Source organism: Glycine soja, chromosome 2 (genome assembly GCF_004193775.1).
Source record: "Glycine soja cultivar W05 chromosome 2, ASM419377v2, whole genome shotgun sequence".
In the NCBI taxonomy this organism is placed as follows: domain Eukaryota; kingdom Viridiplantae; phylum Streptophyta; class Magnoliopsida; order Fabales; family Fabaceae; genus Glycine; species Glycine soja.
The window spans coordinates 801,806-925,150 of record NC_041003.1 but is presented as its reverse complement, the minus strand read 5'-3'; the positions used below and the strand labels follow the sequence as shown (position 1 = coordinate 925,150).

At 32.4% G+C, this 123,345-nt stretch overlaps 15 protein-coding genes, 1 long non-coding RNA gene, 1 other non-coding gene and 1 pseudogene across 22 annotated transcripts; 7 read left to right on the top strand and 11 right to left on the bottom strand.

Moving 5' to 3' along the window:
• Nucleotides 1-3,806: 3,806 nt before the first annotated feature.
• LOC114378140 (protein NIM1-INTERACTING 1-like) lies at nucleotides 3,807-4,669 on the bottom strand. The gene has a single exon (XM_028336687.1). The coding sequence runs from the start codon at nucleotides 4,423-4,425 to the stop codon at nucleotides 4,075-4,077; it is 351 nt and encodes a 116-aa protein (XP_028192488.1). The 5' UTR covers nucleotides 4,426-4,669; the 3' UTR covers nucleotides 3,807-4,074.
• Nucleotides 4,670-13,756: 9,087 nt separating this feature from the next.
• On the bottom strand, nucleotides 13,757-16,490 carry LOC114378129 (polygalacturonase At1g48100-like). Its single transcript, XM_028336679.1, has 6 exons — nucleotides 15,820-16,490; nucleotides 15,383-15,550; nucleotides 15,247-15,291; nucleotides 14,951-15,158; nucleotides 14,773-14,854; nucleotides 13,757-14,524 (listed from the first exon to the last, which is right to left on the bottom strand). The coding sequence occupies exons 1-6, from the start codon at nucleotides 16,234-16,236 to the stop codon at nucleotides 14,023-14,025; spliced, it is 1,422 nt and encodes a 473-aa protein (XP_028192480.1). The 5' UTR covers nucleotides 16,237-16,490; the 3' UTR covers nucleotides 13,757-14,022.
• Nucleotides 16,491-22,242: 5,752 nt separating this feature from the next.
• Nucleotides 22,243-26,635, bottom strand: LOC114378114 (glycogen synthase kinase-3 homolog MsK-2). 2 transcript variants are annotated; one of them, XM_028336662.1, is made up of 13 exons: nucleotides 26,437-26,635; nucleotides 25,592-25,824; nucleotides 25,369-25,461; nucleotides 25,200-25,259; nucleotides 24,825-25,097; nucleotides 24,632-24,706; nucleotides 24,238-24,294; nucleotides 23,998-24,138; nucleotides 23,862-23,912; nucleotides 23,533-23,628; nucleotides 23,370-23,453; nucleotides 22,888-22,990; nucleotides 22,243-22,796 (listed from the first exon to the last, which is right to left on the bottom strand). In XM_028336662.1, the coding sequence occupies exons 2-13, from the start codon at nucleotides 25,703-25,705 to the stop codon at nucleotides 22,714-22,716; spliced, it is 1,230 nt and encodes a 409-aa protein (XP_028192463.1). In that variant the 5' UTR covers nucleotides 25,706-25,824; nucleotides 26,437-26,635; the 3' UTR covers nucleotides 22,243-22,713. The 2 variants fall into 2 exon arrangements, with proteins under 2 accessions (XP_028192463.1, XP_028192470.1); XM_028336669.1 differs by lacking the exon at nucleotides 26,437-26,635 and adding an exon at nucleotides 26,110-26,258.
• Nucleotides 26,636-34,012: 7,377 nt separating this feature from the next.
• Nucleotides 34,013-36,723, top strand: LOC114378093 (probable protein phosphatase 2C 49). Its single transcript, XM_028336631.1, has 4 exons — nucleotides 34,013-34,377; nucleotides 35,037-35,234; nucleotides 35,312-35,547; nucleotides 35,880-36,723. Exons 1-4 carry the CDS (start codon nucleotides 34,198-34,200, stop codon nucleotides 36,454-36,456), a joined length of 1,191 nt encoding a protein of 396 aa, XP_028192432.1. The 5' UTR covers nucleotides 34,013-34,197; the 3' UTR covers nucleotides 36,457-36,723.
• A 169-nt stretch (nucleotides 36,724-36,892) lies between these two features.
• Nucleotides 36,893-41,119, bottom strand: LOC114378099. Of its 2 annotated transcripts, none has more exons than XM_028336643.1 (7): nucleotides 40,788-41,119; nucleotides 40,312-40,411; nucleotides 39,664-39,759; nucleotides 39,511-39,563; nucleotides 37,975-38,023; nucleotides 37,445-37,492; nucleotides 36,893-37,171 (listed from the first exon to the last, which is right to left on the bottom strand). In XM_028336643.1, exons 1-7 carry the CDS (start codon nucleotides 41,009-41,011, stop codon nucleotides 37,094-37,096), a joined length of 648 nt encoding a protein of 215 aa, XP_028192444.1. In that variant the 5' UTR covers nucleotides 41,012-41,119; the 3' UTR covers nucleotides 36,893-37,093. The 2 variants fall into 2 exon arrangements, with proteins under 2 accessions (XP_028192444.1, XP_028192452.1); XM_028336651.1 differs by lacking the exon at nucleotides 40,788-41,119 and adding an exon at nucleotides 40,489-40,590.
• Nucleotides 41,120-42,157: 1,038 nt separating this feature from the next.
• On the bottom strand, nucleotides 42,158-44,054 carry LOC114378087 (peroxidase 5-like). Its single transcript, XM_028336620.1, has 3 exons — nucleotides 43,739-44,054; nucleotides 43,309-43,440; nucleotides 42,158-43,215 (listed from the first exon to the last, which is right to left on the bottom strand). The coding sequence occupies exons 1-3, from the start codon at nucleotides 43,844-43,846 to the stop codon at nucleotides 42,460-42,462; spliced, it is 996 nt and encodes a 331-aa protein (XP_028192421.1). The 5' UTR covers nucleotides 43,847-44,054; the 3' UTR covers nucleotides 42,158-42,459.
• A 1,686-nt stretch (nucleotides 44,055-45,740) lies between these two features.
• LOC114378080 (autophagy-related protein 8i-like) lies at nucleotides 45,741-47,189 on the bottom strand. Its single transcript, XM_028336605.1, has 5 exons — nucleotides 47,056-47,189; nucleotides 46,897-46,952; nucleotides 46,577-46,629; nucleotides 46,274-46,392; nucleotides 45,741-45,969 (listed from the first exon to the last, which is right to left on the bottom strand). Exons 1-5 carry the CDS (start codon nucleotides 47,093-47,095, stop codon nucleotides 45,869-45,871), a joined length of 369 nt encoding a protein of 122 aa, XP_028192406.1. The 5' UTR covers nucleotides 47,096-47,189; the 3' UTR covers nucleotides 45,741-45,868.
• A 61-nt stretch (nucleotides 47,190-47,250) lies between these two features.
• TRNAF-GAA lies at nucleotides 47,251-47,323 on the top strand. Its single transcript has one exon. It is a non-coding gene; the product is annotated as a tRNA-Phe (tRNA).
• A 1,649-nt stretch (nucleotides 47,324-48,972) lies between these two features.
• LOC114378073 lies at nucleotides 48,973-50,593 on the top strand (annotated as a pseudogene).
• Nucleotides 50,594-51,503: 910 nt separating this feature from the next.
• Nucleotides 51,504-59,150, bottom strand: LOC114378058 (squamosa promoter-binding-like protein 1). 2 transcript variants are annotated; one of them, XM_028336576.1, is made up of 11 exons: nucleotides 58,992-59,150; nucleotides 58,035-58,893; nucleotides 57,641-57,822; nucleotides 55,208-55,794; nucleotides 54,808-54,882; nucleotides 54,609-54,716; nucleotides 54,396-54,513; nucleotides 53,870-54,011; nucleotides 53,559-53,703; nucleotides 52,625-53,251; nucleotides 51,797-52,240 (listed from the first exon to the last, which is right to left on the bottom strand). In XM_028336576.1, the coding sequence occupies exons 2-11, from the start codon at nucleotides 58,637-58,639 to the stop codon at nucleotides 51,797-51,799; spliced, it is 3,033 nt and encodes a 1,010-aa protein (XP_028192377.1). In that variant the 5' UTR covers nucleotides 58,640-58,893; nucleotides 58,992-59,150. The 2 variants fall into 2 exon arrangements, with proteins under 2 accessions (XP_028192384.1, XP_028192377.1); XM_028336583.1 differs by lacking the exon at nucleotides 58,992-59,150 and having other exon boundaries at nucleotides 51,504-52,240; nucleotides 58,035-58,639.
• Nucleotides 59,151-69,477: 10,327 nt separating this feature from the next.
• LOC114378051 (pto-interacting protein 1-like) lies at nucleotides 69,478-73,458 on the top strand. Its single transcript, XM_028336564.1, has 8 exons — nucleotides 69,478-69,695; nucleotides 70,529-70,625; nucleotides 70,854-71,104; nucleotides 71,199-71,325; nucleotides 71,560-71,833; nucleotides 71,989-72,121; nucleotides 72,281-72,367; nucleotides 72,852-73,458. Exons 2-8 carry the CDS (start codon nucleotides 70,541-70,543, stop codon nucleotides 72,978-72,980), a joined length of 1,086 nt encoding a protein of 361 aa, XP_028192365.1. The 5' UTR covers nucleotides 69,478-69,695; nucleotides 70,529-70,540; the 3' UTR covers nucleotides 72,981-73,458.
• A 1,353-nt stretch (nucleotides 73,459-74,811) lies between these two features.
• LOC114378041 (pectinesterase-like) lies at nucleotides 74,812-81,485 on the top strand. Its single transcript, XM_028336552.1, has 2 exons — nucleotides 74,812-76,814; nucleotides 80,490-81,485. The coding sequence occupies exons 1-2, from the start codon at nucleotides 75,809-75,811 to the stop codon at nucleotides 81,203-81,205; spliced, it is 1,722 nt and encodes a 573-aa protein (XP_028192353.1). The 5' UTR covers nucleotides 74,812-75,808; the 3' UTR covers nucleotides 81,206-81,485.
• Nucleotides 81,486-86,163: 4,678 nt separating this feature from the next.
• On the top strand, nucleotides 86,164-88,506 carry LOC114378033 (pectinesterase-like). Its single transcript, XM_028336540.1, has 2 exons — nucleotides 86,164-87,309; nucleotides 87,534-88,506. Exons 1-2 carry the CDS (start codon nucleotides 86,310-86,312, stop codon nucleotides 88,229-88,231), a joined length of 1,698 nt encoding a protein of 565 aa, XP_028192341.1. The 5' UTR covers nucleotides 86,164-86,309; the 3' UTR covers nucleotides 88,232-88,506.
• A 3,724-nt stretch (nucleotides 88,507-92,230) lies between these two features.
• Nucleotides 92,231-92,945, bottom strand: LOC114378026. The gene is made up of 2 exons (XR_003659243.1): nucleotides 92,805-92,945; nucleotides 92,231-92,592 (listed from the first exon to the last, which is right to left on the bottom strand). It is a non-coding gene; the product is annotated as an uncharacterized LOC114378026 (long non-coding RNA).
• Nucleotides 92,946-95,739: 2,794 nt separating this feature from the next.
• LOC114378015 lies at nucleotides 95,740-98,293 on the bottom strand. The gene is made up of 4 exons (XM_028336524.1): nucleotides 97,903-98,293; nucleotides 97,136-97,710; nucleotides 96,484-96,999; nucleotides 95,740-96,289 (listed from the first exon to the last, which is right to left on the bottom strand). The coding sequence occupies exons 1-4, from the start codon at nucleotides 98,126-98,128 to the stop codon at nucleotides 96,122-96,124; spliced, it is 1,485 nt and encodes a 494-aa protein (XP_028192325.1). The 5' UTR covers nucleotides 98,129-98,293; the 3' UTR covers nucleotides 95,740-96,121.
• Nucleotides 98,294-100,917: 2,624 nt separating this feature from the next.
• On the top strand, nucleotides 100,918-107,276 carry LOC114378004 (ABC transporter B family member 4-like). Of its 2 annotated transcripts, XM_028336507.1 has the most exons (13): nucleotides 100,918-101,074; nucleotides 101,793-102,124; nucleotides 102,251-102,305; nucleotides 102,402-102,577; nucleotides 102,679-102,900; nucleotides 103,039-103,277; nucleotides 103,422-103,947; nucleotides 104,049-104,322; nucleotides 104,505-105,373; nucleotides 105,480-105,746; nucleotides 105,869-106,132; nucleotides 106,234-106,527; nucleotides 106,692-107,276. In XM_028336507.1, exons 2-13 carry the CDS (start codon nucleotides 101,819-101,821, stop codon nucleotides 107,046-107,048), a joined length of 3,849 nt encoding a protein of 1,282 aa, XP_028192308.1. In that variant the 5' UTR covers nucleotides 100,918-101,074; nucleotides 101,793-101,818; the 3' UTR covers nucleotides 107,049-107,276. The 2 variants fall into 2 exon arrangements, 1 of the variants encoding a protein (XP_028192308.1); XR_003659241.1 differs by lacking the exon at nucleotides 106,692-107,276 and having other exon boundaries at nucleotides 105,853-106,132; nucleotides 106,234-106,336.
• Nucleotides 107,277-112,549: 5,273 nt separating this feature from the next.
• On the bottom strand, nucleotides 112,550-113,920 carry LOC114369299 (germin-like protein subfamily 2 member 4). Its single transcript, XM_028326508.1, has 2 exons — nucleotides 113,873-113,920; nucleotides 112,550-113,141 (listed from the first exon to the last, which is right to left on the bottom strand). Exons 1-2 carry the CDS (start codon nucleotides 113,918-113,920, stop codon nucleotides 112,728-112,730), a joined length of 462 nt encoding a protein of 153 aa, XP_028182309.1. The 3' UTR covers nucleotides 112,550-112,727.
• A 1,585-nt stretch (nucleotides 113,921-115,505) lies between these two features.
• Nucleotides 115,506-122,816, bottom strand: LOC114377994 (L-cysteine desulfhydrase-like). Of its 2 annotated transcripts, XR_003659240.1 has the most exons (3): nucleotides 121,246-122,816; nucleotides 116,240-116,611; nucleotides 115,506-116,023 (listed from the first exon to the last, which is right to left on the bottom strand). XR_003659240.1 is itself a non-coding variant. In XM_028336491.1 (2 exons), the coding sequence occupies exon 1, from the start codon at nucleotides 122,709-122,711 to the stop codon at nucleotides 121,269-121,271; it is 1,443 nt and encodes a 480-aa protein (XP_028192292.1). In that variant the 5' UTR covers nucleotides 122,712-122,816; the 3' UTR covers nucleotides 115,525-116,611; nucleotides 121,246-121,268. The 2 variants fall into 2 exon arrangements, 1 of the variants encoding a protein (XP_028192292.1); XM_028336491.1 differs by having other exon boundaries at nucleotides 115,525-116,611.
• Nucleotides 122,817-123,345: the final 529 nt, after the last annotated feature.

The following is a 123,345-nucleotide window of genomic DNA, read 5'->3' as shown; positions in this document are numbered from 1 at the left end:
ATTTGTAGGAACAGATAATAATCATAGAACAGTCGAACAGTGTCAAAGATAGTTTTCGTTGTTTCAAAAAGGACTACTATGAAGACTTTTGACCACTGAAAGATTCTAATCAATAAGAAAGTTGAGTGAAACAACATCGTGTGAAGTGCCTAGAGTGTGAGTTGTTGAGACATAAAAAATTAGGAGTATTACAACAAACCTCTCTCATAGTACAGTGTGGTTTAGGACAAACTAGGCAAAAGCGGTACGCATGTAACACCTCAAACGAATCAATCTGAAATGAGAAATGTCTATAAGTTGTGTAAGTATGAGACTGTATAATTTAATATGACTTAAAAGAATTAATTGGTATTATCTATATTAACAAGATACATATAGTTTTTGGTAGTCTATCATTTAAGAACTCCACAGTTAAACGTGTTTGACTTAAAGTAGTTATGAGATAAGTGACATTTTGGAAGTTTTTAAGAAAACGTGAGTAAGGACAAAATACTTTGTAATGTCTCATGATGGTTTGTGGGGACAGCCAATTATCTTGAGAGCAAACAAGCAGTGTTAGAGCTAGTTGTCGAGATCTTGGAAATGATTACTTACGGAGGATTTTGAGCAACAAGGATGTCAAGTGAAGTGTCATCATATGAAGTGTCATAGTGTGAGAGTCGTCGAAAAACCGATAATCAAAAGCGTTACACCCACAACTTAAAATTTGTACATCCATCACTACCCAAATCAAGGAATACCTTCAGACATCATTGAGAGGCCAAATGTCATAATTACAATGATTAAAAACAAGCAAGAAAATGAGGAGAGTGAATGAAAATAAAGATATACATTTATATAAAAAAAAAAACTTGTTCCCGTTTGATATGCAAGAAAATGAGAGGAAAAAGTGATGAAATTCACTTAAATATTGCTTATTCTCAATGTTAAATAGATAAAAGGATAATAAAAAAAAAACACTCTTATTTATATGCATTTTTTTATTTGAGATGTCAATGTCATTTTATATATGCATCTATTATTTTTTATCACTTTTTTCACATTCTAAAAAATTATCTTACTTTTTACTAATTTATTTTGCTTCTTAATTTTTTGGAAGAGTCATCATTATCTTTCACCTATTAGTTCTCATAATTTTTCACATTGTCCCTTAGATGTTAGATTGATAAGATCTAATATCTAAGATATTAGTATCATACCATCCCCAAGACATTAGGTTGATCACACCTAAGATCTAAGGGATTAGTAAGTCACTTTCATAATTTAAACAAGCATATTTGATTTTTTGTTTTTGAAAACAAATCCCACCACCACAGTCCGACCTATGATCAAATTGATTTGATAAAAAAAAGCAACACCCTTCATTACAAAAACAAATTGTAGTAAAAATATTCTTTAAAGTGTAAATAATTGATTTTTTTTATAAAAAAAATACAATGATTTGAAATACCTTAAACGTTATAAATAAGATTGAATCCTTATAAGGTACAATATTCTTAAATATGAACAACTAAGAACACTAAAAATATAACAAAATTAACTAAAAAAAACAAAGTCTTCAAGTTTTTTCAGTTTCAACTGTTTTGTCCTTGTTTTTTTAAAAAACAACACTTTAAATGAAATACAATCCTAGTAAGTAAAATATTATTTTTCTAAACTAACATGGTATAAATTTTTGGGAAAGCATGATAATTGATTCTTGCATGAAATGATCCATGTGCGGTTATAACAAATTAGATATCATAATATTACTGTGAGATCTTGCGTGAAATTGATTGAGACTTTGTCATTCATGTTTGTGTCTAATATATATATTACTTATATAGATATATATTAAATTCATTATATGTATATTTGCATGAACCCATTAGTAAATTACTGATTCTAGGTCCCACTAGTGTGTATTGATTTTATATTATAAATATTCTTTAATTATATATGTCTATATTCTAATTTATGTACAAGTGCAATATTGTGTTATGTTAATTAATAGTTGTCATATTGTATTACTGTTAAAGTATGAACGTGAAGATTGTTATTAAGACTTAGTGTTTGAGAATTAAATCCACTACTGATATAAGAGATTACATGTTTCTTTATTATTGATTTGAATATTTGAGATGTTAAAGTCGAAATGTTTTTTTTTTATTGAGAATGTTACGTGAATAAATGGTGGTTGGATTAGTTTGATTTTATTGGTGTATATATTTATGATATTTTATTTTAAATTTGTTATGAGTATTATGGTTGAGTTTTTTCAGTTATCACGATGGTTGAGAATAATATTATTTGTAAATTTTTTTAAAAATTTGTTTTACTCGTTGAGATTATATTTTATTAGAAGTTTTATTTTCTGAGTATAAAGGAGAAGTTGTTGAAATAGAGGAGACTTGTAAACTTAATTTTCTTTTAAGTAATTTTGTTATACTTCTCGTGTTCTCCTTATATGTGAATATTTAAGACTATTGTAGCTTATGAGGATTCAATCTTATTTATAACATTTTAGGTATTTCATACCATTGTAGTTTTAAAAAAATAAATTATTTATGTTTTAAAGAATATTTTTGTTACAATTTATTTTTGTAACCAAGAAGGAGCAATACCCATAAATATAAATCAGTGGGGTAAAAATTTATATTATACATTATTTTTTAATTACATTTCAAATTATAAAAGCAATTTATTGGTATATATATTTTATATTAATAAAAACAAAAAAATTAGTGGGGGCAAGTGCGCCTAAAGCATGTTAGCTGGATCCACCACTTGGTTTGATATTTAATTAGTCACACTTAAAATTTCTGGTTCTTCCTCAACAATATATTCTAGGGGGATCGAATTCTACCATATAAACTCAACAATATTTTCTTGCTATTCAAAGGAGTGCAAAAATGACAATGCTATTCACTAAAAAAGAGCATTATCTACCTACTAAGGTTAACCATAAAATGACAATGTCCTTAAAAATCATATAAACGGTGTTTTATGATTGAATAATAATATAAAATTATTTTATATTTTCATTACATAATTATTAAATTCTTATTAAATTTACATTTTACACACATATATATATAAAATGTAATATAATTTTGTTATATCAACCGTTTATTTTTTAATCTATGATTACGGACGTATTTGATTTTCTAAAATGCATCTATTTAGAAAAGTGAAATGCTATATTCATAACTGAAAACATGTTTAATCTTTTTTTTTTTTTTTTTTTTACATTTAAAGTTCAATGAAGAATATTGTTTATAGAATTGAATCTTCACTTTTTAAGAATTTATTATATACTTCAACCCTACATATTTATTGGTTTGGTCAATTTCTGTCCAATACATACTCAAGATTTTCAATTTTCTAAACATATTTTATTGAGTAAATAGTGATATTTATTCATGAAAATGTGTTACAGTGACAAATTAATTTCTTAAAAAAATATAAATTTAGTCTGTATAATAAGTATAATAAATTAGTATTATCGTTAAATTTATGAGATATTTTATTGTTAAATTGTAATATTTAAGAATTAATTTAACAATAAATTATATTTTTAAAGATTAATTTAATATTAACTTATAATATTTAAGGATTATTTTATCATTAAATTATCGGTCGAACCAATTTGTCTAATTTGTTAGGACTAAATTAAAAAAAATTATCTTCAAAAACTAATTTATGTTTGATACTCTCATCAAACAATTTCACTATATAGCCTATTATAATACCTAATAATGATCAAAATCACAAGTTCAAAAAATAATACTAGACAGTACAGTAATTTCTCACCCTGCTCCTCCCCCTTCAATTTAGAATTAGCACTGCCATTGAGGGAACTGAAAAGGTACAATTATTTCACAAGTTGAAGTTCAAGATACATTACGACTGACTAAAAGCCTCAAAAGCAAAAACCATATTAACTAATTAACCACACATGACACATCTACAAATTAAGTTGCACAGTGAAAATCAAGTTAAAGAGAGACACATATATAGCTTAAGGTTTCTGAATATAGAATATTACAATAACATCTAGCAAGCTAGCCATGGTCACATGAAGAGACCCGTTTGTCAAAGTGAGAGGCTGAGGTCAATACCCTTTTCTGCAGCATCTTCCTTATCACAGTTTTTGCTCTGAGATGACGCACTAGGTTCCAAAGAGTTTCGGCACCGAGCTTGCTCATCAGCGAAATCCTCAAGCTGAAACGTGGGTTTCCAAACTATATTTTCTTCCTTGGCAGTGATAATCTTACCCCTCTTGCTCTTGCGGTCACCTGACCTCAGACCCATCCACCGATCACGTGTGTCGCGGAAGTTTCTCACCAGAGCAAAGAACGTCTCCATTTTGGTCTCCTCCTCCTCTTCATGTTCTTCTTCGCGGCAAATTAACTTCCTCTTCTTGTTGCTGTTACTCTCACCCATCTTTGCCGTGAATAAAAAATTGAAGGGAAAGAACAAAGGAAGGTTCGGTGAAAAAGAGAGGGTTCATGCAGTTTTTGAGAAAATAAGGAGACAGCACGCAGTTTCTTGGTTGCTTCCGAGTTAATTAAGTGATGAATATAAGGCCAACATGGATAATGGCTCTCCATCATGAGAAACTTTGGCCAATATTATTTAAGGAATCTAAATGACCAATATGCCACAACACTAAAACTTTGTGCTTCAGTGTACCAAGTCAAAGCAAGTCTTTGTATTATATACAAGTTCTTCAATAAATTATAATTAAACAAATGTTTTCTCGATCCCACCGATTTGTTGCACCAATGGTTCAAATAAAAAAAAAAGAAAATAATACTCGGATACCCTACGTGCTAAGTGACGTGTAGTGAAAGAGAGATAAAAGAGAGAAAATAATAAGTATTATGGGTGATAATATGATGTGATGAAAAAAAAGAAAAAAATAATTAGTATTAATTATGGGTTTTGAAAATTTTGAATGTTCTGATAATAAAACTGGTATTATAAATATGTCACTTTAATTTATTTTAAGTAAGATTTTGTATTTGAATTTTATAAATGAATAAAATATAGTTAATAATAGATATTTTATTAAAAATTATTAGTCTAATTTTTAAGCTGAAATTAGTTATCCACATGTTAATGAATTCTTCACACCTGTGATGGTAATTAAAAAAATCACTCATATTTGAGTAGTGTCAAATCTGTTAGTTTTTCAATTTTCAATTTAACTTTTTATCTAATAAAATATAATTATGTAGTTTCATAATAGTTTCGTATTAAATCTCTTAGCGCTAGCTAACTAGCTTTGTTTGGAATAACAATAGAGAGGGTATATTGTTTATTTTTGTGGTTGTATTATATAGTTACATATGGATGATGCAATTAATAGAAATATAGTGGATATAATTAACCTTATAAAAGTTAGAGACTTTAGAGTTTAGGTAAATAGTAAACGGGAGGTTTGTGTTTTGGCATTGCTCGATGGGGTGACGTCGCATCATGACAACACCCATATTAGTATTACGTTTCTTTTCTTGAATATAAAAGGAAATAAAAATTGACTTAGATTAGTTCATTTTCACCCTAGTCAATATAATTTTTTTTTTATTGTTAAGCTATACATCCAAATAAGTCAACAACCCAAGTCAATAGAAAATAATTAACCACGCTTATCATCAAGCTATTCTAAAAGAGTGTACCGGTATGTCTACGTTATCAAACTACCAAAGTCGAGAAGTAACAACTGTATTTTCATTAATTATATTTTATACTTGAAGAAAACTTATATAGGTGTAATATTTTTTTATGTTATCTTTACATTTCCTTTTACTAGTGTTACGTAACTAAAATTATATTTTTTGTAAGAAAAAAAAACTAAAATTATAGTTTTATGAATAACTATGTTTTTTCCATTGAATTTTTTTCAGGTTTTTAATTTTAGTTTTTTAAAAAAAATAAAATTAACCAGTCTTAATTTCTGATATTTTTATCTATTAATATTTTAATATCTATTGTGTGAAATAATTTGTTATTTTTATTAGAAATGATTAATTAAGTTGTATATTTTGATTATTTATCTCTTGAAAAAACTATAATATATTAATGCCTAAAATATGTTTTTGGATGTTCGTAAAATTATCAAAAAATTTCCGCTCATTAAAACATGTATGCTCCTTGTCATTATAAAATTAAAATATATTATTTTTTTATCATCTAAAATTAAACTCAATTGATTAATATCACTCTCTCATTGGCCCAATTTTTAGCTACTACTCTTACGAATTTTTGGTTAACAAATCCCACAAAATACAAAAAGACTACCACAAATTTTCAAATCTTTCTTTCTTAAATTTTTAATAGTATTTTGAATGAAGTCTAGGAAAGAGGAGTTTGAAAATTTGGAGCGATTATTTTTCAATTTCGTAGGGTTTTTAATCCACAAAAATCAAAATAATAATATGAAAATTAATGACTTTATTTTACAAAAATAGTAATAAAAAAAACAATTTACCTTGATAGAGTTGTTTTACAACAATTTATCCTGTCAAAATTATTTTCTAATGCACATTTTTATCTTGTAACAAGATAAATCATTTTGAATAGTATTTTTAATGTTCATTATTTTTTAGTTTTTATATCGGTTATGTTTATAACTAATATAAAAAATATTATCTATATCACATGAAAGTGTTACTTAAGATGATACTTCCTTCCACAATACAAAAATTTATTAGAAAATAATTCTTAAAAGATAAATTGTTCTCATATAATACATTTTGGTGATTTGTTTTTTTTTTCATCCACTTTTATCCAAAAGTTAAAATCAATTTAATCTAATTTTAGGTAAAAAAAAAATATATTTCAACTCAATCAAGACAAAAACTGACAAAAATATTTACATAACAAAATTTATACTTTAATAATTTTACATAGAAAAATAACATATTTTAGTAAATATTAATTAATTTTTCAAAATCCATTAAAGAATTAAATGTTTGATTTTTCGTTATAAAATTATGTTTGTGACAAATATTATTTTAGTATCTGATGAGAATTCTTATTTTTATATTATTTTATTTGTATTCTTTAAATTTAAATTGAAACGTGTCCGGAACTATTGCATCTTAAAACCAAACATCCATTATCAAGTTGGAAAAGACCATTTTAAAGGCATAACTTATTCCGAGATTCGTGATTAACTCAGGAATTAATACCATATCAATTTTCACTTTGAAAACATAGATGTCAAATCAATCATGAGATGCCACTTCAGTAAAAGCACTGAAAAAGAAAAAATATTTTACTCGATTTCCTATCTTTTTTTAATCAGCATTTTAGATGTGCCTTTGATTTTTTAATCTTCTTTTATCTTTATTTTTATATTAGATTTTTTTTTTTGCAAATAATTTGCCAATTATTAAAAGAAATCTTACACCACAATTTAAATAATTCATCTAAATTTGAAATATAAGTTATATATTTAAAAATATTTATTTATTAAAAAATTTAATTATAATATATTTTGTGCATTTCAAAATAAGTATTACATTTGACAAACAAATTATCCTAAAATAAATGTTATGTTAATTTTTTAATGTAATACTAATGAATTTATCACTAATACGTCTAAAAAGTGTCATTTTAATTTTTTAATGTAATATTAATATTAATTTCAATTTTATAAAATTATTATTTTTTTATTATTTATTATTATTTTTTATTTGTGAAAAATAATCTATGATAACATTTATTTTGGATTATATATTTAAAATATAAATTATTATGAGTTAATTTTTTAAAAATAGACACTTATAATATATAAACTAAAATACTAATTCACTAATAAATCAAATGTAACTTAGTTGACAGTATAACATACTTTCTTAAAGAGGATGAGAAACTTTAAGTGTATGTAACTAAGTTTTGGAGTAATAATTAATCTCATAATTGATTTATTGAAGTTTTTGGAAATACTTTGAAGTCCATTGAAAAATCAAATGTATTAATTATAATGGTTAAGAAAAAGAAAAAAAATAAGGGTACAACTTGCATATGTTTATATTTTTTTTGTTACAAGATATAATAGGATCGAGAAGTTTCAAAAGCTTTTGGTTAAGCAGAGAAATGAACTTTACATACTAATATTGGATACCAAAGGGAAGGCCAAATTGTCTCTTACAAAAAAGGGCGCCCTAGTCGCCTCGGTGGAATGCAGTGAACAAAGTGTATACATCAAAAGACTTAGTCGTCGATAAAAATAAAATAAAAATAAAAGACTTAGTATTTATATTTCTTGATAATTAATAAAATGTAACTTTTATCTATTTAATAGATAAACTGTATTTATATGTTTATGTTGATTGTTTTGCCACATTTTATAAACACTAAATAATAATAATATACTTAAAAGATGATTAATATATATTTGAAAATATTATATTAGTTTTTATTTATGTTCCAGAGGTATTAAATAATTTTATATTGATATAAAATTATATTAATATTTTTTAAATGATAAAATTTTGAATATATTGACCGTTTTTGTATAAAAATATATAATAAAAAATATTAAATTCTGTGAAAAAAGAGTTTAATCTATAATAATATAAATTGATCATTCTATTTTCTACTTTTATTTTTATATCATATTATATATATATATATATATATATATATATATATATATATATAATATTAAATTATGAGTTTAATTTCTTTGCTATATAGCATTGTCAACCAATTAAAAATAATGATAATCATAACATTTACGGTAGTTATTATTAAAATTAACAATTTTATCATATACAATGATTGAATGAAAATATAAATATTGTTTATATTGTCATTATATATATATATATATATATATATATATATATATATATTGTTTACTCTTAATATGTCATTTATAAATTTTTAAATTATATAAAATTGAACATACATTTTTTATCGAAAAAATAATAATTAATATGTTTATAAAAAATATTTTTATCACAAAAATACTTCACAATTAAGTTATTGAATTGATAAAATTTATCATTTAAGAATGTTAGAAAAATGATTGAAATTTAACTTAATATCAGTACATCGTTTGTGAATTTAACCCGAAGGGTCCAATACGCACCGGGCCACACTTCATGTTTCAGCGAGGCCCAATAAGTCTTCTGTAATCGTAATTGTCTAATTGGTAAGCGGTCCATTTTGGTTGTGCCTTTTTTTTTTCGAAAAAAAAAAGTTTCTTTTTGTTTTTCATCACTTTTTCTCCCTTCAAAATTCAATTAGAAGAGGTTGGGGATGAGGAGTAAATTTGTTAACACGATTTTCTTATTACTTTTTACTGTTATATAAAAACTAAGAGATTATGACATATGTGGCTTGGCCTAAACTAGGTATGGTACACAGCTCTTGCTCTTCAAACCAAACTACCAAAGTGGCAAATGCCGCTTAAAAGATCAAATAATGAGAACATAATTGACATATAAAACTGGAAGGATGCAGTTAGAAAAATAATTTTGACTGCATACTAGCTATAATTTTCAATATCACATGTAATTAAATGCATAAAAATGTTTTTTCTTAAATAATTGGATAAAATCAATCAATTTAATTTAACACATTTTAATCTTGTGTATTTGGCATGAAAGTTAAAGAATTTTAATTTCACATGCTTAATTACTCTAGTTATTAACTGAGAGTCATATGGTTTAAGCAATAGTGTAATTAAGGTTTCATTGCGTTTACACAAGAAGAAACAATTCATTCAGCAGAAGAATTTGTTGTTTTATTTTTTTTATATGTAAAATTTTCTTGGGCTAACAACAATTATGTACTATAAGTAAAATTAACTTTTGATCAAGTGGGTTGAAGGACACATGTAATTTTTTATCAAGAAAAAAAAACTTTAGTTACTTATAAAAATATGAAGTAAATTTTTGTCTTTAATTTAATAATTTTTTATTCTTAGTAAAAATATATTTCTTTAATCTATACACTTGTTGGATAAGATGAAAAAAGTGTTTCTAACTTTTTTCTATGATTCAAGTAAAGATCATTAAAGTTTTATTTAATTTTAAAGACCATGTTATAAATTTTCATGTTAAAATATGATAAAATATTCATTTCAAAGTAGTCAATAATTATACTTTTTTCTATTAATTTCATTATAATCATTCTTAAACTTCATATATCTTAATATTTTGTATGTATTAATTTATAGATAACTTATTTCTCATTACAAACGTGTTTTTATCTTATATATAATTGATTTTTATAATAGCATCATTAATTTCTATTAAATTAAAAAATATAATTTAACATATTTAGTATTTTTATTACTTAAATTTAACTTTATTGTGCAATGCATAGATACTAGTTTACAAAAATGGTAGTAGTAATTTTAAAAGAAAATATGAGGAAAGCTAACACTTATTGTGAATTTATTTATTGAGCATGTTTTTTTAGCTCTCCTTTTGTTTTTGAAAAAAAGGCTTTTTCTCCACTTACAATTCTCTTGAAGCATCATAATGGCTAAAGAAAGTGTTATGTGTTTGTAATATTTAGGTGTTCATATTCATAAGAAATGAAGTTATAGTACATCATATTCAGATTTTAGATATAAACTTGTAGTGGGTAGATGAGAGATGCCTTTTGAGTGGCTAGATTCCTTATGCTACCTTTATCTTTAACTTTGCACAGCCTTCCATGCCATATTCGTGCGACATCCATCTATAAATAATGTAGCAATATGAACTAGAAACTTTTTTTTTTTTCTTTCTGAATAAGCCGCTCTAAAAAAAACAAGTGTTATGCTAACCTTCATTGTCATCAATCCACAAGTCATGAACCTCCAAGTTGTTCTTATTATTAATTTTTTTCCCTATAGTCTTTTTGGAATATGGTTACATTACATATTACGTGGTGTTGGCCTAAATGCTTTACAATTACATGTGATTTGTGAGGAGGCCGCTTGGTCCTGAAGAAGCTACCAAAAGCCAAAAGGAAATCTGAATTTGGATTCTGTAAGACCTTGACTATAAAAGGTGTACGTATAGAATATATATATATATATATATAATAGAATGACCAATTTTCGAAGTGCATGCAGCAAAATAATTACAAGACAAGACTAGAAGAACGATCAAGTGGAGCAGAAAAAAGAGGTTGAGGGTGATGGGAATTAATGGGCATAAAAGCTGAAAAGATTGTCTAACCAAGCATTTGAGAAAGGGCATATTTAGCAATTAAAATAAGTACTAGTATCATTGAATCCCAATTTAGCAAGTGCATTTTAGTAATTTCCTTTTCAATCCCAATGTTTCATGTCTTGCACTCTATGGCAACAATAATAACCTTTGAAAAGCCTTTGGAGAAAAGAGAAGGTGTGTTTGGTGGGTGGCAATTAGACTTAGCCCGTGCCCTGACTGACTGTTACTTTTTCTCAGCGAATGCAAGAATACCCTCCTTCAAATGCGTACATAGACACTGATCCGATCCATGATTAGGGTGGCTACGGCGCGTGCAGATTTTAGAAAAGGCAATTTGTCACTCCCTCCACTTCAGAACATCTCCAACTCAATTACAATTTACAAGTGAAGGTCATCATCACGATAAATTATTACCAGAAGGTCTAAAAACCTACAAAGCGCTTATGAGCTTATGGTTCCAAACAATTTTACATGACACCTAAATCGAATCTTTCAATTAAAAAGAAAAGAAAATTTAATCATGTGTTACATAAAAATTCATCAGAAACATGATAGTTGTCATGTAGTACTTACTTTATTTCAAGATGGTTGATATTTTAGTATTCTTTTTTTTTTCCTACATTGACTGATTATTTCCAGTTTATAATGAGATATTATAATTTTTATTTTAAATGTGTCCCAACTGAATTAAATTAATCTAATGATTTTTTTTAATATTGTACTTAGCCATCACCGTTATTCGGTAGTTACCTAATAGTTACGAATAATGAATTTATTGAGAGTAGAAATATTTTAGTAAAATTATTTTAATATGTAACACTTCTTTATTGTGAGTATTTTTTTAATTTGTGTACAAAAACTTTAGTCATATGTCATTTTGAAACAGAGGACGTAATTTCTTAGGTTACAAATCCTCTTGTAATTACTCATGCTCACTGATAATTACGTAATCATCATTCCCTTTTGTTTTACTTTCCAGATTCCCTATATCGTTACATTGTTTTTGGTTGTTTGTTTATACTCTCATCAGTCATCACCTTAATCTTCTTTTAGGACACAGATGCCAAGGTAGTTTTGGAATCTTCTACTTTGCGGTTTAAATAGGATATTGGGTTAAGTAGAACCAAATTATCATATTCTCATTGGTGGAAAAACTTCTGTAACGATTATTTTAAGCTGTAATTCTATGAAAAGAAACAAAAAATTCATCAAGTATCAGACGACTGGATTTGCTAAAACAGCGAGCGCGCGGTATCATAAGCATTTCAACTTTATTTGTATATCCAAATCACTTCAGAAGCTTTCTTGTATTGTTGTATACTTAATTACAAAACTTTTTCTCATCACCATACCATTATAACAGTAAATCATGTGAGATAAATGTCTGCAAGAAATTATTTATGGCTATGAGGATACAGTTCATTTATTTACTGTATTGTACAGGGCTCACGAGAGTGATCGGTAATACACGTCGCATCCCTTATAAGCAGACATTAGGCAAGAAAGGTACGTAACATTTTAATTCATCATATATCCACCTTAAACAAACACTAATTTTATTATCCCACATCGGAGAAAGAACTCGGCACAAGGAGAAGAAAACTGTTTACAGATAGAATGAAGTGAAAAACTTTGGTAACAACATTTACTATTAACTAATAATAACTATAACATCATTTTCACAACACATATAGAGGAAATCTCACAAGCCAAGCCGAGTGCAAGAAATTATATTTAATCATAAGCTATGATTACGAGAACGCATTGTTCTGTATAACTATAATAATTTGACACTCAAATAAAGGATAACCAAACTGTTTGGCTTGTAATGATATCTATCCATGCTTACACATAATTTTTTATGCAACTTCTGAGATGTCGACAAGTGGCTTTATTTAAATGCTTTTCCTCTTTGATCCATGAATTTCACGGTTATACAACTAGTGTTGAGAATTTATTCAAACCAATATAGACGCAATAATTGATGACCTCGCTCATGCGGGAAAACGTTCGAATCACCTTCGAAGGAATATAAGCATTTTTCTTGTAAGTTAAAGGTCCATGCGTTCAATGGGATATCTATATTGTATATCTTTTTTTTTCAAAATAAAAGGAATAAAATGAAAATTTATAATATACTCTTTCAATAATCTTTATTCATTTTTTAAACATGATTTATTATTGGTTAATGTTCTAAATTTTTTTACAATGAATCCCTGACCGTGCGTATATGAATTAAACTTAATACTTATATAAATTTTTTAAAATAAATCCCTAGACAGTTTCACCAAATTTTCAATTGAACCTCTACAAATTATAAAAATTTATAATTAAATGCCTAAATCTTTTTAATAGCAATATAGAATGGCCATGCAGATAATTTATAAACATATATTAGACAGTTATCAATTAGTACGAATTTATTAAAGAATTTTTAGAAGTAAAGCACATGCAGTGTAATAATTTAACCAAAATTAATCCTAGCCTCTATTCTTTGCCAAACTCCTTGATCCTAAACCTACCCTATGATGCGCGCGTTTAAAATTTATAACGGCATGTTGCAAAATTTATAAAACCATGGACCATGATGATAACAACAGTACTGGATCTAATTAGATATATGAAGTGGTCACAAATTCAAGCCAAACTTCCACTATATTTCAAACCTGACATAAACTATGGGAGATATGTAGTTAACAATTGGGGAGGAGCATCTAAAACACAACTCCTCAGCAATCACAACATAAGACTCACGGTCATATACACTATATTCCTTAATTAATTACTTCACTTGTAATTATACATATACATAAACACACAATTTTGCTTTAAATGGAGAATTTAATTTAGTGGGTCAGCAATGATCTATGTCATTGCCTGAAATGGACTGAGGAAGGCCTTCCAGCATGCAAAAGACTGGGGGAATTGTTAGTGTCTCAGAGTTTCCATAGGCACTCCAGCAGAAAGGATCGAGCACTATGTTTCCTTGAGCAGGAAGAAGCTCAATATCTGAGAGGGTCAAGTTGGTGCATGGTACAGAGTCACTGCAAGCAAAACGCATTGGTGGATGCCTTATGTCATATGTACCCTTTATGTTTGTGTAAACTATATCCGTTACAAAGACTGCAGAGGTCTTGTTGGAGCAATCCTTACTAAGGCAGTAAAACTGGTCAATTATAATAGGGTTCCTTACACTTTCCATGTGAATGTTACTGAATGTCACACCAGATACTGATCCTGATCCACCTTGCCATGTCTTGATTCTAACCCCATTATCTGCCACTTTTATAACCGAGTCCCTCACCGTAATGTTTGAAACACAGGCTCTAGAGTTGTGATTTCCCAGACTACCAATGCTGGATTAAATTAATAACATGAGGTTAATTAATTAATTAATTAATGAGTTTTGCTAACTAGTGTTATTAGAAAATTGATTAAGAAATTAAAATAAGAAAACATAAAAAAGTAATGAATAACGTAATTTTACGTATTCCAATAAAAATATTTTTTTTTAATTCTTTAACCAGTACTAATTAGTATTTGCTTTAATTAGTTAGATAAACTATAGTCTATATGTAAGCTCTTGAAAATAAATAATAATTACCTAATTCCATGACCAGGTCCACAGGTGATGTTCTTTATATCAACATCATGGCAACCAGCTCCAATGGACACGCAGTCATCACCTGTATGTATAAGGATAATTCATTAAACATATTTTGTTAATGACTTTTGATGCAATAGATAAAGAAAAATAAGTAGGGGATTATTTCGTGACCAACCATTAGAAATGACTGAATTGTATATTCTCACGTCATTGGTATTTTCTATGTGTATTCCATCAGTGTTGGGGCTTAGCGCTGGAGCGGTTATGTAAATTGATTCCACGTGGACACTTTCGCAGCCATCAAATCTGAAATGGAATTGGGGGCTGTTCTTGATCCTCAATCCTTGTACAGTCAAGTTGGAACTCATGAAAAACCTTATGGCCTGCAACATGCAGAGTTACATTAAATATGAACAATTATTTTCAATCACAAATCACAATGCAACATGCACTTGTGTTTGGAAAACTTACAACTGGGCTGTCACAAGGTCCTGGAGATGTTGTTCCATTAGGTCCCTGTGGCATTTATTATCAGCTGTTGTTTGAAGCCTCAAAATTGAAATTATGTTTTTTGTTCTTAAAATTTTTCAAATCATCAATAGTATACCTTATGAGGCTTACAAGGAAGGTCCCACCATTTTGCTCCTCTCCCATCTATTAAACCACTTCCTTCAAGTGACATCCCATTGATTCTATAAAAGACAAGCCATTGACGCTTGCTGTTGTTCTTTGGCCAAGATTCAGGTCCATCAGGTGGCATAAGAGTGCCATCAACCTTTACCATGAGTGCCAGCAAAGTCAATTAGTGAATTTTCCCCTTAACCATATGTAAGAAAGAAAATAACCACTAACTATCTAAAAATATTTTACACCATCATTCAATTAGAAATCGTATATGGTAAGTTTATCAGTTTCTATAAATATTACTTTAAAGTCATACCTAATTTCTTGTAAGTTAACCGTATAAATTTTATAATGTGAGTGCATAAAAATTGAACTGGACGTAAGAAGAACCAAAATTTTGCAAATTGCAAAGTACATTACCTTTAGTACTAAGCCACCTTTACAAGGACCTGTGAAAATAGTAGATTGAATAACGAAGGAGAAACCTTGGGGAACAAGGATAACTTTGACCGGTGATTCACTTTCGCAAGCAGTGTCCCATGCCATCTTGAATGACTCTGTATCATCAGTTATTCCATCTCCAATGGCCCCAAATGTTCGTACATCGAATAAGTTACTGGATGCATTGTGGTAGTTCTCGTTACCAGAGGGGCTAGGACTAGAAGCATCATCAGGAGCATTAGAAGGTGCAGGAGCAGGAGATGGTGAAATTTCAGGTGCATTATGATAATATGAGTGCTTGTGTTTTTTGTGGTAATGGTGCCTAGCTTGGGTGGGAAGAAATAAAGCAAGAAAATATAAGGACAATGCTAGTGTCAAAATATGAGAATGCCTCATTCTGAGTATTTTCTAGTATTGGAGTTAAAAAGAAGAATTAAAAAGGTTAAGATGCTAAAACTTTGAAAACTTGAGATTCCAATTCGCTCGTGACTGTCAACAACTAGATGAAAGAAATGAAGACACGAATTTTGGACTAATTGGGCACCCTGAGTTTTGGGAAATTGAAAGAAACCAGTGGTTCTACCTTGTACAAGAGTGACCACTAGGAGCACTAGAACACAAGTTGCAACAAGTATAACTTTGAGTTGGGCCTTTGGAGTACATGCAGGATCAGAAAGCGGGAGTTACTATATATAATAACAAGCCATAGTGGACAATATGGTAAGTTTCATCTGCACATTACAAATTTTTTAATGGTTTTGGAAGTGGAAACCGACAAACACTACATAGGCATTGGTCTTCTTTTAGAGATTGTGGAGTCTGCATATGACAATGCTGAAAAGAGCAAAAAGGAATAACTAGAAGTCAGGCTGGGTAGACGACAAACCTCCCATGTTCTTCCCATTACTTTTCTGTCCCATAACTAGGAGGGATTTGTTATGGATAATATTTCTTAAGAGAAAACATTATATTGAATAAAAATGTAGCTTTTATTATATTAATAACAGTACAAATAATTTTTAATATTTTTGAATAATTAAAATAGTAAATGTTTGTAATTAGTCAATGTTTCAAGACACTCTTTTAACAAAATTTTGATTACTAAAAGGAAATACACAAATTTAGCTTAATAGTGCTATAATTAGTTGAAGAGATCCTCTTGTGTTGAAAAAACTTGAGCTTCTAATCTCACCTTAATTTTTAATCTTAAACCTTCCCTTTATAATATAATGTCTACTATGCCAATAAAATTGATTAAAGAAATAAGATCGACCCCATCCAATTAAAAATGTCACCAGAGAGAATTTGTTAATTTAGTCGAATTCATTATTAACTATAATAAGTTATGATAATTAATTATCAATTAACTATGGTAGTTCTCAATTGATGAATAATGTTATTAAGGGTACATATACACGCTATAGGCACTACTAATTTTTTTGTCACTTGTCACTCTCTTCATTACTTTTTAATTGTTGAATTTTTGAAAGACTTTCTTTCTATTTATATGTCATTTTCAAAATTTTAAATATTAATTACTCTAATGTTAATTATTCCCTTAATTAATTTTTACTTAATTTTTAATTAAATTACACATGCATTTATTATGAAATAGAAATGACATATAAAGTTTTCCTTAATAAATATTTTTTAGTATTTCTTAATTTTTTACTTAATTTTTTATTGAAACAAATATTTTGTAAATGATAATTTTTTATAGTGTATATTAATAAGTTTATATCCATTAAAGTTTGTTTAATTTTAAGACTGACTAATTATGAAGAATACTATAAATTATTAAATTTAATGACACTTGAATATTAAATTCCCAATGGGATATATTTTGTGAACTGACATACAGGAGTAGCATAGTCCCTTTATACCTCCAATGCATAACACGAATATGAACATCAGATACAGATACAGACACAGTTGGGGAGCGATATGCCCATGTGCTTTGTCTAGTACATTCCATATTTATGTTTCTGGTCTCCCATTTTGATGCCCCCAAAATCATGTCTATCGTAAATCAGGCACAAATAATTTGTATAAATAATACATTCACACGATGACTGAGAATATTGGGTTTGAGAGTATGTGAACTTATGTCTGAAGTCCTACATGTATTAACAATGAATCAGTGATGAAAGAGGTAGGTAAGTAAAATTAATTTTAAATTGAATAATGTAACTGAAATGTGTGGTTAAATTAATGTAAACCACATATAATGAAAGCCACAGCCTATAGTAGTGTAAATCGTTTTGTAGCGTATAATAGTCTCATTCATTTATATATGATTTTCGTGAAAAACATTTATACTTTCATAAAAAAAATAGTGTAAGCCGCATATGTATATTGAAAAGCATAAGGGCTACAATATTTAACATATTCTCATGCTCAAAATGAACGCTCTTATATGAAAAAAAAGTTGTATATAATGATCGAACTGAAATTAGAACCTAAATCTCATGCTGGTTACCAAATCCCATTAGATAGACCCTAGTGATTCAAGTAAGGCTTATAAGAAGTAAATAGATTACCCAACCCACCCTTTGTTCAGAAGAGTGTAAAGAAAGGGTTTAAATTTTCTAAAACAAGTAAAGTTAAAATCAGTATTTAAAATCATTAATGAGAAAATTAACAGTTGATATTATAATATAGTGGTAATTATTTGTTATGTGTGTATTACCTTTTTTTTTGGTGGATTTTATATACGTGTGGATTACTTTGTGTTTTAAAGTGAATTGTTCATTTAAAGAAGCCGCATTCCTAAAAGCAATAGCAAGTGTTTTATGCGGCTGAACTTAATTTCCGTTTTAATAAAATAAATGAATGCAGTCCTTAAAAGTAGATATAGTTAATTAAACTTCTTCTTCGGCCGCAAATTAATTAAAATATTGATTTGTCTATATATCTGTAACCGTCCATCCACTCTGAAGTTGAGAATTCATGCCTCTTGCTTTGCTTCCACTCACAACATTTGCTCTATCTTAATTTCTCTTTCACCGCCCAAATTTATACCACTATTTCTGGACATGATTCCATCACTGATATACAGCTAATGATGGCGGTTTAATCAGTATTCTGTAGTATTTTTGTCTCACTTGGTTTCAGTTGGCGCCTCAAAACTCTAATGTCGCGAGCCTAAGCCTTTTCCCTTGGTTTTTTTTTTTAATTGACCAGCATATATAGTTGCTGTTGCATGTAACAGTTATTATTTTATTTTTTTTTTGTTTTCTAGACAGTGAATAATATTGCGTTTTCGTAAGGTAATTAGTAGGTTAAAATTCCTGCTTAAAGCCAGATCTATATGTCTAGTAATTAATATTAAAAAATAAAAACTACATTTAACATGCACAAAGATGCTGCTTAAAACTGAATCCAGTGTTTAAATTAAATGATTTTACCTATTATAACCAAAAAGGAAACAGAAAAGTTGAGCTTAATTAAAGTTAAGTTGCTGACTTTTGCAGCAACTGGCCTACCCAAGTTGACATTCTTAATTCAAGTAATGTATTTTAAATACTCAAATGATGGATCACGTTAGTGCTGGTTCTGATACACCCATATACAATCTAGACTAACATACGTATATGTACCCACTAATCCTATATACATACTGTTATGTGTCTTTTAGCTGGTTATTTTTAATTAATTTTAATCTTGTTTATCATTTCGTAATTTTTAGTAGTAGGTTCGTATATCTTTTTATTTATAATTATCAATTTAAAAATTTCAACAAATTTGATATTTGTTGGCTGCAAGAAAGGCATTGGCTTGGTGGTGCACTGGTGCTAATAGGTTTAGCGCCTTGGCACTTAAACGTCTCTTGCACTAATTGTCAGAATCCTAAAAATTTATGATTTTATGACACTATATAAAAGAGTTTTGTGGTTGCGAAATAGAGGAAATCAGAATATTTTGAAGACTACAAGTTGATAGTCAGGTAAATTTATGCTTTGTAATTTGATTATTCTTAATACTTTTGCTTCTTGCATGCTAGAAATAAAAAAAAACTTAAAATAATTATTTATTATTATTATTGATTTAAGTTCTTAATTTTTTTAACTAAATCAAACTGGAATCATTCCTTTGGGTTAATGTTAGAATTGAAGTCTTAGTCAATTACTCTTAAACCTAATAAAATAATTACTTAGAGATAGGAGTGGTGAAACTGATCAACTTGATCCAACTCACTTTTAACCGGATAGGTTGCCTCACCGAAGAAAGTATGTTGAAAAATATAAACCATCAGGCTTAGAGATGAATTGGCAAGTCGACCTGTCAAAACTCACCTAAAAAATAAAATATAATTACCCAATACTTTCAACTCCTATAATTTAATTTCATTCAAAGAATTTATGATTTATTAATTATTAAGGATATTTCATTAATGGCAATCCTTTTGTGCTCAAATTAGTCAATAAAAATCTAAAAATACAAAATTTAAAATAATGAATTGATGAGTCAACTAGACTAGTTGAAGATAAGTTGGAATGAATGAATTTGACGGGTCAATCCACCTTGCCCTTAACCCACCAAATTGCGAGTTAGGCAAGTTGGTGGGTGGGTTGAATCACCTAATTCATCCTATCATGGTAAAAGTCTTACATAAAACACATGCAAGCTTTCAACTACAAAATCTTAATATGTAATAGACATTTCTAAGAATTGAAATAATTTTAAACATTAAATGTGTATTCAATAAATTTACAAATGTTTATTTCAATATATAGTAGAAATTTTTATAAATTGATTTAATGCATAAGTTATTTCTATCTGTCAAACTTTAAAAAAAATAAAAAAATGTATAATGGAAGTATGATTCATTTGCACAATGTATAATAGAATCATATTTTTGTTGTATATTTTTTTCCTGAAAAAATATACACAATCGAAATATGATTTTCCGTTGTACACTAGATAATAGAATCATTGTCCAATAAAATCACAATTTCATTATTCAATGTTTTTCACACTCCTCCTAATATATTAAAATTATGATTTCGTTGTGCATCATGAAGAAGAATAAAATTTTAAATGGTAATATAGACGGAGAACAATCTTGATGGGACTAATAACAACTCTCAAATTGTATTCAGTACAATTGGACATGTACATTATATATGCTTGAAGTCCAAAAGACATAAGCATTTTTTATTGTTGGATCATAACATGGTATAAGCTTTTTAGTACATGTAGATATGTGCATTATTAATACTAAAAGCTCAAAAGACTCTTGCGTGAGGAAAACATTTAATAGGTGGATAGTTTTGTGACTCAAGTCACCAAGTACTATATGAGCATAAAAAGCTTCTGTACTGACAAAAAATGAAGCGTCTGTATTTTACTTAACATAGCATCAACATAATAACAATAACTTTCTAAAGAGTTGATATCCACTTCAACTTCACAGCATTGACTCGATAGTAGCATTTTCTCCTTTATAGGGCTCCACCCATCCACAATATTTGATAAAATCTCCCAAGAGTACACTGCTCCTTATTCCACTCCATAAAGGAGCTGAATCCATCTACTATCAATTTAAGCATCAATTATTGCTACTTAAGTTTATAAGGAAAGTCTAATAGAAAAGACGAACCCTTCAAGTAAGGAAGTTTTGGGATCAAAGTATTGCATGTTTGCATTAAACTTGACTTTAACATAACATGCATGTTCCTTTATAAAAAAAAAATTGGATTTATTACCTCCAACGAGAGTATTTTGCTATTGTAGAGGATTGTATTCAACGAGATAAAATTTGCTTGCATGTCACAGAATTTAGACTAAATTGTCCATTTGATATTCTATATATTTACCAGACATTAATTTAAGTCTTTATTTTAATATCATTTTAAAATCTTTTAGAGGACATAAGGAGAAAATTTCGTCCAAGTGAATTTTCAGTTGCCCAAATTGATTATTTCAATTTGCTCGGTCAAGCTTTGCGTGTATACGCATGCTTAGAAGTAAATGTTTATTGAAGCCACTTTTTGCTTCTTCAAGCATTGTTGTTTAAAAGATAGGTAGAAATCATACTTTAACGTATAACGATTTATTCGGTCAAATTATGCTGCCTCTTTTTTTGCGTGATTTAAATGGTTACACGCTTTTGTCAAAAAAAATAATTGTTTGAACGCTTAACTGTTCAGCCATTACCCTTTAAAGATAGGCTGTATCTATACTATCAACATCTATACAAAGTAAATTAACAACGTATATTTATCGATGGAGCTTTTCTTAAAAAGTTAAAAGTCTGAAATAGAACTTAAAAAGTTTTCAAAGTAAACCAAAATTGAGATGGTATAAACCAACAAAGTTATCAACGTATATTCGCACCTTAGTAGGTAGTAACCCTACTCCTTTCCGTTCTCCTACCAACCCCCCCACCAACATTGAGCATTAGAGTCCGCAAGTTACACCATAACATTGAATAATATGGGAATATGAAAAACAACAAATCCTTGAAAGCAAGATAACCATCCAAAGTAAAATTTCTCATAATTAAGGAGAGGCCGGAGCAGACAAACAAGCTTTAAAAACATCCCCTCCCGGATTACATCGTACTAGTGTTCAAGTATACTACTTGAGTATACAACGGTCCTTCTAATTAATATTAATACTTAATGCAATCTGTTAAAATTTTGAAGATGAGGAAACCAATTAAATCAAGTTGAAGCTTCTTCTCAAACAGCTTTCTTAAGGCAACAAGAAATATATCAAATTGGAAGGTGGGGTTTTTCTTTTTCTTCTTCAGGTGAGGGGGACAAATTAACAGAACAAAGGACACGGGGTGGGAGAAACTATTAACAACTTGGAACAGACTACATACATTTCTACAGGCGGAGTAGATAATATTTACACGAGGCAACACTATGACGCAAACAAGGCACACTGCTTTCTTGCATGAGATGGAATCAGTTTCACCAGCATCTCTGGAGGCACTCCTTTAAGCTCTGTGTCAGAACACCGGCAACATCAGCATTACACAAGCAATTAAATAAAAGGATACAAGAACATAATATTCATCAGAGAATTAGTTCTTACCATTGGCTCTGAAGTTAAAGAGTGGGGGAAGGTAACGCCCATTTGGTAGGCGAGTATTTGGATCACGCAGTTCATCAAAGAATGGGTGAGCCAAGGCCTCCAGCTGCATAGCACCAGGAACAAACAATATAGCTTAATATAATTTTCAATTGGAAATAATTATAACAATATTATTTATAAAAATTCAGTCAGGAAAGAGAACTTTCCAGGTCTTGCCCCAGTATTACATTTGCATTAGATGCATATTATGCAGGCATGTCAAGAAAGAGAAGAAAAAATTTTGAGGTAAAAATTATTGATAAAATCACATGCATTTTGTAATAACACAAACTATGAAAGTACAGCATTTGCATATAATACAAAGATTATACCATGAACAGCAGACATAAAATGATCATGAACATGACAGTTTAATGTATTCAACAACAAGATTTCAAGTGTCTTTAAAGCTTCCATGTATCTTAATACAACTATATACTCACAGCTGTGCATCGAAGATTTGGAGAGTATTGCAGTAGCCTTGAGACGAGATCCACAGCCTCAGGAGGTAAACGCTTGTGAAATATCTGATAATGAAGGTTCATATATATGAATATCACAATGAAATATCACATAAATGGACAGGCAAATATAACATTACAATACCTTATGCCATGGATGAGCTTTAATTTGTGGAAATTTGAACTCGGTGTAATTAGGATTCATACACTTGATTTCTTCCCTTGTCGGGGTTCCTAAAACCTGCATGTGAATCCCAAATCTCTTTACAAGTACTCAAAGATAACACGGCACTGAATGAGGCAAAAGGGAAAAATAAAACAAGGGGACTATTATTATGGATGTCTACAAACTAGTTACAAGAAAATGCAATCACAATAAACTCATGTGCAGATCATTCAATGCAAGGACACAAAACAGCCATGAAATGCCTGGATTTTACAGAGCAAACTATAAATCTTTAGAATTTATCTTACCTTGATAATTTCAACAAGCTGATCTACTCCACTCTCACCAGGGAATAGAGGCTAACAACAACAGAAATTCATTATTAATTCTTGCACAGATGTGAATTCTAAATAGCAGAATCAAACATACTTAAAAGCAAGATACCTGGCCAAGCAATAGTTCACCAAGTACACAACCGGCTGACCAGATATCAATGGCCGTGGTGTACTCAGTTGCACCAAATATAAGCTCAGGTGCTCTATAGTACCTAGAACAGATATAAGATATGTTTGGTTCGCCTTTGACCTGTCAAATAAGTGCAAAATTTATTCATGGTAACACATCAGAATTCAGATAGAAAGTTAAAAACAGATAATAAAAATGCCAGGTTGAGAATAAACATACCAAGACTTTTGCACTCCCAAAGTCACAAATCTTTAGCTGGTGAGTGTGAGGATTGACCTGTCATCAGGAAATATCCAAAAGAGATTCATCATATATGAAAGTATATTAGTTTTACAAAAGGGGAAAATACATACAGAAGCAAACTAGTAGTGTTTGGATAACACATGAAATCAATTCTACCCCACAAAATCATGGTGATATCATGAAAAATAGAAAAAGTAAAAGCAACTATTTGTTTTTTCAGCTTCACCATGAAAAGTTAATTGATTTCTCTTGCCCTGAAGCTGTTCCAAACACACTATAGCTCTACCTCATACGCTGATTTAAGATGCAAAATGCAGATCATTACAGAAAGCTAGAGAAACTAAAGGAACAAGCTTTCATGTGAACGTACCAGTAAATTTTGAGGTTTTATGTCCCTGTGAGACACTCCAATGCAGTTGTGAATATAAGCTAGTGCTCTACATATCTAAAAAATAAGAAATAGAAGAAATGAGAAACAACAAAGTGATATAGACAATTGCCTTAATAGTAAAACTTACAAGAAAGAAAAAAAATTAATTTTAATATATTACATAGAAATATACCTGGTAAAAATAGAGTTTCACGTATATCAAAGGCATTCTTTGATTCATTTTGTTGTAATGCCTGATAACTCGGTGGACAGTCTCAGGAACATACTCAAGTACCAAATTAAGATAAAGCTCGTCTTTTTCAGTTGTTGAAAAGAAGCAATGCTTCAAAGTTACAACATTGGGGTGATCCAGAAGACGCATGGTTTGCAATTCCCGGTTCTTGTACCTCTTGTCTTGAAGAACCTTCTTTATAGCCACAGTTTCCCCTGTCTCCAAGCACTTTGCCTACATAATAAAGGCAAAAGACAAAGTAAACATCAATATACTGCAAAGCATCACTACCATACAATTAAAAGATGCACACTAAATAATATACAAGGGGCTAACCTGGAAAACTACACCAAATGATCCATTTCCAACAACTCGCTCAGCCATGTAGCTTATTGTCTGCAATCATGAAAATGTTGCATCGCAATAACCATGCATAAGTAACCATGCAAATGCAAACAGACAAATTGATTGTCCAGGTAACAAATATAAGATATCACAAACAGACCTGCTTTGGCTGGCCATTTTTACCACCAATGGTAGTAACAATTATATGTCCTGTTTCAGTCCCATTTCCATCTACCACAGTTGCTTCCATTTCCTGCATTTTGTTTTAACAGGTTACTACATAAGTATACTACATATTTATCAGGAAGTTGCTCAAATGGGTGAAGGCGTGATGCAAAGTGAAAGGCAAACAGACCAAGATAAAATAGACATTTTAACTTTACCCTTTCATCCCTAATTTTCATGCCATTCATCTCATCAGGCAACCTTTCAACAGCAACAGAACTTGCATTCACATCTCTTACCCCAGAAGCAGGTGCTACACCCGCCGATGCCATAACCTCAAAGCAAAGATCAGGAAGATTTTGTTGCAGCTTCGATTCAACTAAAATAACAGATACCACAGACCGTTGTCTAGAAGGAAACAGATCTCTAAACAGCAACTTGGTATCAAAATCTGCATGTAGAATTAAGGATTCATCCCCAAAGATGAATATTGTTAGTTCATTACCATGAAGCCAGATTAAAAAACTACCATCATTAGTTCATTACCATTCATCACTTGTCAGAAATTGCAAAGCAATAAAATAAAAATAACATAAAAACTGCAAACAATTGTTTTTTTTCCTCGTTTAAGGAGAGGAATTATCCAAGACTAAATAGTAAATACAAATACAATGTGTTTTCTTTAATGATTTTAGTACCAAGCACAGAAGAAGACCAAAACAACCAAGTACGGTACCTAATCAATTTCTAGCGTGTGGTATGTGGCAACCGGCGTGAAAGTAGAACAGCAATGCAATGCAATGCAGAGGTAGTTGTCAGAGAAACATGATGGAAACAAAACAAATCGGAATCCAATGATAATATGCAAAGCTTAGAATTTCTCAGCGTAGAAATTTTTTGTGCAATGATTACAACCTAATTATTAAATAAGCAGCCAAAAGAACCAGAGGATGTAGATGCCATGTGCAGATCAAACATGAGCTGAATTAGGTCACAGAAAGAGAACATGGAGCAATTATGAAAATAATCGTAAAAAGGAGAGTAAATAATAAGAGACACTCACGGATCCTGATTCAGTGAGAACTGTGGGAAGAGAACAACAGATCTAGGACGTGGATTCGGAGAGAAGACAAGAGAGAAAGGAATAAGAGAGCGAGAACGAAGAGAGAGGAAGAAGAAATGAAAATAATCGACAAATGCAAATCATTGACGATGTTTTTGTCTAGTGGTGTCTGGTTCTTATCTCACAGTCGACACCACACAAGCTTCTCTCTCTCTCTCCTTCTTTTTTTTTTTTTTTTCCTTTCCTTTCTTTCTCTCTCTCTTCTCTTTTGACCGTTCAACAAAAATTACTGTTCTATTTTCTTTGTTGGAAAATTATCCACCAAAGCATTAATTAATGTGGATAAAGTATTAATTTGTTTGAAAAAATCTAAATGTCAAATTTGCTTGTCCGTCAAAAACAATAGCATTAAATATAAGACAAATAAAGAGATCAAATGATAATAATAAATAAAAAAGTTTAATCTGACGACGACGTCAAGCTACTCCACTTTGACATTATTCATTAGCATTATTTTAAAGGCCAGTTTTAATTTATGACCATCTAATACCCAAACTTTACGGTTAAATTAAATACTGTCATGTGCAAATCATTTATTATATGTGTAATGAGTCGAAGACTTAGGTATGACTTGTTCGCCTTTAAGTCGTAGAAAATCAACTTAATATTAATGGTCTAACCCTGATTTTTTCAACCATTTTGATACAAACTGTGTCAAGTTTTGTATCCATTTTTTTTATTTTTTGAATATCGTTTTGTACTCTTGTTAGTTACAAAAAAACAGTCATAAAAAACATGGAGAGAAAATTGTTAAAGTGTTCTCTTTTGTGTACATATTAGTATCATTCATTTTTAGTCGGATGCAAAAAAAAAAGTCTTTTATTTTTACGAGATCACCTTTAATTAAATGTTAACCTATTCAATAATTGTAAATTCATAATTTTATTCAATAAAAATTTAAATAATAAGTTTTGTTTCTCCCTTTGACATCGTGTCTCTGTCTCATTTTAGAAAATTCTCACATTTCACAAGTCGGTTATTTTCAGGCATCGAAGGCTCCTAAATCTAATTAGTTTCCAATGAAAACTTACTTTTCTGAATAAATAAAGGGTGTTTTGGTTTGACCAAGTTGCACCACATTTTGGTTACCCAAGGCAGCTCCAATTGTGCAAAGACTAATCAGATTCAAGGCTTTATCATCAAATCAATTTTAAACGTTGGTCATAGTTCAAGGCTCCATGCGATTGGACATCTTGCTTGTTTGATCTTTTACTTTTTCTCTTTGCATTATGTCTTTCATTCCTTGACCCTATAAATAGTTTGTTATATCTTTCACTGTGTTGACAAGATGAAAAATAACTTAGGTTCTATGGATTTCGAGCTTTATATAACATTGTCATTTATAATCGTAGACCAACTCCGGATTTGTACATTATAATATGCTTCAATAATTGGTTCATATATATAATGGAATTTCATTTATTTATTTAACATAATTGAAGTAACCAAGGTACCATGCCCCATGGCTTCTACAAGTTAGGGGACAAAGCTAATTATCAAATTAATCATTGGTTGATGGGAATGGTATATATTGCTCCTACCCCGAGGATTTGGATAAGCATGCTTCAACAGTGAAATTATTATTTTTATCATATGAGACACAACTATTTGTAGAGGTGGGAAACATATTCTTTTACCCCATTCATGCTCGTCCTTTAAATCTCCAATGCTAAAAGTATTGACAAACTTGGGCACTTGGCCCACTTGTTTTCGCGGATGATGACTATCTCCAATGACTTTGCTAACACAGTTTCACTACGAGGCATGCAAGCCAAAAACATTGAATAACAGTTCAATGTGTGGACATTTGTAGTTTGCGGCTTTGTTTAGTGGTAATTCACTTTGATCATTTGGACGCATCAAGCAGTGTGGTAGAAGCTAAAGAGTTATGGTTATTTCTTTTGAGTTCAGTATTTTATGAAAGAAATTGTGGCTAGTTTAGAGATTAATTTTTTGATATCAAGTTGTATCTTTCATGGCTGAACTTGGGAGAAATTTGTGAGTTATCACTGCAATAGCTTATTTAAAAGGTTTGGCCCATGTCAACTTAGTTATAGCTAGCATTATGTGTGCGCGCGTGTGTAGCTTATGTGGATGACCCAACATTGATTTCTGCTATACTCATTTTGGGCCATAAGAACTTTTTAAAATTCTAAAGAGGGGCATCACCCCTTTGGGTCATAAACACACAGCAATATTCATTCGAGCGGAACCACTATTTCCACTACCAATATTGTTATTGGTATTATCAATCCTTAGGAAATTCCTCTTTTGCTCAATCACCAAATTCCTCACCATTTCCCTTCCTCTCAGACTTCTCAATCCCCCACCCTCGTCCACCACCACAACGGTACGACCCCACCTATATACACCATCATGTGTGCTGCCCTATCTTCCACCGTCATGGCTTGAGGGTCACAGATCTGGCTCCCTTCACGATTCCATCGGCTACATCTATGCCTCGTCTCCCTCCGCGTGCCGGCTAGATCTATGCCTCATAGCCATTGTTGTTTTGCATTGGTTTCTTATTTTGTGTGTGTGTGAATATGGGACAAAGGAGAGGGAGCATATGAGGTGAAGGGAGGAGGAGCAAGGAGAGGGGAAATTTAGGGAAGGAGCGGGATGAACGAAAATATGATTTCATTGATAACATTGTATATATGAATTGTGTTTTTGATGTTTTATTTTTGCATCCCCCATTATGTAACAAAAATATAAACGAAAACATATTTTTATTTTTTTTCACCTCTCATATATGAAATAGAAACACAATTTCATTGTATTTCTATCCAAGGGGTAATTTTGAGATAAAACAAAATTACACCCACATGGATAATGTCTATAACAATTGTGATAGTATCAATAACAATCCCCTCATTGGTATCCCCTCATTGGTATATCACATGTCTCTTCTTCTAACATATGTTATTGCCAAAAAAAATGAGCACAAAAAAAGAAGAACGGTATAATCCCTAGAAAAAGGAAAGAAACATTTATGAAAATAATTAAAAATAAACTTATAAAGATTTTGTCAAAAAGAAATTTATAAGATAACTTTTAATATATTTATAAAGTATTTTTATTTTATTTAAATAAGCTTACGTGACAATTTATGAAAACAGATTATAATTCATATGAAAATAATTTATTTTCTATTATAAAAACAATTTATACATAACTAATATTATATAATAAACACAATTTAGCCTTGATAGTTGTTTATTCAAAAGCACTCAAATAATTTAAGTTAAAAGTTGATCGATTATATTCTTTATACATATACCTAACAATGTATTTAAACTTTTTTCTATAGCACTCATCACTAATTTAGAAAACAATTAAATGAGCACTTCCTTTGCCACCTGTTATGAAAAATACTTTAAGAGAATAAAGATAACCATACTGACCAATTGCTAGCCACCACCTAAAATTGTTCGAAGATATTTGGGAAAGCAGGAATATTACCCACTTGAGTTCTCTGTCTCTCTTACATGACCCACTGCACCTCAATCCTTTCCCGTTCCTGATGTGTAGAACAATTCATGCATATATCTTACTAGTATTTATTTATATGAAAAAGGAAACAACAAAGATGTGAGAGGGAATGTAAGAGAAAACTATTATGGACCACCAACAAGTAAATGAATTGATATAGGTGGTGTTTAATTTTAAAATTAATTCATATAGTCGATTATTGTATTCCTTTTAATTTGAATATATAAATGTGTTGAGTTTGAGGGTTACGTTTCGCCTGAGATAAACTACAAACACAAATAATCAGCAAAACACTAAGAATGACACCCAAGAAGGGATAAAAAAGTGTTCCCTAAAAAAAAATGGATTTGTTAAGTTCAAGACCTTGTATTCTGCTAGTTTTATTTGGATTTTTAAAACATAATATTAGTGAGTGTAAATTGTGTGTTTGGCGACTCTCGATGAAACTTGTGTTAGCCACTTTGCTGCGAAAATAATCGAATAAATTAAAGAGCCTCTATTAACCATAAAATAATAATAACAACAACAGTGATAATAAGGAGTCTTTGATTCTCGCTGGTTATTGTAATATGAAATTATTACTTTCAGATATTCAGCTTTTCAAAGGTTATCCTTAGGCTATCTTTGAGTGCATTTTTTTTTTCCGTGTCTCATGCATGGGATCATCAAAATGATGGGAGTGGGTTCATGAGATGATTGCATTTTTTTTTTTTAACTCAAGGTATCTTTCAGTTTAGAGTTAAGAATTAAAATTTCAAAAATACTAATATTCATTTTAAAGATTAATCTTTTTCAACATATTCTATTATATACACCAACATGGGAATAAATTTTTTGACTATGTATTTAAGGGACAGTTATTTACGTCACACCATATTCATCATGATATGATTGTATTGTCATATGATTGGTGTAATCAATTTTATTATCTGCTTACTAAAAGTTTATTATTTTCAAATAATTATGAAGTGATATTTTAAAGCATAAATATTTTAATATCAAGTAATTTAATATTAATTTTACTTAAAATCTAACTAAAAGACCGAGGGTACAAGTACATAAAAACTATTAATACATTATTTTTTTGTTGAGTTTTTTGTGAGTGTGTTTTAATTCATTAGTTCAAATATATCAGATAACTCTTTTATGTGCACTCTGTGCCCGATAAAACTGTTGCACATAATATACCCAATTTACAACTTCATACTTAATAAATTCTAAGCCAAATCTTAGCCGTTCAGAATAGCATTTTTAAATTACTTTAAAATTTCTCGAAGTTGAGGGCACTAGGCACTAAAATCTTATTAATTTAATCAACCAATTAAAAGCATAAACAAGTATCTATAAACATAAGATTGTGGGTTAGCAAGTTGGGTCACCAAACCTACTTTTTCCAAATACTATTTTTTTTACAAAAACTTTTTTTCTAATGAAATTGGGTGTAGCATCATGAATTCTTGATTCATTTGCTTTGATTTCTTGCCAATTACCATACCACAACTTTCTATAATGAATGGTGGCAGACAGGTAACTAGCTCGTGGCTTGAAAGGAACCATTGTCTTCCTAATTGAGGAAAGGATATAATTATTGAGCTTCCTCATATTGATGTGGATGTGGCATGCTGTCAAGCTAAGATCACTGCAAACACCTTTTTTTTTTTTTATCTGCATTTGGTATAGCAATTTTAAGACTTTATGGGATGTACTACCATGCCCAACGCTAATTACCCAGCTATCCTACTACCAGATTTTCAGGACAAAAATGACAATCTCATGCAGGTTTATGAAAACCAGCGGGCCATCAATGTGATTGAAATACTGGATTAACGGATTAAAGTTTAACTGGTGAATCATTGATCCAATTCATTCCATATATATTAAAATATTAATTATATATAACATATCTAATAAAATATGATAAATGTATATTTTTATTTTCCAAAATTAAATTTATTGTCACGATCCTATAAATATTATATGATAATGTATTACTTTAAATTATTTTATGGGTATTATTATTAAATAATTAAAGAGACTCTCATTTTCTAGAATTAAATATAAAATTTATTAGATGATAATAAATAAATTTAGTAAAGATATATAAAAACACATAAATATTATTATATGTGAACGACATGATAATAATTAATTATTATATATTATTTTTCAATATAAAAGAATATTATAAACACATATTATATGTCATTTAATAATAAATTATTAATAATTTAACATTTTATAGAAATCGAAGGAAAAAAAAAAAAAAACTTTCCAATTGGATCAAATCGGACCAACACAGGCTGAATCACCAAGTTTCATCAAAGCTAGATCAAATTGATTCGGTTACATTTCTTGTCTTACACCTTAACCCAATCATCCAATTTTAATTACTATGATCTCGTGGTAGGACAAAAAGTAAAAAGCGGTGGAAAGTGGAAATAGCTGTTTTGATTCAACACGCTTTAATTTCTCAACTGTTATAGTAGTAACTAGTAAAAAGACAAAGATAAATTGTATTACTACATAAATTTTGTGGAAAAAAATTATACAACAAAACAGAGAAAAAAAACACAAAACATAAGTGTTGATATCAACTTAGAATTTTTTAAGTAATAGAAGCATCACTTTGAGGTTAGTCAAATTTTGATTTGTCGAAAGTTCGTGATATTTGAAGTTTGGAATTGATTAAAGTCCTAGTGAAAAAATAATGAAAATTCTGAGAAAAATCAATTCGATGTTGAACTTGAGATCAGAAAGTCAATTCTGATGAAAAAAAAAGCGACGAAGTGTTGAAGAAAAGAAATTTAGCGACAAGTTAAGATTTACGAATTCTAAGTCAAAAGATAATTATTAGTAATTATCAATATCACAACTAAAGAATATTATTCTAAAGAACAATTTAAAATATGTTTAATTAGATTTTAACATTCTTAAAAATATTTTTAAGAATTTATAATAATTAACCTAAAACGAAGAATACTCATGAATGCTTTAACCACTTTCTAGAGAGAGTGAAGAATACTCAAAAATAATTTTTTATAACTCATAACAAACACAATAATATTAGATTCTCAAGTTCACACTTACGGAAATATATTTTCAATTCATAAAACAAACGCACTCGTTTGATTTACTTTTCAATCCTTTATACATTTTAAGTCATATAAATAATTAAATTTTACAATTCTTCTTCTACTCCTTGTTTTTTCTTCTTAATCTTGGATTTTCCGCTATATTTAATTTTATCTACTTTCTATTTTATAAATTTTACATTTTAGTTCAATAATTACTTTTGCAAATATTTTTAATTTAATAAGTCAATTTAACAACTTTAAATTAATATATTTCACCTAAAAATTAGTTTTTAAACTTGTACTTAAACTTTGGTAAGAAAAAAACTTTTACTTAACTTTTCATCCAATTTTTCCATAATCAAAATCTAATATATAAACTATAAAGATTATGCTTGAATAAAATTTTCTATAGACTTATTAATATATATATATATATATATATATATATATATATATATTTAACTTATACAAGTTTTTAAAGAAAATAAAATCATTGTAAATTTGTTCTATCTGGGGAATTTATTCATTTATTACTTTTCTGTTAATTAAAAGTCATTTTATTTTCTTATTGTCTCAGAAGAGTGGGCAAAGCCATGATGTCATACATCACCAATGTATGTTGGGGGTGACAAACGCGTCAGCACGTATGAACACAAGAAGACAGTTATATTACTCGGTCGGCGCTACCTGAACTTCCCATCCTACCCCTCAACAACCTGTAACCAACCCATAAAGTCAAACCTGACAGCTTACACCTGCAAGGGCCTTCCCGTCCTTTCACCCACCCAACTCCCCAAACACTTCAAAGGTCACGTGCCCGTGAAGCCAAGCCTCAACGCGTGCGAGCCAAAGGCTCCCGCGGTCCCCGAAACTCCACGTGTCCGTAGCCCCAACGAGTTTACCGGCAGCCGCCAGTTCCCCACCGGAGCCTCTTATATGGCATTTCAACCCCGTCGTGGCAGAAGTTTTTGATCACCAATTCCAACAGAAACCGCGAGAAAATTCCCCAGAAATCTCAACACAGTTAAACATCATCAATCAAATATTTTTGGAAAATACCACAACAGTTTTCAGCTCTGTACAACGTTGGATTTGGATCAGTTTTCGTGAGAGAATATTTGAGCATAGAAACATGGTAGCTGAAGCAGAGGTTGCGTGTCAACAAAACGTGGGTGTGTTGGATGTGAAGCATTTTCCAAATAAGGGAAGCGATGTTCACCAGATCGGAGACGCAGATGCTAATTCGCCTCCGTGTTTTGACCGAGTTCGTGCCACTGAGTCGGTCTCCGCCGAGTTACTCACTTCACAAGAAGTCAGTTTTTTGAAGAAGACCCCTTTTTTTCATTTTTCTTGTGATTTTGTGTGTTTCTGTTGTTGGATGGCACAGATGGTCATAAGCATGATGGGTTTCTTAATTCTTTCTATTCGCTCGTTCAATCATGTGAATTTCTTGATTTCTCTTTCTGGGATCAACGTCCCTACAAAAAAAGAAAAAAAAAATTAAAACTTTTGGATCATGGGTCAGCGTGTATGTTGAGCTTAGGTGAAGATACCTGAATTCTGTTGATTTTGTTTAGGTTACTTACTTCCTTGTGTTGCTTGTTCAATTTAGAAACACGTGTTTAGTTTAACGGCTTATTTATGATGATCCCAATTGTTTGTTGGAAACAATAAGGGAATCTATCTGTGTTGATTCGAAATTGATTTTCTTGAAGGAGATAGATGTGTGTGTGGGATGGATTTTTTGGTAGTTAGTATCTATAAGGGTAACATTGTTGCTCGTCAACATGTGTTGCAGATCAAATCCTTCTAGGAGGTGTTCCTAATTTTGCAATATTTTCGAAATTGTGAGTGTGTGGTTTGGAGCATCATTGTTTCTATGTGATGAACAAGTTATGCAAAATAGTACATCTAGTCCTTCAATATGCTGATTCTTGTTTTGCTGATTTGCATTTAATTATCATTGTGTAGGATGTTAAGTCTGCAGACAGGATCTCAGATGCTGCTCTTGAATCTGCGGTTCTGCAGTCTATCCCTTGCATCCGTTCTGGTAGTTTTGCTGACATTGGGCCACGGAGATACATGGAAGATGAACATATAAGGATAGATGATTTGTCGTCTCATCTGGGATCACTATACAACTTTCCCCAACCAAGTGCCTTTTATGGGGTAATAAACTTTTCACCTGTCTCTTGATTTTGTTTAGTCATATTGTAAATTTAACTGAGATTTGGCAAATCTCCCAGGTGTTTGATGGTCATGGAGGACCTGAAGCTGCAGCTTATATAAGGAAAAACGTGACAAAGTTCTTCTTTGAGGATGTCAATTTCCCACGGACATCAGAAGTTGATAACGTATTTTTGGAAGAGGTAGAGGATTCCCTCAGAAAGACATTTCTTTTGGCTGATTCAGCTTTGGCCGATGATTGCAGTGTGAATAGTTCATCAGGCACCACGGCCCTTACTGCTTTGATATTTGGAAAGTATGTCCATATTCATACTTCACATTCTTGGTTTTCCTTTATTTGCACACTTTTAGCAGCTTACTAGCTTACATTTATCTACTTTACGCTTGATGTAATATGTGCAGTTTCATTTAATCAAATCCAGTTTCTCGTGCATGATTGGGGTGTTCTTTATCATTAGTTTAAGATTTTTGTTGCTTCTGTATTATAATTCATATTTCTTGAACCCGCAAATACTGGGGCAGATTCTGCACTTTTTAGTCTCTAATGTAAGCATAACTGTTATCTTGTAAGGAGGTATGACTTGCTTTCTATATTTGCTTTGCTGATTTCTAATATACTTCTTTCAGGCTTCTAATGGTGGCCAATGCTGGCGACTGCAGAGCAGTTCTCTGTCGCAAAGGAGAGGCCATTGACATGTCTCAAGATCACAGGCCTATTTATCCATCAGAGAGGAGGCGAGTTGAAGAATTGGGTGGCTACATAGAAGATGGTTATCTCAATGGGGTTTTATCAGTTACTCGAGCACTGGGGGACTGGGACATGAAGTTACCTAAGGGTGCTCCCTCACCTTTGATTGCAGAGCCGGAGTTCCGGCAAGTGGCTCTAACAGATGATGATGAATTCCTCATCATAGGATGCGACGGCATCTGGGATGTGATGTCAAGTCAGCATGCTGTTAGCCTTGTTCGCAAAGGCCTGAGGCGGCATGATGACCCAGAGAAATGTGCCAGGGACCTGGTTATGGAAGCATTACGCCTGAACACATTCGACAATCTCACGGTGATCATTGTATGTTTCTCTTCCCTTGACCACGTGGAGCCAGAGCCATCCCCTCCTCGCCAACGGAAGTTGAGATGCTGTAGCCTCTCTGCAGAGGCTCTTTGTAGCTTGAGGAGCTTGTTGGAAGGCAGTGCTAGCAACTGAATGTATGTACAAACACGGTTCATCAAATAATGTGTTGTTGAGATTATACCACTGTTTTTGGCTGCTTCAGTTTAGACATTGGAAAAAGCAGCCATCATTTTTTTACGTGGTCGGTTGATGTACATATCCCGGGCTGGAGGATGGTGGTGTAAATATGTATTGTCGTTACATTATTATTTTGTACTAAGGTCAATTTTTGCTATGATTGCCACATTCATGTCAAGATTCTTGTGTGTCAATAAATGGAATCTCTTAGTTTCTATTCCATTATCTGTTAGCAATTACATATCCTCATACTCATTTTTAGACATGTACCAATAGACTCCGCATGGGACTCACTGGAGCTTCAGTTTCGAGATGGTTTGGCAAATTTTACTTGCTAGGATCTAAATCCAAACATTTCTGACGTGCTCAAAGCAGGGTTACGAATTTGGGATTGCGGGTTTAAGAAGAGACCTTTAACATTATGTCGGATGCGTTTATTTTACATTAAGATCATCCACCAGAGTTATACATGATTAATTAACAGTAATTCAATCAATGTTTGGAGAAAATGAAATCTCCATGAAAATAATCAGGTATGTTCACTTTTAGAAATGTAGCCCTGCTATAAAAATCAGGACAATCATAATAAAATTTAGGTGTAGCTTTTGGCGAATGTAGCAAATCTTTCCAAACCACGTGTAAGTAAACCTTCAAGGAAAGGTTGCAGTGCCTGCAAATTATATCATGAAAGGGGAAAAACATGAGAAAAGGTTCTAAAGCGGTATCAAAGGTGAGAATATGAATATTCACATACAGCATCTATTATAACCGAGTGAGAGCCAAGAAAAACGAATAAACTAGGAAAACGTTTTACCCATTTGGCTTACTTTTTTCCTATCCCCTAAATTTTGCTAGCACTAAATGAAAATTGGAGATTCTTTCACGGTTTTTGTCAACTTAAGCTGTTAAAAACTTTTTTTTTTCCGTGTCAGATTATACTCACCGATGCCACTGGAGCTAAAAGTTGAGGAACCTCATATGAGACTGTCAGCTGTAAGGGACAAAAATGCAGTAGTTAGCGCTTGACTAAGGGCCACTGAGGTAGAAAAATGGACAAAAAAGCACTATATATTATCACTTTGTAAGTTCTCCTAATTGGTTGTTAGAAGTTAAAAGCGTGGAAAAAAATGTAAATGGGACCAATAAGAAAAATTATTACATAGGATGCATACATGTGGTGCACCACCTAGTTGTGCACTGGACTGATAGGACTAGGCGATTAGTTGGATCATTACTATTAGGAACATGCAGCTAGTTTGACAAGCACCGCTTTGTGAGAATTACAATCTATATAGGTTTGCCCGATTTTTTTCAAAAAATTGAAGCATGGGATCAAAGTATGAAACTCCGCAGATACCCATCTACGCATATACGCAACATTGGTAGATAAAAATTATCCAAGAAAGATCAAATGCTTATAAATATGAATATGATAGGGGTAAAACATGCAAAAAATTGTATAAAGGACCTTACTTCTACTACACATGATGAAGGACCTTTTGGATAGAATCGCACAGCACCTCTGTCACATGAGAAACCAAGCAATCAAAAGTCTTAAAAATACTGAACAATGTATCCATGCAACAGTCTCTTTAGTAGCCATAACATTTAATTTTGTTTTAATGACACATTAATCTAAGACAATTGCTGATGAAACCTGTGGTTCAAGTGTGAAAGCAAAAAAGGATGTGATAATGGATCAGTAACAAAAAGGGCCCACAATATGGAAAGCTTGTTCAAGAAGGAATAAGTGTGGTTCTGGGTTGAGTTAGTTAGCTTAGGTGGAAATGGTTAGCATTTTGGAGGAATGATTCACATGATGCAAGAGGGTAATTAGGGGGCCGAGGTGCATGGGAGAAGGGATGTCATGAATCTTGGATTTGTCATTGAGAATATTTGCTCTAAGGAGCTAGGCTCTGGCCAGGCCTGTTCATGGTTTGGATTAGCACAGAAAACTGAGTTGAATTTAAAATCAATACCAAACTGTTTTTTTGGTTTGGTGCACTGTATTCTAAAATTCAAACTGAACTAGTTTATAGGATTACTGAACTGAATTGTTCTTGTGCTCTGGATTGAACTGAGCTGGGAAAAAGCTCATTAAAAGAAAAGCTCATTACCTCCGGGGAGAAAACCGAATCGAACTGGAAAACTGTACTGCTCATACCAAACCAAACTAGAAAAAAGTTTGCGTGAACCAAACGGAACTGTTTCTTTAGTTTGATTTTTTTTTAACTTACAGATTAGTTTGTTTCATGGTTCAATTTGGTTCAATAATACTTTCTGAACAACCCTAGCTCTGGCATAGTGATGTGAACCCAAGAAGGCTTAGAACCTTTGATCCCACAAGCACTTGAATTTCACCCACCCCAAAAAAGCTAACAATCAGGTTTGGTGATCCCAGCCCTTGATTCTCATCACATAGGCTGTTTCTATGAAAGCTTTCTTGAAAATGAATAAAATCAGACTAAACCACAACCCTCTAGGTTCCTGTCAAGTGCTAACCATGGTTTATGCAACAAATATATTTTCCACAATAAGATAGTTTGAACAAGATACAACTAGGAATTCTTTAATCACGCTAGAAGCATTTCATTTCACATTCCTAGAGTTCACTGCCAGTGCACACTGCACAGGCATAGATTTATCTAATATCATAATGTAGAAACATACAATACGTGACACAAATAAAGGAAAGGTGGAAAAATTTAACCTAATAACTAAATAGAAAGTTTCACTGCTATAAAGGTTGATGGGTCTTTTTATTCCCATAAATTACATAATACTATGCAGTATATATAGCTTGGATGGCCACAAGTTTCAGGTCAGGCTCTAGGAGTTTAAATTCTAAAATGCGATATAAAGGATAGTCAACAAAGAAACGTGCATCTGAACTTTTCTTTGCTGTCATACATCTCAAATATCTTCACACAATGTTGAACTACCAAAATTTCCACAAAAAAAGTTAATCAATAACATGATATTCACTTAGAAAATGTCCTTGTAACTTACCTGTTTTGAAGACCTTCCATAGATCGCCAGTGGATTTTCTGATTTGGAATGGGCTGCAAGAAGGTGATATAATATGAATAACAAATACCAATTGTAACTAAAGAGAATTTATTGAGAAAAAAAAAAGTATAGTATTAGGTTGGGGATCTTTTCCTGCATATTACGAGCAAGCCAAGAGAATTCAATATCACGACCAAATGCCTTATACTTCAAGGACCATCGTGACAGGTCAGGTTTGTCTGGCAATATCTGTGAAACAAACCCAACATTTGCATAAAATCAAAATGCAAGAGGAAAAAAAAATCATTTGGATCCAAAGCAAGAATGCCTAGATGGTGATCCTAATGTCATGTTATCCTCCCTTAGCAACAAGGCAGGGGATCTTAGGTTTCAAAATACAAGCTAAATGTTTGACTTAACAAAGAAAAACAAGCAAAAACCATATCTTTTGTGTTACACTTAGCAGACAATCATTACTGATTATGACAGGCCAGAGCAAACGCAGGAAAGATTGTGCCTTGAATACTAAATTTACTAAATTACTTCACTTCAAAGTGCCTAAAGGTGTATTCTGCTCGCTTGCTTGAAATAGCTTGACGGATAGATTCTATCCCTTGAAATTTATTAGGTCCCAAAATATACCCAGATATTTTATGATGCTAAGAAAAACATAAGTACGTGTTATAAGCAATGTAAACAACTAAGGGACTTCATTTACCCCACTCCCTCACAAGACTCAATTTCGGTAATTAAGAAAATTGATCTTTAGAATAGAGGGTGAGAAGGAAAGCAAGCACACACCTTAACAGAAGAAATAAAGGGCATCCAGTTTGGGATGGCTTCGCGATCAGAATAACAAGTATAGGCTACAGAGATGGGCACATCAATCTCCATCTTAACCCTGAAATTGGAAATATTATTTTCTTATTGAAAGTGGGGAAAACAAAAAAGTAAAAACTGATAGGAATTGGAAACAACCTCGTCGTCTAATTCTAAAATGAACGAAATTGCAAGACCACCTATGACCTAACCAACACCTTGCCTGATAAAAAAAATACCATTACGAGTGGAAGATGGTTTCTAAAGCACTCATCCAATCATGCCTTACTATAGAAATGTGAAATCATGGAAAATGTAAAATTGTCACTAAATCGTATTTATAGTAGCTGAGATATGAATAGTAAATTTATAATGAAAGAAACAAAAAATGAGTAGATGATAGATATGAAAAATTAATCGGTAATAGTAATATGTAAAATAGAAAGGGAGATAGATACGTGCAATCCTGCCACTCCATGACGGGGGAAAAGCGCTTGAAGGCATGGAAGGTGGTTGAGGTTCGTTTGGAAGAAGTGTGACTGAGCTTGAAGAGGAGGAGATTGGAGGAGAGTGGAGTAGCGGGGAAGCTTGTGGAGGTGGAATTGGCGCCAAATGTGGTTCTACTTCTACTTTTACGTGATGACGACAAGGGGGTCAAAGCTTGTGTTGTTGTAATAGACATGGTTTAATTTTTCAGAATTCAGACACAGCTCTCTCTCTCTCTTCGTGAGGATTTGTCATACAAGAATCAGCATCGCACGTTCATGTTCCAATGTTGCTGTGACGCTGATGGATCCCACTTAATTATGTTTTGTTTTCTTGGTGAATACTTAAATGCAATCTTGGGCTTTTCCAATGCACGCAGCGGCCCAAACCAAATTTAATTCATCAACTGTTCAAACTTATGAGCCTTGAAACAAGATAGATACACAAATTTAACGTTTTTTTTTCAAGAATATTATTTTTACAAATATATGATTATTTTTATATACTAACTATTATATATATATATATATATATATATATATATATATATCCACTAACATATAACTTTTTTTGTCCCCGATAAAAAAAAAACTACGATACCCCTAATCTATTGGGTCAAACTTGAATAGTTTACAAATAATTTAATTCATTTACATTGTTATTGTTTATTTCTAATTAGTCGAGGGTATAAGTTTTTTTTTTTAATAGTGGTAGTCATTAAAATTATGAGATCATGCAAGTTTGACAATGAAAAAAAGAAATTTCATATCAGAGCATGATGTTCATTTTCATAGTTTTGCTTTTCAATCATATTCTCATTGAAAATTCAGAGTAAACCGTAGCAAGACCTGCTAAACAAAAGATTGAATACATATAATCGCAACTTTTTCATCAGGCAGCAAGTTGCTAAAATCCTAAACGACAGTATAGTCCCAAATCTCAATAACATGAAATGATAACATGCAGGATTTTGATTAAACTTTTTTTTAGAAAAAAAGAAGAAGAAGAAACTGGAAACAAAGTAACACTAAAGTGCTATATGTCTAGATTGGTTAATTTTTTGAAAATAGTATTATTTTTATAATTAACTTATTAATAAGGATGGGGATAGAACGCAGCTCCATCCCTATCTATAGAAACAAATGAAAGCCAACAACTTATCAATGTTAGATTTTGTATTGTTTTACGTAACGGACCTTTAATCTTAGCATTTTATTTTAATAATTCGAATCATTTTGTATAGACACATTTTTCACCTTTTTTTTTTCAAGACAAATGAAGAGGTCAATTAAGTAAATCATCAATCAGCGACCAAAAGCCAAATCTGTAAGCAGACAACTTCTAAAGAATACAATATAACTCAAACAGAGTACCACGTTTTATTTGACTGGTCGTGTCGTGACAAATATACAATTGAATTGAATTGGCCAAGAAGACTAGAATACAAAGGTGAGAGAACAAAAGAATGATTACATCCCAAAGGAAAACAAATAAAAGAATGAAGCGATCATATTTTGTGGCAAAACAAAAAGGATATACGAGAAGAAAGAAAAGTACTTATTAATTTGCAGGTATGAACAACTTAACCAAACAATAGCCGGTGAGTTTTGGGAGAAGGAATCAATGAAGCAGGTGCAGAGTTAATTAATTAACGACGCTACAGCGGGTCCTGATCTCGCCTTGTGAGCCAGTTAGCACTTGGATGGAACCCATATGCACCATTGCCTTAGCAAACTTACGTGCCCATTTTGAACCATGTTTAGCATTGGTTAGAACCATTGGTCTCGTTGAGGGGCTGGTCAACAACGTCTGATCTGAGGTCAACAAACCACGCTGGTTCTTTAGCAGTGCGTAGTAGTTGTTGTCCAAACGGTTAGGCGTGGAAGCATCAAGCACCACTGTGTTATCACTCCGAGGCAGACACTTGGTTTTCAACGACGTAGCAAACTTGGGATCCATAGAAGGGTCTTGAGGAAACGTGGCATTGAAAGAGTACAAGCGGTCGGAGAAGGAGGAACAGTGCGAGACACCAATAGAATGTGCTCCAGACAGTGTCACCATTTCATCTGCAGACAACCCTTTTTGTTCAAAGCTACTAATGAGTTGTTGTGTGTTGAATGTTGGACGAGGCAGTTGTGACGCTTCGTCTCTGATAGAGACACGACCATCTCTGCGTCCAGCTGGTACTACATAGTTTATGCCTCCGACTCTGTTGGTGCTGTCTCTAGCAGCAAAAGCAAGAATGTCAGAACAGGACACAGTGTGAGGACACTCTGCCTCTATTTGGGCCTTGGCCTCATCGATCACTTCGAAGCCACGTAAGCTTGGGTTGTTGGCAGGGTGCTCTCTCTCTGATGGGTTACCCGCTGTGGATTCTAATAGTACAGAACCATCACAACCCTGCATATATATAGCAATATAATTAATTAAGCATCAACTTCAGAAATGGATTTGCACTATACATGACTATATTAAGATGAAGTAGTTAATTACCCTGACAAAACAATCATGAAAGTGCATTCTGATCAAACCAGCAGCGATGCCCGGGTTGAGAGAAACAGCTTTGTTTACAGCTCTTCTCACTATTGCCTCCGCAGATGGACACGTAGTTTTGTAGAAATCCACCTTCAAAGATGCGGAGGCAGATGAGACAATTAGAACAAAGCAACAGAGCATTACATGCATGTGTAGAACCATTATATTGTTGTGTGTATGTAATTTATGATTGCAGTGCACAGTAGTACTAGATGTGTTGTGTGTTTCAGCCTTCAATGACAACAAGTAGTGGGAGAAGAGAGAAGGGAGTGATATATGTGCAAGTATGTTTGAAGTGGAGGTGGAGGTTGAGAGAATTTGAGCTTGGTGAATTATATATATATATAGGTTGAGAATTGTGAATTCAGGAGGTGAGAGTAGGTCTTACTTTCGAAACCAAAACGTGTGTGTGGCTGTATCCTGCAGCATTTGATGGTGGTTGAAGCAATCTGCTTTTGAACTCTTCTTCTGGCCCATCATGCATGCTTGTGTTCATACTATTACTGTATCCACCTCTCTTTATGTCTCATTCTATTTCGTAAGTATTTGGATGATGACTATTAACAGCAATGCAATAGCCACTTGAGCTTACGGAGAACTTTTCTATTCTTTGATGGCTGCAATAACTGCATATGGCATTTTGATATAGTTTGATAACCTGGACGGCTGGACCTGGTAATGGCAAAGACTATTTCTTTTAGAAAAATTTAATTAGGACATTTCGTTTTGTCACAAGAAGAGAAAAGTCACTCTTAATACTTAATATATGTAATTGATAATGCCACAAGAAAAAAAAAATACTATAAAAACTAAGACCTTCTTCCTTAATATCACTCGGTTGACCTCAAAATACACACTCGTGCATTTGTACCTTGGAGGTATAAATTAAAAGTTAATTTTAACTTATATTTATCATTAGTGTTGAAATGTAAGTTTCATATGCTTGAATTATTCAACTTAAGAAAATGATTGATAATTCAGTTGGATTGCCCCTTTGACTTGTATGCTTGCGTGTATTGTTCTGAAATCAATTATGCAAATATTATCATCACTGAAATAGCCTTTTAATAGTTAATTTAATTATCTTCAAGAAATTTCTTCATTTTTAATCCTTGGCTCTGATATCTCTTACATATATTAGTTTAAGACTTTAATTTTAATGACTATCACTATAAAATAAATTATATCCTTAACCAATTAGAAATAAACAATAACAATATAAATGAATTAAACTATTTGTCAACTATTTAAGTTTGACCAAATGGATTAGGAGACATACTTGATTTCTAATCAGAATAAAAAAAATATATTTAAGATTGACTCATTAAATGCAATGCTCAACCAAACTTGTTGCATTGTTCTTGATTTTGATGAAGATGGATCCACTATATTTGGTGATATGTCTTGACAAAATTGTTAAGGAATTACAAACATGTATATATGTGGGATATGTGCAGTAGTTTCGCTTGTCTTTTCTTGTACTTGAGTTGGCTAGGCTTGGCCTGGATGCATAGAAGAGCTTGTTGAATGTTACAATGTTAGATAGTAATGCAAGAAAATAGTCCAAGTCTTGCCAGTAGAGTAACACTCGTTGGAGGAGCCATCAAGGGGTGATTACCATACGAGTAAGGGCAGATAAAAAAATGAGCAGCAGAGTAACACTCGTTGCTATATTACATTTCTTTCCTGACTAGCACCTTAAGTACTTGTGGCAGGTGATTAGGGCAATTAGGTTCCTGTCTCTCATCTTCCTCACAATTCTGTAACTATTTGCCTACCTGCGTGACTATTGTTATGTAGAAAACGTATCCGGGGCATTCTTATAAAATAAAGCTCATCTATATGACATTTTTTACATCTTGGTTTGTCAATCTTTATCCTTTTTGGCATTTTCGTCTGTTGATTTTTCTTTATGTTTTGTTACTCACGATGAAGCGAGAAAGAATTAAGATAAGTACGACATAGGCTTGGATACAAGGAACAAGTTGATTTTGCCATTAGATTAAATAGAGAGAATAATTGAATATTTATAGAATAAACCCAAGGCATGGTAGCATAAGTTTCCAAAAGATAAAACATATATATTACCACTGGCTTAAGGAAAGACTGTTGTATTCAACCAAAATAGTGGTCGATAGAGATGAAGAAAACTTCTCATATTTTTGCTACACTCGACAAGGATATTATAATTTTTATCTCTTGACTTTTAACTTTCTAGTTTTTCACCTACATGCAACAATGCAATATCTTAAACCATCTCTAGGGTGGAGGGTACGGGTATAGTAAGCCGAGCAGGGGCTTCCTATATATCAACGATCATGAATTCTAAACCCAGATCACCTGAATGTTTCAATGGTATAATATAATCATTTAAAAATCACGCGTCATTGTATTGGAAAGGATAATCACAATATAATAAATAGTGATACATTAAACCATACAACAAATTTGTACAAGGTTTCGTGATAGTAGTCACTTCACAAAGTGTTGGATACAATAGTGTACAGAGTTTAATATTTTACATGATGTACGAACCAAAGGTTTTTTCGGTGCTATAATACATGTAAAGAAATCCATCCTCATCCTTGAATGATCTATACACAGAGTCCATCATATTAGCTGCGATAATCACAAACACAAAAAATTTAACTTAACTACACCAACAACAACATTACTGTTGTTCACCAAAGGGGGTTAAACACCTCTGAGATTTTGCCAATGGATCAAAAGCAACCACATAAGGGAACTTGATACCATACTTCAACTTGAATCTTAAGGTTTTGGGTTAAAGTGTGATGTCAAATTCGCTTTGTGGTTTATTCGGTATTGGTGTTAAATCTCCCTGGTTGTACCCCTCGATTGAACAATAATTACAAAATGGTAGATGAAGAAAGAAACCATTGGGTTTAAAATGCAAGTTTACCAGTTTGAGGCAAGGTATTCTTCACAAATACAAAGAGAGCTTTCCCAGGGGGCAGACTAAGTCTGGAACTCAAAATATGAATGAAATGCCCAACAGACAAGTCTCGAGGAACAAGGTATCTATCACAAACATTAAAAACAACAATCACGATTTCAAATTTATATACCTGCTATAGTTTATACATTTCTATATGAATTTATAAAATGTAATCACATATGCTCATAAGTCCCAATTCGATCTATATGGCTATAGACTACAGTTATCTCTTATTATCATGACTTCAATCATGCAGGATGGTCTTACTTTTTCTTCTCCAACTCAGGCAGATCGCATTTCGCATATCTTTCCACAATCACCTGCAGAAGGTAAAGAAGAAGAATCGAATCATAAAATGACCAATTTAGGGTTACGGAAAGCATGTTTACCGTTACCGTGTGGTTCTAGTTCTATATATTTGGCACATGAATCGAATCGTTCGTTATAAACAGTAGAGTGCAAGGATCAAGAGAGCTATAAGGATCCATCCACAAAGCGAGATTAAAAAGAGAATTATTAAAACAAATATTTTAAAATATATATAAAGAAAAAAGGAGAAGATGATTAGGATGAAGAAGGAGGCTTACGGGGACTCGATCGGGATATTTGGCCACAATATCCCGCGATTCTCCGAGCCTTTGTTCTGCGCAGAAATCAAATAAAGTCTCAGATGATGGTAATAATAATAAAATAAAATAGGTGATGATCAAGTCTCAGAAACGACGACGAATTGAAGTTGAACTTACCCAAGGTATACTCATCCCTGAAGCTCGAACTTCCTCCCATTCTTAGGTTGTTGTGCAGCTCAACCCTTTCTTCCAAATTCCAATAATTCTAAACACAAAACGTTATTTACGTTTCAGATATAGATGACAGGTCAGTATATTCATATAACGTAAATATAGTATATATTATATAATGATGAGAATATAAATAATTGTGCGGGGATAGCTCAGTTGGGAGAGCGTCAGACTGAAGATCTGAAGGTCGCGTGTTCGATCCACGCTCACCGCATTATTTTTTGAAAAGTAAAGCCTTTTATGGGCCATGCAATTAAAGGAATAAGCCCAGTCTCTCACCATTCTCAGCCCATGAATGATTTTTTTTTTCCGCTAAATTTTAGTACGACAATGTCGTTTCTTGTCAAATTTTAGTATCACAATGTCAACTTTTACTTGTCTAAAGTGATAAAAAAAAATGTATATTTCAGAGATTAAAATATACCAACCACAGTTAATTTTTAATCGGCAATTAAGATTGTATTAATTTCATAATTTGTCATAAATACTTTTTTTATTAGGGTTGAGTACTACATTCTATGAAAAAACTATAATCATTTATATATAAAATATTACTCTTGAAATTTGATATTAAATCAAGAGTATATATACTTAGTGCAAAGATATGAAACGGTGAAAGTATGAAAATATAGGGTTCATCAAGTGGTTGAAAAATGATGAAGTGAGAAAGAAGAAAGAAGTATGAATTTAAATCTACTAAATTAATACTTCTAACAAAACTAACGAATTAACATATGTCATTAAAAAATTGGTACACAATATTAATTTAACGCGTGGTTCTAATACAAAGTTTTTTTTTTCTTTTTTGACGGAGGTTCTAATGGAAAGCCAAAAAACTATGCTTTAATAAATAAAACACCAAGTAGTCTTAGCCAATTAGAATAATGCTTACCAAAATTTTGTAGTGCTTATCTCATCACAATCATATTTATGACACAAGCTTGTTTCGATTGAATTTGTCTCTTAATTCATATGGCAAACGATCGATCTCAGTCAGAACAACTAGTATTGCCAAATCTGGACCAGAACTGTCGTGTGCAATAAGGACTAAGGAAGCATCGTCTACTCCAATTATCATCAACGACCACGCAAGATGTCACTGAATTCTTTTTCAATTTTTAAAAACTTTCATTATTCTTTGTTTTTTTTTTCTTTATCCAAACGTAACACTTCATTTGATAACAATGAAATTGAAAAGAAAGAAAAAAATAGGGAAAATAAAAAGCAAAAAGATGAATTTTGAAATGTCTTTGGAAACATTAAAATGGAATAGAAATAAAATAAAACCGCAGTGTTCTACATTTTTTTATTCCCTCGCCCAAATGAACGGAAGTAAATAATAGAATTTTTTAATTAACTGATGAGTTAGAATTCTTTAACAAAATAAATAATAGAATGACTTCTTAAAAAAATGATTAAGTGATAGTGAAAATTGATTATTTGACAACCTTAGATTAGCATTTGACTGTTTTCATGTGAAATTAGATTGTTTGTTAAGGAAAATAATTGAAAATAATTTTTTTATTTTATTTTTCCTTATGTTTCTCAAATTAAAAATCCTGAAATTTATTTTTTTTTCGTATATATTCTATTTATTTTCTTAACCTGATTGAAGTTGGCGAGAGTTGAGACTAGTGACGGGAAGGATCCGGTAACATGCACCGCGAATTTATGCTTACGCAATTATTTGTCTCTGACTCGCGCACCAACCTTGACAAATCGCGTCCCTTCGTTTGGCCGTCAAATCTAACGGCGACAGTATTTCGATGATCACAGCTTCCGGTAGCTGGTCACGCGCGGCGTTACTTGGCGTCTAGAAATAGAGAGTCTTTGGAGGAGTGTCAGTGTGATTCCGCATTTATTCCAAAATCCAAAGTCTCTCTCACCACAACAGCTACACATTTTCCTTTGTTTCATCAAGTTTGATCTCAATCACGCACTGTTTTAAATTAAAACTACAATTTTCTAAACATATCGTTTTATTCTTTATGTTACGTCAAAATCTATATTCTATACTACTTTTTGTCAAATGCTGAAGGAATTAATCTCATACTTTGTTAACGTCTTGGCTGATTTTCTTTTCCTAGCTAAACTTTCAGAAAGCAAAGATAAATTATTTCAGGATTTTCCTTCAATTTGCTTCTCCGAATCTTTTGATTTTCAAGCTTTTGAGCCATGTTAGACTGAACATTTTGTTTTCTATTTTGTGTAGCTTGAGAAATGGCGACAGAGACATTTCTATTCACCTCTGAATCTGTCAACGAGGGCCACCCTGACAAGCTGTGCGTGCGACCATATCTCTGATGCAGTGCTCGATGCCTGCCTTGAACAGGATCCTGACAGCAAGGTTGCCTGTGAGACATGCACCAAGACTAACATGATCATGGTCTTTGGAGAGATTACAACCGAGGCCAACGTAGACTATGAACACATGCCGCAACGTTGGATTTGTCTCTGATGATGTTGGTCTTGATCCAGACAAATGCAAGGTGTTGGTCAACATTGAGCAGCAGAGCCCTGATATTGCTCAGGGAGTGCATGGCCACTTCACCAAGCGCCCAGAAGAAGTTGGTGCCGGTGACAGGGTCACATGTTTGGATACGCCTCTGATGAAACCCCTGAATACATGCCATTGAGCCATGTCCTTGCAACCAATGAACACAAGTGACAGTAGAGTACTACAATGAGAATGGTGCCATGGTTCCAGTTTGTGTCCACACTGTCCTAATTTCCACTCAGCATGATGAGACTGTCACCAATGAACAAATTGCTAAGGATCTTTAGGAGCATGTTATCAAGCCTGTGATTCCTGAGAAGTACTTGGATGACAAGACCATCTTCCACCTTAACCCTTCTGGTAGATTTGTCATTGGTGGCCCTCATGGTGATGCTGGTCTTACCGGAAGAAAGATTATCATTGATACTTATTGTGGCTGGGGTGCACATGGAGGTGGTGCTTTCTCAGGAAAGGACCCTACTAAGGTTGATAGAAGTGGTGCCTATGTTGCAAGGCAGCAGCAAAGAGTATTGTAGCAAGTGGACTTGCACGCAGGTGCATTGTTCAAGTTTCTTATGCCATTGGTGTTCCTGAGCCTTTGTCAGTTTGGAACTGGAAAGATTCCAGACAAGGAGATTCTTCAGCTTGTGAAGAAGAATTTTGACTTTAGGCCTGGGATGATCACCATTAACTTGGACCTTAAGAGGGGTGGCCATAGGTTCCTCAAGACAGCTGCCTATGGACACTTTGGAAGGGAGGATCCAGACTTCACCTGGGAAGTTGTTAAGCCACTCAAGTGGGACAAGCCTCAAGCTTAAGCTTTTGTTTGATGAGTGGGAGGAAATTTTAATCATGTAGTAGAGATTGATTAAAATTTACTGTAACCCCTATTGCTTGGATGTTTGGTATTGGAGGGGGTAAATTTTTACCCATTCAAAATAAAGTGTTTTGGTAGACAGTTTTATATAAGAAATTGTTTTCTATTTTTATGTTTGCATTTATTTAAATAATTATATGTACAAACTAAAAATAATTGAAATTTTAAGTAAGCTAAACCCTTGTCAAAATCTGTTTGTCCGGGAATAAACAAATGCAATAATTTTATAAAACCAAGATTCTTCTAAACTAATTGATTGCTTCCTCGCATTCATTTTTCTCCCGTTAGTAGCCAACCCCACTCCACCAACACCAAAATAAAAAACAGAAATAAACATCATTTCTTTTTCCTTCCAAGTTAAAACCAAGGCGAAATGAATTAAAACGTTTCCAAGGTATGGCAACATGGGTATTTGATTTTAGCTTTATTAAAACAAATTGAAGACTTTTGAAATAAATAAATCATATACCCATCTAGCCTCAAATTGCAAATACCAAACCAATGTTTTTTTTTTAACAGGGCTTTAATGCCTTAATGTATATTTGCTCTTCAACCACAGAGCATTTACATTAAAGAAGCAAATATAAGGTTAATTTGGTGATGAAGGAAGAAGGGAGGAGAAAGGGATCGGGATTCAAATATTTCATTGACAAACAAATTAATTAATATTGACCGATAAAAAAAATTAGATGCAAATTGTCTTTAAAAGCTGTCCACTCAACTAATGTGTTGTATTATACAATTTGAAAATGGTAAACCATAAATAAACGAGCCACTGTTGCTTGCTTAAACGAGCCACTGTTGCTTACTTGCTTAATTGTCTCTAAAAGCTTGGCATTCCTTACAATTGAAATCACTTGTACTGTTGTACATATTTGCATTGACTTATCATGTAATCAAATATTTTTATTCAAAATAACTTATAATTAAAATCTTTTTAGGACATTTTTTTTTGGTGGGGGGGACTTACAATTTAAACAAATCCAAACATGCTACAAACCTTGACATTCAATATTTCAATTTAATTACCATATAAACGAACTCGTCATTTAATCAAGAGTCAAGACAAGAGTGTAAGATTCCACACAAGTATTACACTAAAATATAAATATCCAGCCAAATAAAGTTTGAAGTAGAGTTGCATCTACATACATTGTACAAGGATGGCCATTTAAGGATAACAAATACGCAAATAAAATTGCACAGTTTCGCTAATACAAAGAACCAGTCCTACAGGAAATCTCGGTCATTCAGTCTATGAACGCATCCTTACATTACCTATCAAGTTTTATTGAGTTGCAAGTTAATGAACCTTAGCTTGTTCCAAAGTCCAAATTTTCCCATCTGAAGGGTCGGAACATACATATGACTTCAGGTGAGCTTTTAAACAGAAGGGCCACACAGACACAGACTGCCGCTATTGCCACCATTGAGAGCATTGCAGGTCTGTATACCATAGACCTGCCTACTGCAGTTCTGCAAGAAATTCTGTTGTCACAAAGCTTACAGTGCCCTTGGCCACGCCTTACTTCAGGCTTTCCAATCTCAAAGATAGTGGATAACTCATTTTGCTTCTTGTTTGTATTGTTCTCTGTCATATTGCTTGGAATCTCAACCACCACATGAGCTGCTCCTTGTTTCTTGTTAATTTTTTTCTGCACCAAGTGAATGTAAGCATAATGGCCACGTAAACGGGCATAATCCTCAGGTGTCGAACCTGTGCTGTCACGAGCATTTTTCCACGCTTCAATTCCAACCTGTATTAAAAACTCCATGTTACTAATGTAGCACTAACCTGAACCCAAGATTTCCAACAATGCATAAAATAGAATATCACTTTCTATCCAGGTTTCAGGTCATTCAAAATCGGATAATACTGGTGCCTTTGGTAGGTCAACCAGCTATAGAGATTGGTTGTCTCCAAACAACACAAATTAATGATACCCAAACAAATTTAAAAAAGGAAGTATGCAATGGTGACAAAAATTCAAATACTGTAACAGCTAAATGCAGGATTTAGAAACATAATGTGCAAGAATTAAATCCAGTGATGAAGGTCCAAATAAAACTGGGAAGAAAATCTCCATAGTAAAAGAAGTCTATCCTCGGAGTGATATAATATAAAGTAACAGAAATTTTACCATGCAAGGATCATTAGTCAAAGCATCAAGTACATCCTCAGAACCATCTTTCCCGGCTGCTATATGGAGTGGTGTCAAACCAGCAGTACCATCAACATCAGGTCTAAACAAGAAGGTCTGATTCTCTCCATCAACCAGTGCCTTCTCTTCAGGTCCTAGTTTATCAGAAATATTCTCAGGAACATATCTCAAAAGCAACTCCACTAAATGCTTGCTATTTCTCCTTACAGCTTTGTGAAGGAGACCCATCTCTGAAAGCGCAAGATACAAGGAAGGATGATCTCCTGTATTTACAGTTCCATCAAACAGTAGGTTCAACAGTTTTCTCACTGCTGCACACCAATCATGATCCATGGAAAACTCAATAAGCCACTTGAACCGTTTCAATGGAAAGAGATCCACACTAGAAACCATCCTTAATTTCAACTGGCTTCTGTGAAGAAGCCAACCCATTTCATGAATAAAATCCATGGCTTGATTTTTGGCTTTGATTTTTCCTGCCCCTTCAATATCTGGATCAGTTTCACTTAATTCTAGAAGAGGCTCAAGTGTACAGATTTCTGAGCAAACATCCTCCTCCACAACAATGAAAGGAAAAAAGCTGCTACTCAAACCCTGGTCCTCAATCTAGAAAATTAACAAAAAGAAAGTAGAAAAAATAAAGCTTAGCCACATAGCATTAGTACAGCATTGCTTATCTTCAGTTAAAAATATGGCACACTTATATGGATGTATGCTAGTGTCAATAAGAATCAGATATCACAACTTATGAGTTAGGACATCACTAACACTCAACAGTAACCAGTGTGTGTGAAAGTGTGCCATAAAAGTAAAAACAGGGTAATATATGAATTTGCTTATCCTCCTCATGGAAAAATTAGCCTGTCCATCCCTACTTTTTTCGGTAGATAATTTGGGAGAGAAGAAAAAGCACCTCAATAAATCCTCTTCCATTCATCACAGGGACAGAACATGAAAACTGGACGCACTGAAGTTCATCAGGTTCTTTGGAGCATTGATCCATTGACATATGATCATCTTCACAGACCAGATATTTCCCTTCTAAAGCACACATTAACCTGAGGGAAGGTTTAATGGTCATATACCATGGTAGTTTAACAAAAGTATAGATATATTTAAACAACATCCTGGAACTCAGAGAGTAGGTCCAGGTAACTTTCTAAGTAGGTATTTTAACTACAAACCATGCAAAGGATTGACAAGTCACAAAGCAATAAAGACTACCTAGTGGCAGGGCGTATCAGGTTGACACCCTTAACAGAAAATTGAGCTCTCTTTGATGCTGGTACAGCAATTGGACTAACAGTCAAAATCTTGCTATAATTGTTACTTCTGAAAGGTAAGGAGGTATCTATGACAACTTGACCTGCAGCATGAAAATTGCGGTAAGATAACTAGTCATTATTCCATATAAATAAATACTTTTATTCCCGAATGATATACAGATACAGTTATTTCATACATAAACCACAGTAACATAACAATTACAGCAATGTAGATTGTAGACAGCATTAAAAGCCCAATAAAATAAAATTAATGCTCAATGTTGTCCACCACCCAAAGTTATATATGTGGGTAAGACAAAAGTTAGATGTAGATACAAAAAGTCTTTAACATAGATGACTTGTCATGGCAAGGACTTCAAACTTTTAAACATATAATGAACTTAGTTGATTACTGAAAAAAATTTCTGACTCCTGTTATCTTGACCCCTAACAACAACAACGACAAAAAAGACATGGCAAGAGACCATTAAAAATGAAGGCCATCTGATGCTGCACCCTGATGTGAACCCATCCATTTCTCCAAAAAGTATCATCTGAGACATCCAACAGCCTATTCAAACTGGAAGTCAGATCATAGCAAAGCTGCAAAAAAGGGGGGAAAAGGCGTGTAAGGTCAATGGTGTCCCCTGTTAAAAGTACTAACCGCATGTAAATAGTTTTAGAAAAAAAAGGCTTACTTCCTCCCACAACGCCTCAGCCTGACGCAGATAAATGGTCAAAACAATACAACCAGGCCGTATGTAGCTCTCCATATCAGTAGGACTGTGAGATAACCAGTCAAGAATCTGGCAATTGAAACCCTCAAAGTGTTATTAAATATCACATGAAAGAAATAAATTGCAGTTACTCTCAGTTGCTTTAGAGAGCTTAAAGTACCTGTGCTCTAAGTACAAGAGGAAAATCATTTGGCTCTTTACCGAAGAGCTTAAAAACAATTCGATCTGTGCGACTCTGAATGATGGAAACAAAAAACGAAACATTAAATGGCAAGAATCTCAATAATAAATGAAATGTAAAAAAAAAAAAAAAAAAAAAAAAACATTGTTGAACAATGTAGGTAAGAAAAAGGGAAATAATTATCAATATTTATTAATTTATTTTTTTGTAATTTCATAGGTTTTCACTTAGCCACACCACCAAGCTGGCACAAGACAGCACCAAAACATCCTTTGTATTGAAAATCACATAATCATGGGGATGAATTGTTTGTTTGAAATAACAGTATGAGCAGAATGTAGAAAAGCCAATTCAAAATAATGCAGCAAGACCAACATACCTGAGCTTCTCCACTGGAACTGGAAGGAGACTGGGCAGATGCAGAATCAGAATTTCCACTTGTTTGAGGTGGACTTGATTGATGGGAATCTTGTTGTGCCCATGGGTAATCAAGAGAGCTAGTCACAAGATTTGTAGAGACGGGCAATCTTTCTAAATCTTCCATACCATCATCTGAGTCAATATATATGTCATTCAAATCAAAATTATTCATCTTGATCTGTCCAGCGGTACTGTCTCTGGCTTCTGAGTAGGCCGGAGGACTGTTTGACATGCTGGGCTTTATAGAAGATGTAATTTGCTGATCAGAAGCCCCAGCATCATGTGCATGCATCACTTGTTGCTGCATTTTAGCCATAGATACAGTTTCATGTTGTCTTATATTGGATGGAGAGCCTTGAGAACCATTGGAGAATAAAGTTGACATCATCTCTGACTTCCTTGATGAACCATCTTCTCTCAACAAATTCTCTGGTTCTCGCAAAAGGTTAGCTATGTTCTTGCCCCCTTGTTCACCATTCTGACTAGCAAGACTCCTCAGAATATGAGTTAGTAGATCCTGATCTGTAGTCTGATCTGACCTGTCAGCTATAATTCATTAAAAAAAAGTCATTACCCATCCCCTAAAAAACCTCAATCATAGCAGAAATACAAATCAAAGAAATAGATGAGAATAGTCATATCAAGCAAACAAATTAGATGTCATAAAACCAAAAGGTTCCAAATGTCAGTCTAACAATAAGCCGCAGTAAATAAGTGCTTCAAATAATTAATCAAATGAGATCATAATCATAACATCACACATGATTGACACTTTTGCATAAGCAAAATATTTTTACCATCCCCCAAAAATGTATTGCATACAAATTGCAGAAAAATACCTATTCTCCAATGAAGGAGAACAAAAATTATTAGAGCCTTGAATCTTTCCTTTAGAGAGGCCAATCTCAGGCCACTTTAACAAAGATGGGCATAACTCATGTCAGTTTTAGAAAACCTCAACAATAAGATGGATTTATAAAGCTCATTTAATTACTGATTCCATCAAAGTTCCTCATATATCTTACAGTTAATTGGCATGCCCACAGGCATCAGATTATTATACGTACTCACAACATCAAACGCTCACAAATTATTTGACAAAACAACTCAATACCACTAGGAATTTCCACTGTATTATGGAGACATAGTGCATAATATTAATCAGTGGTGAAAATAACCAGGCTATTAGCAAGGCCTAAAAGCACTAAAAATTGATTTCATAGTGCACAATATTAGTCAGTGCCTAGTGATAAAACAAAGACACCAATTCAGAAAAACATCAAATAGCAAATAGTCGCCAGGTCAGAGAGCTAATTTAGACTTTTATTACTTTCTCCTCAGCAAAGTTGAGAGAACAGAAAGGTAATTAAGCTCGACCAGCAATTAAAGCACTAAAAATTGATTTCATGTGCTAATTGCAAAAGTAAATATTACTCACAAGTAGCAAGAACAACTTTCCAATGCATAAGTACTAGAATTTGAAAATTGAAACTCATTGAAAAGGTCCAGTCTTAGGAACTTAGGACTTTATGAGAGTTTAATAAGACAGAGCATCATATTGACTCAATTGAAGAACATTTGTCCCATATTTTGTCCGTCACCATATCCACAAAATCTTATTAGTTGAAATTAACCTTGTGATGAGGGCTAGCTAGGTAAAGTTGACTAGCACATAAAAACCAAGCTCAAACCATTTTCCTTGCTCTCTTCTAACCGGCTAGACGTTCTTCCTCTTGAAAACTAAACATATCTTACATATCAATCATTTAAGTCACCTTATAGAGCTTAAAGCTCAAAATTCAGTCCCTGCAAAAGCAAGGAAGAAAAAAACGTAAAAACCACTGTTTTCCCATCCCGTTTTCCATATGACACACTATTTCGTCTGCTACAGCCACTATCCCAGCTGCTATTTGAGCCATTACAGCCACGACACTGAACTGCACCATTACAGAGGTCCCTGTTCCACCATGGCGCTATTCTCAACCACAAACCAAACCAAACCAAATTCTTCAACATGAAGTGGAATAGGAACTTGAGGAAGGAGATAATTTCCTCAATGCATCTCTCCACTGAAGCAATGCACTGGCCCAGTTACAACTTGCAACTAATTTCGATTGGAAATTCAGACTAAGCCTATATTTAACATGTCTTGCATGACAAAATACAGGTTTTATAAAACCATATTTGCGCAACTGATCAAACTACCTTCCTGCAGCTATTAACATGGCAGTAATGTATAGGAAGGAATAGTTTAAATTATACCATACCATTCATCATTTCAAACTAGTGAGACAAGAATCAAGCAATGCCATACAAAATAATCAAGCATATAACATGAAATCAACTCCTATTGGCTCTAGTTACAAAGATAATGATTTAATGAAATACTCACAATGCATATTTGAAAGTATCTTCAATAAACTTATCAACAGATAGCTACTAGTCTGATCATCATTTAATGAACTTCCATTAGGAACAGCTTCATGATTTGTTTTCCTTCTTCGTTTATTATGCCCTGCCAAGCGTCTTCGGCAGCTTCTCTTTCCTTCATCAAACTCTTGAAGTAGGTGAAACCTGTTGATTGAGTAAGAGAGGGTTATTAAATAGAATGATTTAAACATTAAATGTTTGCATGAAAATAAATAACAAATGATATTCTGCTTTGTTCAGATATAATTTACAATTTTCAGTGATTTGCCACATCTTGATATCATAATTAATACCATTTATTCCCTTTATACACATTGTATATATATGAACCCGGTAAATAAAGAAGGTTAAATTACCTACTACATTGTTGACAGAATCTCTGCATTGCATTTCCCACAAGCGCCCTACTGGCCTTGGAGTGCATCTCACAAACTTTATGCCGTCTGTGATAATCCTTAGCTTTGCTCAGATCAGCACTGCAGTCCTCCACCTGACAAACAGCTCGATTTGAAGTACTTCCCGACACTCTACTTTTCTTCCCATTCGTACCGTCCCAGCTCCCAACTTCCCTATCCACCACTGCAGAAGCATGGCCACCAAGCTTTAAACTAAGAGTACCCCCTTCCTCATTCAACCCATCATCCTCCAGCACAATAACTCTCCTTTTCTTGTCCCCTTCCTTGTTCGCCTTGGGATCCCTAGGATCTACTTCCTCAGAGGTGGAAGAACTGTTGGAGGGGCCTCCGGCCACCGGGATCCCGGACCCAATAGGGAAAAATTGCTGTCCCACTCCAACACCATCGGCCGGCACCGGATTCAGCCGGCTAGCGATGAACAGATCACCATCCCATCTCCAATCATTCAAATCCCACTCTGAGGACCTCTTCCCCACACCCCTCAAATCCGAGGAAGCACCCACACCGTAAAAATGATAAGCCTCAGCTCCAAATTTAGCTTCCATGGTCAAAAACACAAACTACACAACTAAATTCAGTTACAGTACGAAATCAACAACACGGAATCACAATCAATTAACCTTACTTCACCCCCAACAGTCCCAAAAATAGCAAACCCACGCAACCATGATTCCAATTCAGTCGAATCCGCATGGCCACCACCAACACTTCCAATTTCCCAAGTCAACTAGAGTAACACAAACCTAGCTCAGCTCAAGTACCGCGACAGACACAACAACCTTCTTCAACTAAAAATTATCTAAAGAAACGCCAGGAAGAAAAAATTAAAATAATAAAAAAGGTTAGAAAGTAAAATTCAAGAAGAAATTGATGACGAAGCGAAGACAACGGTCGTACCGGTACGTGAGAGGTTTGGCGTGAGAAGCATAGCAGATCGGCGGCGAGTGGATGTCGGTAAGTGCGCCACGCAAATTGCCAACAGGTTCTGTGGACGGAAACGGTGCTGTTATTGATGATGATGATGATGGCGATGTGAATGTGAATTTTATTTCTTTTTTATTTTCCCTTTGAGAAGGTATGGTACTATTATTCTATGGAAAATTAAAAAAAAATAATAATAATAATTCGTGAATGGTGGTGGGATTGGGAACAGTACACCCCACCAAGCACATAGTGGTGGGGCCAGTTGCACCCACTGCGTGTCCCTCGCTCTTTTTACGTTATGGAAGGAGGACCCATACCAAAACCAAAAGATAATCAAAGTTTATATTGGATTTAGTACTTTTAAAGTAATATTTTAAATTTTATAAATTAAAAAAATGTCATCAAGAGAATAAAATTTTAATAAAGATAATTAATCAGATTTTTTAACATAAATTATTCTGTGGTTAAAAAAAAAAAAAAAAAACCAAACCAAAAAGATGTCTTTGCTTTCCTAACGATGTACCTGGCTGCACCAGATCCACGCCGTTCATCTTTTCGGTAAGTAAACGTCACATTCTTCCACTTCCCTGCAACAGTTTTTTCCTTATCAGCACCACATGCCAAACCACGTGTGACCGCAAAACGACACACTCTTTTAGTTTTTCCCCTCTCAATCTCATCATTATTAGTGGTACCACTGCATATGTTATGTCCTCTAATGCCCAATATTTTTGGTCTAATGGGATTATAATTATGATACTATCTGCTATGTCCAACTCTTAATTGTGTCATTATTTCACATGGATTTGTTAATTTTCCTTTGCTCTTAAGTTTTGACTCCACCTTCGTACCGTCAACGTCGTTCACAGATAATATAAACCATAAATAGAAAAGGGAATTGATAATTATAATAAAAGGAAGAAAAAAAACTGCTCTGAAGTTAATTTACTTGACTGATAATTTGTATAACATTCTGTTTAAATAATAATAAAAAAAAAAGATAATTCGTATAACATTTCTGTCATTTCATACATAAGTTTCGTGAGGTGAACACATTTCTCTACGTAAAAGTGTTTTCTTTTTTTAAGGAGAGACTTACAATAAGAAAAGGGCAAAATATATAAGTAAAATTATTCTTAAACATTTATGGGAGTATTTAGACCGTGAGAGAAATAAGATGACGGGAGATATTGGAAATTAGTATAATTGATTATATAATGTGAGAGAAAAAAATGAAAAGAAATGACGAGTGTTGATAAAATGTTTGTAATGTGTAACTGTTTAAATATCAGCACCCACAGTAATAAAATAAGAAAAGGAGGAAATATACTATGAGATTATGCATTCACAATTTATATATCTCAGAGCTTAATCCATTGAGTGACTCGATAGGTTATATGCATTTTTTTTTATCGGAAATACTCAATTAATAATGAAAAATTTTCCTTGCAAACAAATGCAAATGTATTGGGTATCTTTTTCCCCGTGTTTATTTTCATGAATGCTGTGGAATTGGAAAGTTTTTTTTCTTTTTCTTTTTCGTATAAACAAATCTTGTAGCTTGGAAAAGAGAAAGTTTTTCACGTCCTTTCTAATATCATCCATTCTTTTAAATGGCTTTTTGTAAGTTGTGTGTTGAAGATAATGTTTTATATTTATTTCTTATAATAAAGTTCCTTTGTCATTTTTTTATAGGAAAGTTCATTTGTCATGTTTAACCATCCAAAGTTCGATTTTAGGGAAGGGGGCTAAAGTTTTAACTTCATACGACATAAACAAATTTCAAATTATTCAAATATTTTTAAATTTAAATAGATATATAAATAAAAATAAATTTAAGTGAATAATAGATGTTTTGTTATTGATAATAAATATTCTTTTATACTGTATTAAATATAAAATAATTAAAGAGATAAGACTTTTAAAATTGATGAAAATTATAAATTTATTTATTTAAATTAAAATGCAACATTTTTACTTATATGATATATTCAAACTTAAAATTTAAAAATAAAATTCAAATTATGATTAGTAAGATTATAATTATTTAAAATTTCAATTCATCTAAAAGTGAGGACATTTGATACCATATATCAATATCTAAAATTAAAATTAAATATATAAATAATATTTTCTTAAAAAAATATATGGTATTTTTTACGTGGAAAAATTATACGTTTTTTACTATTTAACAAAGAATGACATTTAAGATATTAGAAATAAGGGGAATTTAAATCAAATGGCATTTGATTGATTCAGTTAGATGCATGAATTATTATATATCTAATGATTCAATTCTTATCATAAAACATAGTTTAAGTCTAAAAAAATCATAATAAAATAATATTAAAAAAATGCTATATTTCTCAAAAAATAATGCTACATATTAATAAACTATATATATATATATATATATATATATATATATATATATATATATTATTAACAAAGTGCTATATTTCTCAAAAAAAATGCTACATATTAATAAATTATATATATAAAATTTCATTTCAAAGTTGTCTAGGTTATTTAATAAGATAAATTACCCATAATAATAATAATAAAATATTTTTGAAAGTATTACTATCTTTTTCATGAAAAATTAATTCAAGCACTTATAGTACAAAGAAAATTACATTATAATTCAATAAAAATAATAATTATGTACAATAAGTTGAAAGTGTTAGACACGTACTCTCTAGTACACTCATTTAAATATATTTTTTTGAATGGATTAAAATTTATTAAAAATTATAAAATAAGAAGAATTATTAAATATGATGTGAAACTTATAAAAAATTATTTTTAATAAATTTTAACCAATAATAAAAAATGTATGAAAAAAATTCCTAACATTCCTCAAATAAGTTTATTAACTTTAACGTAAATCATTCAAAAGTCACACCTATTACAATTTCTTATTGATTGGCATTACAAAAACCTTTTCATAGTCTCAACTCGTAAAAATTAAACTATTTTTTCATAAGATTATTCCTTATCTTTAAACTTTAATAATTAATAGAAACTGTCACACCGAATGAGTGAATTGACCGATGCAAATTATCTTATTTTAATCAATAATCTAAAATTCAAACTTTTAAGTATAATTACAATAAATATCTGAATAATTTTTTTCCACATATAATAGTCTTACTTGAGTAAAACATAATTAAATGTGCATATATCTAATCATATGTTCATTACATAATCCTCCGTATTTACTCATGGCATTATTTTAAAATAGTAGCAATGCATACTTTTTAATTTTTTTGACGGAAAATACATACTTTTTTAATATATAGTATTATTTTAACAAATTCTTATTATCGATGAAATTTCATATTGGCCTGGATCGTTAGCAAAATCTAAGCTAAAGTTATTTAACATGGCTAATATGAAATTCAAATATACTAATGTATATATTTTTTAAAAATACTAATACGAATTTGTTTTGCATAAAGTGACAAAATTGGAAACTACTCATATGTCAAGTCCATTTTTTCTCTTTTATTCAATTTTCGGCTTTATTAGAAACAAACCACTTGTTTCGTAACCAAATCAAAATAAAAAATACTTAAATTTGACATAACACAGTGAATTTGCTACAATTTTTTTTAGTCTCAACTAGTCAGAAATTATTATACTATTGAAAATTATCAAAATTTTAATAATTACTTTAAATATTATATTTAATATCTATTTAATTGATAATGTGAAATTTCTTATACTCACAATATATCACAAATAATCTCGTGAGATTTATCTAAAAATGCAATATGGTTTGAAAACACATGTTTCAATATTATTATTGTGAATTTTGTCTACTTATATTGTATTTATTTCACTGATTAAAAATTTCTTCCTTTAGATATCATAAATGTGTGACTTTAATCCCATGAATTTTAATTATGTCAATTGAATTTCTCATATATATATATATATATATATATATATATATATATATATATATATATATATATATATATATATATATATATATATATATATATATTGAAAAATATCTAATTAACTCAATTTAAATTTGAGAAATTAAAATCATAAATTTGTAAAACCTAATGAGTCTAATTGACACAACTGAAATTTGTAAAATTAAAATCACATAATTACAATACTTATAGGGTCAAAAGTATAATTAAATCTTCTTTTTATTCTCAAGGTGAAGGGTAAAAAAGCTATATTCTCATACAAACGTGTGAAGTTACTCTTTAATCCACTTATAAATTGCATTACAGCTTATTTTTTATTTAAATTATTTTATATTTTAAAAATGGTCCTACGAATGTTAAAATATGATTATACACATTTTCAAATGGTCCTAGAGTAACATTCATAATAATAATATTTATGGAAATTGGAAATGCAATATCGTACCTTAAAATAAATGCTCATTTGAAACAAAAATCACATACTTACAACTTTATGGTGATATTTGTTTCAAAGTACATGTTATAATATTGCATTTCTTGTTAAGAATGGCTTATTTTTATTTTTGTATACTATGAATGATGATAAAAAGAAATAAGAGGAAAAAAGGTATGTGGTAAGAGTGTTGTCTAAGAAAAAAAAAGTAACACTTAATAATTTGTGTATGTGTGCTTGTGTTAATAGTGCCTTAAGTGTTTTCTTTTTCTTTTTTTCTATAAGATATGTGTGTTTGACAAAGAAGAAATGATGAATAAGGTGAGTGAGAGATCATGGAGTGCTTATGCAATGTGTGAGTGACCTTATAGCATTAAATATGAAAATAAGTGGAGAAAGATTGAGATTATATTGTTGATTATTTTTTCTTGTTATTAATTTTTTTTTATTTTATATTGTTGGTGTGAAACTTAATCGATTGATCATTTGTTTTGTCAGTCGATTGCCAACAAGTAATTATCCTTTAGGCAACTGATTTAAGAAAGGAATTTTGTTACTTGATAGGATTCCTAATCCATTCAAAAGAGTTTTTTAGGGGTCATTGAATTGAAGTTTTCATGTTATCTTTTTCCTATGAAATTTGTGGTAAAGAAAAACAATAAACAACTAAAAGATAAAAGAAAATGTGATAAAGGAAAGTTGTAAATAAAAGATAAATGACGAAAAAAAGTAAATTTGATTTGATTAATTTTGGTGAGGAACCTCTTTTCCCATTTATAATGATCAAAATAGTTACAAAGAACTACATATTTGTTTGCAACTGGTTTTCACGTTCAAATTTTTCCTCCAATTTGGTCTTCCTTGAAATAGGTTTGATTCAATTCTATTGTGCTAGCCAATAGAAATAATCGTTGGTTGTTAGAAACTATCATTAGTCATTAAAAATGAATCTTTTAATTGTTAACCATCAAAAAATGACTATTTTAGTCCCTAACCATTGTTAGCATTGAGCCAAGCTAGAACCCACTTAGATTGTGCAACAATAGTTGACAACCATCGATTGAATTATTCTACCGAATTATCCAATAAACAACTATCCTCAATAACAAATATTTTTAGCACCAAAATATATTAATTTTAAATTAAGTTTATACATTATATATAAAGCTTAAATATTTGTTTGTGACTACAAATATATCACTTTTTTTTTCTTAAGTTCATTTTTTTTTCATTTTTGATCCCCATATTTTTTTTTTCATTTTTAGTCCTATATTAGTTTGAAAAAAATACTTATTTAATTTCTATAGTTGTACAAATTATACTTTTTAATCCTTTTGCTTAAAGATCATTCATTTTAGCTCCTATTAGCCCCTATATAATCATGTTAAGGTCCCTAACAATATAAAATATCAAGAATTAAAAGGTAAAATTTGTATAATGATAGGACCAAAAGAAATCTAAAAATATTTACATAAAGAGTAAAATAGATGATTTTTAAGTATAAAAAAATCATAAAAAACATACTCAAACTAAAAAGAAAAGATATTAAAATATAAGAATTAAAATCATATTTAAGTATTTGTTTTTATAATGATTAACTCTCCTCTTTCTTCCTTGAAAATTATATGTTTTTGTAATGGACATGATTTTATCGGTGAACATTAGTATTAGATGTGTGTCCAAATTCCAAACACATACTCTCTTTCCCCTTGTTGCACAAGGAAGAGTTTTATTTTTTTATTTAAACAGAAGTGCGAACAGCCAACAGGGAATTATGAATACCATTTTCCCAATCCCAAGCACATGAATGATGAACCCGTGAAATAGAGGAGTACTATTAGTTTTTTTTCTTTTTCCCATTATGTGGAAACAACTAGTGAGTACTCGTCTCTCTCACTTGCATGACGAGGCGAGCCCACAAATCCAACCAAAGGCGCGTAAATATTGTCCAAAGTTGCCTTGGGCCATTTACTCAGCGAGAAAGTCGTATATATTATTTACTCCAGACACGATAAGTGGAGCACACCACTACAACCTGCCAAACTAACAAACAACGTAACGCTGACGCAGAGAGAAGAATTTTATTTGGAATTCCTGTTCTATCTTTTTTTTGTTTCTTTAATTATAATTAACATACTATAAATAATCTCGCAACATGCATGAGTCTGTTTTAGACCCCCTCCGAACTGACAGCCTTTGTTTTATATGTTTAATTTAACAAGTTTTCGCGCCGCGGCATTATTGCTAAGAACATGTCTAACTCCATACCTTAATTCGTGAGATTCGCGAGATATTGGTCACGTTGCAATGTTTCATGACAACAGAACGAAGCGGGATTCGATTCCTTCATCACCATCCATAAGTAATGTTTGCTTGATGAAACCAAAATCTTCCAGAACTATTTGTGCATTGTTAACGCAATAATTGCTTACTTAGAATTAGTGTGTTGATTCCCAAGGATCGAGAGCATGATTGATAGACAATATCTAGCCATAATATGAAAATTCAAAAGGGCTTTATGAATCTATTCTCAAACTTGTCACATTATTTTGTCTACAAAATAACAATATTATTTCATCTAAATTTTATTTTATTAAAACAAACTGTTACATTATTAGTATCATCTATTTTTGATTTGTTTGATCAACTTGATTGATATATGTGAAAAGTTAGTTGGCATTCTTTAACATAGATCAAGTTCTCTATTAATAGCTTAGTTCAAGGGTCTCGTTTAGACAAGTCCTCACACTTATAACTTAGGACACAAAGGGTTGTGGATTATCTTGAACCTGGACTGAGTATTTTGTTAGTAATTTGACCGACGATCTTACTTTTAGATTATAACTCGTCTACAATAACAAAAAATCTCTCTGTGTAGGCTAAGTTGTCTGATCTACACAATAACTCAATCATTGACACTGATTCCAACTCTTTCCTTCTAAAATCAAGTTGAAACTTGTAAGATTATATTTTTTCTTTTTTCAAATTAGGATAACCCAATTAAAGAATAAAGTCTCAAATGAGTCTTAAGTCATGACAACGATTACTTCAGTTCAAATTAGGCCTTGTGACTAGCCTTCTAGGTTTATTCTTTGACAAGTACCTACAAAATGATAATTATATATATTGAAAATAATAATATTAGTTTAATTCTTTAAAAAGTCTTGAAATCACAAGCATTTGACGAAAAATTGAATGTTATAGAACAAGGTGGAAGATTATTTTTAATATTTCGTTCTTTAATTTATTTCAAAACAATTCTCATACTCTTATAAAAAGGAAAAAATATGTTTTAAGTTCCTATATTTACCTAAAATCTTATTTTTAATTATTGAAATTTTATATTTTCTAATTTAGTTCTTGTATTTTTTTAAAAAAACTTATTTTTAATCTTCCCTCACAAAACTCTCACCAACAATGCATATTTTTTTATATTTCATTTTTAAATTGATTAAAATGATGTGGAAAATTATTATTTTTTTTTAAAAAGAACTTATTAATATGTTTTTCCCGTACACATAACTTTCAAGTACTTTAATATTGTCTTTGTTTTCATCGTCATTTTTCCACCGTTGTTACAAATTTATTTCCGTATTTTTTTCTGATTTTGTTTGTTTTTAATGTTGTTTTCATGAATTTACATAATAAATAGATAATATAATCTATTTGTCATATAAAAAATGAAACAACATCATTTATGAGAAAAGACTAAAAATAAGTTTTTTTAAAATACATAAACTAAATTGGATTATATAAAATTAGGTGGACTAAAAACAACATTGCATTCGAATGAAAACATCTTCTCTCGCATAAAAAAATAAAATATAGGAAATTGCTCGCGCAGCTGAGAAAAGAAACGCGCGTCAGTGGGGCACATGAAATGTTTACCTAGTCCTTATTGACTTGCTCAATGCTTGATTGTATACGAGTTTCTGAATAACCGAGTGTTTCTAGTATGAATTGTCAAGTTAGGTTAGTTTAATATCGTAATTAATATATCAAAGTCATGCATGAATTAGACAAATGTTTCAGCTGATAGTATTTGCCAAGTTAAATTCTTTTATTCAATTAAGAATCTCAATTTTTTTATTTTTTTTATGAAACACAGTCTCAATTTAGTCTTATCATATTTAGATTTTGGCCTCAAGAAATTAAACATATTGATTTATGTTATAAAATAAGCATAAACAACTAAAAAAACAATAACAAAATGTAATTGATCAATATTAAAGTGTACTAAACAAGAATCTATGCTACATTGGAAAGCTAATAAAAAATAAAAAAATATAATTAAATTCAAGTTTTTTTTGAAACAAATATAACATAAATAAGTTTTTTTTTATGTGTAATCAAATTTCAATACAAGATGAAATGTTTTTTTTACAATATTTTAAAAGCATGCATATTTCATGGGTTCAATTCTAGATACTTTTTAATTTTCATTTTATTTAATCATTTTCACATAAAATGTCATGTTAGTACCAATATATGATATCAAAATTAATGTTTGACTTCAAATGATCAACTTATGAAAAAAAAAAATTTAATCTAAAAAATAGAAAAAATAAATGTGTCAATTTAAAAATATGAAAATCAAAATGATGGATTTAAAATTATATAAGATGAAAATTATAATTTAACCTATAAAAATTTATTTTAATCACTAAATAAATACATATAAATCGTTGCCATACACACATGTATGCACACACATTATTGAGAAAAAATTATTGGATGTTATAGTGGTCATATAAAGGTGAGATGACTTCTTCTTCTTTTTTCTTTTTACAATGGAAAGATATTAAATAATAAATACAAAGATAAAGAGTTGCATCCTAGCAAATGTTTTTCTTAAATTAAGAGTATTTATTTCGGTTGGTTGAATAGTAAGCATAGATGATTTTTTCTACTAAATATGTGAGTTGTTGTAAGTTATAAATCCTCTTATATATTTGAGTTTAATTCTTATAAATAAAAAGAAATCTAATTTTCTTAACATCTTTGGTTATTCTCAAGTGATTTCTTCAACATGGCTTGCTAGAAATGCTTGGCCAACGATCATTAATACTTTTCTAAAATAACAAAATCAATTTTCATACTTTACTAATAAAAAAGAGAGTTTCGATGTAAATATGTAATTTATATTAATTAGATGCACATAAATTATATTCATCAACTTAAACCAATTTCTTCAAAATAAATTCTACTAAATTTTATAACAAACCTACGCTTGCTAAAAAAAAAACAAAAACAAAAACACGTTCAGTCTAACGTGGCGCGGCTTTCACTAATATGTTATAGTTGTTAGTGTGGTCCAAGACTTTTCTAAAAAAGAGAAATTGAAAATGGTTTATCGGTAGAAGTTAGAAACGCGATTTTGAACACATAAAACACGCGTTAGAAGTTTTTGTATGACAAAATAATTAGTGGATGTAACTATCCTAAAGTATGATTACATTCTTCCGAAGGATAGATTAAAATAGCTCTGAAAAGATAGTATACCAAACTTACTTTCTAAAAGATGAAAATATTAAGAATCCCAGTGAATGCCACAGGATTATTTCAACCAATTATCAATGATCACATTATAGAACTGAGGATTTTTTTTAATCTATTTTAGATTATATATATAATCTACTACTTTATGTCACCTCAACTCGAAGTAATTTAAATACACCAATTTTTTAAAGCAAGCTAATTAACTTTTTTTTTATATAAGAGTTTCTATTAATAAATTATTTAACTCATATTTAATATAATTATTAAACAAGTGGTAAGAAATGATTGTTTATATAATCAATTTTTTTAATTTTAAACAAATCAAAGTTACATATGACACAAAAATAATATTTTCTTAAAGTAATTCATTAACTAGGAGGATAATAATAATTATAGTCCTGACAATTTCATTAACAAAACTTGAGATTACTAATTGAAACACGGCGAGGCCCAGCCAGAGCAATTCAGAATTTACTGTACCCACCAGTGTGTAGTGTGTACCTGGCAAGTCAAGTCTGGCTAGCAAGGTCGGTGTCGAACACGTAAAAGAGGCATTTAAATACATACACCATGAATCATTATACTTATACTTATTAGTTGTTGATAAAAATAAAAATCATTGTAACTCATGTCTAATAATGCACTAATAACTCTGTAACACCACCTTCATAATTCCGATTCCAGTTCAAAGCGACTCAAGCACTTGTTCGACTCTTTTATCCTACGCACTCCTCCCTGCTTATCCTGCGCATCTTTCACCTAGATCCTCCCCTTCACTCCTTCACTTTCCTATTTCAGGTACTCATCGATCTATCACACTTACTCTTCAATGTCTCTTTTGCGATCGCCTTTCCTTTTATGGATTACCGTTATTTTATTTTTTATTTTTATATTCCTACAAAATTTACCTTTCCGCCGGTAATAACTTGTTCCGCGTTTCACTGATCTATGATTGATATCTTGGTCTTTAGTTGCACTTTGCTCTGATTGGCTGAAAGTGTTTCGATCCGTTTTTGTTTGCACTGAGATTTTGCTAACCAAAGCGTTGAGCTTACCATAGTGGAAGCCGATACTGATTTCACGGCCGTGTAGTTTTCTTGCATCATTTCTTGTTCAATGATGATGGAATTATGCAAATAATTTGGAATGTAATAATCTCAGTTTTCTATTTGATGTTTTTTCTAAAAGTTAAAGCAGGGTTATGTTGCGTGTTTTAATTAATATGAATCAAATGAGTGGAAGCATTGCGTTGCGTCCGTTCAAATTTTCATATCATGCCACTGAAATGAAGCTATGCTGAGATAAGAAAGCCTGAAACGGCTGTTGAGTCCAATGACACTAGACTCATGGATTGAGTTGCATGTGATTTGGAATGTGTGCCAACTGAAAACCAAACACACTTAAAACTAGAACTCATTGTAATTGGAAAGAAACCACACAGAATAGCACTATTTCCTTCCTTCTTTCCTTTAGAATTGATGAAAGTTGCAATTGCCATCGGGATGTATCTTCTTTTGCAGGAATAAACATCTTCATTGATGGATTTTTTATTTATTTTTGATAGACTTTGTATTCAAGATTAAAAATTAACAGTTGTTAGTATGATTTAATGGCCTATTGGATTATTTCAGTGGGAAAGAATCATGAGTTGTTTCAGCTGTTGCGAAGAGGATGACCTCCATAAGGCTGCTGAAAGTGGAGGACCCTATGTTGTAAAAAATCCAGCAGGTAATTTGGCTCATATAAGCTAGAGCAATGAATCAGGGATGATGTATATGGTTTGCAACTCCAAGCATTCATGCATCTTTGAATGATATTTCCATGTCAATTGGATTGGATATGTAATATGTGATTGAAATGCTTCATTATGAATACTTCATTGTTTTAATTTGTTTGATGTTATTTTACCTGAAAATTGAATTTGACCAAGTTATTGTGATAAATTCTATTGTGCAGGGAATGATGGAAATTATCATGCTTCTCAAACTGCAAAGCAGGGCACTCAGCCTGTTAAACCTCAGCCCATTGAAGTTCCTAATATATCAGCAGATGAACTGAAAGAAGTTACGGATAACTTTGGTCAAGATTCTCTGATTGGAGAGGGATCCTATGGAAGAGTATATTATGGTGTTCTTAAAAGTGGGCAGGCTGCAGCAATCAAGAATTTGGATGCCAGTAAACAGCCTGATGAGGAATTTTTAGCCCAGGTATTTATATGTGGCATCCTTGGCTTTATATTTTTTTTTGTCAGTTCATTAAGTTGTTCAATTCCCATAAATCCTGTTGTTTTTGAACTTTTAGGTTTCAATGGTATCAAGGCTGAAGCATGAAAATTTTGTTCAGTTGCTTGGATATTGCATTGATGGAAGCTCCCGTATTCTTGCTTATCAGTTTGCATCTAATGGGTCTCTTCATGATATTTTACACGGTATATAGTTTTGCCTTTCAATTGGTTAAATACTTAAATTATAACTATTAACATCTCTAACAGTTAATTGAATTGCTTTTCTACATGTTAGAAGAACTGAGGAGTTATAGCTTTTGACATTTTTTTTCTTTTTGTTGCCTCGAGAGGCAATGTCACACTACTCGAGAGATATATTAGTCAAGTCTGTATTTTTATTATTTATAAATGTTCTCATAATTGTTGTTGTACATGCAGGCAGAAAAGGTGTTAAAGGAGCACAGCCTGGTCCAGTTTTGACATGGGCACAAAGAGTAAAAATTGCTGTAGGGGCTGCAAGAGGACTTGAATACTTGCATGAGAAGGCTGATCCACATATTATTCACCGGGACATCAAGTCAAGTAATGTGCTAATCTTTGATGATGATGTTGCTAAAATTGCAGATTTTGATTTATCAAATCAGGCTCCCGACATGGCTGCACGTCTTCATTCTACTCGTGTCCTTGGAACCTTTGGTTATCATGCTCCGGAGTAAGACATGATTATCAACTTATCAATTTCCTTTCTGCCACAGTTGACTAAAGTCAATAAACAAACATTATATCTGGAGAAACAAACTTTTGATTATATCTAGTGCCCTGGCCTCAGACTGCTGATTTACTATCTGTCTAATCTTGTGGATGCAGATATGCAATGACTGGACAATTGAATGCTAAGAGTGATGTATACAGTTTTGGCGTTGTCCTTCTGGAACTTCTGACTGGAAGGAAACCCGTTGATCATACACTACCACGTGGACAACAGAGTCTGGTTACTTGGGTACTAGTTTAAGCTATATCTTATCTTTAATCCCCTCGCCCCTGAACACACACTCCAGTCAAAAGGAGGAAAAACTAAAGTTTTTTATTATGGTCTATTGTCGATTCTAAAATCCTAGCTGATGAAACTGATGACAGCAATTGATGTATATTGTTTCAGGCTACACCAAAACTCAGTGAGGATAAAGTCAGGCAGTGTGTTGATACAAGACTAGGAGGAGAATACCCACCCAAAGCTGTTGCTAAGGTGCTTACTTCAATTTAGTGTATTTTTCTTCATTTAATTTTATTTTCCCATTCTCTTGCTAAGGTGGTATTGAATGTCCGTGAAAATATTCTATAGATTATATATTATTTGAAATTGTATGCATATGAATTGGAAAACTCTAGAGATAGCATCAGAATTCTATTTTTGGTTTAGGTAGTGTATACTGAATATGCAAAAGACCAAATTTTGAATCTAAAACTGTTGTATCATTCCCTTTAGGTGGAAATTTGTTGGATATATTAATTAGTTGAGCAATCGGAAGACAATGTCTTTATGTTTTTTATGATCTCAATTTCAGTAAGAGTCATTATGCTAGAGGAAAATATACAAATGTTTTAATGCAGAAACAGTATACAATTTTTTCTCTCTTTGGGAATCTTTATTGAAACACAGATACCCAGAAGATAAAATATATACTTGAACAATACTCATGGATAACAACGTGATACTTGGTTAATTACAGATGGCCGCTGTTGCTGCACTGTGTGTGCAATATGAAGCTGATTTCAGACCAAACATGAGCATTGTAGTCAAAGCTCTTCAACCTTTGTTGACTGCACGACCTGGACCTGCCGGTGAAACACCAAATTAATCTTTGTATCACTTTCTCTCTATATTTGTGAGTATGTGCACAAGTGTGCATGCAAAATATAAGAGACTGCTTCAGAAGCTGGTGGTAAATTGCTCAGACATGACTCTATATCCCATTGTTTACACTGCATTCATTTTGTTCATAATCCATGAGGTTCTTTGTGGTTTTCTTGCTTTTATTCATTTTATTGTATTTGCTTTCTCTATTTTTTCCCCCTTCTATCCTTTTACTTCTGGGATGATTGCCATCTTTACGATGAAGTGTTGGGAAAAACTACAAAACAGAATTGTGTATACTCAAAGCTAAGAGCAAGTCAATGGACTATCTCTACTGGAAACAGTTATTCACCAAGAGCCGTTCTTATCAGATTGATTCTTTTAATTTTTTCTTAAACTGTTTGTCAAATTGAGACTTGTATAAATTACTCATAATTTCAATTCCAATGTTTTAGGAAAAAAAAGAAAATATCGTTTCACTGCTGAATGTTGTGGTTGTTGTTTCGTTTGTATTTAATTTTTTAATCATATAGATTTTTTATGCTCGAATGATTTGTGTTATCTTGCAATGCAAAGTGTTTTAGGATCATACAAGTGTTCTCTAAAGTGGGATCATACAACTTTTATTATGGCTTCTATAATTTTACACATAATAATGATTTGGTTACCTCACCTACCTGTGATAAATTGTGTCTAAATAAGGTTTGCTTTGCACCGGTTGTACGGTGAGGACATGGTGTCGTTCTCCTCTTCTCTGTTAGGTGTTTGGATAAAAAATAAACAGGAGGATTCTGATTTTTAATTGAAATGATTTCAACGTATTGAGAAGCCTTGGAAACAAAATGGAATTGCAATGACCTATTCTTTGTCTCTCTCCTTTATTCTACGTTTCCTATCACTTGCTCGCACCGCCATTAGTGACTAGATTTGTGACCACTGCGAGGAGAAGATCTTCTGATTCGAAAATGGTGTCCTCCTCGTCTATCCTCACTCCCCGAACGGAAATTACCATGGAAGTTTTCGGCGGTGGTGTCAAGGTGGAGGAGGAGACTGCGGTGGAGCGAATCTGACAAAGAAAGAGAGAGAGAGAGAAATACCTTTGCCATGAAAAATTATCAATTAAAATAAAAACTGGTATCCCATGCTTTGTGTACATGATACAATCTCAAGATCTCAGCCATTGATTATTTTATGGAATTAATTAAGTTTTTAATTTTAAATTTTTTTAAATTTAATTTTTAGTTGTTAAATTTTTGTTTGATTGATTAAGGTTCCTTAAATTTTTTTGATTAAAATTTTTAGTCCTTAAATTATTTTTATTTGATTGATCAAGATTTTTTAACTTTTTTTCCTTAACCTTTTTAGTTTCTAAATTTTTCAATATTTTTATTTTTAGTTTTTGAAATCTTATTAAATAAATAAAAATAATCGATTCAAATTTTGTTCACGGATTAAAAATTAAATTTTTTAAAAGTTAAAAATCTTCACTAAATAAATAAAAGTTTAAGGACTAAAAATCTTAATAAAAAAAAGAAACTTTACCATTCAAACAAAAAAGTTTAGAGATTAAAAATCAAATTTTAAAAAAATAAAAAATTAAAAGTTTAGTTAATCATATTGTTATATCCAAGGATTTGAAAAAACTTATGCATAGTTGGAGACCTAATAAACTTGTGCACGATAGAATTGACCATGCTTAGAGATCAAACCAAAATTTATAATAAAATTAACATCGATTAATCTACATTGAAAAATTTAATTAATTATTTTTAAGTGAATTTTTTCTTCTAATTATATTTTTTCATTCACAAATATTGAATTCATCTATGTTGAGTGTTACTTAGACCAACAGGATGTTGGAATTTTAGGATATAATTTTTTTAATATACTGTTTACTATCAAATAAAAATAATCAGTCTCATTAGTCAATAAATCAAACTTAGGAGCAGGTAACCCTTATCGTCTGGCTAGTAGAGGTGACAGATTTGATTTTCAATTTGCTAGTTAAATCCATAAGGTTATGAGATTAAAATTACCGGTTTACATTGTATATTTAATTACAAATTTTATGTAATATTTTTAAAAATTCACGTGATATTTAATTAAAAAAATCGTGTGACTGAACTGTCAATTTTAATTAAATATCTTCAATTTTTCACATTGAGTGTTTCCACTCCGCACACTATCCCGTGTATAATTTAGACTCAAATCGTCTTTATAATGCGCTAACCTTATCCTCTTAATTATATTAATGGTAACAAGTCATTCAAGTCCACCTGGCCACAAATAATCGTGCGGGTTTGCAAAACCAAAGGGCGACTTCAAAGTATCTATGGACTGAAAAATGGTCCAGGCCTCAACTATATATTCTTGGCCATCACGATGTAAGCAAACATTATCTACCATCAACTCAACACAGAAATCTTATTCAGGAAATAACAGCCTCACTTATTATAGGAAGATTATTTTCCATCATAGCAATAAACCGTTGTTCAAGAAATAGTGGTGTCCTAATTAATCCTTCCTCCTAAAATTTCTGAAAACCAACGTGAATTCTGAACACTCATTCATCTTGAGGCTGCCCCTTCTCATCAATTCCAAGAAGATAGAAAAGCTTGCTAAACTAGCTACCTATATAAACTCCTTTGAATCATTGTAGTGATGTGTGATTCATACATACAAGAATATACTAATCAATTATATATATATACATCATCCTCCCGTACAAGAAATCAATAAAAGGGAGGAAATCTATATTTCATCTTTCCTATTGTTCTATCATTATAAAAAAAAAAAAAATCTCAAAAAGGAAAAAAAAAAGAAAAAAGAAAAATGGTAAACGGAAAAATACTTGTATCTGGAGTTTCCCTAATCCTTGTGGTGGGTGTTGCCATCGGTGTGGTGGTTGTTGTTAATAGAAAGGACACATCTGATCCTGAAGTAGCAGCTCAGCAAAAATCTGTGAAGGCAATGTGTGAAGGCACCGATGACCCTAAACTTTGTCATGATACTCTTAGTACCGTGAAAAGCTCGAGTGTCTCAGACCCAAAGGCATACATAGCTGCTGGAGTGGAAGCAACGGCGAAGAGTGTGATCCAAGCGTTGAACATGAGTGATAGGCTCAAAGTGGAACATGGAGACAAAGACCCTGGCATCAAAATGGCCCTTGATGATTGCAAGGACTTGATCGAATTCGCGTTGGACAGCATCGAGTCCTCGGCTAATTTGGTTAATGAACACAACATTCAAGCTTTGCATGATCAATCTCCTGACCTCAGGAACTGGTTGAGTGCAATTATCTCGTACCAGCAATCTTGCATGGACGGGTTTAACAACGGGACAAACGGTGAGGAAGAGGTTAAGAAACAATTGCACACAGATAGTTTGGACCAAATGGGGAAGCTCACTGGCATAGTCCTTGACATTGTCACTAATTTATCCAAAATCCTTCAGAGTTTTGACCTCAAGTTGGATTTGAACCCGGCTTCTCGTCGTCTTCTCGAGGTTGATGCTGAAGGGTTCCCTACGTGGTTCTCTGCTGCAGATCGCAGGCTACTTGATAAGATGAACCAAGGAGATGCACCCCCACCCAATGCAGTGGTTGCCCTAGATGGTAGTGGCCAATTTAAATCCGTTAAGCAAGCTATTGACTCCTACCCTAAGAATTTCAAAGGCAGATTCATTATTTATGTTAAAGCTGGTGTTTATAACGAGTATATCCTTATTCCCAAGAAGTCAGAGAATATCATGATTTATGGTGATGGCCCTACCAAGACCATTATTACTGGTAACAAAAACTTTATAGATGGCGTCAAGACAATGCAAACTGCCACCTTCGGTAAGTTGATTAATATCATACATACATTCTCTCTTCCATATCCTTTTTATTCTTCTTTTTTCTTCCTATTATATCTCTTAATTTCAAGATATCTGAATGGATTAAGTTAATCTTTACCTAACGTATCGTTGAGATTTATTAAATTTTTTAATGTAAATTGAAAAACTTGACCATGTGCGTGGCATGTAGAAATTAATCGAATCATATGTTAGAAAAAGAAAAGAAACACTAGAGATTAATTAGAGAGAAAATTCTCTTTATTTATTTGACACACATGACTACATGATTTTGGTGTTCTATTTATAATAAAACAACTCATAATCATTACATAATTATTTAATTAAGACACTAAATAGGCATAGTGTCATAACCCTTTCAATATATAACTACAAAAAAAATAAAATTCTTTGATTCTTATTAAGTCACACTCATTTATCTTCTAATAGTAATTCATAGTCCTTTATTTTCTATTTCCTATTATTATTTCTAACATCTCCTCCCTTAATTAGAAAGTCCTCAATTAATTTTTTTGCACTCCAAGTCTTGCTTTCAATCTTCTAATATCTTCAAATTTGAGGGACTTAGTGAAAATATTTAGAACTTGATTTTGTGTTTTCACATGAAAAAACTCCACTTCTTTCTTTTTGGCAATCTTTTTCCCTAAACCTAAACACTCATTTAATTTGACTTCAATTGGTTCAAGACTCTTAGGAAGTTTTGATAACTCAAGTATCATTCTTCTTGATGACATTAATTTCATTCTCCATGGCTTGTCTTCACCTTTTGTCTTTCATATTTTCTTCAAAGGTTAAAGACTCATTGTCAACAAAAAGACAAAGCAAATCATTTATATAAGTTCAGTTTCATCATATATATCTTGAAGACTTCTCATTTTTCTTGGTCTTTCACTTGAACTCCTTTTGGAAGATGATGCTTCAATCAAATTCTACTTCTATGCTTATATACAACAATCTTCTCATTGCTTGGATTGTACAATTTGTAGTCTTTTGAACTTGCATCATAACCAATGAACACATGCATCACACTCCTATCGTCAAGCTCGAATCTTCCTTGGTCAGACATATGAGCATATGAAATGCTCCCAAAGACTTGAGATGATCAACTCTTGGCTTCACTCCATTCCATGCTTCTTGAAGTGTTTGGCTTTTGACATTCTTTGTAGGAGAGCTGTTAGAAAAATAAACTCCATGTGGAATAGCTTTGGCCCAAAACTTCTTGGGCATAGACTTAACTTTCAACATACATCTAGTCATATTAATAATAGTTTTATTTTTTCTCTCTTTACTAACCCATTTTGTTGTGTGGTTCTAGGAACCATTATAGGGTGGTGAATTCCATTATTTTCATAAAACTCATTGAAGTTTTTTGATGTGAATTTGCCACCTCTATTGGATCTTAGAGCCTTGATTACATAGTCACTTTCCTTCTCTACAAGAGCCTTAAAATTTTTAAAAATTACAAAAGCCTTGGATTTTTGCTTCCTACTACTAAAGTTACTTTCCTTCCTACTAAAGTTATCAATAAAGAGCAAAAAATATTTTTGTCAAATGAAAGAGGATCAATTGGTCCACACACATTGGTGGGCACAAGTTGGAAAGGTACCTTTGCTTTTGATTCGGCTTCTTTGGGAAAACTTTTTCTTGCATGCTTGCCAAGAAGACATGCTTTGCACAATTGATTAGGATGGTTGATGTGAGATATCCCCTTCACCATCTTCTCATCTTCTCAAACTTCATATTCTAACACCATGCTTCATCTTTTATGCTAGCCTTTAAGCATTTTGCTTCATTGGTCTTAATGCTCAAAGTGAACATTCTATTTCTTGACAATTATCTTTAAGCCGCAAACAATTATCTTTCATGAGAACTTCATACCCCTTCTCAACAAGTTGTCCCAAACTCAAAATATTACTTTTTAGTTTAGGAATATAATAAACATCATTGATCATTTTGTGAGCACCATCTTTTAAGGAAATTAAAATGATATCTTTCCCTTGGATTTGTACCTTGGAAGAATCATCTAAGGAAACATTTCCCTTCACCTTTTCTTCAAGCTTCACAAATTTCTCTTTGTAACCGCACATGTGATTAGTTGCTCCATTGTCAAGATACAACAAGTTGTCATCATGATTTTCTTCTTTATTATGTGCTAGCAATAGTGCTGACTCTTCATCTTCTTATTTCTTATCAACAAAATTGACTTTTTCTTCAACATTGGATTTACACTCCCAAGAAAAATGACAATGCTTATGACAATTATAACATTCAATATTGGCTTTACACCCCCATGAAGAATGACCATACTTATGGTAATTATAGCATTTAATATTGGCTTTACACTCCCATAAAAAATGATCATACTTATGGCAATTGAAACATTCAATGTTAGATTTATCATACCTAATTTCATTTGTTCTTCCAAAATATTGTCTCTACCTCTTCCTCTTTCATAACCTCTAGTGAATTGATAACTTCTTTCATTATTATCACAATTGCCACGATCTCCTCTTCCTTGGCCATGTCCACATCCTTTTCCACAACCACATCCTCTTTGGCTTTTTTCTCCTCCATTTTCTTTCAAAAAAATTGGCTTTAAGAACTTGCTCCAAAGGCTCATTGTTTCTTCTTTTGAACCTTTCTTCATATGCTTGAAGTGAATCCTATAATTGGTCCACGATCATTGACTCGATGTCTTTTGACTCTTCAATTGCACAAACCAAAAAATCAAATTTTACGGTTAGAGAATGAAGAATGTTCTCTACAACGTGAACATCTTCCATATTTTTCCCATAATGCTTCATTTGGTTCACAACCATTACCACTTTATTACCAAAAATCCAAAATTGACTTGGACTCTTTCATACACAGGGATTCAAACTCTCTATGGAGAGTTTGTAGACACACCTTTTTCACCTTGTCAACACCTTCAAGGGATGTCCTCAAAATCTCCCAAGCTTCTTTGGAGGTGGAGGCATTGGACACCATCTCAAACATGCCTTCATCTAAACCTTGATAGATGAATGTAAGTGCTTGTTGATCATTCTTCTTCATCTTCAACAAAGTCTCTTTCTCATTTTGTGACAAAGAACCCTCATTTTCATGTTGTCTATAACCTTTCTCCACAACCTCCCAAGCATCTTGGGAACCTTGCCAAACTTTCATGCAATTACACCAATTATCATAATTCCCTTTTGTAAGACTAGGGAATTGAAACAAGTTTGAGTCATTGTTTGTCATCTCTCACCTCACTAGTATTTCACTCCCTTCACCAAGTATTTCTCACAATTTGGAACCTAAGCTCTCATGTCACTTTGTTAGAAAAAGAGAAGAAGAGACTAAAGATTATAGGAAATATTATCTTTATTTGACACACGTAACTACATGATTTGATGTTCTATTTATAGTAGAACAACTCATAAGCATTACATAATTATTCGATTAAGACACTAAATGGACATAATATCATAACCCTTTCAATTCATAGTGATTACAAAAAATAATATCCCTTAATTCTTATTAACTCACACTCTTTCATCTTTTAATAGCAACTCACAATACTTTGTTTTCTAATTACTATTATTATTTCTAACATCATAATCATCTAAATTCTAGAAGTGCATTATTAACTGACTCTGCGTGATTATTATGCACACAGCCAATACTGCACCTGGATTCATCGCAAAGTCAATCGCATTCGAGAACACCGCTGGCGCGAAGAAGCACCAGGCAGTGGCATTCAGAAACCAGGGAGACATGTCGGCCATGTTCGACTGCGCCATGCACGGTTACCAAGACACATTGTACGTCCACGCGAACCGTCAATTCTACCGCAACTGCGAAATCTCCGGCACCATAGACTTCATCTTCGGAGCATCTGCAACCTTAATTCAGAACTCAAGAGTCATAGTAAGGAAGCCAGAAGCAAACCAATTCAACACAGTGACCGCAGATGGAACCAAGCAGAAGAACATGGCCACAGGAATTGTGCTCCAGAACTGCGAGATCTTGCCGGAGCAGGCTCTGTTCCCTTCAAGGTTCCAAACGAAATCGTACTTGGGGAGGCCGTGGAAGGAGTTCGCGAGAACAGTGGTTATGGAATCGAACATTGGCGACTTCATTCAGCCAGAGGGGTGGACCCCTTGGGATGGGAACCTGTATCTTGATACGTTGTACTATGCTGAGTATGCTAACGTTGGACCTGGTTCTAACGTTCAAGGAAGGGTAAAGTGGAGGGGTTACCATCCCAATATTAATAAGAACGAAGCTGCACAATTCACTGCTGCCCAATTCCTCAGAGGTGGACCTGCTGGAGATGCTGATGGTTGGTTGAAGGCTACTGGCGTTCCTTATACTATTGGTTTCACCAAATAGGGCATCATACTGCAGCCTAATCTTGGGAAGATTTTTTTTGTTATTTTGTGTGCAAATTAATGTGTCTATGTAGAATAAATAAATTAGCTTTGTTTTCAGCACAGTTGTTGTGATTCTTCTTCCAAGCTAGGGTGGAATCATATCATATCTTGTACAAATTAAACATGAGAAAACTGTACAGCTAATACATGTGAAATTTTTATATTGTTTTTTGAAAAATGACCTCATAAGTGTATTATGGGGAATCAATATATGGATATTCATGCATCTTAAACACCAATCTAATATTTTTTTTCTCTCTCTTATATCATATCACTTATAATTATATTTATACTTTTTTTTTCTCCCAGCATGTCAAAATAGCACAAAGGTATCTATACATCATTATCTTCTGGTCTAAGATCGAGTTATATTTGATCAAAGAGAGAGCATTACTTATTTGCATGAAGAAAAAAAAAATATGAGAAATAGAAAATTGTAAACTAAAAGTTAAAATATATTTTAATTTTTAAAAAATAAAAAATTGAAACAATTCTTAAAAACTATTCGCTGTATATATGTGTTATACATATTTTTTGGATTTTTTTATTTTAGAAAAATATTTTTTAAAACCAAAAAACGAAGAGTCCTTTTTGCTTACAAGAAAAACAAAGAATTCTTAATAATAAGGTAAAGGAAAAATCTTGATTTGAGATAATTGTGTAAGAGCCGGTTTTCAGTTGGCAGTTAGAACTTGTTAATTTGATTACGTGAAAAAGGAAGTAGAAATGATGAAAGTAAGATGGAAATAATTATTTTTTTTTTCTGTTTTTTGAATAAAATGAAAAGGAAATACAAAAATTTTGGTGGATCCCCGCGTGAAAATAATTTCCTCCCAAATTAAGCATGAAATCTTTCCTTTTCTTTATTATTCACAAAATAATCTTTCATTTTCAGAATCTGTCACTGCATGGAATTGATTATTGTGTAAGTGATTTTTTTAATGTTTTTTTGTTTTAATTTTTTAAATTTAATAAATTATTTATAATATAAGAATAAACAATAAATTTAGTGTCTGAATTTGTCATACATCTCTTTCAAAATGTATTTTACTACTCAATTTAGTCATTTCATGTGAGAAGTGTTACAGTTAATAATAATTTATGCAACAATTTATTGAACATTATATTTTAAATTGTTTGCCTCTCTCTTTTATTCTATCGTTCATTACATTTTAAATTTAAATATTTTTTTCTTTCTCTCTCTTAATTATATATGGATTATTTTATTGCACAATTTTGTTACAGGTATAATTTCTCATTCATAAATGAGATCCGTTTCCTTTAATGAAATTGTAAGCATAATGTAGATGACACGGATGAAGATAGGATTTAAATGAAAGCAACTTTTTGTTTTTGTTTTATCCTTTCCTATTTACTCGTTTTATTAATGATCATCAATTGATTCACACCTGGTTGAACTAATTAAATTGGAATTTGTGTCATAACATAAAATATCTTAATTACAAATCTCCTAACGTGTCATCATGTCGTGCTAAAATTTATAATAATAATAATGTGTCATAATTACACATTAAATTGATTTAAAAAACTTACAAATTAATTTAAATAGACAATCATTAATTATATTTAAAATTATATTATTATGTGCAGATTTAGTTCTTTTATCTAGGTGAACATTTCTAATCAATTTATTTTGTGAATCTCTTGAAGATGCCACGTGTAACTTACTTTTTTTTTAAACATTTTCATTTATTTCTTTTATATATAATAAATATAGAGTATATATATATATATATATATATATATATATATATATATATATATAATATAATATAATATAATATAATATATCAAATATGAAATATAATAATAATAATACTATATTAAAAAAATTAAATGAATTAATATCAATAATTTTTTGAAATTATTTTATTTAAAATATTAAAATATATATTATACAAGTTATCAAACATTCAAAATATAATTTTTAAATTTCGTTTTTATGATATTATTTAAAAAAATAAAGTTGACCAATATATCATATTTAAAAATTTAGGTTATTTAAATCTGGAAAGAGAAGTATAAATAGATCAAATTCTTATAAATTTTAAGATTGTGATTGTGCTAATCAATAGTTAATTAATAGCTTGATGTGTTTTTTTTGCTGACTTTGGGCTCGTAGTAAGTGTTTTCAGATTTGGAAACCAAGTTTAAAATGTAAACTAGAAAACTTCCCATTTTTCCCACTTTTTTTGGTTCTTAATTTTTCTACCATTAATTTTATATATTTATACATATCATCCCCTCTGATTAATCATATATCACCCCCTCCCGAAGAAGAAACCCACCAAGAGGAGGAGATTCATATTTCATATTTCCATTGATTATAATTTCTTGAGAGAGAGAATAAAAAAAGGTCACAACAAGAAAAAATGTTGAAAGGAAGAAATTAAAGTGCTCATCTCTAGTACTATTTCTCTTATCTTCTTGGTGGTTGTTATTGTTGTTGTCCTTAATAACAAAAAGCACAAAAATCATCATCACGAAGTGGAAGCTTATCATCCAAAGTCTGTGGAGACAATATGCGAAGGCAATGAAAACTCCAAACTTTGTCATGAGATTCTTAGCTCTGCTCAAATCACCAACACCTTAGACCCAAAAGCCTTCATAGTGGCTGCAGTGGAAGCAACCACGAAGAGCGTGATCCATGCGTTGAAAGTGACAGATAGCACCAGTGGAGCTTAGCCTCAGTGCTGACGCTGGCATCATCAAAATGGCCCTTGATGAATGCAAGGACTTCAAAGGCAGATACATTATTTATGTTAAGGCTGGCATCTATGCGAGTACATCTTGGTTCCTAAAGAGTTAGTTAATATTGATCTTATGTACGGTGGTGGCCCTACAAAGACCATTGTTACTGGTAACAAAAGCTATGGAGATGGTATCAAGACAATGAGAACTGCAACCTTCAGTAAGTATTGCATTCTTGAAAAAAACAGAAAGCTAATATTAACTAGGTGTTATGATCAATGTGATAAAAAGAGAGATAGATAAAAATAATAGATGTTTGAAAAGAAATAGATATTTAAATATCATTGTCCTTAAAAAAATACTCACTGCTCGTATATGCATTCTTATTTAACTGGTTTATTAAAACTTGTTTGGTGTAGTTTTTCAAGAAATAGGAGTTAATAGTAATAATTTTTCATGCTTTTTTTTTTCATTACCCTTATATATATATATATATATTTATTTATTTATTTATATATATATGTTCCTTTTTATAATAACAAAGTAAAAAATAAAAACTTAAATTTTAGCTTTTCTATTTCTTTTTTTTTCTTTACAAGGTGAGAACTGATCAAAGATGGTAGGTTTATAAAAAAAGCAAGAATACATTTTTAACTGTACATAATTGTCGAATTGATATACTAGCAAAAGACCTGCGATTTCACACTAAATAACATTGCTTTAGTGTGATAAGGTCCTACTTTACCTCCAAATTAAATGAGCTGACATGATGGAAGTAGGATTAATTGAGTGTAAAATGGAAATCCCTAATATCTTGTGTGTATAAAAAACCACTCTTTACAAAAACGTAATTAACATGCTCCACTTATTTCTTATTTCTTTCTTCCTCTTTCTGGCTAGATGGTGTATGAAAAATGTTACATGAATATTCCTCCCATTCATTAAATAGCTAGAGAGAAAATAAATATATAAATTTAATAAGGTTTATGATGTGATAGGAAATAAAAAAAATAAAAATGTTTAAAATAATGAGATATTTATATGTCGTTACTTATGATATATATCGTCGGTTAAGATCCAATTTAATACTTTCTCTTAAAAAAATCCAATTTAATTAATTGATACCAAACAGTATGAGTTGTTAATTAATTGGTACTAACTTTTGATTTGTCTTATGTTTTGTTTCTCCAACGTTAACATTATCTCAAAATTACTATCATTTGCCTTATATCATAGTGCAAAATATGTTTACTGATCGGTGCCTCACAAGTCACTCCGCTGGTGGTGTTTGATTAATGTCTTCATGCTGTTCAACCTCAAATGTTAGCGGATGAAGTTGGAATTCAGTTTATTCATCTTTTGTAATTTGCTTTGCTGTTTATTTTTTCTTTCTAAAACAAAAAAATAAATATGCTGAGAGATGAGAGAGATATTGGAAATTTAATGATGATGAAAAAGGAAAAAATGAGAGTGAATTTAATGTTGACGAGAGCAAAGAGAGAAATGATTTTTGAATTTATTAGAATATTCTTAAATTATATCTACTAATACAAAGGAGGTTATTGATTTTTTTCCTTCTAAAATTTATAGGATTAAATGCACTCATATTAGAAAAAAAAGTGTGTGCATTAGTACATCCATAAACAATATATATATATATATATATATATATATATATATATATATATATATATCATATTAATTATTTTAATTAAATAGAAGTCTCTTAATGTATTTTAAATACATCTATTGTAAACCTTTTCAAAATAAAACTCCGTCTATTTTCTAATTAATTATTGATTATTGATGGCTCATTACATAATTCTTTTTTCTTTATTAGTAATACTTTTTTTTGGATTGCTGTTTTTTTTTCATGCTGTTAATTTGAGAAATAAGGGAAAGTACAGGGGAAAAATGTGTAACGAGATTTAATCCTAAAAAAAATAGAGGTAGAAAATTTATAAACCTATTTAAAGTTATTTTTTAACTGTTTTTTCTCCACACCAGTGATTCATCCCTGAGACTAGCTAAACAAAGTTGAGGTCCATAACTGTGAGGAACGTATTTAGCGAGTCGTTTTGTTCCATTTATGGTAGAACGCCACAAAACCAAAGCTTTTCCCCACGGAACGGGTCAGTTGCCGAATGCCCATATTTTTAGAAACTATTATCACGTATAAATACAACCCTACTTTCTACGTGGTTTCTCATTGCAATCTCCTCAAACACTAGCAAAGGGAAGGAAAAGTACCTTCCCCAATAACCCTTCTCTCCGATTTGGCTTCTCTCATCGGAGGGAAACAATCAATAAAAGAAAAAAAAAACCCACAAAAAGATTATAACAAAAAAAGTATGAAAGGAAAAGTACTAGGTTCCGCAGTTTCTCTCATCCTAGTGGTGGGTGTGGTAATTGGCGTGGTTGCTGTAGTTCAAAGCCCAAAGGGCGTGAACAACAACAACAATGGAGGAGAATTGAAAACCAGCAACAGGGCCGTGACAGCGTTGTGCCAAGGCTCAGACGACCAGAAACTGTGCCACGAGGTTCTGTCATCTTCGAACAGCACAGACCCAAAGGAGTACATCGCAACCGTGGTGAGAACCTCGATGGACAGCGTGATCAAAGCGTTCAACATGAGCGACAGGCTGACGGTGGAACACGGCAACAGCAGCGCCGGAATGAAGATGGCTCTGGAGGATTGTAAGGACTTGTTGCAGTCCGCCATCCACGACCTAGAGGCCTCAGGCGTGTTGGTCAAAGAGAGCAGCCTACAGGACGTGCACCAGCGCACCGCCGAGCTCAAGAACTGGTTGGGAGCCGTTGTTGCCTACCAGCAATCGTGCCTGGACGGCTTCGACACCGACGGCGAGAAGAAGGTGCAGGAGCAGCTGCAATCTGGGAGCTTGGACAACGTTGGAAAACTCACTGGCTTGGCACTCGATGTCGTGTCAGGGATTTCACACATTCTCCAATCCTTGGACTTGAACCTTGCTCTCAAGCCCGCCTCTCGCCGCCTTCTGGAGGTGGACCAGGAAGGCTACCCCACTTGGGTCTCCGCTGCTGATCGCAAGCTCTTGGCTCAGCTCAACGACGGTGCAGTCTTGCCCCATGCTACTGTGGCTAAGGATGGCAGTGGTCAATTTACCACTGTTTTGGACGCTATTAACTCCTACCCTAAGAAACACCAAGGCAGATACATTATCTACGTTAAGGCTGGTATCTACGACGAGTACATCACCGTTGACAAGAAGAAGCCCAATCTTTTCATCTACGGTGATGGCCCCACAAATACCATCATCACTGGCCGCAAGAACTTTCACGAGGGTACCAAGACAATGAGAACCGCCACCTTCTGTAAGTCCAACTTTCGTCTCCAATTACAAACCTCGTTTTAGAAATTTATTTTACTCTTTTTATAAACGTATTAATATGATAATATAGTAAATTAATTGACATATTTAATATGATTAAATATTTTTTTTTAAAAAAAAACATGAATTAGTTAAAAAAGTTTTATAATTATAAATAAGAAGAGTAAAAAATTAATAATGTTTTTCTAATTAAAAAAAAATGTGCAGCTACTGTTGCCGAGGATTTCATGGCGAAGTCAATTGCATTTGAGAACACCGCTGGTGCAGAAGGACACCAAGCAGTGGCACTTCGCGTGCAAGGTGATCGTTCAGTGTTCTTTGATTGTGCTATGCGCGGTTACCAAGACACATTGTATGCCCACGCCCATCGTCAGTTCTACCGCAATTGCGAAATCTCTGGAACAATTGATTTCATTTTCGGATACTCCACCACCTTGATCCAAAACTCGAAGATCTTGGTGAGGAAGCCCATGGCAAATCAGCAGAACATAGTGGTGGCAGATGGCACAGGGCAGAAGAACATGCCCACAGGAATAGTCCTCCATAACTGCGAGATCATGCCGGACCCTACCCTCTTGGCAGACCGCTTGAGCGTGAAGACTTACTTGGCCAGGCCATGGAAGGCATTCTCAAGGGCAGTGTTCATCGAGAATGTTATCGGGGACTTGATTCAGCCAGATGGTTATATTCCATGGAACCCAATTGAACCAAACACACAGGATTGCTACTTCGCTGAGTTTGGCAACACTGGACCAGGTTCCGTTGCTCAAGCAAGAGCCAAGTTTGGCAAAGGTCTCATTAGCAAGCAGGAGGCTGCACAATTCACTGCTGAGCCTTGGCTCCAAGCTAGCACTTGGTTGCCTGCTGCTGGCGTTCCTTTCGATGCTAGCTTCACCAAAGCTTAAGGATCCGAGACAAACCAGCATCTTGAGTGTTATAATCTCTTTTTTAGCCTACCTAAATTAATAAAACTATAAACAGGAAATCGATTACCTAATTTCAATGCAGTCACACATAGCCACTCCATTGTCTGAGGAGCTGATTTGTAATCATTCAATAAGCTTTTCATATTTATGATTTATGCCTTTTTGTATCAACCACTTCATCTCTGTCTTCAGTATGCATATAACATAGACTGATGATGGGAGAAGCAATGGGAATTTTGCTTTTGGCTATTTAATGGAAACTACTTAATTTGCCAAACTAAAGTTCAGGATTCCAGTTTTTTCTTTTTTCTTGGAGAATTTGAGGAAAAGGAAATGGTATAAAAATATTTTTTTTAAAAAAAATAGTTTAGAAATCATTTGTAAATAAACTTAAATTTACCCCAATATACAGAGACAAATAAATACTCAAAATCTATCGATAAATGATCCATCATATGCTATGGACAAATAAAAACTCTATTTGTGATTTTTAATAAAGAATAAGAAAGGCTAATGGTATTTTTTTAAAATTTAATAATCGCATTTAAGTTTATATAATATAGTAATTGAAAAATATTTGTATATATTATTGCTCTTTTCTAAAATATTAAATAAAACACTCTAAGACTAAATTATTTAAACCAAGAAATCCATACCAAGCTTATGTTTTTTAAAATTATTTATAATTTCTTATCTCTCTTATTTATTATTTTGAGATTTCATATATATATATATATATATATATATATATATATATATATATATATATTGCTATTTTTTCAATAATAATACAATTAAAAAATAATAATTAATTTCATCTTTAAATTTTAAAATGAGAAATAAGTGTTTTTTTTCAAAAAGTGAAAAATAAAAAATAAAAATTATTTTTTAAATAGTAAGTATTAATTAATTTTTTTATATTTTTATACAATAAATTATATATACTTGACCATTCTTTTTTCTTTATTGGGTGACTCCAATTTGTATAAATTTTTATATTTTTTTCGTAAGTGTTTATTTAGTTTAGATCTTGGTAAAATTAATTTAATTTTGATATGACTAGTTTTAAATAATTAAATATAATTTTTAAATGAGGAGGGATTAATTTATTCTTCATCCTCATTATTCATTTTCTTTGAAATTTAATAGTTATAATAAATAGTTAATTTTAATCATTAAATTTTTAAAAAATAAATGATTATGATAAAGAGTAATTTTTTGAAGTAAGTTGATCTTCCCTCTTGTTAGATACTTAATTTAAAGTATTATATATTTATGTTATTTTTTTATTGTCTCCCAAAGAAGAAGAAAAAACACTAATAATATTCATGCTTTTATAACTAAGTTGAGGCTGACAGGTGTTGACTTGTAGCCTGTAGGTCTTATTGTACACAACATTTGATCCAAAAAACAACTGTGTTGTCATATGCATGAAAATAGAAATTTTATAATAAGATATACAGCTTAAAACATCATCAGGATTTGCGTTAAAAATGCTAGCATCGGTTTAGTGTTGTATAAAAATTAAGAACTTTTTAAGAGAATTTGTAATGAAGAATCCATTCATGAGTTTTTAATTTATTTTTAATGAATCTTATATTGTTATATCAAAATTAAATTAGTAGCCCTTTCATCATCTTAAAAAAAAATAGTAACCCTTTACTCCAACGGTAAACTCACTTAATTAAAAACTTAAAATAGTTGTCACATTTTTTTAAGTGCAAAAGGAGCAAACGTCCCGAAGAAAAAATTATAACCTCTACAAGACATCAACTAGAAGTAACAAAAATCTCTTAAGAAAAAAAAAAGAAGTAAAAAGATAAAAGTTAAGCTAGCGGGAAATAAAAGAAAATGATGAACCCGGCTTAGCCATATACTACAACTTGACTTCACTCAACACGGAAAAATGACCCTAGAACACGACCGAGTAAGTTCCTTCAACATTGATGACTAAGAGTAATGTCTTGGAGTTTATTAATTATGGCACAACCATTACTAACAAAATCCACGACAAATTTATCAATTTTTTTTTTTTTTTTTATAAAAACAAACAAACTCCAAGACAATCGTGGAATCGGATTCAACTTACCACCCGGATATTAGAGAATCTCATGTTGGAAGCCCAAGAAAGCCCATGAAACAATTTGAATTAATGATTTTTCTCTATTTCTTCCTTCAATCCTTAAACACTCATTCTCAGACATTAAATTAATCTTATAAGTCTGATTTTTGGTTTGTCTTTAGAAATGATCAAAATCATGTGAACCTATCTCGTCTTAACTATAAGTGATTGGTTCGATACTTGAGTTTTTTTTCCAGAACATAAAATCACAACTGGAAATGTTAGCAGATGGATTCGAATTCATGACTTTCTTGTCACTTCAATCCTCATGTCTCTTTCCTCGTACCACGAACCACCTGGTTCTCCTTTATGTTCTACTCACTTATTTTGCTTTCAAGATCTTAGCCTTTGATCACATACTAACCATCGATAGGTAAGGCATCGAATCGTTTCGAATCTTACAGAAAGGTCTAGGCTCAAGCAATGTTCAATCTTAACGACCAAATTTCAACCTTTTACTATCCTTGCAGAGTAACATGTTGAAATTTGGAAAAGAAAGAAAAACGTGGATAGAAAATATGCGGAAGATTTATGATCGTTCTTCTTCCATGTTCCACTTATTATGTATAAATTTCCACATGAAGCCGGCTAGCACCACATGACATTAAGTGCTGCAAAATGGAATTGGAATAAAATAAAATGGAGATACTAATTCTTGCAAGAAATGAATAGTGAGGTACTTCATTTTGTCTCTATTTTATTAACAGTTTGCTGTTTCGGCACAAAAGAATCAGCCCTTCATTATCATAAGTTGAATTTTAATTAATCTCATGTACCCTTTGTAATGACACGAAAGACAAGGCAATTTTGCAGGTCATTGCAGGCATAATGTAAATGAATTATGGTAAATCCCGAGTTTCGTCATAGCCCTCTGAAGATGTCATCCAGAACTAGTGACATGGATGATTTTCCCAAGGGTTTGTGTGGGTGGAGTTGGAAGGAGAACAAGTTGTTTGAGCAGGCCTTAGCCGTGGTAGATGAGAACCACCCGGAACGGTGGGAGATTGTTGCAGCCATGGTTGGAGGACAAAAGAGTGCAGGGGATGTTCAAGAGCATTATGTGTTTCTTTTGGATGATTTAATGTTCATAGAATCTGGAAAATTGGACCATAAACTTGCGGTGAAAGAAGCTCACCTTGTGTCCTAATTGATTCAACCGAGTCCTTGTGATACCAGCATGTAATTCCAGAAGTCCCTGCTTCTTTTTTTGAATAAAATAATGTTCTTATCTTTCTCCTAGTTACAAGTGTGTTTATTCTCTGTGCTTCCCTTGTGTTTTAATGGCATTCATAGCTTTGGTTGGTGAATTTGTAATCTGTTCAATTTAGACCATCCAGCATATTCCTGAAAAACAAAACTCAGATAACCTGCTGATATTCTGTGATCTTTCACTCTCTTTGTACTTTTCTTTCATGATAATTTTTTGCTTGGTTTTTGGCAAGTAACATCCTAATTCCTAATCTTCCAATCACTTGGAAAATTTAAAAACTTATTTGATATGCCACACCCCGAAAGAAACTTAATGCATGGTTACTCCGAGTGTATCAGATCACACTTTCTTGTACATGCTGCAAATTTCTTTATTTTTTTCTCTCGTTTTCTTTGCTTTTACCTTTCTCTCATGTTTGTAGATCAAGTTTCACACAACAAAAGCAATAATTGTTCAGAAAATAGTAACATTACAGTAAATAAACTCAGCCAGACAGCAATGGATTTGTCTGATGGCTCAGAAGTAACTATGGAAATGAGAAGGCAGTTGTAGAATTAACACATATAACATGATAATAATAAAACAGTTATAAGGAATTAAAAATGAGAAATGTTACTTAAACAATAACTTCTACAACTAAGAAAAAAGAGAGAATTTTGAGTTTTAGAAAATGATATTGATGGAGAGAAATAAACACAGAAAATGAGGTCATACAAATTGTTCTATGTATATCACATCTCATTCAAAATTTGATGACATGTAAATGAGTACACGATGGTTACATAAATTGAGAGGATTCTACAAGCAAGGGGAAAAAAATCCCAGCCATACAATTCATCAAGTAGTGCCAAAGTAGCATTTTCCAACGATTAGGCCACTAAGAATGTGGGACCTTATAGTGATCGTGCGTGAGCCTGGATTACAAGAAAGATTAGTGGTGCGGAATATGTTCAAGAGTCAAACCAGTTTTCAATGCCCAGAGTATGTTCGTACCTTAATAAGTTGAACCTATGAACACATTTGAAAACAGATCATACTCAATAAATCAAAAAATAAATAAGGGAAGGAGAAATGGAGACAGAGCCAGGGAAGAGGCAGTGCATGAGCAGAACCACAACATATTTCTCCTCTCACTCTCAGTTTCTTGACAATATTGTGTTGATAGCTCCATCCATGCTCTGCCTGTTCCCCTGCTTTGTCCTGTCTCTAACTATTATTACCTCATCCTTGTCGACAACATCCGAAATATTTAGCAACATCTCATTCTCAGAAAGATTCTCACATTAGAAATTTGTCTAATTAACTACATTACGCACAAAATGCACTCTTGAATGCAGGTATGATTCAATCCAATCCCTATATAATGATCCCAGAAGAAGTAATGTTTTGTACTTTGTAGTACATGAATGATGTCAGTGCTATGAAAATTTAGCTGTACTACTTTCACTTATGGGTACTAGTGTACTACTAGCTAGCTCAAACTGTCATAGTTTAATTAAAACAACAGACAACAACTTCTGGAATGTGAGATGTTAAGTGTACTGCTTTCTTTTGGTTTGTAGTACTGTGGTACTGCTTTCCTTTTGCTAGCCGAATTTTGAACGGTACATCAACATTCAACTTTAGTATTTGATGGTTTTCTCTTAACTTTTGACTCCGTTTGTAACAGATGAGCAATTATGTTACATTATAATATTGTTGAAAAAGACTTCATTAAAAGTGTTCTATTTATCATAAAAAATTAATCATTAATAAAAAATTTCAATATTTTATAGCTATATAATATGGTTATTAAATTTTTTTGGCATACTAAACAAATTCTTGAAATCTTCCATAAAATATTCTTTTGTTTGGAAAAAGTTTCGTAAAAAATATTTTCTATTCTCTTGTTATTAGCATTTTGAAATCCTTATAAAATATTAACTTATGATCGTTTTAAAAACCGCTAGAAAATATATATGATGAAAGACCCAATTAAAAAAAATAGTTTACAGACCTCCTTAAAATTCTTAAATAATTTGGGATCATCTAAATAATTAAACCTAAAAAATTGTTATTTATTGTTTGATTTTTTTTATAACTTATTTATTGATTGATAAAAAAGTGGAAAATAAAAAAAAATTGAGACCTATAATTCTTTTATCTCTCTAGATGGATAAAATATTTGTTAAGACATTAAAAAATATTCTTTTTACTCACAATTATATTAAAAATATAAAAATTATTAACATAATTATATTTTTTTAATTTCTTTCCGGTCAAAGAAAAATATTGTTTTTATCATTTTCCACTTCATTAAAATAATAGAAGGGAAACATAATTGTTTTCTTTTTTTTATACATTCTTTTCTTTCATCTTCTTTTTACACCAACAAAAACGAACCATAATCTCTCACTTAGATGTTCATAAACTGAATCCAAAGTGGACCGAAAAAACCAAAATTGAAAACTAAATAAATTGAAAATTGAATAGATCAATAAATTGGAAAATCTAAATTTTTTATTGGATCTCTGATTTGATTTTAGAAATCAATCAAAACCGAATTTACACATATGTATATATTTTTTTCATAAATTTATAATATCGCTCATTTCTATTTTTATTTTTTATATATTTATAAAATTATCATATAATTTATATCTGTTTATGAAAAATATATTTAATTAAAGATATTTTTACTAATTATTTGAGTTAAGAGTTAAGATACATAAATATTATATTATTAGTTATATAATTACATATAAATAAAATATTTGATATTTTTTATTATATTTATTATATGTTTCATCTTTTATTTAATATTTTCTAAAATAATTTAAAAGTAGGTTAAAACGAAAATTGATCTAATCCAAATCACTTTAAATTAGATTGGATTAAGTTAAAATTTTAAACTAAACCTTAGATGATAAATTAACAAAATCAAAATAATTGAATCAAATAATTCTTCTCTCCAAAATTCATCAAATCCATTTGGTGAACACTTCTCTCACTAGATAGGCTCGACTGGATCAGTAATGATCAACAGTGTTTTTGGAGCAAAGGCCTAAAGATAGGTGTAAAACCATCGGGGCAAAGGCTCGTATTTGAACGAATGCACCAAATAAAATCACCAGATCATTGATTTGTTGTTGTTGTTAACCACTGCATATGAATATTTGGACAGATAATTCTAAATCTTTCTATTAATTCTTTAATATATTTGATAAATAAAGTATTAAATTATTTTTAAATATCCAAGATATTAAATATATTATTTTCTCATTTAATATTTTTTCTTAAAATATTAAAAATTGTAAGAACATTTATTGAATAATATAAGATTGCTTTGTGAAGGGAAGGAACAAGCATGAAAATTTTGAAAATTAATTAGGCCGTCATTGGTCAAGATAAAGAAATAATCGAACTACCATATCTGCTCCCCTAGGATGCATAGGATGCAAATTCTAAATTCAATACCCAAAGTCAATTTTCACGACTATGATCATCACCTAATTGGCTCGTTCCATTTCATGGTTATAATTATCATCAATATATTCCTATCACACATTATTATGTTTAATACTGGCACTAAATATAAACGAATTTCCGAAGCTCGACATTTAGCAAGTATTCAAAACAATAAAGCAGCTATGCAGGAAAATCTATGGTCTAGTTTGTTTGTTGTGATGTATAGGTCTGGCTCAAAAAACAAACCAACGTATTACCAAATACCAAATGCCATATCCCATGGATCACATGTGATCTTGTGGTAAACAATGTACAAGATGGTCAAAACCTAACAAGTTAGGTGCCAAACACACACATGGTACGTTCCCATCCCACTCAAGTTATGCACCGATATTTTGTAAAAGGTGTATTGGTTAATTAGAACAGGTGAATTTGAAATATAAGGTTGATTGGGTGGTAAAAAAAAAAGAATGGAAAAAAGTTAAACAATTATTAAATAATCCTTTAATAAATCTATAACAAATTAAAATGCTAAAAACTTATTTTAAAAACAGTAATCAAACTATAATTATTCAACTTTAAAGCTGAATTTATTATGCCTTGGGGTGCCTGCTTCTACTCTGGCAAGTTTAACTAAAAAGTTACTACTACTATTATCTTAAAAAACACATAAAAACTATATCACGAACGAAAACCAAATAGCAAATATGCCAGAATTAGAAAAAGTTAGTGAAATCATTTTACTTTACGGTCGTGTTCAAATTACAGTTTACAAAAAACAATTATTTGACCCAAAAAAACAACTCTTTTCCATGTCTACTCGAATCATGATCTGGGGTTCAAAATCTTATTCAAATGCAACTCGATCATGATTTTGACGTTATTTTGTGGATGTAACATTCACAATCTCCAAACTAAGATTTGGAATGTGCAAATTACAGTCCAAACATGCACAACTCAAGATCCTATGATCAGGATTTGACCAATGAAAATTATTTTCGTGTAAATGTGCTGTAACCCCTATGATTTAGAAGCCTACACTTGGTGGACTATCTAAAATCCCAAAAGTTTAGTCCATTATCAATATTCCTTACTTCTTTCTCTCAGCCTTGTTCATCAAGTTGGTCCCTGATTGTGTTAGAATGACGTCAAAATCACTAAGAGTCCACTCTGCTTCTTCATCTTTGTCACTAACAAATATCTCAGTACCAGAATCAATAGATGTCCATATTCTCTTGGCAGGAGGAGTGCCTGGGTCCTGCATCACATTACAAGATAAATTAAAGGGTCATGCTAAGGACACTTGTTAAGAAATTAAAAAAAGAAATATTTATTTTGAAAATTATAATAGGACTCAAAAAATAAATAAATCATTGAACACAATTTTACACATCTCAATAAAAATGTTTCAAAAAGTAAAAATGGTACAGTAGTAGTGGTTCAATTATTGACCTGATAAAAGTAGAGTCTACTTGATAGCCCTCCAACATCAAGCTCCCAAGTCCTTGCATCCCCCACCCAACCATCACCTTTTTTGGTGGGATAGCCATACTCACCCCAAGTAGGGTGAGGAAGCAACTGAACTATCTCTTGAGCATGAGGATTGCTGTAAGGATCACAAGTGCTCACTGGTTGCTCCAAGTGTTGAGCATTCCCAGGAGCACAGTAGTAGTGATATGCTGAGTAGGGGAAATTGGCTGTGTCATTTCTGTATATTTTTTTGTTGTCTGGAGTGATGTGAAATGGTGGACAGTTAACCAGGCCTTTGGGGCTGCACCAAGCTGGGGTTTCAGGGTTTATGATCATCTCACTATATCTAGTGACATCAGTGAGTACATCTCCATCACAAGGAGCACCATTGTTCTTCCAGCAGCTTCCAATGTCTAACAGATAGAACTGGCTCTTGGCCCCTCCCCCCTTCTTGATATCCAAGCTCAACCTCACCTTGAAATTTGGTGACTTTGGAAGCTAAATCATTAACCAAACCAAATGGTTAATTATGTCAAATCAAACTAGATGCATTGAGGGAAATTGTACCATATGTATGGCTCGCTAATTTAACTATTAAATATTAATTGAACAGAAATGTAAATTTTGGACTCACAGTTTTTAGCATTCCCCTAGTGTCATAATGGTAACCTCCAGAGAATCCTTTGGTTGCATCAGCTCTAAGGTACAACATCAACCAAGGGTACTTCTTTGAAGTCCTTAGTTTGTGTTTGAACACCCAACTCCCAACATTAACTTTCTTCTCCCAAACTACCTCATAGTAAGACACACCATCGTGTTCACCTCCACAACCAGAATCCAAATCATAAGTACCACTGAACCCCCCTTGCATTGTGCCATCTTTGAGCTGTGTCCATTGATGACACAAGATGGGTTGATTCATGCACCCTTGTCCAAAACAAGGAAACCTTCCCGGGCTAAAAGGGGGTACCTTTTTCCCGTCCTGAGGACATAACCCCGACCTGGTGTCATAGTTACCATTTTTCAGCATTACCATCCAAAACTGCCAAGGCCTTGGGGTGTCTGCAACTTCACATAAAGAACCCAAATACAATTCCTTTTCAATTGCATAAAGGTCTGTGTTGTTGATATTTTCTGGTTTTAAACCAGGAAATGAGTCCCCCACCCCAAGTCTGTTATCAGCTTCTGTGACCTTGTGAGTCAGAGAACCTGGCCATCACAACAACTCTCAACAGAAGAAAACACATTGGCAATTTTGAAAAGCTAAAAATACGAAGGAAATTATAGAATATGGAGTGGACATAACAAATTACATATATAATATGTGACCCAACATTGAGGACCAAATATGTGATAAACTGGACTAATATAAATTTTAGAGGACCAGGTGATATGGCTTACCTGAAAGATCAAAACAATCAGCAGCTCTTGGACTACCCATGTGAGGAGCTTCTTGACCAACTTCATTGCAGAAGTTCCAAGCCTCAAAGGCCACCCTCAGACCATCTCTCTGCATTCCTGGGTCCCCTACAGCTGAGACATGACTTTGCTCTGAGGACACAAGAGAGGCACTGAACACAAGCACATTCAGCAACAACACAAACAATGTTGTCTTCTCCATTGCCATTCCTGTGGGAGGTTCAGACTTCAGAGGCAGAGGAGCATGGTAGAGGGTCTAATCTAATGTTAGGAGCACTTTCCACTTCTGGTTTCAGGTGGTGCTTTCTTCCCTTTAAAGTGCCATTGCCCTTTACCAAATTTATTGTATTTTGTTTTGTTAGTACTGAATGAATAGGTGACTTCACACTCATTAATGAGAAAGTTATAACCGCAGATGGGATCACTATCAATCATCAAATAGAGGAAGCTACCGTGAAGTTCAACTAATGTGGCACACGAGTGATGCATCATTTGTTACCGTCAGATGTGCTTTTATCATAATAAACGGTTTTGATGTTTTATTGGCAATCTGGTGGGTGGATTTGGAATGTGTAGATTGAAAATTGCAATTTAGTCCTTATGTGGGCTGCTGGTACTCCTGTACAGCCAAGATTATAGTAAATGCACCATACTCAATTTTACTTGGGTTGTTTCTTAACTAAAGTATTCATTTTTGCCACTTTTGTCTCTTCTAATTCGACAGTCACGCCACTTGTCAAAATTGGAGAGAAGAACCTCTGTTTCTGTTTACATCAATTAGCCCGTTTTAGTTGTGTTTCGGAGTATCTAGATCAACCTTGCAATCAAAGGTGCTTAAATCATTTAATTGTCATGACAAAATATTAATGTTAACCAACATTCTTTTTTTTTTTTGAACAAATGTTAACCAACATTCTTAAGAAGAGTGAACCACGAAGCTAGAAGATGAAACAATCTTCATCGTTATAAAACTTTTAACTATACAAGTTTATTTATTTTATGGGAGTTGAATTATGTGTGAATTTTCTTTTTAGTAAACTCTATAAAAATTTAGTAGACTTTCAAGTTTATTATTAAATCAATAAGTTAAAAAAATTAGATAAAAACACAAATTATTTTAAATATTTTTCTTTGCTTTTAGAATTTAACGTATCTTTATTTGATGTGTTATTCTTGAATCAAAGAATTCTCACCTTTAACAACATTAAATCTTTATTTTCTAACAACATTAAATCCTCAATGAAATAATCTACACTATTTTTTGTGTGAAATATAATCTACACTATTAACGCGCTTACAAAGAGAAAATAAATAAACATAATTGCTCCATTCAATATGAATGTAATGATAATCTTAACATAAATTAAATCTTAACATAATTGCTCTATTTAATATGAATGTGGTTACGACAACACCGATGATTGTAATAATAATTTTAACATAAATTAAATCTTTAAAATATTTGATTTTTTTTTAAATCTTATAAAAATTTTATGATTAGATAAAACTCTAATTTAAATTTAAAATATTTTAATCTTAACTTTTAATTTTAATCTTACATATAAAAATAACTATTCTCACATCTCACATCTCGTGTTCTATTTTGAGTTACTTGAAAAAGAGATGCATATTATATTTACACTTTAACATAAAGCAACTTGCAAGATACATGGGCGACAAGACTACTCGTAGCTTTCCACACACACGCGTGTTACTAGTATATGTTGAATAAATTTGTAGTCTTTTAATTATTTTTAATTTTGATTATGTAGTCTTTTAATTATTTTTAATTTTGATTATAATATTTTAAAATTTATTAGAGACAGAGACAAAGAAATGCAGAATCTACCTCGACGTTGCCTTTTCTATTTTTATTTTCTCCTTTAGCATAAAATAAACGAATCGCCGTTGGTCTTATCGATAAGATATGCACGTATGAGTTGAAATTTATTCTGGTTTATTTTTCTAAAATACAAGAAGAAAAGTTTCAGAATGGTCGTTAATAAAAGAATGATAATCGCTTTGACCAAGATTTCAAATGGAAAGTTGGAAACACCAAAATGGATTTTAAAAATGTATTTCAATTGAAATCACCAAATCAAATGACCAGCTGTGATGGGATAATTTTCAATACTGTAAAATAAAATAAATTCTTAAATTTACGGATCGTTATTGTTTCTCACTTTAATAAAAAGATTTCAAGAGTTTATTTTTAATATATAGTTTTATATCATTAATCAATTATAATAATAATTATAAAAATTAACAATATTTAATTATAAGATAAATTATAATTGAATAAAATTTATTCTGCCAATATATATTTAATACTACATAAGAAAAATTGCATAAGCATTTTCCCTTAAAAAATGGAATGGACCTATAAAACCAATCTAAAACAATATTTTTAACAAAGGACGATAATCTCCTTTGAAATTTTATTACTAAAATTTTTTTACCATATAATATCTGTTTGCAAAGAAGTTACCTTAAACGCAATCGACGTTCATGTAAAAATAATACCTGAGTTATTTTAGGATTTTTGCACTGGCTAATTTTCTTAATCTGGCCAATCAGCTAATTAGTAAAATAACTAAATATTAGAAAGAGAGATAAGGGAGTATAAAATTATAAGAAATGTTAGTAACATGCTAAAATAATCTTTTGAATAATCATAATTTTGTTTGAATCTCACTTTTTTAAAAAATAAATCAGAATTTCACTTTTTATTAAATGCATTTCAGTTGCTAATTTTATAATTTTTAATAAATCTTAACTAACAATTGAGAGTCTAAAAAAAAATAAAATGTTTGAAAGTGAGTTGAGTAAACCCATTGAATGTAATATAATTTATTTGATATAGTATGGGTATTTGATTTTATTATTTCCCAAAACAGGTATTATTAGTTATCCCCTTGGCCATCACGGAAGAAGATGCTTGTCCTATAAGCAATGACTACTTGCGTTGCGTCCATATAATGCGTGTTAAGTGTGAACATATTCTACAGAGCCACAAACTACTCTTCCACCCTTCCCAACACAAATAGTCCTAAATTCAAATCTATATATTTATCTCTTTCCCTTTTTTCTTTCTAAAGCTAGGAACAGAATAAATCTTTCCTCTGCTTTCTTTTTCTTGTGTCTCCCTACACAGGTTTCTTCATTTCCATTGTTATTTTCTTGATTTTCCCATGTATACTCATAGTTGGTAGCATTTCAACTTGTCAACTGCGTTCGTGCTTGTGTGCGTGTTTTCTAACCATATGATATGGTGTGAAACTTTGACCTTTAAGAAGTGCAGCATTTTTCTTTCTCTGCACTTTCACCGTCATCACAATCACATTCCCGATTTCCTGGTTATAAGAGAGTGATCACGATGAGCCATTCTCTCTCTCTCTCTCTCTCTCTCTCTCTCTCTCTTTTATTAAAATAAAATAAGTGTGGTAGGTGACAGAATCCATCAACTTTTCCATTGTTTTTCCTGTCTTAGAATCTTAGAAGAATGGGAGTTTAGTACTAACTCAATTCTGAAAATTAATTCGATTGTCTCACACTTATATAATCTATCTTGGATTTATCTCTAGCTGATGTGAGACTTGGATTTTTGACTTGGATTTTTTCCAATATCCTGCAACTTGATTTTCTTTCAAACTACTCTCACCGATTCTTCCTTTAGCACGAATTTAGTTTCATTCCGAACAAGGAAAAAAAAAATAAAGCTAGGAAATCTGTGTAGTGTGTTGTTCAGCTTTGTTCCAACCTTTCACTGATTCCATAGTCTGCGTTTGTTAATTGCAAGTTATTTTGTTTGTGATGCTTTGAGGTGTTAATATTTTCCGAGTTGTTATATTTATTTTTGAAATTTTGAATAGTTGGAAGTAGAAGGCAGTGATCTGACATGGATGCGGAGAATGGCGAAGAGAGAAAACATCATGAGGCAAGCACGTCAGAGAATAGTGCAGAAACAAGCACGAATGGGGAGAAGAGAGAAAAGGGCAAACAAAAGGAAAAGCCAGAGACAGTTCCATTTCACAAGCTGTTCGCTTTTGCAGACTCCACTGACATTCTTTTGATGGCTGTTGGGACCATTGGTGCCATTGGAAATGGTTTGGGTTTGCCTCTCATGACTTTGCTGTTCGGTCAAATGATTGATAGCTTCGGTAGTAACCAGCAAAACACTCACGTGGTTGAAGAAGTATCCAAGGTAAAGCCATAAACGTGTCTTGTTGGTTGGTTAATGAGATTTGAATTGATTTTGAAAGTATGTTTTTGAAGCCTTGTTAATTAGAAGTTATGATGATATTTGGTCGTGTGATTGATAAAACTGCAGGTTTCTCTTAAATTTGTGTACTTGGCAGTAGGATCTGGGATGGCGGCGTTTCTCCGTAAGTATTATATTTTATAATAAGATCATTGTGGTTTGTGTTAAACCATTTGAGTTTTCTAGACACTGAAGTTGAGAGAAATATTTCATTTTTCAGAGGTGACTAGTTGGATGGTCACTGGGGAGAGACAAGCTGCACGGATACGGGGATTGTATTTGAAAACTATTCTGAGACAAGATGTTGCTTTCTTTGATAAGGAAACGAACACGGGAGAGGTGATAGGGAGGATGTCTGGTGATACGGTTCTCATACAAGATGCCATGGGTGAGAAGGTATATATGATGTGCTGCAAGAGATAAATTTTGTCGGCTTGAATGTTAATTAGGAGCATGAAGCCACTTTGTAGATGCTGAATGTTTGTTTTTTTGAACAGGTTGGGAAATTTCTGCAGCTAATAGCAACATTCATTGGGGGATTTGTGATAGCATTTGTCAGAGGGTGGCTTCTTACTGTTGTCATGTTGTCCACCCTTCCGCTTCTTGCTTTGTCAGGTGCTACTATGGCAGTCATCATAGGCAGGATGGCTTCTCGAGGTCAAACAGCTTATGCAAAAGCTGCACATGTAGTTGAACAGACCATTGGATCAATAAGAACTGTATGTTATTTGTTGAAACCTTAAGTAGATATCTGTGGAATTCTATAATTTCTTGGTTGAGAATGTGTTTATTGCTTGTTGCTTGCGTCTTGACAGTGCTATAATAATTATATTTTCTTTCCCTGTGTATATTTCCAGGTTGCGTCCTTTACTGGGGAAAAGCAAGCAGTATCTAGTTATAGCAAATTTCTTGTAGATGCTTACAAATCAGGAGTTCATGAAGGTTCCACAGCTGGCGCTGGTCTAGGCACAGTTATGTTAGTTATTTTCTGTGGTTATGCTTTGGCTGTATGGTTTGGCGCAAAGATGATAATGGAAAAAGGATATAATGGGGGCACGGTGATTAATGTGATTATTGCTGTGCTAACTGCTTCAATGTAAGTAGCATTTTTTTAAAATGTATTTCCACTGCTAAGAAAGTTTGGCAGTTCGTTGCTTTTTTTATATCCAACACAACCGCATATAGAGATAAATAGATCTATAATTCAACTTTTTTACATATTTTTTTCTCCATGTCTTAGGTCTCTTGGACAGGCATCCCCTAGCATGAGTGCTTTCGCTGCAGGTCAGGCTGCAGCTTACAAAATGTTTCAGACAATTGAAAGGAAGCCAGAGATAGATGCTTATGATCCAAATGGAAAAATATTAGAAGATATTCAAGGCGAAATAGAGTTGAGGGATGTTGATTTCAGTTATCCTGCAAGACCTGAGGAACTGATATTTAATGGATTCTCTCTTCATATACCAAGTGGTACAACTGCGGCTTTAGTTGGACAAAGTGGAAGTGGAAAGTCTACGGTTATCAGCTTGGTAGAAAGATTCTATGATCCACAGGCAGGTGAAGTTCTTATTGATGGCATCAACCTGAAAGAATTTCAGCTTAGGTGGATTAGAGGAAAAATTGGCCTTGTCAGCCAGGAGCCGGTGTTGTTTGCATCTAGCATTAAGGATAACATTGCATATGGAAAGGAGGGAGCAACAATTGAAGAGATAAGATCTGCATCTGAACTTGCTAATGCTGCTAAATTCATTGATAAGCTTCCACAGGTTCTATGCTCTAGCCAGAGTACTTCAATTTCAAGGCTATTTCTTGATTTGTAATCTTGGAACTTGTTAAGTAACCTTCAGCTTTTTACCTTTGCATGCAGGGATTGGACACGATGGTTGGTGAGCATGGAACTCAGCTGTCTGGTGGACAGAAGCAACGCATTGCCATTGCAAGAGCAATCCTGAAAAATCCGAGAATTCTACTTCTGGATGAAGCAACAAGTGCACTTGACGCAGAGTCTGAAAGGATAGTGCAAGAGGCTCTAGACAGGATCATGGTCAACAGAACTACTATTATAGTGGCGCATCGCTTGAGCACAGTGAGGAATGCTGATGTGATTGCTGTCATTCATAGAGGGAAGATGGTTGAGAAAGGTATTATACAATTTCATTGAAAACGTGCCTTCTTTTCAATTTCCATTGATTAAATCGTTGATCATACATATAGATGATTAGCTCATTGATTCTGATAGAATTCATTCATAGAAAGTAGAATTCAAATCATCACAATTTTGTTTGCCTATATCTTACTATAACTTGGTGTGTTTATTAATCAGGAACACACATAGAATTACTAAAGGATCCTGAGGGAGCTTACTCTCAACTTATACGCCTACAAGAAGTAAACAAAGAGACAGAAGGAAATGCTGACCAACACAACAACAGTGAACTTTCTGTAGAATCCTTTAGACAATCTAGTCAAAAGAGATCACTTCAAAGATCTATTAGTAGGGGGTCATCCTTAGGGAATAGTAGCCGCCACTCCTTTTCAGTTTCCTTTGGTTTACCCACAGGAGTTAACGTTGCTGATCCTGAACATGAAAGCTCACAACCCAAAGAAGAAGCACCAGAGGTTCCACTCAGCCGCCTTGCTTCCCTCAACAAGCCAGAGATTCCAGTTCTTGTGATTGGATCTGTAGCTGCCATAGCAAATGGGGTTATATTTCCAATATTTGGCGTGCTGATTTCCAGTGTCATCAAGACATTTTATGAACCATTTGATGAGATGAAAAAGGACTCCAAGTTTTGGGCACTGATGTTTATGATCCTTGGTCTTGCATCATTTCTTATAATTCCTGCACGAGGATACTTTTTTGCGGTGGCAGGGTGTAAGTTAATCCAACGTATCAGGCAAATGTGTTTTGAGAAGGTTGTCAACATGGAGGTTAGTTGGTTTGATGAGCCTGAAAACTCAAGTGGTGCCATTGGTGCAAGGCTCTCAGCAGATGCTGCTTCTGTTCGTGCCCTTGTCGGTGATGCGCTGGGACTATTGGTTCAAAATTTCGCAACTGTACTGGCAGGTTTGATTATTGCTTTCGTTGCATCTTGGCAGCTGGCATTAATTATTCTTGTCTTGATTCCTCTGATTGGAGTAAATGGATATGTTCAAATGAAATTCATGAAGGGATTCAGTGCAGATGCAAAGGTTTGTTTTCTTTTCCATTACTGTACAAAGTTATATACGTAACTAACTGTATTATTAAGCTTATGAGACAATATATTAGCATAGTAATGAATGTTTGCTGCTGCAGATGATGTACGAGGAAGCAAGCCAAGTTGCTAATGATGCAGTTGGAAGCATAAGAACAGTTGCTTCTTTCTGTGCTGAAGACAAGGTTATGGAACTATACAAGAATAAATGTGAGGGCCCCATGAAAACAGGGATACGGCAAGGGTTGATCAGCGGATCAGGATTTGGGGTTTCATTTTTCTTACTGTTTTGTGTTTATGCAACCAGTTTCTACGCAGGAGCTAGACTTGTGGATGCTGGGAAGGCAACATTCTCAGATGTTTTCCGGGTACCAACTCTTTCATACTTGCAATATGCATTATAAACTTTGGAGACGGAAAAAATGTGTATAAAGAGTATTACATTTCAATTTTTCCTTCTTGAAAATGTAGTAGTTTTCATGTTTTGCAGGTTTTCTTTGCATTAACTATGGCAGCTATTGGAGTTTCCCAATCAAGCTCCTTTGCTCCTGACTCAAGCAAAGCCAAGTCAGCTACTGCTTCCATATTTGGAATTATTGATAAGAAGTCAAAGATAGATCCTGGTGATGAATCTGGTAGCACACTGGACAGCGTTAAGGGAGAAATTGAGCTTCGTCATGTGAGCTTCAAGTATCCTTCTAGGCCTGATATACAGATTTTTCGAGACCTCAGCTTGACTATCCATTCTGGCAAGGTAAATTTTGAGTTTTATATTTTAACTCCATCTCATTTCAAAAGGTAGCTTAAATGCATGTGTGTAGCAACTAATGATCACCATCAAAATTTGTGTTCCAGACAGTGGCTCTTGTTGGTGAAAGTGGAAGTGGAAAATCGACAGTGATTGCCTTGTTGCAAAGATTTTATAATCCTGATTCAGGCCAAATCACACTTGATGGGATAGAAATTCGTGAGTTACAGCTCAAGTGGTTAAGGCAGCAGATGGGTCTTGTAAGCCAAGAGCCAGTTTTGTTCAATGAAACTATACGTGCCAATATTGCCTATGGAAAAGGAGGTGATGCTACTGAAGCAGAAATCATAGCTGCAGCAGAAATGGCCAATGCACATAAATTCATTAGTGGCTTACAACAGGTAAATAATCAAGAAAAAAACATTGGCAAAGATTTGATTTTTTTACTTTCTTTATGTTATCGTGTCTTTGCAACATTACCAAATAAACTTTGTATCTTATTGGGTAAGTTGTTCTTATTGGCAAATGTGTTTGACTTTACCAATTATATTCCCTCCTATAATAGGGTTATGATACTATAGTGGGAGAGAGAGGAACCCAATTATCTGGTGGGCAGAAGCAACGGGTAGCAATTGCTCGTGCCATAATTAAAAGTCCAAAGATATTGCTACTAGATGAGGCAACAAGTGCATTAGATGCTGAGTCAGAAAGAGTTGTTCAAGATGCGTTGGACAAAGTCATGGTGAACAGAACTACTGTGGTTGTGGCACATCGTCTATCTACAATAAAAAATGCAGATGTGATTGCTGTTGTAAAAAATGGAGTTATAGTGGAGAAAGGGAAGCATGAAAAGCTCATTAACATCAGTGGTGGATTTTATGCTTCCTTAGTCCAACTTCACACAAGTGCCTCAACAGTATGAGTTTTGCCTAATTCCAATCTTCCTTTTTTTTGGTTCTTTTTTGTACTATGCTTCTTTATTCTATATTTTTTAGAAATTCAACAGAAGATTATACCAAATATTTGTTTCCCCCTTCTTGTAAGAAATTTATTCATGTTGTCAATAACAACAGATAACCAAAAATATGCGAGAACGATGGAATATATCTTGCAATATTTTGATAGCAATATAGCAAAAATTTACCATTAATATTGTTCCACGTCTTTCTATCTTTCTTACAATCGTTTGCCTACTGATTTCAATGGTTGTCGTTTTCAAATAAAGCTAGTCATACTATTTTTTTTGCTTTTTTATTATATAATTGGCGTTGATCCTACTAATTTTTTTTCCAAGCTAACACCTAACAGTTCCTGTGATTATTTTATGTATTTATTTATATATTTATATTCTTAGTGGTTACTAGCACAGTTGTAAGCATCACTCAATTTTCTTTATCAACTCTTGTGTATTAATAAGCTAACTACACAAGTGAGGTGGAAGAATTGCATTCATAAGGAAAAATGTAATTTATTATTAGTGGAATTGACTTGATGTTTCTAAAAACGCCAAACTTAAGATTCAACTAAAAAGTCCACCAATTTTTTATTATTTTTTTTATAAAAATTATTAACAAAGTGAGATACTTTATATAGTTTACACCTAAAACATAATAAAAAGTAAATTGAAGGTAACCAATATGTATTATTTCAATCCTTAGAATAGAGATTTGGTTAAAAAGGTGATGTGAAGAAGGGCATAGTATTCTAAGATTCCCTCTCACCGTGATATCGATGAGGTTGAACAACAAATACATGTGGGAACGTCATGCATGACGAAATTACATCCATTATTATGACCAAAAAAAGGTGGAAATTAACCTATCAAATCTGAAAGTGGTGCGTTTTCGTGCTTGCCACGGGGTGAACATGTTTATTGAAAAGTAAAGTAATGGGTTAATTAATCCATAAGACATATCCCGTGGAACAGCACCAAATTCTAGTTCTAGAAGACAATTAATGACGCCATCAGCTACGTACCGTGGAAGTATATAATCAATTAGTCTATACAGTACATTAATGCAGGAGAAAAACAAAAGGAACTTTCAAGTTTTAACATTGCTTTGAAGTTTATTAAACAATTAAACCAAAAGTTTGCTCACAGCCTCATATGACCCAAAACAGAAATAAATAAATAACTCACTGAAATAAACAAATAAGATAGCAAATCAAACTAATCCAAGGTGTGGAGCTCTTTACATATATATATATATATATATATATATATATATATATATATATATATATATATATATATATATATATATATATATATATATATATAAATTAGTATCTTAGTTCCTGAAGTATAAGATACTTTTTTATAAAAAAAAAATGGCATACCGGAGATACTGATAGCCTAGTTCATCTTAACTATATTGGCACCAACTCAACTACCAGTTGCTATAGATATTGTTTCATTAGTTTTTAAAATTAAGAAAATTTTAAATAAATTTGTGAGAGCATAATTTATCAATCATATTAGTTTAAAATTATAAAAAATATATGACTTAAGTAATAATATTAATATATGTTTAAAAATCAAAATGACATTATGTAATTAAGTTTAGAAACTTAGATGAAATAACTTAAATTTTATTTAAAACTTTCTTAATTCAAAGAGAATGTTATATACTTTTAGGGTGTAAAATGGTGAATTAGTCAACTTTATATTATACTTTTAGGATTTGCTTCCTCGGAGCTATGAAAAATATTTTAAAAGATAAGTTATATTTTTTATTAAAATATTATCAATTAAAACTTTGATAATTTATAGACAATAAATTATAAAATTATTATAATTTCATATCATTTTAAAGAAGACAGTATAATTCCATTTTTACTTTTATTTTTGGTGCTTTAGTCAATTGTATTTTTACAATGCGACTATTTGTGACACATCCGTATGGCGTATTAATTGCCTGCATGCAAAATAAACCCAATCCGAAAACTAAATAATATGCATTGAAATTTTGAAATGTGCATTATTAATGCATCTGTGATGTGTCAGAGATTCAGATGCATCCACGCCTTCAGGCTTCAGCCATAATATTTGGCTCAGCCATTCCAAATCACATAGTATTCACAATAAGTTTAGTAGTTGACTTGTTTTGTTAGATAAGAAAAACTAATAGTTGCGTTGACTTTAGAAACTAGAAAGCAATAGAAGCCAAGGAATAAATAAGATTTATTATTGTAGTAGTAATAAATTTCTTATATTGTATTTTTAAATTTAAATAAATCAAAATCTATAGAAGATATAAATACATCATAGTTAAATAATGGTGAAAAGTACACATTTCAAGAAAGAAAAAATATAATAAAAATGTTTTCATCGTTAATCATAAACAATTTATTTATTAAATTAAAAAAGCTATAAAATTTTCGAAACTACAGAGAGAGTTATAAAAATAAATCATTTGAATTAAGATATATAATTTCTCACATTAATTTTATCATGTTCTATATAAGTATTTCATCTTTATTCTAAAACTTTCGGAACTTTATGTTGGTTAAATATTAGTACTATATTGGTTCCCATTTATATTGCTCTTCATGGTGAAACAATTATTTGTTTTATCTAATAAGAGTAATGATGAAGTACTCACACACGTCATGCATCTTAATCGTTTTAAAATTAGTTTTGTTTTTTGGTACGTATGTGAAACTTAGTTTTCTTTGGGTCCATTTTGAGAAAGGAATAAAACATTTTTTTAGTTCTTCAAGTTTGCTTTGCTGTTTGTTGTTGTTCATGTCACAAGGAATTGAAAAATAGAAATCTTTTATTAAAAATTATATATGGTAGAGGTGAGTTGAATATTACAGTATATTCTACAAAAACTTTTCTCGATCTTTCAATTTTTTAGTCAGTACCTCAAGGGTTAATCTCTACGTTAGGTGCACTTTCAATCTTCAATTTCAAAATATACTACATCCTCTTCCCCTCCTTTATTACATGCACTAAATTATTAGTAATATCATGATTTGAGAAGTAACTGTTCATTTGTAAGACGGGAGAATTTGAAATTTTTAATGAACTCAAGCACTTTTTTACGTTAAAGAAGCATGTATATACCCTAGTGCCCCACTAGACGTGGTGGTGGTTTCCTTAAATATTCACGAATCATGAAGATGCATGATACTGAAAAATAAAATAAAGGCCACACGAGAATAATAGTCGAAATTTCAAAATACAAACTGAACACAAAACAACAAGTCAACATTTTTTTTTGATAAATAACAACAAGTCAACATTACTGTCCAATGATTAGTGTGATTCCAAGACTTAATTATCAATGATCACGTAAGCCAATTTTAGTTTGTGGCCAGACTTCAATATACATCCCTAATGGACGGGGGATCCGGAAGCTGAATTCTTTATTCTATTAGACTTTAATTTCTTTCTGCATAAGAAAATAGGCATTGTGACAAGTTTGAAATTAAATATCAGGCTTCACGAGTCCAACAATAACTATTTTTTTTTTTGTGTGTCCAACAATAATTTTATGCACACGTTATCAAGAAAGATTCTTTAAATTAAATCTAGCTTAACTAGTAAAGATTTATATAGCAAAGCCTCAAAGCAATTTCAGCTTCATCGCCATCATAGCATGTCATTAACAATCTTGCTAATTAAAGAACAATACATTTCCTACAGAAACTGATAAGACAAACAATTACAATGGAAATGGATTTTATCTCCCTAATGAATCAAAAGCAACCAAGCAGAATAGAAACCATGCAGCAAAGCAAAGTCGTGGAGGAAGAGCAAAATGTAGGGTTGAAAGCAGGATTTTGATTTAGTGGCCTCCAAAAGGGTAATGAAGTTATTAAACATTAGACCCCATCGGCCCCAAAGAAAAAAAAAAGGAGCAGACACATTATCAGTTTTCTTCCTTCAATATTTTGCCTGTAGTGGTATGTTAGAGCTGAATACTAATTAATTATATGACATGGTATCTGTGGCTGGATTCATATGTCAAAACTTATAGATGTAATGCGACTATGTATTCAGCTACTTCACCAATACGGAGGGACTAATCATCTGGCTTCTAATTAAGTTTTCAGCTAGCTGACGGCTTATAATCTATTAATTAAAGTTTATAAGCTAATTTAGTAATTTTACCAAACATAAATGAAGAGTTGTTCCAACTATAGAGGTCAAAAGGATAATTAAATAAATAAATAAATAATGTTTAAACTTAATACTTTTAAATTAAATTCATTTATTATTTACCAATTATCACCTTATCATTTTGTTTATTTAATATAGAAGAAAAACTGATCTCAGTCTATTTTAGTTTATTTTAAACAATGATGATACACAGTTTCTATGTCATAATAGTTTTCAGATTGAACTAGTTGATTTTAATTCATGGATCGGAACACACGTCTCTTTCGTTCAGCTGCTGCTATTGTTGTTGTTTGGAATCTTCCATGTTCTTTAGCGGTAACGCATCACATGAGAATGAGATGCCAAAGTTTAAACGTAAAGTTTTTACCGTTCAACACTCAATGCCAATTCCTTACTACAAGCTAGCCTGAACCACCCACCTACTACTGGTACAATAATGCAGTTATCCGCTTCATCAGTTTTTCCTTGACAGAGGCTTATTATGAAGGATATCACCATGAAGTTCTCTGGTGCCACGATTGCCACATAAGGCATAAGGGTACTGTCTCGCAATCAACACAGTCTAACACAAAGATATAAAATAAAAAATAAAAAATACACAACATACACATATGGATTAGAAATTATTGGATGGTTCGGACCATCATTTCTAAGTACTTTTTAATTTCGAAAGAACAACTAAATAAATCAAATCAACCAAAAACACACATGAATCATGCTTAAAATAATCTGACTCAATTTCAATGGAGTGATCCTATCAAACTTAATTGCATTGCATGCATGCACTTATAACCTGCGGGAATGAGAAAGGAGAGGAATGGAGCACACTGCAAAAATGAAATGTACTTATAATTCACAACTTACAACTTAACCAGTTAAGCTGTCTTGAATCTTGATGTCTCAAGGGGACTCTTTGGTTTTCTTTTATAAATCTGCACATGGATATATATTTAATCTGCATGGATATCGTTTTCTATCTAAACCACTCAGTCCATTACCAGCTTTTTTTATAAAAAAAAAATAAAAAAAATATAGGACATTGAAAAGTGAAATTCATTTACTATTAAAAAAAACAATTTGAGTGTCTCCAATCTTAAGATGTCTCCATCTTACCAATGTGATTTAACTACTAACCATCATGAAAGAGAAAGTGAGGTGGTAAGTGTCCATCCTTTATTGATCAGTGTATACAAACACGTAAACAAGAAATGAATATACCCACATAAAAGTGGAGAGCTTCTATAGTATATAGAATTAAATTTTTATTACTCTTAACATGCATGTACCATAATCCGAGATACAATTATATTATTATACTCGATGCCACATCAAGGAGCAAAATGCAACACCATAAGTGATACTGATACAATGAGTCATAACCCTTCAAGAATTATAGGAAAAACTATAGAGAAAGTAGACTTATAAGACTGAATCTTGCTCTCTCTTGAATATCATTAAGCTCAACTTAAATTAAGTCTTCTTTGGAGCAAGCTTGGCCTTGATATCATCAACCTTCGTAGTATCAATCTGGAAAGCCTGAGCAAGAACATTATCAGGCACAGTTGGTGTTGAAGTGATAAGAGCTGCAGCTATGGACACTGTGCCAGGGAGTTGGCTGTCGAAGGCAGAAAGCACAGAAGCAGGCTTATCACCATTGTTCTTCTGATAGTGCACCAAACCTTTTGGGAACACAAAGATTTCACCGTTCTTAATAGACTTTGAGATGAGTTTGTTGGATGTGGAGATAAATCCAACATCTAATTCACCGTCCAACACAAACACAATCTCAGTGGCACGAGGGTGTGTGTGAGGTGGGTTAAGTCCCCCAGCTTTGTAGTCTATTCTTGAGAAAGACACCCCCACAAGTAATTGGTATATATGTTGCTTTTAGGGAAAATTCGAAGATTGAGTTGATGGAACGGCCCCACGTTCCACGTTCCTTTTATTTTTCCGTTGCAATTTGGCCCACGTTCCACGTGCCTTTTATTTTTTCCCATTGCAATTTTTGGGAATTTTTATTTTATGGTCCATTTTTCTTTCATATTAAACCTTTATCTTTACAACCAATTTCAGTAACAAATCACATACCTATTTTCAAGCTCACTTCTCATAACAAATTGGTTGTAAAGATATGTATGTGCCACTTCGCGTTTGATTTGTAATGACAGGAGGTACACTTACTAATATTTAATTTTTACTATTTGATCTGAATATGTCATTTAAATTAATTTATATGTTTAGATCATTGCCATTTTAATTTACATGAGTATCCAATGAAGAGGGGTTTGGTGAGAGTTGAGAGATGTAAGGAGATAGGCAGATCAAGAGTTGCCATGCAATGTAATTAACTCCAAAACTCATCTTCTATCTTTCTTTTCTCCAACTAAATTCAGTTTAAACAATTCACCAATCATGTTTCTGATTTGACAATTTCTTATTATATTATTTAGTTTAATCATTATTAAATTATCAAATTAGTAATTTAAGCTAATATTTAAATTGATTATGACCTAAAGTTTTTACGAATTCAACTTTCGACTTAAATATAATATATAGTATTATGCTTATGAGTCAGTGTTAAGAGAAATTGACTTTTGAAGATTGTCATCAAATACCAAATCTGAACAACCTTGGAGAATGGATTGGCACTTCGACAAGTCCATTCCTGCAGAGACTTTCTTGTTTCTTGTTAAACAAGGAACGTACGTAACTACCCCTTTAGAATATACATGTCCATATAATTATAATTTCTTCCTATTTTACCCACTCTTCTTCACTTCAGCAGGAACACGGTGCATAAATATGGCATTCGGCTAGCTATACCTACTTGTTGCATGGGTGGCTTGTAACTTTTTTTTTGAAAGGCAAATAAATTTTTATTATAAAACACCAAATTTCCGGCACACTTTTGTAAATTTCCTCCCTTGATATTTCTTCTTTCAAAGTGGAGGTGTTGGATTTGGAAGCAGAGAATAAGAGAGGTCTGAACTTGAAGGAGCATGGTTTGGGAGTGGATAGGAAATGAAAAGAGTGGGTTATGGGAATGCTATTAGAAGAGAAGGAATGAGCAAACTGGAATGCCGCTCATTGTTTCTCCTTACACACAACTCCAAGTTCTACTCCCCACCAACAAAACAAACTCTCTTATGTTATTTGCATAATGACCCCGATGTGCATCACAGGGTTCAATGCACAAATACTTGAATTTCAAATTCTCTTCCACACCAATCAACCATCGGTTTGGTAGTTGCGCCTCTGCATCTCCCCACTGTTCACTTCACTCACTCACTCTACATTCCTAACACCACTCATTATATAATGCAAAACATGTGCCAATGACATCAAAATGGTTTGGCAATTAATCATTTTATTTATATTAATTGATAATTATTTTACAAATCAGCCCCATATATAGCAATTTAAGTTTTAGTGATTGAAAAATGTTACCAAGTTTTAACACATAATTGTAATTGTCTATCAAATTGTGCTTGCCTTTAACTGTAGATCTTTTTTTACTGTAATTGCAACATAGTCACTGTTAATTTTGCTTGCTGACCATGTGATAAAATTCCAACCCCCCCCCCCCCCCCACAATCATTTTTCTTGGTTCCGCCCCAGCGAATACCATGTTTATCCCGTTTCCATCAATTTGAATCACTTCTTCGAGTCTCTTTGGTGGGGAAAAAATAATAAGGAAATACATAAGAGGGATGGGCAATGAAGGATTTTTGGTAACTGGAAATAGGAGGGAATTCAACCACGTCTCTTGCATTTTGTAGCAGTTTTGTTACTGTCGGAAATTGCTTGTTTATTACAATTTTTCTGGCACTTAAATATTGCAAGAATTGTATATATTGTAATTTTGTATTATTTTTCTCTCTCAAACCAAACACTCCCAAACTCATCCTATTTTATTTTATTTTTTTTATCTATTTTCTTCCATCTTATTTCTTTCTTTCCTATTTCTATTTACTTTATTTCTTTTCCTCCTAACAAACAACTGTTCATGAAACAAAAATACCATATTTTTAGGTAAAATGGTAAACTGTTCCCAATTTGTAGGCTATTGACAATGCTTTTTTCACTATCAACCGCTTCAATTTGATAGACAATCTAGGACTCGAATCATATACTTGAGTCACACTCTAGTTTACAGTAGCGAGGGATTTTGTCAATCGTATAATGAAGTAAATTAACGAAAGAATTATATTATTGTAAGAAAATAAAAGAGAAATTACAAGAATGGAGAGTGACGAACAAAAATCAATGAAGAGGAGGAGAACTAAATCAAATGAACAATTTTACTTTCTCGTTGGAAGTTCATACATTGCTCTTCTGAGCGCCTCTGTATCCTAGTGGACAAATGTGTAAGGTTTGAGTGATTGTGAGTACAAAATTTCCAACTCTTTCCTATATCAATCCCACCCTATTTATTTATAGACTAACGTCACCCTAGCTCCTTTTGGAATTCCATTCAAGTGAAGCAAATTTTGTTTCTATCACCCTGCAGTTTGATGTTTAATAATACAGCAACAGTGTCACTAGCTGTATGGATGCATGAATCTTGGCCATCAATGACGCTCGTGCATGGCATATGGCTTACACGTAGGGCCATCTAAGTTAGGAATAAAATATACTCTTCCAACCAGAATGTTAACAAGGCTGCGAGGTTACTCCATGAATACCAACAGCAAAATTCTAAGATTGGACATTAGTTGAGATCAGATAATGCAAATAATTGAGCCCTTCAAGTATGGTACCAGCACCTGAAAGATGTTATGAACTAAATACAGACGCAGCCATCTCTATAAATTATGGGTTAACGAATGATAAAAAAACACTAACAGTCTAGCAGCAACCTACATTAAAAGGAATCAATTTTACATGTAGTTACAAATATTGGCAATACTCATCTCTGAATTCCCTACGTTGATTAGTAAACAAATATGAATTCAAATTTTGTAGTTACAACCATGTCTTACCTTTCTTACAGAGTAGTTATCCAATTTTGGTTTTCAGCACCAAGGCAGGATTTAAACTTGGTTTGCCCCAGTTACCAAGAAGAAACCTCAACATACAAACCAGTAGTCAATGATTGAGAGGCAGTTAGCTCATGAAACTCATTTTAAATCCATTAGTAGAACTAAAGAAAGCTACCAGGTCGCCAGAAACCAGAAGTAGAAAACAATGCCTCACAAACCTCAGCTTTCTAATTTCATTATGTAGCCATCAAAATCCAGCCTCCAGTAAGATCCTCTTTTATTCTTCAACAATTACAAGTCCCAGCATACAAAGTTAACCTCGTATAGGTTATTTTTACAAGAGGGCTCCAACAGTTTAACATTTTCCATTACCTGTCATTAATAGCACAAAGCTTTTAGTAATCATAGCACAAAGAATCAAGAAGAAAGGCTTCAAGTACTTGAATAATTGAATTATTTTCATACAAGTTAAGCTAAAAATAAAGCTAATTCAATGATTCAAAGATAAACTGTTTTCTGGATAGAAGACAATTGCAAAAGATATTATTGGCAAGAATTGACCGCATCCCTTCAAACAAAACTGAAAGGTAAAAACTAAAAAATATAGAATATGGCAGAGCTGTAACTCGAGAGTGTCTAAGAAAAGACTAAAGAGTTTTTGCATGGATATTTTTTTGCCTCTCTGAACAGAAAATAAAACAAATCTTACCAACCTGATCTGCATCATTTTATATGCCTCATCCATGGACATCACATTCTGCTCTATTTGCCACTATCTGAGTTTTTTATTTTTCAATACTAATGAACCATCTCCACTCAACACATTCCTATTCACTAAATAGTTCATATTGTTGGAGTAGAGAATAATCCATTCTCTCACAACTGATTTGGGGGAATGATTGAGTCAAGAAATGTTCAGTAAGAAACAGAAATATGGCTGAGAAAGCAGATTTTAGTCTGACATAAAAGTTCGGTTAACAAGAGACAGGTACAATAAGTTATGAGCGGACTTGTCAGTGGGAACTGTGTGTGTCTATGTAATACATAAAGGAGACATCCACTTTCAATGACAAGATAAATTTCATATATTTGAGGGTTAAAATTTCCCATATTTTGCCTGGATATATATCACAAGTTACATTAATAAAGTTGACTTGGATACCTGGATTTTTTACTGAAATAAATATGTTTAACTTTGATCATTTGGTTAACAAAAGCTTGAAACACTCACGATAATCATACGTGGCCACACTTCTACATTGCTTAAGTCTGGCTAGAAGATGGTATCCTACATCATTCTTTACACCTGTCATCAACATTTTCTTAAATGTGAATAACCTAAGTATCTCATATGGGGTTATATCTGTTGATAAGTTGTGAAGAGTTCAACTATAGATAATCTCTTAACCATCCCATCAAATAGGTAGAAGATTCATTAAACTGTGAAAAATATCCAATTATAACTAATCACATAATTCAGCTTTATTATTTTTCTACTTATGTTGGTTAGATCAACAGTCTCAGTAGTTATATAAGATATGCAGCTCAGTCATTTTAACAACTTATAGAAGTGGCCTCCCATCTTAGTAGCAGGTAATTTATAGCAGTGCAGCCCAAAAAACTAAAAACAAATCCAAACCTTCTATTTTTCAGGGTCCCATAGATCAAATATCACAATAGAAGTTGAGATCATCTGAGGCATTGTAAAAAGTTTAACTCATCCTGCAACCCTGCAGGAGAAACCTTTCCCCCTCCGGAACACTTTTGATGTGAAGGAGTTTGAAATGAATAATAATATGTAAGACCTAAGTATAAGTAGTCAATCCTAGATAACAGTGCGGAGCAGCCACCTCCAAAAATGCAAAAGCGGATAGCAAATAGCGAGATGGCCACTATTGCGAAGTCTAGAAAACAATACATATAATTTATAATTTCATATCATACACATAATTTATAAATACTGAAAAATAGAAAAATACAAAAAAGATAGTAGTTACTAAGGGGGCATAAGTAAGAAACCAAAAAATTTTATTTGATAAAATAAATAAATTAAAAGATACAAAAAATTGAAAAACGAAATCACAAACTGTTTAAAGACAATTAATTAATAGGCAGGGATAATTAATGAGGGAGGATAATTAATAGGAGGTTTAAAGGAAAAAAATTGGATAATTAATAGGGGAGTGTAAGTGCATAACTAAATAGTTTAAAAGATATAAAAAGACAATCTCAGATTTTTATTTGCTGTTGTAATCCATGATCTCAATAGTAATTGCACCTGCTGCTATCTCGTCACTAACGTGGTGCTATTGACTACATAGTATAAGACATGGATAGAGGTGGGCAGCATTTTATTTTTTTATTAAAAATACTAAGAATAAAAATTGAAAAAAAGAAGAAAGGATAAGATATCGCCCTGGACAAAAGAACGTAACAGAAAGGAACCGATAAAAGGAGACATTCAATGGAACAAAGCTGCCCAATTCCTCAACACATCTTTTAATGAAACCCCATTTAGAATGCCATGTGCTTTATGTAAAATGAACTCCAAAAGCTAAATAATAAAACTAAATCAAGTGTTGATGACCTAAAAACACCTTAAAATATGATATTTCTGTCCCAACCAAATGTACTGAGTGTAGCATAAGTTGAATGTTGCCACAATAATTAAGAGGCTCTCTAGTTTGAGAAAATATTTCAGTTTACACTTTAATTACAAAAAGGCAACCTATTTTTGGTTTTCAAAAGTCAGTGAAAACAACTTTTTTTTTTCTTGTTTCACTAATGCAATTTTTTAAAACTGGGAAACAAAGCAAAAACAGAAAACATAATCCCAAACCAAACAGCCTCTTAGCCTCTTCACTTCTGCCAAAACTATGAAAGCTAATCATCAAAGAACTGGTACAGGGACCTTATTCACAAATAAACAATGACTTATAAAAATATTCAATTTACACGAACAATGGTTGTGAACTCCCGAGTAGGATCAAGACACAGGCCTTGACACAGAACAATCCTTCTTGTGACCTATGGTGAAAGCAAGAATCAGACTCATCCTTCACAAAGCCCCCTCCTAGACTAACACAAGTTTTTCTTAAAAATATTTCTCATAAATAATATTAAAATCAATTCTTCCCTTTAAAAAGGCTACAAAGATATCCTAACAATTATCCTAATTTATCATAATTGATAAAATAAAAATAAAGAGATCCCTAATTAATAGGAATATAGAATCATATCTAACAATTATCCTAATCCTAATTAATAAAATACGGAAATGAAATCTGGATTCTGATATCAGAATCTTATTAAGATAGGAAAAAACAAAGAACCAAGATAAATTGAAAAAAAATCATGATTTAAATAAAGATATATGATAACCCTATTAGTGGCCCACATTAACAACATGAATGTTCCTCCCTGGTAACAAATAACAACTATTGGAAATTCGTTAGAATTCCCTAACAAAGACAAATCTGACACTTAAAGGAGCAAAAAGTTCTATTACACGACAAATTGAGATCATTTCTTGTGTAAAACAGCAGCTATAACGAATTATTAAGCTTTAGCAAAGTCACTACATTGGAATTTCAGACAGCCACGTGTAAGTTTACCATAATCTGTAACCCGGTTGTTCAGAGTTAACAACTATTGGAAATCCGTTAGAATTCCCTAACAGACAAATCTGACACTTATACGAACAAAAAAAATATATTACGTGACAAATTGAGATCATTACTTGTGTAAAACAGCAGCTCAAACAAATTATTAAGCTTTAGCAAAGTCTTTACATTCATTGGAATTTCAGGCAGCCACATCTAAGTTTACCATAATCTGTAAACCGGCTTGTACAGAGTTAACACAACTATTGGAAATCCATTAGAATTCCCTAACAAAGACAAATCTGACACTTAAAGAAGCAAAAAGTTATATTACATGAGAAATTGAGATCATTACTGGTGTAAAACAGCAGCTCCAATGAATTATTAAGTTTTAGCAAAGTCGTTACATACATTGGAATTTGAGGGAGCCACATGTAAGTTGACCATAATCTGTAACCCGACTTGTACAGAGTTAACAACTATTGGAAATCCGTTAGAATTCCCTTACAAAGACAAATCTGACACTTATAGGAGCAAGAAGTTATATTACACGACAAATTGAGATCATTACTTGTGTAAAATAGCAGCTCCAAGGTATTATTAAGTTTTAGCAAAGTCGTTACATACATTGGAATTTCAGGCAGCCACATGTAAGTTTACCATAATCTCATCTGTAACCCGGCTTGTAGAGAATTAACAACTATTGGAAATCCGTTAGAATTACCTAACAAAGACAAATCTGACACTTAAAGAAGCAAAAAGTTATATTACACGAAAAATTGAGATCATTACTTGGGTAAAACAGCAGCTCCAACATATTATTAAGTATTAGCGAAGTTTCTACATACATTGGAATTTCAGACAGCCACATGCAAGTTTACCATAATCAGTAACCCGGGTTGTACAGAGTTAAAATAAAGAATACAAGAAAAGACAAGAAATAAGAAGTACCAATTGTGACGTCAAAAGTCAGCCAGTACACCCTCAAGTTAGAAAAACATAAAGCATAAAACTCAATTATAGTAGTTAATATATCCACTATAAAACCAGGGCAATCTTTTGGTATTGTGAGCACTTTTATCACAATTATATTCTTAGTTCTTACTTTCCAATCTTGAGCAAATATACATATAAAGAATACCCTTCTGTAATGTAAGTAGAACCAATTATATAGACAATATGGAGATTAACGTTATTGAAGTGCAATATGAAGCTAGATAGCAAAGTAACAGAGTAGGAATACTTCTTCAGTTTTCAGAATTTCCAAGAAATTCTAACTAAAAAGAAAAATACTAGAGGATGCAGAGCAACAACAATGAGCATACATCATACTCATAAAATGCCACTGAAGATAAATCTGATTCAAAATAAAAAGCTGGCCAGGAGAGAGTATTAAACCTATACCTCATTCATTCTTTTCTTTCAAATCACTCCTTAGGAAGCCCGCTGCAAACTTTCCCGTCCTCCACAAGCTGATTGATCGCAGTCTTAAGCCTCTCATAATCATCAGCAGTATTATAAACTTGATGAGATATCCTTACGTAACCAGTTATAAACCCATCCTTGTCCCTAGGATCCCTATCACCATTCCTCAAAGCCTGGTAATACACAGGAACTTCAACTGCATGATAAACCCTAAGGTACGACCTTAACCTCAATGCATCATCAACACTCATCACACGCAACCTAGAAGGCAACCCCACCATAATCATGCTAGCACACATATCAGGAGGCGACCCCAGAACCGTTCCCCACGACTCCGCCAACATGGTTCCCATTTTCACAACCCCGTCATGGTTCCTCTTCATAATCCCCTCAATCCCACCCTCAAACCGATTCACGAACTCCAAAATCGATGGCACAACAAGCTGGGGGCTATAGTCACGCATCCCCACCCACGCACTCTCAACCGGTAGGCCCTTCCCGTACTCCTGTGAAACGACAGGGTGGTGCACGTCGTTTGATTTTTCCTTACAATACAAAAACGCCACCGAAGGCGGCGAGAAAAACCACTTGTACAAATTGCTCACGTAAAAATCAGCTCCAATTTCCTTAACGTCCACGGGGACGCTTCCAATGGCGTGAGCGCCGTCGACGAAAACCTGCTCCACTCCGTGCTCTCTGCAAACCCTGATCAATTCGCGAACGGGGAGAACGAACGAAGGCATGGAAGTTATGTGATCGATTATCGCTAACCTAACTCTTCCGCCGTTGAGTTTACCTTTCTCGAGGCCTTTCTTGAACTCCGTTATGATTTCTTCCTCCGAGCGCACCGGAAAGGGGAGTTCAACCTCGACGATGGTGCCGCCGATGGGACTGACGTAAGCTTCAATGGATTTCTTCACGGCCTGGTAGGCGCAGTGGAACATCACAACGGCGTCGTTCCGGTGGAAGTAGCCGCGGACGAAGCGGCGGCCGATCTGCTGGAGGACGACGGCGGCGGCGGTGGTGGCGTTGTCAACGAGGGAGACGTCGTCCACGTGGCCGGCATTGATGAGGTCTTGGATGGCGGCGCGTGAGGCGAGGATACCGGGGCGGAGCGCGTTGAAGTAGAAGTCGTCGGGCTGCTGGAGGAAGCGGAGCTGCCAGGTGGACTGCGCGGCGAGGACGGAATGCGGGCAGCTGCCAAAGCTGCCATTGTTGATTCTGGCGACGCCGCGGTGGTGGTGGGAGAATTCCTCGCGGATCTCGGCCTCGGAAATGGTGTGCGTGACGTGCGCGAGCTTGGGTTTCTTGCCGGTGCCGTTTAGGTGGGTGGTGTTGTCGTTTTCCATGGTGGGGGTTTCGGGAAGTGTTGTCATTGTTATTGTTTGGGGAGAGAGTGAGCCGTTGGTGGTTGGTGGTTGGTGGTTGGCGGTTGGAGATAACATAGCTGGGGAGAGGAAGTGAGGAACTCTTGAGTGCTGAAATTGTCGTTATTCGGTTCGTCTTTTCTCCTTTTTTTTTAAAAAAAAAAATATATTTTGTTCTTGACTAGTAAGATTGTCTTCCGCTTTTTATATAGTTTTATAGAAGAAAAAGAGACAACGGGTGGATGGGCCTCACCCGAGCAAGGGGACTTCTTTTTAACAATCCTTATTTGTTCTTTATACCACCTTTCATTGTTTATTACTCTATTGATTTTGTATAAGTATTTACATAAATGTCTTATTGCATTTTCACCCACATAAGATTATTCTTTTATAAGTTCATCATCATTATTTTTTATCAAGTTTCAACTCTTCTCTCCAATCGTTCATTTTACACATTTTCACTTATACAAATGCATTAAAAAATGTAATTAGGAGGATAAATCTCACTAAAGAAGATCAATCAAATTTTCTAATGGAGATTAATAATTGATAAAAATTAGTATATATTATGTTTCCATTTCAAATATTATAGATGAAAAAAAAAGAATTAGGTTAAGAGGAAGATCCTACTAAAGTGATCAATTAAGTTTTCTGCAAAGTTCAATCATTTGTAAAACTCTTTAGAAAAAAAATCCAACATATCAATGACATT

Bases quoted from the DNA above. Each gene is read 5' to 3' on its own strand.
- LOC114378140 (XM_028336687.1), bottom strand. From the start codon at position 4,425: ATGGGTGAGAGTAACAGCAACAAGAAGAGGAAGTTAATTTGCCGCGAA.
- LOC114378129 (XM_028336679.1), bottom strand. From the start codon at position 16,236: ATGAGGCATTCTCATATTTTGACACTAGCATTGTCCTTATATTTTCTT. The intron at 15,551-15,819 runs GTAATGTACTTT...CTCATGGTAAAG, and splicing joins AAGGTGGCTTAGTACTAAAG to GTTGATGGCACTCTTATGCC. The intron at 15,159-15,246 runs GTAAGTTTTCCA...TGCATGTTGCAG, and splicing joins GACCTTGTGACAGCCCAGTT to GCCATAAGGTTTTTCATGAG.
- LOC114378114 (XM_028336662.1), bottom strand. From the start codon at position 25,705: ATGGCATCGGCGGGTGTAGCACCTGCTTCTGGGGTAAGAGATGTGAAT. The intron at 24,707-24,824 runs GTATATTTCTAT...CTTATTTTTTAG, and splicing joins TGAAACTCTATTTTTACCAG to ATATGTAGAGCACTAGCTTA. The intron at 24,139-24,237 runs GTATGTTTATTC...CTTATTTGACAG, and splicing joins TTGGGAGTGCAAAAGTCTTG to GTCAAAGGCGAACCAAACAT.
- LOC114378093 (XM_028336631.1), top strand. From the start codon at position 34,198: ATGGTAGCTGAAGCAGAGGTTGCGTGTCAACAAAACGTGGGTGTGTTG. The intron at 34,378-35,036 runs GTCAGTTTTTTG...ATCATTGTGTAG, and splicing joins AGTTACTCACTTCACAAGAA to GATGTTAAGTCTGCAGACAG. The intron at 35,235-35,311 runs GTAATAAACTTT...CAAATCTCCCAG, and splicing joins AACCAAGTGCCTTTTATGGG to GTGTTTGATGGTCATGGAGG.
- LOC114378099 (XM_028336643.1), bottom strand. From the start codon at position 41,011: ATGTCTATTACAACAACACAAGCTTTGACCCCCTTGTCGTCATCACGT. The intron at 39,760-40,311 runs GTGTGTGCTTGC...TTTGTTTCACAG, and splicing joins CCTTTATTTCTTCTGTTAAG to ATATTGCCAGACAAACCTGA. The intron at 38,024-39,510 runs GTAAGTTACAAG...CTCATGTGACAG, and splicing joins ATGGAAGGTCTTCAAAACAG to AGGTGCTGTGCGATTCTATC.
- LOC114378087 (XM_028336620.1), bottom strand. From the start codon at position 43,846: ATGAACACAAGCATGCATGATGGGCCAGAAGAAGAGTTCAAAAGCAGA. The intron at 43,441-43,738 runs GTAAGACCTACT...GCATCTTTGAAG, and splicing joins CACACGTTTTGGTTTCGAAA to GTGGATTTCTACAAAACTAC. The intron at 43,216-43,308 runs GTAATTAACTAC...ATATATATGCAG, and splicing joins TTCATGATTGTTTTGTCAGG to GGTTGTGATGGTTCTGTACT.
- LOC114378080 (XM_028336605.1), bottom strand. From the start codon at position 47,095: ATGGGAGGAAGTTCGAGCTTCAGGGATGAGTATACCTTGG. The intron at 46,953-47,055 runs GTAAGTTCAACT...ATTTCTGCGCAG, and splicing joins CAGGGATGAGTATACCTTGG to AACAAAGGCTCGGAGAATCG. The intron at 45,970-46,273 runs GTAAACTTGCAT...TGATTATCGCAG, and splicing joins GAATACCTTGCCTCAAACTG to CTAATATGATGGACTCTGTG.
- LOC114378058 (XM_028336576.1), bottom strand. From the start codon at position 58,639: ATGGAAGCTAAATTTGGAGCTGAGGCTTATCATTTTTACGGTGTGGGT. The intron at 57,823-58,034 runs GTAATTTAACCT...CTCAATCAACAG, and splicing joins TTCTGTCAACAATGTAGTAG to GTTTCACCTACTTCAAGAGT. The intron at 54,012-54,395 runs GTCTCTTGCCAT...TTCATGCTGCAG, and splicing joins GATGGCCTTCATTTTTAATG to GTCAAGTTGTCATAGATACC.
- LOC114378051 (XM_028336564.1), top strand. From the start codon at position 70,541: ATGAGTTGTTTCAGCTGTTGCGAAGAGGATGACCTCCATAAGGCTGCT. The intron at 70,626-70,853 runs GTAATTTGGCTC...TCTATTGTGCAG, and splicing joins TGTTGTAAAAAATCCAGCAG to GGAATGATGGAAATTATCAT. The intron at 72,122-72,280 runs GTACTAGTTTAA...ATATTGTTTCAG, and splicing joins AACAGAGTCTGGTTACTTGG to GCTACACCAAAACTCAGTGA.
- LOC114378041 (XM_028336552.1), top strand. From the start codon at position 75,809: ATGGTAAACGGAAAAATACTTGTATCTGGAGTTTCCCTAATCCTTGTG. The intron at 76,815-80,489 runs GTAAGTTGATTA...TTATGCACACAG, and splicing joins AATGCAAACTGCCACCTTCG to CCAATACTGCACCTGGATTC.
- LOC114378033 (XM_028336540.1), top strand. From the start codon at position 86,310: ATGAAAGGAAAAGTACTAGGTTCCGCAGTTTCTCTCATCCTAGTGGTG. The intron at 87,310-87,533 runs GTAAGTCCAACT...AAAAATGTGCAG, and splicing joins AATGAGAACCGCCACCTTCT to CTACTGTTGCCGAGGATTTC.
- LOC114378015 (XM_028336524.1), bottom strand. From the start codon at position 98,128: ATGGCAATGGAGAAGACAACATTGTTTGTGTTGTTGCTGAATGTGCTT. The intron at 97,711-97,902 runs GTAAGCCATATC...TGTGATGGCCAG, and splicing joins TGATTGTTTTGATCTTTCAG to GTTCTCTGACTCACAAGGTC. The intron at 97,000-97,135 runs GTGAGTCCAAAA...TTAATGATTTAG, and splicing joins CTAGGGGAATGCTAAAAACT to CTTCCAAAGTCACCAAATTT.
- LOC114378004 (XM_028336507.1), top strand. From the start codon at position 101,819: ATGGATGCGGAGAATGGCGAAGAGAGAAAACATCATGAGGCAAGCACG. The intron at 102,578-102,678 runs GTATATATGATG...TTTTTTGAACAG, and splicing joins AAGATGCCATGGGTGAGAAG to GTTGGGAAATTTCTGCAGCT. The intron at 105,747-105,868 runs GTACCAACTCTT...CATGTTTTGCAG, and splicing joins CATTCTCAGATGTTTTCCGG to GTTTTCTTTGCATTAACTAT.
- LOC114369299 (XM_028326508.1), bottom strand. From the start codon at position 113,920: ATGGACTTGTCGAAGTGCCAATCCATTCTCCAAGGTTGTTCAGATTTG. The intron at 113,142-113,872 runs GTATTTGATGAC...TTTCCCTAAAAG, and splicing joins TCCAAGGTTGTTCAGATTTG to CAACATATATACCAATTACT.
- LOC114377994 (XM_028336491.1), bottom strand. From the start codon at position 122,711: ATGTTATCTCCAACCGCCAACCACCAACCACCAACCACCAACGGCTCA.